Source organism: Sturnira hondurensis, unplaced genomic scaffold, assembly GCF_014824575.4.
Source record: "Sturnira hondurensis isolate 20B ecotype Veracruz unplaced genomic scaffold, ASM1482457v3 Scaffold0018484, whole genome shotgun sequence".
NCBI lineage: Eukaryota > Metazoa > Chordata > Mammalia > Chiroptera > Phyllostomidae > Sturnira > Sturnira hondurensis.
Genome location: NW_028091115.1, coordinates 1 through 138,228, shown reverse-complemented (window position 1 = coordinate 138,228; position 138,228 = coordinate 1). Strand labels below are relative to the sequence as shown.

Sequence of the window (138,228 nt, the reverse complement as noted above, 5' to 3'; positions counted from 1 at the left end):
GCAATAGCTAGATGAAATCATTTTTCTTTTTCTTCAATTGGAGAATAAACACCATATTTGTGTGCTAATAGAAAATATCCAGTGGAGAGAGAAAAATGACGATACAGGAGAGGAGGCAACTGCTAGAGCAGGGTCTTATAGTAGTTGAGAGGGCAATGGGGTCAACTGCAGAAGTGGAGTGTGGACGGTTCATTATAGTTCTAGGACTTTGCAGAGATTCAGTACAAAGTGTTCATCCCTGGAGGTTGGAAAGACCTTAGACGAGATGTACTTCAACTTCCATATGGAGCACTTGCCCCAGGCAATTGCCCTAGGTGGCTTCCCAGAAAATGCTGGTCCAGCCTCCACTTGAACATCTCCAGTGTTGATGAACTGGTTAATTCCCAAAGTGGCCATTTGCATTTTACATCCCCTATAATGGTGAGGTGTTCTTAATTATACTGCGTCAAAACCTGTTTCTCAGGCCCTGGCTGGTGTAGCTCAGTGGATTGAGCGCGGGCCTGCGAACCAGAGGATCGAGGTTCGATTCCCAGTCAGGGCACATGCCTGGGTTGCAGGCCAGTTCCCAGCAGGGGACACACGAAAGGCAACCATACATTGATGTTTCTCTCCCTCTCTCCTTCCCCTCTAAAGATAAATAAATAAATAAAATCTTTTAAAAAAAAAACCTGTTTCTCTGTATTTCACCCACTGGACCAGGCTTTGTGCTCCAGGACCATGGAGACTCACAGTAATATAAATTACTGAGCATTTTTCCGATTTCAAGCACTCCCTCATAGACACCCCCTCACTGAATCCTCACAACAGTGCAGTGAGGAAGGTATTATCCTCTCCATTGCACAGATGAAGAAACTGAGGCTCAGGGAGATTAAGTGACTTACCAAAGAGAGCAGGCCAAATAAATTGCAGAGCTATGAATTCAGCTGGAAGTTCTTGAATCCATAACTCACACTTTCCACTCCTCTCCACTGCCTTGAGTCCCCTCCCTCTCTCCTACGAACCAGCTCTTAGGTTTTTTAAAGGCAGCTGTCATGTTCCTGGTGAATCTTCTCCTCCTCCAGTTAACCCATTCGCAATTCTTTCAACCATTTTTTATCAGGAGTCCCTTCACTCCTGGTCAGTCCTACAGATGGGCTCCAAAATCTAAGAACAGTAGTCCAGGTTTGGTCTGCCTGCGCCATCATGCAGAGCAGGCTTCTTGTGCCACCCAGCCAGGCATCAAATTCTTGTTTTGGTAATGAAGCCTCATCAATCTGTTTCCTGACTCATTTTTCACTCGTAAATATGAATACTTTGCATGCGCGTTTGGTCTGCTTTGTTCCTTTACAAAATCTTCAGTCCCCAAGAGCCCTGAGGAGAGGAATGTGATATGAACACAGGAGATGTGTGAGGCAGACGTGAAACTTAATTATAGCTTAAAAACGATGGAGAAGTGTGAAGCCTACCCTACTGGCTAGAGGAGGCATGTGGACCCTATCTGTCTTTGGAAGGAGTGCGTCCTCCCTTTGGATCTTGATGAATGAAACTGTGTCGACTTCTTGCATCCACGTGGATTTCCTGCAGTTCTGAGCGTCTGGCAGACAGGAAACAAATCAAGTGACTATCCTTCCCAGCCTGCTCTTGCCAAACTGGCTGCCAGGGAACCCAAGAACTGAACTTCTGACGACTCCAGCTTGCCAACTGGAACTGCATGTTTGCCCAAACCAGGGCAGATTTCCCCCTGTGCCTTAAGGAAGCAGCCAAACTTCCAAAAGAATGGGAAGCATCCTGTGCTAGGTAATACTGAGCTATAGACTGCAGGACCCTAGCGCACCCAGAAGGCAGTTGATCCTGATCCCTTCATTGTCTTAGCAGGAACAGGCAGGATTGTTTTTCTTCAAGGGGTCAGCAACCTGTAGCAGGATGCCAAAGATGGCACACAAAACCATTAGCGGTGGCAGTGGGACCAGTTGCAATGCTCTTTCCCTCTCCCTTTCCCTGCTGTTTGTGGGCACTGCTAGCCACCCACAGGAAGAGCTGACCCAAGGACAGTATTTTGGGAGCCTGTGTCCCCAGGCTCCCAACTGGAGTCCTTCTTGTCCCCTCTACCAACCTGGACATCGAAGGGATCATGCTCTTTAGAAGACCAACTGTGAGTGACTGCCCACATCTGCACTAACTGACGGGTGAAAGCAGAGAAAGAAGGTAGTTTGCCCAAGGCCACAGAATGTGCAGATGACAATGACAGACTCAATGCCAATTAAATCACAGGCCCTATTTTCTGATCTCCAGAAACAGAACAAATGCCAATGAGGTTCGACACCAAGTACAACCAAAAATGCTTCAAGTGGAGATCTCACTAGGTTCTGCTCATTTGAGTTGGAAAAATGTTCAGGTGAACTCAAATACGTACGAGGGCCACTGAAACATTGAAGCCAAGGCTTGGAGGCCTTGGATAATTCACAAAGATGCCACAAGCACAAGTGGGGGACTATCTTCTCTCATTTACTTCATACAAGTGGCAGGAATGGCTGGTCTCACAAAGGAGCCACCAGGAAACGCAGGATTCAGACAGCAGAGTTGAGTGTGCTCCCAGGACAGGTCTCCAAGACCAGAATTCTCTCCCCTATCATGCTCCGCCGGGGCTGAGATCTCCACCATTACAGCTACTCCTTCAGATTAAGAATTTAAACCCCCAACACAAGGCAAGTACAGGGATGGGCAAAAGTAGGTTTACAGTTGTGCATACATAAAACAGTTTATTATTGTATTATTATGTATTAGTTTTATTGCATTATCTTCCATATGAACAACTGCATACCTACTTTTGCCCACCCTTTATTTTAGACTATAGGATACTGGTTAAATATCTGCCCCTTTGAGCCACACTGCCTGAAGCCACACTGCCTGGGTTTGAATCCCAACTCCACCACATATTAGCGGTGCAATCTTAAGTGAGTCACAGGCTCATAACTGTTCTGTGCCTCAATTTTCTCATCTATAAAATGAGGGTAATACTGGAACTCATAAGGTTAGTTTGAGGATTCAATAAGTTAATACATGTAATCTTGGAGTAGTGGTTGGCACATAAAGAGTCTTCACCTGGTGTCAACTGTTAGCCTTACGATGGGGTCATATTATGGAGGGCTTTGGATTCCAGGTGAAGGAACAGTGTGGGCTCAGGTCCTGCCTGGTTCCCAGACTCTACTCCTCCCCCTTCCATGACTGGAGCCACTTTCTGAGAATCAACCAATCCTTTGCTACAAGCTCAGCCCTGCCCCAGGCTCTAGGCTGGAAGGATATCAGCATCTCTAGCCCAACACTCTGGGACTCTACCTGGGGACACCCTTGATGCCTCAGTTCTGGGTGCCAAATCCTTGCCTTTTCCCCGTATTTGTTTTGGGGACTTTTAACCTAGATGGGAAATTGACACATAGTCATCTGAGAGCCATTCGGGATACTATATGATAAAGTGTTGGGTGGATGTTACAGACTACAAAGATTCTGTGAAGGAGGAAATGATTAGGTTTAGAGGAGTCAAGCAGAGCTGCCTGGAGGAAGCAGAGCTGGAATAATAACAGCATTTGCCCTGGCAGAAAATGGAAGGGAAAAACTAGAGTCTGGTCACCTGCCTAGACCTTTAGCTTAGCCCTCTAAAACTCACTTTATAATCTAGTTGCACTTCCCATTCCTCACTGTCTGCTGTGTCCCACAGCAGTTAACTGGGTCATTTCCAGCTGTATCTGGGAAGAAAGCAATGCCTACTGAAACTGAGGACAGAAGTGGCATCTCTGGATGAAGAGGACAGTGCATTGATGCCCTCTGTTGATGGATGATTGGTTGGAAGGACTTGAAATAAAGCTGATGCTGGGTCTTGAAAGCCAGCATTATTATCATTTAAAGCCAACGTCATCATTTTTCTTGGAGTCTTCCCAAGAGGAATAAGATCAGGCCTATATTGTCTTTCACAAACCCTCAGCGTCAGGTTCAGCTTGGGGTGAATCAAGTCATTCCTGTAATCCTTGGGAAACCAGCTCCCCACTCCTCTGGTTTGGAGTTGACCGCTCCTGCCCTCAAAATGACACATCATGGGCATGAAGAGTAGATAGGATTTGTCTATACCAGTGCTTCTCAAACTCTCTGTGGTAAATGATGGGTTAATTCTTTTTTTTCTTTTACAGGGAAAAATTTTTATATCTAGAATTAGCCAGCTGGATTCAGTTTTGATCATCCCAGTTTTGTTGGCAACATGGAAAGCATCCTAGTTGGGAGCCAGTGAAACATATGCCTTCTTTTCTCCATCAAGGCCTGAACACATTGACGTTGGCCACATCAATAGCATACAGTTTCCTCACGGCCTATTTGATCTGGTGCTTGTTGGCCTAGACCTCCACAATGAACACAAGTGTGTTGCTGTCTTCTGTGTTCTTCATGGCTGACTCAGTGGCCAGGGGGATCTTGATGATGGCACACTAGTCAAGCTTGTTTCTCCTGGGGTGCTCTTCTGGAGTATTTAGGCTGCCTTTGGAGCCCAGTGTCTATGGCTTTTGAAATGTGAGAGATGTGAGGATCTTCTTTTTTTTTTTTAAGGCTTACTTATCCATTTTTAGAGAGATGGGAAGGGAAGGAGAAAGAGAGAATAACATCAATGTATGATTGCCTGTCACACAGACCCCACTGGAGACCTGGCCCTCAACCCAGGCATGTGCCCTGACTGGGAAGTGAACTGGCAACCTTTTGTTTTGTTTTGTTTATTTTTATTTATTTTTATATTTTATTGATTATGCGATTACAGTTGTCTTATTTCCCCCCCTTCATTCCCCTCCACCTGGCACACCCCCTCCCCTCACATTCTCCGCCCCTTAGTTCATGTCCATGTATCATAAGTTCTTTAGCTTCTACATTTCCCACACTACTCTTGCCCTCCCCCTGTCTATTTTCTCCCCACCATCTATGCTACTTATTCTCTGTACCTTCTCCCCCCCCACTCCTCATCTCACTCCCCTGTTGCTAACCCTCCACGTGACCTGCATTTCTATGTTTCCGCTCCTGATCTAGGTGTCCTCTTAGTTTGCTTTTCTTTTAGGTGTGGTTGTTAGTAACTGTGAGTTACTTTCACTGTTCATATTTTTTAACTTCTTTTTCTTAGATAAGTCTCTTTAGCATTTCATATAATAAGGGCTTGGTGATGATGAACTCCTTGAGTTTAACCTTATCTGAGAAGCACTTTATCTGTCCTTCCATTCTAAATGAAAGCTTTGCTGGATAGAGCAATCTTGGCTGTAGGTCTTTGGATTTCATGACTTGGAATACTTCTTTCCAGCCCCTTCTTGCCTGGAAGGTCTCTTTTGAGAAATCCACTGACAGTCTGATGGGCACTCCTTTGTATGTGACTGTCCCCTTATCCCTTGCTGCTTCTAGGATTCTCTCCTTCATTTTCATCTTGGCTAATGTAATGATGATGTGCCTTGGTGTGTTCCTTCTTGGGTCCAACTTCTTTGGGACTCTCTGAGCTTCCTGGATTTCCTGGAAGTCTATTGCCTTTGCTGGATTGGGGAAGATCTCCTTTATTATTTGTTGAAATAAGTTTTCCACTTGTTCCTCTTCCTGGTCCCCTTGTGGTACCCCTATAATTCAGATGTTGGAACATTTAAAGATGCCCTGGAGGTTCCTAATCCTCTCCTCATTTTTTGCATTCTTGTTTCTTCATTCTTTTCTGTTCGATCATTTCTTTCTTCCTTCTGGTCCATTCCATTGATTTGAGTCCCAGTTTCCTTTCCATCACTATTGGTTTCCTATGCATTTTCCTTCATTTCACTTAGTGTAGCCTTCATTTTTCATCTAATTTGTGACCAAAATCAACCAGTTCTGTGAGCATCCTGATCACCAATATTTTGAACTGTGCATCTGATAGGTTGGTTATCTCGTTGTCGCTTAAAAGTATTGGCTCTGGGGCTTTGATCTGTTCCGTTTGAGTCATAATGCTTTGGTCTGTTTGTGCATGTTAGCTATGAGGGGCGGAGCCTTAGGTGTTCATCAGGGTGGGGCAACCCAGTGGCTGGGTTGTGATGCTGTATGTGTGGGCAGGGTCAGAGAGGGAACAATGGCACTTGCTCCACTCTCTCTCAGATTTCAGTCCCTTCTGCCACTTCCTACAGCAAATTGGGCCCTTCTGGTGCTGGTTCCCAGGTGGGTGGGCTTGTGTATGTTCTAGGACCCCGTGGGTCTGTCCAGCGAACTCTCCTGTAAAGCTGGGAGTCTCTCCCGGCACCTCAGCCTCCACAAGCGTTTTCAATTGGTGCTTTTAGGCTTTATTTCCTGGCGCTGGGACTCTGGGTTGCGCGGTCTGTCTCGCTGCCCATTTTTCCCTGGTTTATCTGCATGGGTATGTGTGTCCATGGTCAGCCAACTGCCTTGCACGCCTCACTGGGTCTGCTCGTTTCCTCCCCACACCTGAGATCTGCCAGCAACTGTTTCTTCCTGCCTCAAACCCTCTCCTCCAGCTGCTGACTCCGCCCTTCTTACAGGTCCTGATGAATGGTTGTCAGACTTAGGTACAGTTCAATTTTCTGTCTCTTCTTGTTGTGTGTTTGTTTCTAAATCTTTGTTGTCTTTAATTTTGGTTGTGTGAGGAGGAGGCACAGTATTTCCACCTACACCTCCATCTTGGCCCACTGGCGACCCTTTTGTTCACAGCCTGTGCTCAATCCATTGAGCTAGACCAGCCAAGGCGGATCTTCAATTTTTACGGCTGTGGTCACCTCTCAGCACCACTTTCTCTGCCTTCAAAGCCTTTGTTTTGGCTTTGGCTTTGGGAGGAGCAGGGATTTCCTTTTTCGTGTTCAGTGCCATCTTCATGAAAAGGAGGTTATTTCTTTTTTAAATTTCCAATCTGTCATGAACACAGACATTTGTAAAATAACAAAAATGAATCACTCACTTGGATGCTGCAGCAATATCAAATTTCCATGAACATTTCTACACGTTTAATTTCTTTCCTTACCTTGCTGGACGGGCAGCAGTCCACGGGCTGACAGCATTCCAGGCCCCTCTGGACTGCATCTGCTCAGGAAGGGGATGCTGACAGCATGGATAGCGGACTCATTAAGGGAGGCTCGCTCTGCTGATGTTCGGTCCATCTCCTACCCAAAGCAATGATGGTAGAGATACCATAGTAGTGGATGATCTGCTAGCAGATCAGGTGACCTTTCCCTCTCTGAGCCTTAGCTTCTGCATCTATAGAATGAGGATAATGTCTAATACAGTAGCTCCCCACCCTTTATTCAATGGGGATATATTCCAAGACCTTTTGTGGATGCCTGAAACTGTACATAGTACTGAACCCCATATATTCTATGTTTTCTTCCTATACATACGTACCTATGATAAAGTTTAACTTATCATTCAAACACAATGAGAGATCAAAAACAATAATTAGTAATAAAATAAAACAATTATGGCAACAGTATACTGTAATAAATTATGTGAATGTTTTCTCTCCCTCTCTCTCTGATAACCAAGAGGGCTACTAAATGACTAGGTGTTGGGTAGTGTATGCAATGTGAGGACTCTGAACAAGTGGATGATTCGCGTCCTGCATGGGACAGAGTAGGATGGCAAGAATTTCATCACACTACTTAGAATGGTACACAATTTTAAACAAACGAATTGCTTATTTCTGGAATTACCCATGTAATATTTTTGGACCACAATTGACTGTGTGAGTAGCTGAAATCATGGAAGGTGAAACCACAAATAAAGTACAGTAGTACCTTTCTTGTGAGGCTGTTGTGAGAATTCAATGATAAAATACATCAAGACCCGTTGGTACAGTGCCTGGCACCCAGCTAACTCTTACCGTGTGCTGACTGTAACAATATTGTCTATGAGGCAGATGGGCTAGAGGCAATACAATGCATTCCAGATTGAAGAGCCATTCTAAATGGCAGCACAGCCTGCCACTGCTCCATTTCATCATCTGTAAAATGGAAATAACACTCAGCTACCTCAAAAGGCAGTGGGGAGGATCCAGTGCTCCTCTCTGTGTCTGTCTTGTACATAGTAAGTGCCCAATGACTGGTAGTTAGATTTCAATTATGTCCACATGCTCCCTCTAGTCCTAAGTCCTACTCTGCCATACACCATTTGGAGAGAAACACGTCCTCAGCTGGGAGAATAAGATTCAGCAGTCTCCCCTCATTTTGCTGTCTGAAACCAGAAAGTGTCTCTGAATCAGTGAGAATCTTCTGGTCCTAATAAAAGGAGCATGGACATGAGTCAACAGACCTGTTTCAGTACTGTCTCCATTACATACTAGCTATGCAGCCTTGAGTAAGTCTTGTCACCCGCTATTACCTCAGTTGTCCCATTTGTAAAATGCAACCAATGCAATGAACCCATAGTTTCCAAAGTGGAGTGGGCGAGGTGGTTCACTGAGGTATGGGAAACATATATTAGAATTTATATTTAAATTTATTTTGTGACAGAAAGATAAAAGAAATTAAACTGTAATGTATACAAGACATGGGGTGACACTAGCACCCTCATTTCATCTATTTGTGAGATGGTCACCGATGGACACCCCGGAGGAGGAGTGCGAATTGCGCAGCACGAAAGGGTTGATAGTGTGACCCATATTCTCTCATGTTGTTTTTAGCCCATTCCAAAATGATGCGATTTCTGTGTTGGGTTGCAAATTTACAGATTATAACATCTGGTTTTGACTGAACCAATCCTCCCCAAATGGAAAAGTGGCTTGAAAAGTTTCCTACAAATAAACCACAGCCTGAATGAAGATAATATGAAGACTATAAGGACAAGTGGCCAATAGGAGAATGGCACAACTGACTCATCTCCCATTGCTGGGATGAGCTTTTTATCAGCCCCATGAAAAAGTAAAAGCAACAGTGAACAAACTGTGGATAAGAAGCAAGCTACAGCCCTGGCTGGTGTGGCTCAGTGAATTGAGAGCTGGAGTGCAGACTGAAAGTTTGCCAGTTTGATTCCCAGTCAGGGCCCATGCCTGGGTTGCAGGCCAGGTCCCCCATTGAGGGTGTGAGAAACAGCAACCAATCGCTGTTTCTCTCCCTCTCTTTCTCCTTTCTCCTCTCTCTAAAAATAAATTTAAAAAATATTTTTAAAAAACAAAGAAGCTACAAAAAAGACAGAAAATATAAAAAAACTACTTAAACTATGATTCACATCTACTTGTTAATAACACACTCACTCTAAGTGTGTGCTTTAAATTAGTAATAATATGAAACAATCATGATTAACAAGATCTTTAAAATCTAACCATCCTCAAAATAGATATTTAATGATTTATGATGGTAATTAAGGTAGTGGTTATTTTTTAAATAAATTTTCTCCCCTTTATTCCTCTCTGCCCTGTACCACCCTGTGGGGGCGACTTCTCTCGCAAGTCCCACGGGGGGGTCCCCTTCCCCCGTGTGCCACGGACGACAGTGAATAATGGCAGAGACATGATGTGATCTGCTTGGGGAGGAGGAGTGGCCAGTGGCCAGTTTCTCAGGGGAGACAAAGGCCAGCAGCGGCCAGTCTCTCCGAGGAGAAGAAGGCCCCGAGCCCCTTCCTCCACAGCCCTTTATTGGGTTGTAATACACAGGAATACAGGGCGGCAAGGATCAAACAGTAGATAACATTTCAAAGATATCTGAGGGCTTCAGAGTCTGAGTCAGTGTCTGTCAAGAAGAGAGTTGCAGAAACTTTGGGAGACATACTCATTTCCTCTTGGACCCTTATCATATGAATGAAAGCACTCTTAGCAGAGCAGATTTCACAGGTTTATCAAGAAGTCTTTGTGGTGCCAGATTTTCCCCCAGGACATGCTCTAGCAAGGCAAGGAGCTGCACCTCTCCCCAACAGGTATTCAGGCTTAAGGGGATTAGAGCCAGGAAGCGCTTCTCCCAGAGAACATGGGGACTCGGGCTATGTCAAAGCGGGGGTGGGGGTTGGGGGGTGGGGGGTGAGAGTTCATTTCTCTTTGTTGCAGCCCCCCAAGTCCTTCCATGAAGGCCTCCCAAGTGATGGAGTCTGGCTTAGGTTGCCCCCTGCTGTGAGGAGTCTTACCCATCATTGATTTCTGACCAAGCTTTGGGGGCAGGGAGAGGAACTGAGGCAGTGTTTGCTATCAGAGACAGGCTTTGTCTCCTGTGGCTGGCATTCCAAAGGTCATCCCTTGCCCTTATCCACAAGGGGTACAGATACAATTCCTAAAACCAGGCAGAGCGGTCTAAAACACCACCCACCATCATTCCCCACCTTAGTTTGTGTCCATGGGTCGTACATATAAGGTCTTTGGCTTCTCCATTTCCCATACTATTCTTAACCTCCCCCTGTCTATTTTGTACCTACCATTTATGCTTCTTATTCCTTGTATGTTTCCCCCATTCTCCCCCCTTCCCCTTCCTGCTGATAACCCTCCATGTGATCTCCATTTCTGTGATACTTTTTTCTGTTGTAGTTGTTTGCTTAGGTTGATTTGTTTTTGGTTCAGTTGTTGATAGTTGTGAGTTTGTTGTCATTTTACTGTTCACAGTTCTAATCATCTTCTTTTTCCTAGATAAGTCCCTTTGACATTTCATATAATAAGGGCTTGGTGGTGATGAACTCCTTTAACTTGACCTTATCTGAGGAGCATTTTATCTACCCTTCCATTCTAAATGAAAGCTTTGCGGGATAGAGCAATCTTGGATGTAAGTCTTCGGATTTCATGACTTGGAATACTTCTTTCCAGCTCCTTCTTGCCTGGAAGGTCTCTTTGAGAAATCCACTGACAGTCTGACAGGAACTCCTTTGTAAGTGACTGTCCCCTTATCTCTTGCTGCTTCTAGGATTCTCTCCTTCATTTTCATCTTGGCTAATGTAATGATGATGTGCCTTGGTGTGTTCCTTCTTGGGTCCAACTTCCTTGGGACTCTCTTAGCTTCCTGGGTTTCCTGGAAGTCTATTGCCTTTGCTGGATTGGGGAAGATCTCCTTTATTATTTTTCAAATAAGTTTTCCACTTGTTGCTCTTCCTCTTCCCCTTCTGGTACCCCTATAAGTCGGATGTTGGAACATTTAAAGATGTCCTGGAGGTTCCTAATCCTCTCCTCATTTTTTTGAATTCTTGTTCTTCATTCTTTTCTGTTTGGTCATTTTTTTCTTCCTTCTGGTTGATTCCATTGATTTGAGTCCCAGTTTCCTTTCCATCACTATTGGTTTCCTGTGCATTTCCTTTAATCTCAATTAGTTTAGCCTTCATTTATTCCTCTGATATGCTACTAAAATCAACCAGTTCTGTGAGCATCCTGATCACCAGTGCTTTAAACTGGTGATAGGTTGGCTATCTCTTTGTCCCTTAGAAGTATTGGCTCTGGGGCTTTGAGTTGTTCTTCTGCTTGAACCATAATGTTTTGGTCTGTTTGCACCTGTGACATATGAGGGGTGAATGCTTAGGTGTTCCCCAAGGTAGGGCGATCCAGTGCCTGCATTGTGACTCTGTATATGGGGGCAGGGTTAGAGAGGGGCAGTGGCGTTTGTTCCACTCTCTCTCGGATTTTGGTCCCTTCTGCTGCTTCCAGCAAGCAAACTGCCCCCCCCCCCGCCCCGGTGCTGGTTCCTGGGTGTGTGAGCCTGTGCACCCTCCAGGATCCTGTGGGTCTCTCCAACAAACTTTCTGTGAACCTGAGAGCTTCTCCCGGCACCTCGACCCCTGAAAGTTTTTCCAATGGGTGCTTTTCGGCTCTAATTTCTGTCGTTGGGGCCTTAGCCTGTGCAGTCGATCTCACTGCTCACTCCTTCGCCTGGTTTATCTACGCACAAATGTGTGACCACGGTCAGCCAGCCACCTTGTGCCCTCACTGGGTCTGCCTGTTGCCACCTCATGCCTGGGATCTGCCAACCGTCCCTGTGCTCCTGGGTCAGACCTGCTGTTTTTTCCTGCCCAACCCCGCTCCACCAGCTGCTGAATCCACCCCTCTTACTGGTCTGGCTGAATGGTTCATTGTTGTTGAATTTCTGTGCAGTTCAATTTTCTGTGTTTTGATTACATTTTTGTTACTAAAACTTTGTTGCCTTTAAACTTGGGTGTACGAGGAGGCACAGTGTTTCCACCTACACCTCTATCATCTTGACCAGAAGTCCCATATCCTCTTCAAGATGACACCCTGGCCTCCTCACCAACAGCCCCTGATGCTAGTACCACCTTCCTTGCATCGACCTAAGGGCCAATGGTGAGCAGCCCCATCCTGGTTAAAAGCCTGAATTCAGCCCTGGCTGGTGTAGCTCAGTGGTTTGAGTGCAGGCCTGTGGGCCTGTGAACCAAAGGATCATGGTCCGATTCCCAATGAGGGCACATGCCTGGGTTGCAGACCAGTTCCCACCAGGGGACGCACAAGAGGCAACCATACGTTGATATTTCTCTCCCTCTCTCCTTCCCTTCCCCTCTAAAGATAAATAAATAAATAATAATAAATCTTTTTGAAAAGTTACAGAATTTAAAAAACAAAAACAAACAAACAAAAAACCCTGAATTCACATGAACAAAGGGTTTGCAAGGGCTTTTCTCCTATACTGAAATCTGTACCAACTCTCTGGTTTTCTCAATCTCTAGTTGCTTAGAGCGCCCTCATGTGTCTCCATGTGGTAATACTTTAGGTCTTTTCCAGGACTTGACATTCTTTCATTGCAGTCTCAATAAAATGTGTAATAGAAACTATTTTCTCGTGACACTTTAGGGCCCAGGCTTCACACCTGGACTCTAGCTAAGCCATTGCATCCGGATCTTTGGCATGTCAGGCCTGAATATTTCTTTCTGCTCCCTGAACACCTCTTTCTCCTTAATCATTTTGAGAAACCCTAGTATCTTGGTTCGCAGATGTCAACTTGGTTCTGCCACCTCTATTATTGCAATCTTACTTAGCTCCCAAAGTAAGATTGAAACTTTTTCCTAAAAAGTACATCACACTTTACCGAAGGACTAGGGGAAAAGGTAATTCCAAGGTATTAGGAAATAATTTTAAGTGTTTATTAAACATGAAAGATATTCACAATAGTAAGCCTTTCATAGGTTTTTTTTTTTCATGTAAAGCCTTGGCACTTGGAAAGGAGAATAGGACAACTACAGACAGTGGCATCTGGCAGTGTGCGTGCATGCACACACACTCAAATATATGCTAACACACACACATACTTATAGACTCATGAGTATACGTATGAGTATACTAAGCCACATACTATACACTCCATTGCTCAGTGGGAAAGCAGCCTTCTCTCTCATGGCCTGCTCTCTGACCTAGAATAATGTGATGCTGTCAGTACAGGTCTTTGGAAGAAGGAAAATTTATCCTTTATATCTGGAACTTCAAGAATGTTCCCTGTTCCCTCCAGTAGTGCAGGTTATATGAAAGCCTGAAACTCATTACTTCCCATATCCCGCCCTTGTCTTTTGCATCCCCAGATTCTCCTGGATCCATAAGTCCCATTGACAAATGCCACCGAAAGTCAAAGACACATGTGCCTTTGGTTTCCCCCATAGGACTATGTTCCCGAAAAGCTACATGTAAATTAATTTTTTGCAGAATGATTATGATTCCCCACTGACTTCCAATAAGATTTCTGAGCCACTTTCTCTTCATCAAGATTGATTTTTAGCCGTGGCTGGTGTGGCTCAGTGGATTGTGCACTGGCCTGTGAACCAAAGGGTCGCTGGTTCAATTCCCAGTCAGGGCATATGCCTGGGTTGCAGGTGGGTCCCCAGTGGAGAGTGCGTGAGGAGCAACCACATACTGATGTTTCTCTCCCTCTCTTTCTCCCTCCCTTCCCCTCTGTCTAAAAATAAATAATTTAAAAGATTGATTTTCAATGTACACCCAACACTTCAGCTTTAAGTTCCTCTGCTTCCTGCCACCCTCTCTGACAGTTACTTAAACCTCACCTGGAAAATGAAGAACCAACCAATGGAGCATTAAGATCTCTTCTAGTTCAAACAGTCCAGGGTCTGAAAACAAACATCTAAATACCTTAGAGACACCGCCATTTGGAAAAGACACTAGGCACCACCATTTCAAATGCAAATACCTCATATCTACGCCACTCGCAGGTATCTGATTCCAGATACCCTCTCTACTGAAATAGAGATGGGTGCTAGGATTCTGGGGACCTCTGTATGCAGCTGGAAGCACTTGCCAAGATGAAATCAGTTGCTAGGGAGGCACTGTGGCTTTGGTCTCTGGCAGCAGAGTTAAGGAAGGGCACGTGTGTTGTGGGTCTGTGGTACTGGTCAAGCAACTGCCTTTGCAGTCTATGAACCAGAGATACATTGAGTGCTGATAGGGAAGGGAAATGCCTGCTTACTGGTGAGGAAAATTAATAGTCCAAGCATTCTTCCATCCTGCATTCTCCATGTTGGCATTTCGATTAAAAAATATTGCCGCAGCTGTTTACATATTCTGGAAGTGTGTGTGCATGTGTGTGGTTTAGTGTTTACAGATTTGGGGTTGTGGAGGGGAGTTTCCAGAGCAACGGAAGTAACTGCTTGTCAGTCAGGGTTCATTTTGAAAATGAAAGCTTGAAAGCTTGGGGCCCACTCTGGGCCTGGGCCTGGTCTCTGGGGAGTCAGCAAAGGCCAAGAGGTGGCTTTGGCTAGTCAGTTCAGTGAATAAACTACTCATCACTGTTACTTTTTTAATGAATTGACCAAATCTATGACTTGCTTTTGGTGTCCTGCAGATTCAGTCCAAGGCAGGAATATGGGGGTAGGTGTCAAGGTTCTGGCTGCAGACGCACCTCACCAAACACACAGACACACAGACACACACACACACACACACACACACACACACAGAGCTCCCCACCACACATACACACAATCACATTTTCTCGGGCTGCCAAACCAGAACAAGGTAACAAATATTTCTTGCACACGTACTAGGTGCACAAGGATACTGTGACATAGTCATCAAAGAGTTTAGAGTTTAATTGGCATGTCAAAGCAAGGGAGAGAAATACAACATAAGGCAGTCTGTGCCGGATGCCAAGGCAGTAGTACAAACAGATGATTGAGGGAGGGAGAAGGATCAATCCGGGCTGGGGTAATTGGAAGCGGCTTACTGGAAAAGGTGGAAACCGAGGTCCACCTGAAGGACAGGAAGAAGAAATTCACTAGATGGAAGCTGTGAGAGAGGACATTCTAGGTAGAGGATGGAAAGTTTAAGATGTACTCAGGTTAGGACAAGTCCATCTGTTTGGCTGAAACTTGGGGTTTGTGTGAGTGATTTGCAGCCAATAAGCATGGCTTGAATATCAGTAGGTCAGTGCCAGAACAAAGACTCTGGTGTCACACAGACCTGCTCTGCCACTTCCTGCTGGGTGACCTTGGGCAAGTGGCCTAACCTTTCTGCAAACCGAGGATAATAATGATATGTAGCTCTTGAGGTCATTGTGAAGATTAAAAGCGTTGCGTTTACCACAGTGTCTGGCACATAGGAAATGTTCAAAACTGGATTACAAATGAATAGACTGTCATGAAGGAAAGCTCAAGATATTTAGGGATGTCCCAAATATTTGAGGGCCAAGGCAGAAAAGCCTCTGATACCTTCTATCACTGTTAGACCCAGTAGAGTGGGCGGACTTGGCCTGAGCCTCCATCCCCTCTGGCCTACACTGTTGGAACAGCCTCCTGGCTTCCTGACTCTGCTTCTTCCATAATCATTTTCTAAATACCACCTTACTCGTAGCTCTGCCTCAAGAATTTTCTATTCTTGAGGGAAGCTTTTGCTTCCTGCTGGAACCTCTCTGCCTCAAGAATTTTCTATGGCTCCCAATTGCTCTCTGACTGAACTTTCTAACATGGGAGTGGGACCGGCAGGAAGCAAAAGCTACTATTTATGGAGGGAAAGAAAGAGCGAAGAGAAAGCCAGTGTTAGGAGTATAAAGAGATAAAATATCCTCCTCTTTTAAAAGTCCTTAAGTTCTGAATTCATAGAAATCAGCAGGTCCCTGAGGGAGAGAGCAGAACACATTTCTGAAAAGGGCACGGCATTCCGTGGCCACTGACTCATTAACCTGCACCTGCTTGTTCAAGTCAACGTAGGAGAGATAAAAAAGGAGAAGAGGTTGGAGCAAGGACCTGCCAGGAGACGAGGGAATACCCCTTCTTGGTTCCTTGGAAAGGGTCTGCCTGGATTTCTGTCTTGGGTTTTTCTGCAGGAATCCCATGTAGCTCTTAGTTCGGGGCGCTGCGGGAAGGGTCTAGGCTGCACAAAGGGCAGAGCAGGTGAACTCGAGTCACATAGGGCAGTCAGGCTGCCTCCGAGAAAGCTAGGCGAGGGGCAAAGGCTGCTCGGGGACAAAGTACAGGGAGACTCCTGAGGAGATAAGAGGGACAGACGAAGGAAGGGGGCGGGGAGCGAGTAGCCTAGGAACCTCGGTTGGCAGATGAGCTCAGCCCGCCAGGGAGGGGGTGCCCAGGAGCTTCTTCATCTCTGCTACTGCAAGGATGAACTGCTGCGGCTGGGCTTCTCCAGGCAGCGTCAGGGGCCGGTTGCAGCCTTTCCCCGGCCCCGCTGGACTGCTGCCCTTGGCAGGCAGGAGGCGGGGCTGCCCAGCTCACCTGGCCAACTGGGGCGGGGCTGCCCACTACCTAGGTGGAGGAGGCTGCGGCTTTATCCCGCGGCTTTATCCCGCGTGCGGGAGACAAGCTCGTCCTAGGACTCAGCTGGAGCTCCCACCCCTCCACACCCCCCACGCCAGCGCCGGGGTCCTCCCTCCCCGCTCCTTTGCTGTCTCTTTCCCTCCCTCCCCTCTCCTCCCCTCCCTCCCTCCCTCCCTTCCTCGGAGCCCAATTGCTCAAGCCGCTTCCTTCCCCAGCGCCAGTTCCTCTCCTAGTGGGGCCCGGGAAGGGCCTCCAAAGCTAGAAGCGCGGACCGCGGTGGTGGAGCTGCAGGACCATGGCCGAGCCCCGAGTGGCAGCTATCTCTGCGCCCAGGACCTCTCAGGCACCGAGCGCTCAAAGTCTGCAGAGCGTCCGGCAGCCCCGCCCCCTAAGTGTGGACTACCGCAGCCTGGCCAGGTACTCGGGGGAGCTCCCCTTCCACGGCTCGCTGACGTACTCCGGAGCGGGCTCTAGACGTCGGCGGGGAGCTCTGCGGGAGCTGTTGGGGCTGCAGGGGGGAACTTCCACCCGGTGGCAGTCAGAGGAGCGAGCAGAGGAGCGGTCCCTGGGCAGGCCGAATGCAGTGGGCAGCAGCAGGCTGTGCCTAGAGCCCCGGGAACATGCGTGGATACTGGCTGCCGCCGAAGGCCGCTTTGAGGTGCTGCGGGAGCTCCTGGAAGCCGATCCTGGACTGCTCCTACGGAATGACCCGATCACCGGCTACTCGGTGCTACACTGGCTGGCCAAGCACGGGCGCCACGAGGAGCTCATCCTGGTGCATGACTTCGCTCAGAGCCGGGGGCTGTGGTTGGACGTGAGCGCCCCGGGGAGTGGCGGCCTCACGCCCCTTCACCTGGCGGCCCTGCAGGGCCACTACATGGTCATTAAAGTGCTGGTGGGCGCCTTGGGGGCTGATCCTACCCGCCGTGACCACAGCGGCCACCGGGCCTGTCATTACCTGGGGCCCGACGCACCCTGGACCCTACGGGAGCTATCGGGGGCCGAGCAATGGGAGATAGAGCAAGGCAGTGAGAGGGACAACGCCAACAACAACAGCAGCAGCGCCACTGCCGCGTGGACGCCTCGAAGGACTGTGAACGCAGTGGGCGCGACCACTGTGGAGACAACGGCGAGAGAAACGGCGTTACACCGCAAGGAGAAGGACTCCACCGGCAATCGAGTGGCACAAATTCAAGGCTTTTTTCGCCAGGTGTTCCCCTTCTTCCAGGACCGTTGAGGAGGACTTAGATGTGAGCGCACGTCCGCGACAAGTCCTCAGTATGGGGCTGTCCAAGGTTCCACTGAGGGGGTGGTGCCTCGTATGCGGCCAACTGCGCTGGGTCTGCAAAGAGTGGACTACCTCTGGTCTGCCCCAGGTAGCTGTCACCTGTCTTCTGCAGCCAAAGACCAGGACACCCAAGGACCAGTCCCCGACCCAACTGAGACAGAGCAAAGACCAACCTGTCCTGGCGCCCAATCCCCAGAGGAGTTGGCGTTAGGAGCAGGAGCTTGGTCCTGCTTGGTAGAAGGAAAGTTAAAGTTCCAGTAGCTGTTTACCTGGCAGAAATTCTGGCTTCTTAGGAAACATTTGCTAGAAAAATGAGTTAAAACTGTAAACCATTGATGCAGAGGAAGCGCCTAACTTCAGGCTTGACTTAGCCGTTAATGGGTCATTTAGTGCCGCCAGAGGCAGCAACCCAGGCTCCCTGTTCCTGAGACAACCAGGCCTCACTGGTACCTTTTCAAATGTATCACTGATGACTTCTTAGGCACATTAAAGTGGAAATTGTTTTCCTTTCACATGATAAAGCTGTCCTTTGAGCTATTTTTTCATTAACCGCCAAGGGGGAAGTTTCCTACATTTGCAGGGAAGAGGTCCCCCTCCCATGGCCAGGAGCTAGTGACCCAGGGCAGGCTGTGGACATCATTCTCAGCAAATGGCTGAGCTGTGCACTGAAGGAGCTACTCACATCTTGAAGCTCAGACCCGCAGTTTGTCTATTGGGCCCTTAAGCATCTAGGTCTGATCCAGTTCTCCTAGAAGAGCTGTGCCTAGGGGGGCAGAAGGGTGGTAAAGGGGGAAGCCTCCAAATGCACAGTTCTGATATTTTGTGGTGAGTCACGTCATTTACCCAGACTCCTGCCCTCCAATGAGACACTCCCACTGGCATTTTTTTTTCTGAGATAGGGCTTTAATCGTCAACATTTGTTTTACACTTAATATGTAGGTTGTAGTTTGGGAAATTGTTCCCATTTAGAAGTCGTATGAATGGAGAAGAATAAAGGGCTGTGACTCGAACCGAAAGGTGGGGAAAGCAGTTGGAGGCTAGAACTCCAGGCTGCCTTAGAAACAGTGTATTTTAAAAATAGTGCTGTATGCCCGGAGGCCTGGGCAGCCCTTGCAATGGAGTCTTGTGTCCACGGCCCTCCATGAACACCAGGGATAAATGGAGTCATCACAGAGTAAGAAACACCACCTTGAGCCCATTCGTCCGGCTTTCCATCTCTGTCTGGTAGGCCTATTTGCCTTCTTTCATTACTCGCTCTGTGCCCTGAAACAATCCCACCTTCCCTTAATAACCCATTAGATTCTTCTCATCCATGAAATTATCCAAACCCTTCCTATTGATGTTTTCAGCCTGTCCCATGCCTCTAGGAACTACGCCTTAAAATATTTATACAATGTAGTATAGCATTTCCTTTTTCTTGTTAATGAACAGCAATGCTTGAAGTGGAGAGGGTGAGCAGTTCCTAGCTTTCTGGCATTTGGCAACAGCAGCTGGCATAACCCCTCTGAACTTTTTCTGCCCATTTTATAGGTGAAAATCGGCTAACTGACGCAAGACTGAGGTTTCTGCTCCACAACCTTCCCCTTGACAGCTGCCAAGGTGGGTTGGGCTTGGTGAAGGATGCCAGGACAGGACCCAGGGCCTTCCTGCCACATGGCTGAGTCTGCAGGTTCCTGGCTTGAAGACTAGATTGTTGTGTGCCTTTGCCCAACATTCAAACGGCACTTACAACAGTATTCACCTCTTCATAGGCAAAGTTTGAACCTAAGCATCTTAACTGTTAGCAGATTTAGGGACCTGAGACTAGCATGCGCCTTACTGTTTCCAAAATGAAAACCAAGTCAGCTAGAAGATTTAAAAGCGGCTTTCTATCGTTTTTTTTCCCCCGTAGTCAGCTATTCTTCCCCACAGATTTTTCTCATCATGTGATATTGCCTAGCCTACCTCCTCCATGTAAGATTGAGGTTTGGCTGCAGGGGATGAACTCCCAGGCTGAAAACGCTCCATGCCTCACTTCAAGCCGTTGGCATTTCTGGTATGCTTTCCGAGGCAAGGCTGGTATGCTTACCCCAAGAGAAAGTACAAATTCCCTGAGAAACTTTCCAGGGAAGCAAAACGGAGTTAAGCAGATGATGCGAATCTGCATTCTAGTGGGGCACGCAGACAAGAAAAGGAGACAGACCACTGACTGATTTGGCTCAGTTGGTTGGGTGTCGTCCCAAAGTGAAAGGTTGCAAGTTCAATTCCCACTCGGGACACATGCCTGGGTTGTGTGTTTGGTCCCCAGGTAGGGGCATGCAACAAGCAACTGATCCATGTTTGTCTCAGAGATCGACGTTTCTCACATCGGTGTTCCTCTCCCTCTCTCCCTCCCTTCCCCTATGTCTAAAAATAATCAAAATTAAAAAAAAAAATCAATAAAAGGAGCCCCGGCTGGTGTAGCCCAGGGGATTCAGTGCCAACATGTGAACTAAAGGGTCACCAATTCAGTCCCCAGTCACGGCACGTGCCTGGGTTTCAGGCCAGGTCCCCAGTGGGGGTCCTTGAGGGGCAACCATACACTGATGTTTCTCTCTTCCTCCCTTTGCTTTCTCTCCGAAAATAAATAAATAAATAAATAAATAAATAAATAAAATCTGAAAAAAAAACACCCCTCTCATTCCTTTAAAAAATAAAAATAAAAGGAAACAGAAGCAGGGCTGTGACGTGTAAACATGAGGGGTGGGGCGCTGCTCAGAGGGTGGGGCCTGACGGAGGCTGAAAGGTGCTGGAAATGCTTTCAGGGAGGAAGGTAACCCCCCATCTCAGGCAAGGGTGCGTGGGAGACGGTCGGTTGAGAAGGGGAAGGGGCCCCCTGGAAGAGCCCCTGGAGTGTGTATGGGCGGGTACAACACGTATCAGGACATGTAAGTCACCCTGTTTGGCCAGAAGGTGTGAGCTAAGGAGTAATTAAATGGCAAAGCTGGAGAAGTCAGTGGGAGTCCACATCACTAAGGGTCCTAGGTCATGCTAAAAGAGGAATATCGATTTTTCACCTAAAGGTAGCTGAGAGCCATAGGTTTCCAAGAGGAGTAACATGAGATTTTAGAAAAACCACTCTGCCAATCTAGTAGAGGATGGATGTGCCAGGGGATACTACTTGGGGGAAACGAATCACATAAGCAATGTTTCTGAGAGAAAGAAAAACCATTCCAGAAAAGTCATACTTCAGCTGAGAAGTTCAAAGACCTATGGAGGTCAGTGGCTTTCAAACTTCTTTTCTTCTCTATAGCCTTTGCTCTAATAAAGCTTACCTGACCTTGAAGCCCCATGTGTAAAACTGACAAATGTAGAGCTGCTCAGATTGAAACTGGGTCTCAAGCTCTGCACCCTCTGCCTCTGCACTGGACACAGGGACCCCAGGAGCAAAATTCAAAACCACTGGTGTGGAAGGAAGCTCTCAGCCTAACCTGGGTTCCGTCCTGTCTACTGATTAGTGAAGGGCCTTGAGCAAATCACTCTGAGTGGCAATTTTCTTATCGGCAAAAAGGGAACAATACAATCTTGCTTGAGGTTTGTCCTAAGGATTGGAGATAAGGGCAACACCTCGTACTGCTTCAGAACACACAGGATATAGGAAATGACAGCTATTGCTTGGAAGAATTGAAACGGTGCTCAGCAGGCTGTTGTGGTGAAGCTATTTTACCTGCTAGTGTAATGCAGGAGGAATCTCGTGATTACTGTGTTATCCCATCTCTAAAATGTGTCCATACTGATTGCAAGTTGTTTTCTCTCTGAGCCTGATAAGTGGCTGTTCCTCACAGGAGATGTTAGTTCCTTTGCTGATTAGTGTTCTTCACAAGCTACATTCTTTTCCTTTAGACATAATTGTAACAAGCTGCATTTCCTATTCTCAGACCACAGAAGTAAAAGCAGCAACTTAATAAGTGCATATCAAATATTAAATAGGTTAGATATTGTTCCCAGACAAAGTCATAAAGTGGAGTCAGAGCTGAACCTGAAATCCTCTGAAGACAATAAAAGCATACAAGTTCTGTGTCTCCTGATACTATTATCTGTGGAAAGGTCTTGGTCCCATTCCAGCCAACAAACCTTACATCCCACACCTGGTCCCTTGTCTTCCCCCTTTCCAGTTCATTTTAACGAAGGAGCATGCCTGTCTTCTTTCAAGATATAACTCAGGCTCTCAGCCCCGTCTCCTCTCTCCAGGATCTTCAAGCTCACCCTCGGTTTACTTTAGTGTAATAACATTTATTGAGTGCCTACTAGGAGGCAGGTTCTTTGGGTGACAAACAGGCCAACTCTTTACATTTTGTTTTCTATTGATTTTAGAGAGAGGAAAGAAGAGAGGGAAACATCACTCTTATTTGTTTACTTTTAGAGAGGGGAAGGGAAGGAGAGAGAGAGAGAGAGAGAGAGAGAGAAACATGGATGTGTGAGAGAAACAGTAATCGGTTGCCTCTTTCGAGTCCCCAACCAGGGACCTGGCCCACAACCCAGGCACGTGCCCTGAAAGGAAATTGGGAATTGAACTGGCGATATTTCAGATTGTGGGATGACACCCAACCCACTCAGCCACACTGGTCAGAATGAAACGTCAGTGTGTTGTTCCACTTATTTATGCATTTATTGGTTGATTACCGTATGTGCTCTGACCGGGCACCAGACCTGCAACCTTGGCGTACTAGGAGGACACTCTAACCAACTGAGCCATGGGCCAGGGCTTTCCTCACCTCTTTTTTAAAGACTTCATTTATTTATTTTTAGAGAGAGGGGAAGGGAGGGAGAAAGAGAGGGAGAGAAACATCAATGTGCGGTTACCTCTGATGCGCCCCTTACTGGGGACCTGGCCTGCAACCCAGGCATGTGCCCTAGACTGGGAATCGAACTGGCAACCCCTTGGTTCACAGGCCCATCCATGCTGAATCTACTGAGCTATGCTAGCCAGGGAGCTTTCCTCACCTCTCAATCACCCCTCAACTCTATGTATGCATTCTGCTTTCTGCCTCCACCATCCCAGTGCAATTGATTCCTCCTCAAAGGTCTCCCACGCTGACCTCCCATCTGCCAAATTCAAGTCCTTATGTTAGTTCACTTCTTGGCCTCACTGGCCAATATTGGCTACTTTTTCCTCCTTGAAACTCTCTTCTCTAGTCTTCTATGACCTCCTATAGTTTTAATTCCTGGTGTTTATCAGGATGAATTCCCAGAAATGTTTCTCATCACTCTATATTCTCTCCCCAAGTTATTTCATCCCTTCCCTGGCCTGCAACGTATATATCCCTTCCCTGCTCACCTTTCCTCACTCTGCTCCAGCCAAAACCGGAAAAGCCCGCATTTGTGCCGTCACATACCAAACCCAATAAGCACAGACAGAGATTAAATCTTTATGGGGACTTTATTCAGATGGCCAGTGACCTGAGACGTTGGTGGGTTCACACCCTAACTGACCATCTTAAATTCCATTTTAAAATGTCCCTTTTTATAAGGAGAACAAAGTGTAGGTAAGGGGTTTGGAATTCAGGGAAAAGTTAATTGGACTAAAAAACTGCAGTATTCTTGCCCTGAGTGGTAGTCTTTAGCTGTGTTCCTGGTGGTCGCCTGTCTCTCTGTGGAACACAAGGGCCTGGATATCTCCACTTGTGCCCCAGGCAGTGGTCTTTAGCTATGCCCCAGGAGGTCGGCTGTCTCTCCCAGGAGTGGTGGGCCTTATCTGCAGTTCCTGAAAGAATAGCTTACCATATGCATGACCTACTTATAACTATTAACTTTAAGCTAAAATTTTCCAACTGTGAGTCTCGTATCACAGCCACATAGTCCTCCTTGCATTCCTTGAAAGAGCCATGTTCTTCTAAACTTTGGGATTCTTACATGGTGTTCCTTCTCTAGAAACACTCTTCCCTCTCTACTCCTTGACCCCCTCCACCTGGCTCACTACCACTTACCCTTCAGATGTCAGTTTAAATGTCACCTCTTCGGGGAAGTCTTCCCTGCCCCTCAAGTTAGGTTAGCACCTCACCCATTCTGTTCTTCATAGTCCTTAACACACTTGAGAAATTATTCAAACAAGTAGTAGATTAATATCTTACCTGCCCCAGTTACACTTAAATTCCATGACGACAGAGGCCAAGTCTGTCTTACTGACCAGAGTAACGCTGGTTCCTGGTAGATGGAAGGTACTCGATAAATAGGTATTGCCTGGCAATGAAATCATGGATTCGACCTCAAAAGCACAAGTAACAAAAGATACATCAGCTTGCCTAAGCTACAGTCCCACCTGTGGACCACCCATGTCCATGAGGTTGAGTATGCCCTTCCCGAAAGCCTGCCCTATGAATTCCTAATTTGCCTAGTCTGGCCCCACCTTCACAGAAGCCAATTCCTTGCCACATATTTCTTAATGTATATCTCCTACTGGCCCTGCTTTTCTGTTTGAACCCTGACTCATACAAAAAGCAACCATGGCCCTGGCTAGTGTGGCTCAGTGGATTGAGTGCTGTCCTGCAATCCTAAATGGCTCAGGTTTGATTCCCAGTCAGGGCACATGCCTCGGTTGTCAGCCAGGTCCCCGGGGGGGTGATGTGAGGGACTACTGATCAATGTATCACTCACACATCAGCAATGTATCTGTTGCACATCACATTGGTGTTTCTCTCCCTCTCTTTCTCCCTTCCTTCCCTCCTCTCTAAAAAGAAATAAAAATTTAGGCCCTGGCTGGTGTAGCTCAGTGGATTGAGTGCGGGGCCTGCAAACTGAAGGATCGAGGTTCGATTCCCAGTCAGGGCACATGCCTGGGTTGCAGGCCAATTCCCAGCTGGGGACGCATGAGAGGCAACCATACATTGATATTTCTCCCCCTCTCTCCTTCCCTTCCCCTTTAAAGATAAAGAAAAGGTTTTTTAAAAAATAAAAGAAAAAGAAATAAAAATTTAAAAATCATAAAGAAAAGAAAATACATGTGTAGTATTTATTGAAAAAAATCTGTTCAATGGTCCACTGCAACCTTGATCCCTCTGCCCTCTCACCCCCAAACTATTCTTTTTATGGTCTTTCCTTCTCAGGAAATGATAACAGTATCCACCCTGTTGCTTAAGCCAGAACCTTGGGTGTCATTTTGCGATCTCCCTTTCTCCTCCCTTACACTCAGTCAATAGCGAGTCTTGTTGATTTTACTAAATCTTATCTGTCCATTTCTCCCTGTCCCCACTGCCTCTGCCCTAGTTCCGGTCATCATGATTTCTAACCCAGCCTACAAACCACAGCCTCTTACCAGTTTCTACTTCTAGCATACCCCACCCCACCCCCAACCAACCCAAGCTCAGCAGTCCACCACTAACCTCAGTGATTTCTTACACCCAAACTGGAGAGGCCACAGTCCAATTCCCAACTCTTTGATGTCTCTCTGTCTCAAGGTAGAATCCAAGCTCCCTCTCAAGGCTTAGAGGCACCCCATGATCTGGCCCAGCTTCTCTCTCCAGCCTCACCCTCTCCACCCTTCTCACTAATTTCCTCTGGGCATCTTCTCCCACCCGCCCGCCAGTACATTCCCTTTCTGCACTGCCAGCACATAGAGTGACTTTCAGTTCCCTAAATCTCCCAGATTTCTCTTGACTGGGATTTTTTGCAGTCCATTTCCCTCAGCATAGGATATGACATATGCTGTACTCCACTCCCACCACCCCAGACCTAACTCCTATTCAGCCCTCAGGGCTCAGCTTGCTCTTCTTCAGCCTCCCCTTGCACGTTCAGGGCAGGTTCCCAAGGACCTATGTCTTCCTTATCACAGCACTCAACACTAGGAGTGCAGCTGTCTGCACGTTTGCCTGCCCACTATAGTCTGTGGCCCGTGAAGATGAGGGGCCTGTTGACATGGCTCCCTGCTTCAGCCCTGCACCCAGCATGCATCACTCAGCACTGGGTGTTGGTCCTGTAGTCGGTAATGGATGTTTGTGGAATGAACAAGTGGGAGTCAGAGGCAGCCGACCTTGACTTTATGTTCACAGACAAGGCTTTCTGATGAAACTAATAGTTGCTGTTTTGTAGCTCATTCACCTTCTGTTTCATGCCCTCCTCCCATTGATGAGCCCTGAAAAACACTTTTAATGAATACCTTATCAGACACACATTCAGAGAATTACAAATGTAGCATTAGAGGTTCATGATTTTAGAAGCAACTTCCTCATTTCAAATGGAAGAAAAGTGAAATCCTAAAAGCTGAAGTGGTTTGTTAGTAGCAGGCTCACTCTATCTAGAGGTATGTGAGTTCAGAAAACTTCCCTCAGGCCCTATGAGTACTTCTCTCTCACTGTGCTTATACCATATGATAATGCTCTATGTGTCTTTGTGTAAACCTGGGACTTAGCCTCAGATTTCTTTTTTTTTTAAATAAATTTTATTTATCTTTAGAGGGGAAGGAGAAAGAGAGAAACATCAATGTATGGTTGCCTTTTGTGGGTCCCCTGCTGGGAGTTGGCCTGCAAGGAACCGGCCTGCAACCCAGGCATGTACCCCGACTGGGAATCGAACCGCGATCCTCTGGTTCGCAGGCCTGTGCTCAATCCACTGAGCTACACCAGCCAGGGCAGCCTCAGATTTCTTGATTCCAGTACTCTTTTCCCTCTCTAGAGGGATTAAAGATGACCACAAGTTCCTGGATACTCTTTTGACTAGGTGGGATCTATGTCCCCTTCTCTTGAATCCAGGTGGGTTCTGTGACTGCTTAGATCACTAAGATACAGCGAAAGAGATATATACTTTGCAGCCCAAGCTGAAAAGGTGAGCTCTGTCCTAAAAATTTATTTTGTTTTTATTTTCAAAATTTTATGTATTGAGCCCTGGCTGGTATAGCTCAGTGGATTGAGCACAGGCCTGCGAACCAGAGGATCGCGGTTTGATTCCCAGTCAGGGCACATGCCTGGGTTGCAGGCCAGTTCCCAGCAGGGGACACGTGAGAGGCAACCGTACATTGATATTTCTCTCCTGTCCTTCCCTTCCCTTCTAAAGATAAATAAATAAACTCTTTTAAAAATTTTTTATGTATTGATTTTAGAGAGAGAAAAGAAGAGAGAAACGTTGGTCTGTTGTTCCACCTATTGATGTATTCATTGGTTGCTTCCTGTATGGGCCCTGACCAGGGATCAAGCCTGCACCCTTGGTGTATCCGGACAATGCACTAACCCACTGAGCTGACTGGCCAGAGCACTTCAAAAACTGTACTAAGAATTTCAAGATGGTAATGCTCGCTTCAGCAGCACATGTACTATAATTAAAGCAATACAGAGAAGATTAGCATAGTCCCAGCACAAAGGTGATGTACAAATTTGTGAAGTGTTACATATGTTTAAGCCACGGAGATGTAGTGTACAGCACGGGGAATATAGACTATAATATTGATAATTTTGTAGAATGACAGATAGTTACTAGACTTAGCATGGTGATCACATCATAAGATATGTAAATGTCAAATCACTGTTTTGTCCACCTGAAACTAGTGTACTATTATATGCCAACCATACTGTTAATAAGTGTTTCTTTAAAGATTTTATTTATTTACTTTTAGAGAGGGAGGAAGAGAAGGAGAAAGAGAGGGAGAGAAACATCAATGTGTGGTTGGCTCTCACACGCTCCCTAGTGGGGACCTGGCCTGCAACCCAGGCATGTGCCCTGACTGGGAAGTGAACCAGCGACCCTTTGGTACTCAGGCTGGTGCTCAATCCACTGAGCTACAGCAGCCGGGGCTGTTAAAAAATGTTTAAAATTATTTATTTACTTATTTTTAGAGAGAGGGGAAGTGAGGAGAAAGAGAGGAAGAGAAACATCAATGTGAGAGCGAAACATTGCTCAGTTGCCTCTCCTATGTCTCCCCACTGGGCACCAAACCACAATCCAGGCATGTGCACTAACCGGGGATGAAACGGTGACATTTTGCTTTAGGGGATGATGCCCAACCCACTGAGCTACAGAAGTCAGGGCTGTTAATAATTTTTTAAAATTGTCAAGATGGTAAAATCAGGGCATCAAAGTAAGCACAGGGCCCTGTGTGACTGCACAGGTCAAACATGCCCATGAAGCTGGTCCTGGTGCCAGTTTCAGGGCCCAGATTTTAAGAAACTGGCAGCAGTGCCCTGGCTGGTGTGGCTCAGTGGATTGAGCGTGGGCCTGTGAACCAAAGGGTCACTGGTTTGATTCCCAGTTAGCGGACATGCCTGGGCTGCAGGCCAGGTCCCCAGTCGGGGGCTCTTGAGAAGCAACCACACATCAATGCTTCTCTCCCTCAAAGAAAAAAAGAAAGAAAAAAAGAAACCGGTAGCTTTCAGTTCCTGGCTCCTGGGACATGCAGTCAAGCCAGCTGCTAAGTAGGCAGTTGACTACCCTGAGAGCACCACACTGTGAGAAGCTCAAGCAAGTCACATGGAGAGGCCCTGGAGGATGAGGTGCCACGTGGAGAAAGGCCAGAAAGCACCAAGGTGCCCAGCACAGGGGTGAAGAAGCCATCTTGGGAATGGGTCCTCCAGTCCCCGCAACCTAGCTAAGGCCTGCCCAAGTTCCTGACCCCCAAAAATGCGTTGGAAACAAAATGTTTGTTTTAAGCTGCTAAGTTTTGGGATAGTTTGCTACTCAGTAAGAGATGATGGAAAAATATACTGCCTCTAGTGTTCTTTAAAATGTCAGTTACTAAGTCCTGAAAACAGACCAAGCACTTTTAATGCACAGTCTCATTTAATTGTCACAGCCAGTCTGTAGCACAATGCTATTAATCCCCATTTCACACATACTCAGGAAGATTAAGTAACTCCCCTAAAGTTGCCCAGCCAGTAAGTGAAAGGCATGCAGTGAGCTTTCCATGTCACTCTGCTGCCCCCATGCAATTCACCAAAGCACCTACAGAGGATTGTGTTAAGGTCAAACAACCTAGCCCTGGCTGGTGTGGCTCAATGGATTAATCACTGGCCTACGAAGCAAAGGGTCGCCAGTCTGATTCCCCGTCAGGGCACATGCCTGGGTTGTGGGCCAGGTCCCCAGAAGCAGGAGCATGAAAAGCAACCACACACTGATGTTTCTCTCCTTCTCTTTCTCCTTCCCTTCCCCTCTGTCTCAAGATAAAAAAAGTAAATTAAAATAAAGAAAATACATACATTGATACTATACATAGAGAATCCTAATGGTTCCACCAAAAATTTATTCATAGAATAAATGAATTCAATAAAGTAGAAGGATAAAAATTAATATTCAGAAATCAGTTGCATTTTATACACCAATAACAAACTATCAGAAAGGGACATGAAAATAATCTCATTTACAATTACATTTAAAACAATAAAACCCCTAGGAATAAATTTAACCAAGGAGGTAAAAGACCTTGACTATAAAAATTATAAGACACTGGAGAAAGAAACTGAAGTAGATACAAATAAGTGGAAGCATATACTGTGTTCATGGATAGGAATAGTCAACATCATTAAATGCCCATACTATTCAAAGCAATCTACACATTCAGTGCAATCCCTGTCAAAATACCAATGCCATTTTCCACAGAACTAGAACAAATAATCCTAAAATTTATATGGAAATACAGAAGACCCCAAATAGCCAAAAACAATCCTGAGAAATAAGAACATAGTTGGAGGTATCATGCTATCTAATATCAAACTGAACTACAAGGCTATATACTAATCAAAACAACACAATACTGGTATAAAAACAGACACATAGCTCTGGCTGGTGTAGCTCAGTGGATTGAGTGCAGGCCTGCTAACCAAAGGGTCACTGGTTCAATTCCCAGTCAGGGCACATGCCTGGGTTGTGGGCCAGGTCCAGGTTGTGGGTTGTGGGCCCAGGTGTGGGTTGTGCGGGAAGTATGAGAGGCAACCACACATTGGTGTTTCTCTCCCCCCTTCTCCTTCCCTTCCCCTCTCTCTAAAAACAAATATTTTAAAAAACAGACACATAGATCAATAGATCAGAATACAGAGTCCACAAATAAACTCATGACTATATGGTCAATTAATCTATGAAAAAAGAGACAATATACAATGGGGTAAAGACAGTCTCTTAAATAAATGGCATTGGGAAAACTGTACAGATACATGCAAAAAAAAAAAAGAAAGAAAGTAGATCACTTTCTTACCCCATATACAAGAATAAACTCAAAATGGGATAAAGACTTAAATGTAAGACCCCAAACCCTAAAACCCCTAGAAGAAAAATCACGCAGTAAACTCTTTGACATTGTTTTTAGTTATATTTTCTTGGGCATGTCTCCTTGGGCAAGGGAAATAAACAAACAAAAAAAATCAGATGGAACTACATCAAACTAAAAAGTTTTTTCAGTCCTGGCTGGTGTGGTTCAGTTGGTTGGGTGTCATTCCACACACAGAAAGTTTGCAGGTTTGATTCCCAGTCAGGGCACACGCCTGGGTTTCAGCTTTGGTCTCCAGTTTGGGCATGTGCAAGAGGCAGCCAACAGCTGTCTTTCTCACATTGATGTTTCTCCTCCTCTTTCTCCCTCTTTTCCCTTCTCTCTGGAATCACTAAATGAAAAAAATTAGTGTTTGCACAGCAAAGGAAACCATCAACAAAATGAAAAGAACCTAGTAAATGGGAGAACAAATTCACCAATGATATACCCAATGCAGTATTAATATCCAAAATATATACAGAGCTCATAAAACTTAACATCAATACAAAAACAAAATCAAATCCTATCGAAAAATGGGCAGAGGACCTGAGTAGATATTTCTCCAAAGAGGATATACAGATGGCCAATACACATGCGAAAAGATGCTCAATATCACTAATCACCAGAGAAATGCAAATCAAAAGCACAATGAGATATCATCTCACACCCATCAGAATGGCTTTCAGCAATAAATCAACAAGCAATGAGTGTTGGAGAGGATGTGGAGAAAGGGGATCCCTCATGCACTATTAGTTGGAATACAGACTGATGCAGCCACTGTAGAAAACAGTATGGAGATACCTGTAAAAATTAAAAATGCAACTGCCTGATCACCCAGTAATTTCATGTCTGGGAAGATATCTGAAGAAACTCAAAACACTGATTGGAAAGAATATATGCACCCCTATGTTCATTGCAGAGTTATTTATAGTAGCTAAGATATGAACAAAAGTGAAGTGTCCATTGACAATTGGATAAAGAAGAGGTGGTACATATATACAAAGGAATATTACTCAGCCATAAAAATGAATAAAATCTTACCATTTGCAACAACATGGATGGACCTAGAAGGTATTATGCTAAGTGAAATAGGTCAGAAAAACAAATACTATTTGATTTCACTTACATGCAGAACCACAACAAACAAACAAAATGGAAACAAACTCATGGACACAGAGAACAAACTGATTGTTGCAACATGATAGGAGGTTTGGGGGCCTGAATGCAAAAAGTGAAGGGATTAAGAAGTACAAATTACCTGGCTGGTGTAGCTCAGTGGACTGAGCACAGGCCTGCGAACCAGAGGATCGCAGTTCGATTCCCAGTCAGGGCACATGCCTGGGTTGCAAGCCAGTTCCCGGCAGGGGACACACGATACATTGTGTGTCCTCGGCAGAGGCAACCATACATTGATATTTCTCTCCCTCTCTCCTTCCCTTCCCCTCTAAAGATAAATAAATAAAATATTTTTTTAAAAAAGAAGTACAAATTAGTAGTTACAAAATAATCACAGCGATGCAAAGTACAGCATAAGGGATAGAGTGAATAATATTGTAATAACTATGTATGGTGCCAGGTAGGTCCTATAACTACACGTAGTATCAGGTGAGTACTACATTTATTGGAGGGATCACTTTGTAAGTTATATAAATGTCTAACCACTATGTTGTACACCTGAAACTAATATTGAATGTCAACTATACTTTAAAAATTTAAAAAAATTTAAAAAGAAAATGTATATATAATCAATTTCACCCTTAGGCTTAGGTGTTTGATAGGTTATTTTATTTTTTTTTAAGATTTCATTTCTTTAGTTTTAAAATATTTTATTTTTAGAGAGAAGGGAAGGGATGGGGAAAGAGTGGGAGAGAAACATCAATGTGTGGCTGCCTCTCATGTGTCCCCTACTGGGGATCCAGCCTGCAACCCAGGCATGTGCCCTGACTGGGAATCAAACCAGCAACCCTTTGCTTCACAGGCCTGTGCTCAATCCACTGAACTACACCAGCCAGGGCTATTTTTTAAACATTTTTAAGGACAACCACACTAATGAATAGATGACAATACAATAAGTTGTCTCTGCCCTGTGTTATTTGAAACTCAACAAATACACATCTCAGAGAATACTCAGAGAGACAGGTACTGGGCCATGGTGTGTAAGGCAGTTACAAGGGCTCCCTCCAGAAGGAGAGGCTCCAGAGAAGAATGTGGGAGTTGTCTCTGAGTTTCTGGAAAGAGGGAACATTTGATTCTAGCTTGGTCTCCTGTATTTGCAATCCAAACCCAAGAATTTGGTTTTAGGTCAAAAGCGCATGTCGTTTTTTTCAAATCCCACAGCTCATAGGCCTGATTTGTTTCAGGATTCTCTCGTTTATTTGATATGTTATCTTCCCAATGTCTCAGTATTCTTGTAAGCCTCTGAAAATACCCACAGAAAAGCAAACATAAGCAAAAACCAACATAAAAGCCCGTCTGTAAAAAGCACGGGGTGACACTAGCAAACAGAAGATAAAGGCTCAGAGACTGGCCCTCAGGTCTTGTTTCTAGCTCAGAGCTCCACAGGGCTCCCGGGGAGCCTGCTCAGCCCAAACTGCTTTCTGTGGGTGCCACACAACCCACCCAAAAGGCAGTCATGATTATACAGGACACTGTCCCCTCGGCCGAGGCTGACTGGATTCTTGACTAGGCCATTCAGGCTCGCCCTCTCAGGATCATGCTATTAGGATTCAGAGATTCTTACCCATTTCCTCTGGTCACCTAACCTAACCTCCTCTGAGGAGGCCAGAGGAGGCCATGTTTGGCCTTGTGCTAAGAGAAGCAGAGGAAGCAGGTCTGCCAAGAGGGACAAAAGTAAAGCAGACATGCAGAAAGAAGCTGGAAAAACAGTTTTGAGAGAGAAAGCGAGACAGAGAGACATACCTGTCTGGCTTCTCAACGGCTTCCAAAGCCCTGGTTCTTCTTCTTGAAGCCTGGCAGCCCCCTGCCCAGAAACATCTTTGAAGGCTTGTATTAGATACCATTCTTTCGTTTTTAATACAGCAAGCAACTGCTGTGGCTGGTGTGGCTCAGTTGGTTGAGCGCAAGCCTGTGAACTGAAAGGTTGCTGGTTTAATTTCCGGTCAGGGCACATGCCTGGGTTGGGGGCCGGGTCCCCCATTGTGGGTGTGATAGAGGCAGCCACTCAGTGTATCTCTCATACATTAATGTTTCTCTCCTTCTCTTTCTCCCTCCCTTCCCCTCTCTCTAAAAGTAAATAAATAAAATCTTTAAAAAAAAGAAAGAAACATATCTGAGTGGCTCTATTCTAAAGCTGAAAGTTATGTTTAATTTTCGTGTTCTTTGTAAATCATCACCTGAGGATATGTTTATTCATTTTTAAGAGATTTTATGTATTTTTAGAGGCAGGGAAAGGGAGGAAGAGAAGAGAAACATCAATGTATGAAACATACATTAATCTCAATAAAAATCAGTGTCTATTGATTGATTGATTGATTTTTAAAAGATTTTATTTATCTTTAGAGGGAAAAGAAAGGAGGGAGAGAAATATCAATGTATGGTTGCCTCTCATGTGTCCCCTGCTGGGAACTGGCCTGCAACCCAGGCATGTGCCCTGACTGGGAATCAAACCGCGATCCTCTGGTTCGAAGGCCCAGGCTCAATCCACTGAGCTACACCAGTCAGGGCGATTTTATTTTTTAAAGATTTTATTCATTTGCCCTGGATGGTGTAGCTCAGTGGATTGAGCGCAGGCCTGCGAACCACATGATCGTGGTTCGATTCCCAGTCAGGGCACATGCCTGGGTTGCGGGCCAGTTCCTAGCGGGGGACTCACGAGAGGCGACCACACATTGATATTTCTCTCTCTCTCCTTCCTTTCCCCTCTAAAAATAAATAAATAATATCTTTAAAAAATATTTTATTCATTTATTGTTAGAGAGGGGAAGGGAGAAACATCAATCAGTTGGCTCTCACACTGGGAACCCTGCCTTCAACCCAGGCATGTGCCTTGACTGGGAATTGAACCAATGACCTTTCAGTTCACCGGCTGGCACAGAATCCACTGTGCCATGCCAGCTAAGGCTTTTGCCCCAAATTTTTTATGAAAAAATAAGGATGTGCATTATACATGGGTATAATTATATACCATGGGCATAATAATCCCATGTATAATGTGCACAAAAACGTGGGAGCACATGGTACATGGCAAAACACAGTATATATACAGATGTTCACAGCAGCACTAGTCACAAGGGCCTCAACCTGGAAAACTTATAAATGCCTACCAACTGGAAAATGGGGAAATAATTGTGCTTTATTTACAGTGGAATAGTACGCAGCAAAGAAAACAAATCATACACATACAGAAACTCAGGTCAATCTGATGTGATGGTGAGCAAAAGAAGCAAGACACAAAAGTACACAGTTTACTATTCCATTTATATAAAATGCAAACACAGGCAAGACTAGTTTATGTTGTTAGATATTAGGACAGTTATACTTGGGGGTGATGGTGACTGGAAGGGGGGGCCCAAGGAGAGACTTCTGGGATACTGATCATGTTCTGTCCCCTGATCTGGGTGGTAGTGACACAAGTGGATTCAGCCTGTGAAAATTTCTCACACTATACACTTGTAAGTGTACTTTTCTATATGTATGTTATTTAAAAAGCTTGTAATTCCAGTATTGACGGTAGTGAGTTTGGGTTTTTTTCCCCTTTCTCCTGAGGGTATCTTTTTACTGCTTTTAGAGAGAGAGAAACATTGATCACCTGTCTCCTGTCTGCACCCCAACCAGGCATCAAACCTGCACTCTAGGTATGTGCCCTGACCGGGAATTGAACCCACAACCTTCAGGTACATGGGATGACACTCCAACCAACTGAGCCACACCAGCAGGGGCTAGTAGTGAGGCTTTTTATTGGAGAAGGGTGTTAACTTTTAAATTTTACTTTTGTAGAGAATTACTCTGGCCTGGGAAGTGGAGAAAGAAAAAATTACTCTGGCCCGCCTATTCTGCTGGTGTTTGTTTTTTTGGTGTTTCTCTGTCATTTTTCTCATTACTATTACATGCATCTGTCTTTATAAAACATCTCCAAAACATCTGTATTATCAGTTCTTCTGGAATCTAAATTATTCAAGTTGATCAAGAGAAGTTTCATTTAGGGTCAGGCTGAGAGTCACATTCTATCCTGCTGTCCCTGGCACATTCCCCATCAACAGCTTCAGACAAGCAGCCCCATGTAGCCTGACTGGGAGTACCATCTCCCACCTGACTTCTCCCACTACAAGATGTGCCTCCCCACTATCTTTGGTCCCTGTGTCTTATTTTAGCTCTATCTAGCATATAGTACATGTCTGCTGGGGAGTTATCCACACCAAAACTTTCATCTTGCTCACTCCCCATTTCTCTTCCTTTCCTAGTTAGGCACTGAATTAAGTGCCTTAGTGCATTATTACACTTTATGCTCACAGCCCTGAGGGAGGTCCCACTGGCCCCATGCTGCAGATAACAGTTTTATAGCTGGTCAATGATAAAGAACAGATTTGAATCTGCCAACTCTTGACCACCACTCTGCTGCTGCCTGCTTCTCAATAGGCTGCCAAGGAAAATCACCACAGGGTTGACTATTATCTTGCAAAAGCTGACACCTTGTCCTGGCTGGTGTAGCTCAGTGGCTTGAGCCCAGGCCTGCAAACCAGAGGATCGCGATTTGATTCCCAGTCAGGGCACCTGCCTGGGTTGCAGGCCAGTTCCCAGCAAGGGACGCACAAGAAGCAACCATGCATTGACATTTCTCTCACTATCTCCTTCCCTTCCCCTCTAAAGATAAAATCTCAAAAAAAAAAAAAAAGCTGACACCTTATACTGCGCTTCTTGTGGGTAAATATAAATCCTAAGCTCCCATCCCTCACTTCAGGAAGCACAGATATATAATTGTACAAGCTAGAAGGTCCACTTTGACCAGAACCTGTTGTCCAACCCCCAGGCTCAAAAGAAACCCCTTATTCACAGCCAACTAACACTGATACCCGTCACTTTCTTTAAATTCTCCTCTTAGCCATTCAAGGTGTGTGACCTTGGCCTGGTCTCAACCTCCCTGGGTCCATGAGGGTGTCCCAACCTACTCTGAAGAGTGAGGATGAAGTATCTGTGTAAATGTTAACAGGCTTCCTATTCAAGATGGCAGAGCAGGTAAGGTTGTACTCGCCTCCTCCCACATCAACATCACAACTCAACTGAACAAAGTGCTATAACTAAGGATATAAAGCCATGTGGAAGCTGGTAGGAGGGGTAGAGATGCAAAATGGGCTGGTCCCACATCCATGTGTGGTGGTTAAAAATTGGGGATATCAGCTTCAGAGCCCCCACCCCTCAGGAGCAAGGGGTCCCAGCCCAGGACTCCAGTGCTGGGAACATAAGTCCCCCTAACTTCTAGCTGTGAAAAGCAGGAAGGACTGTGGCTGGAGCTTCTAGAGTCCCAGGCGTAACTCCTGAAGGGCCTGCACACTTACTGGGACTCACTAGCTCTGAGCTCCAGCAGAGGCCATTCTTAGTTGTTTTTTCTTTTAATTAAAAAAATTTTTTTTAGCCCTGGCTGGTGTAGCTCAGTGGATTGAGCACGGGCCTGCGAACCACATGATCACGGTTTGATTCCCAGTCAGGGCACATGCCTGGGTTGCAGGCTAGTTCCCAGTTCCCGGCAGGGGACACACGAGAGGCAACCATACATTGATATTTCTCTCTCTCTCTCCTTCCCTTCCCCTCTAAGATAAATAAAATCTTTAAAAAAATTTTTAGAGAGAAGAGAGGAAGTGTGAGATGTCGACTGGTTGCCTCTTGCATGCCCCCAAAATGGGAACCTGGCCTGCAATCCAGGCATGTGCCCTGACTGGGAATCGAACAAGTGAACTTTTGGTTTGGAGGCTGCTGCTTAATCCACTGAACCACACCAGGCAGGGCTTTTAAAAGATTTTTATGTGTTTATTTTTACAGGTGGGGAAAGGAAGAGAGGGAGTGAAACATCAGTGTTTGCCTCTCGTGCGCCCCCTGCTGGGGACCTAACCCCACAACCCAGGCATACAGGCCCACGCTCAATCTACTGAGCCACACCAGCCAGGGCCAGAGGTCATTGTTCCTTTGGTGAGAGTCCTCCCCTAAGAGTCCACAGTCAGGTGCCATACATGAGTCTCCGTCAACCTGGTTAACACCGCTCACCCTGCCCCACCCAAATGATGGAAACTTCCTTTACTTGGTGAAGGAAATAGACATAGAAGTCCAGAAAGCCCATAAAGTACCAAACGAGAGAAACCCAGGGGCAAGAAAAAAGCCATTACTAACCTACAAGGGACCTCCCTGAAGACTGTCAGCTGCTTTCTCAAGAGAAACTTTGCAGGCATGTATTCCAAGTGATGAAAAGCAAGGACCTACAACCAAGATTACTGTACCCAGCAAAGCTATCATGAAGGACAGATAAAGGCCTTCCCAGACAAGTAGAGCTAGAGTTTATCACCATCAAACCAGTGTTAAATGAAATTGTTAACAGGCCTTCCTTAAGTAGAAAAAAAAGGTCTTTCTCTATTTTTTATTTCCCTCTCTTTAAAATCAACAAACATACCCTTGGATGAGGATTAAAATAATAAAATTTAAAAAAAGATAGACTTCCAGCCAAGATGGAGGCATAGGTGGAAACACTGTGCCCCCTCCTACAACTAAATTTTTTTTAAAATATTTTATTTATTTATCCTTAGAGGGGAAAGGAAGGAGAGAAGGAAAGGGGAGAAATGTCAATGTATGGTTGCCTCTCATGAGTCCCCTGCTGGGAACTGGCCTGCAATACAGGCATGTGCCCTGACTGGGAATCAAACCATGATCCTGTGGTTTGCAGGGCCGCGCTCAATCCACTGAGCTACACCAGCCAGGGCCCCCCACAACTAAATTTAAAGACAGCAGTTTTAGAAACAAAAGCGCAGCCAAAACAGTGAAAATTGAACTGTACGGATGTCCAACAACCACGAACCACTCAGCCAGACAGGTAAGAGGGGCGGAGTCAGCGGTGGGGCGGGGTTGGGCTGGAAAGATCATTAGGTCCCACTGACCCAGGAGCAAAGGCGGAGGCAGTTGGTAGATCCCAGGTGTGGGGTGGCGGCGGGCTGACTGCAGTCACGCATTCACAAGCAGATAAGCCAAGCAAAGGATTGAACAGTGAGAGACTGCTCGGGCTAGGGCCCCAGCAACGGGAATTAGAGCCTGAAAAGACCAACTGCAATGACTTTCTTGGGGTTGAGGGGCCGGGAGAGGCTCCCAGAGTTTGTTGGAGAGACCCACAGGGTCCTGGAGTACACGGGCCCACACACCCGGGAACCAGCACCAGAAGCACCCAATTTGCTTGTGGGAAGCCACAGAGGGGATAGAAATCTCAGAGAGCAGAGTGGAGCAAAGTGCCATTAATTTTTCCCTCTGACTCCACCCCCACATATTGCATCACAACCCAGCAACTGGATTGTCCCAGTTGAACACCTAAGGCTCCGCCCCTCATAACAGGTGCGAACAGACCAAACATTATGACTGAAGAACAGCTCAAAGCCCCAGAGTCTATAATTCTAAGTGACCAAGAAATGGCCAACCTTTCAGATGCACAGTTCAAAAACACTGGTGATCAGGATGCTCACAAAATTGCTTGATTTTAGCCACAAATTAGAGGAACATATGAAGGCTAAACTAATTGAAATGAAGGGAATTGCACAGGGAACCATTAGTGATGGAAAAGAAACTGGGACCCAAATCAATGGAGTGGACCAGAAGGAAGAAACATCCAACTTGAAATGAAGAAATGAGAATTCAAAAAACTGAGGAGAGGCTTAGGAACCTCCAGGACATCTTTAAATGTTCCAGCATCCGAATTATAGGGGTACCAGAAGGGGAAAAGAAACAGCCACGAGTGAAAAACTTATTTCAACAAATAATAAAGGAGAACTTCTCCAGTCTGGCAAAGTAAATAGACTTCCAGGAAATCCAGGAAGCTCAGAGTCCCAAAGAAGTTGGACCCAAGAAGGAGCACACCAAGGCACATCATCATTACATTAGCCAAGACCAAAATGAAGGAGAGAATCCTAGAAGCATCAAGGGATAAGGGGACAGTCACATACAAAGGAGTACCCATCAGACTGTCAGCAGATTTCTCAAAAGAGACCTTCCAGGCAAGAAGGGGCTGGAAAGAAGTATTCCAAGTCATGACAGGCAAGGACCTCCATCCAAGATTGCTGTATCCAGCAAAGCTTTCATTTAGAATGGAAGGGCAGATAAAGTGCTTTTCAGAGAAGGTCAAATTCAAGGAGTTCATCATCACCAAGCCCTTATTATATGAAATGTTAAAGGGACTTATCTAAGAAAAAGATGAAAAATATGAACAGTGAAAGGACAGCAAACTCACAGTTACTAACAACCACACCTAAAACAAAAGCAAACTAAGAGGACAGCTAGATGGGGAGCGGAAAAACATAGAAATGGAGATTACATGGAGGGTTAGCAACAGGGGAGTGGGAGGAGAAGGGGGGAGAAGGTATGGAGAATAAGTAGCATAGATGGTAGGCAGAAAATAGACAGGGGGAGGGCAGGAGTACTATGGGAAATACAGAATCTAAAGAACTTGTGACACATGGATATGAACGAAGGGGGGAATGGTGGGGGAGGGGTGTGCAGGATGGAGGGGAGTGAAGGGGGGAATGAGACAACTGTAATGGCATAATCAATAAAATATATTAAAAAGATAAAATAAAAAGTAAAAAAAGATATAGGGTGGGTGAATGGATAAGAAAACAAGACCCTCACATATGCCGTCTACAAGACTCTAGATCCAAAAACACAGACTGAAGGTAAAGGGATGGGAAGAGATATTGCATGAAAATAAATACAGCCCTGGCTGGTGAGCACAGGCTCACCTGTGAGCAGAAGGCATAAAAGCCACTAGCCACTTGGAGGTATATAATTACAATTAAGTAAAATTTAAAAAAAAATCAGTTCCTGCAGCTTTCACCAAAGACAAGTCTAACCAAGCCGAGCACCTGCTGTATGCACACGTGCTGTGGCTGGCCTCAACTCCCTGGCAGTGGTGGGGCAGCAGACGATGAGGCAGAGGACCATGCGCAGGGCCTAGTGAAAACTGGATAGTAGTGGGTGCAGGGTGAGAAAGCTGAAGGGGATGTGGAAGCCCTCAATGCATGTACCTTGTTGAGTTGGAGAGGGCTCAAGAACCACTTGTCCACCGCCCTACAAAAGCTAGAGGAAGCAAAAAAAGCTGCCAATGAGAGCGAGAAATGAATGAAGGTGATAGAAAACCAGGCCATGAAAAACGGGAAGTTGGACATCCAGAAGCTGCAGCTCAAGGAGGCCAAGCATACTGCAGAGGCTGACTGCAAATTACGAGGTAGCTCATAAGTTGGTCATCCTGGAGGGCAAGCCGGAGAGGGCAGAGGAGCGTGCTGAGGTGTCGGCACTAAAACGTGGTTACCTGGAGGAAGAACTCAAGTGTGTCACTAACAACCTCAAGTTGCTGGAGGCTGCCTCTGAAAATATTCTGGAAAGGAAAATAAGTATGAAGAAATTAAACTTCTGTCCGGCAAATTCAGAGGCTGAGACCTGTGCTCAACTTGCAAAGTTGCCAAACTGGAAAAGACAATCAATGACTTATAAGAAAAACTTGCCCAGGCCAAAGAGAACATGGGCTCACATCAGACACTGAATCAGTCACTAAATGAACTCAATGGTATAGAATGAACACCAGAAGAATCTTGCAGAAGCTCCAGACCTCTATGTCCTCTTCTCTTGTAAGAAGTTACTGCATCTCTGCAAATTATGAATACCTGGCCAAATATTTAGTATCAGAGAAACTTCGAGCACCAGTTTAATCTAATACCTTCCCTTATTTTCCCAAACGACACCATATTTTTCAGCTCTATTTTTTAAAGATTTATTTTGGGAGGAAGGGAAGGAGGGAAAGTGTGATTGCCTCTAGCACACCCTCTACTGGGGACCTGGCCCACAACCCAGGCACGTAACCTGACTAGGAATCGAACCAGTGACCCTTTGGTTCCCAGGCTGACATTTAATCCACTGAGCCACATCAGTCAAAGCTCAGCACTATTTTTATTCTTAAATTTCACTTATTTCTGATCGCGGTTCGATTCCCAGTCAGGGCACATGCCTGGGTTGCAGGCCAGTTCCCAGCAGGGGACCCACAAGAGGCAACTATACATTGATATTTCTGTCCTTCTGTCCTTCCCTTCCCCTCTAAAAATAAATAGAAATCTTTAAAAATTTTTTCACTTATTTCTAACCTAGGCAGGATGTTTATTTAACATTACTTTTTTAAGACTGAAGGTATGTGGTTCCTGGGAGCTTAGACAAACCCACTTTTAAAACACTCTAGCACCTAGTCACCAATTTAGAAGCCTGAAGAACATGCCCTGGCTCGTATGGCTCAGTGGATTGAGCACTGGACAGCAAACCAGAGGCTCTCTAGTTATTTTCCAGTCTGGGCACATGCCTGGGTTGCAGACCAGCGCCCCCTCCACCACCAGGTGGTGATCGAGAGGCAATCACACTGATTTTTCTCTCCCCCTTTCTCCCACCCTTGCCTTCTAAAAATAAAAATCCTTAAAAAATTATCCTTTAAAAAAACTTTAAGCAAAAGATTTAAGAACAGAACCTGTTGGCCACTGCTGCACATGCTACAGGTCGTCAGACCATCATACTAAAATGGGTGATTTTTCCATCCAGAGCAGAAAAAGGGGGGTTAGGCTATTGTGGGAAGCCATGAACCATAGACACATTACCCTAAGTATTCCCTCTTCTACACTATGTAGAACATCCTCTGAACAAGTCAGCATGAGAATGCTTTATAGTCATCATTTAATCTTGTATGAGGCCATGCACTCAGGAGGAATGAGCATGATAGAATTCAGTCCTGTTTAGGAAACTATTAAAAAAAAAAACCCGCTAGCCATCAGTGATTTAACAAGAGCATTTTTTAAATGAAGTATTAGAAGGGGCCTCTCGGGCAGCAGCAATAAAGTAACTGGCCTACCTTCATCTCCTCTGCACTTTAGGGAATGGTAAATTGGAGTTATTTGTCTAGGACTTCAATGCCTTTGTCAGGACCAAGTTAATAAAAGACCAGGAAATTCTTGATTCAACTGGGTATGGAGTATTTTATAGACAGGGCTACACATTTCACGTTGTTGTATTTTGTTAATCTCAGTTGACACATCCCATATTCCCCAGTGATGTGGGGGGTACCTCGAGTTGACTGAAAATCACCCTGCTTCTAGCTTACCTGCCCCCCATTCCTATTTGTTAGGCATCATACTACTTAGGAGATACACTAATAATTATCATATGTAATAGTATGATTTTATACATATTCCAGTCGAATAAATGTTTACATAATCTTAAAAAACACACGCCAGCCCTAGCTGGTGCAACTCGGTGGGATCAAGTGCCTGACCTGCGAACCAAAGGGTCACTGGGTTGATTCCCAGTTTAGGGCACATGCCTGGGTTGTGGGCTGGGTCCCTGGTGGGAGAGCATACAAAAGGCAACCACACATTGATGTTTCTCTCCCTTTTTCTCCTTCCCTCCCTGTCTCTGTAAAAATAAATAAAATCTCTCAAAAATCAAAAAAAGAACAGTTCCGGACACTAGCCATATCGAGGTATTTAGTAGCCAGAGAACATTTGTATCATTAAACACTCACAAATCAGAATACAACAGAAGTTTAAATGGCCTCACATTTATTAATGAACCAACCTACTACTGAAGGAAAAATGTCAAGAGAAAAATAATCCAATTCCCAATAAAATGCCCAACTGTCCCCACAGCGGTAGTCTTTTCAGTGACTTCAAGAGGCAGACAACATGAATAGAGCGCAAATATGAGACATCTCTGATGTGCCCTTCCTTATATAGAACCAGTTTGGTTCTTCTCCAATGTCATGTGTGATTCCTTATAGACCCAGTTTGGTTCTTCTCCAATGTCTCCTCTTGGAATTGTACCTACACAGAAGAAAATTGCAAGTTACAAAGACAGTCGACAGTCAGTCTGACCTTAATTTAGCTGCCCTCGTTCAGCATACACTTTGCCCTTTAAGCACCACAGACACCTTGAAAGGCAAAGGGTCCCACTTTTTCCTTCCTTCAACAAGTTTGGAGCTCTTTTTGGAGAGTAAAAAATGATTTGCTAGATGTTTAAGAACTAGTCAAATCAAATTTTTACCTCTCAAAATGATTCCATAAGTAGGAAACCGCACTGGTTCTTTGTCGGCGTGGGAGCAGTGGGGACGCTCTCCCTTCCCCAGTGTACACTCACTCACCTTTGATTCAGCAGATGTAGGGCAGACCCAGGCAGAGACATGTTTATCTTGAATCCCCCGACTTTCTGAACTACATCAAAAAGTCATTTCTATATAATGGATCACACATACATATAAAAGTTCCTGTATAATTTTTATAATACATTAACATTCAGTCACTTCAACACCCAAAGTGATGTGTAGAGATAAGGCCATCTCAGAATTGTCCATGTCAGTCCGTCATGATTTTACCCTCATGAAGGCAAAATCAAAAATGATCAATGCAAGATTTTCTTTCAGCAGGATAATGGCAGTACTTCCACAAAATGAAGCACTGTAATTGCAACCTGCTTTCAATACACTTTAAAAAGATTTTATTTTTAGAGGGGTAGGGAGAGAGGGAAACATCTATGTGTGAGATACATTGATTGCCTACCTCTTACACACCCCCAACTGGGGACCTGGCCCACAACCCAGGATGGTGCCCTGACTGGGAATCGAACCAGGACCTTTCAGTCCACAGGCTGGCACTCAGTCCACTGAGCCACACCAGCCAGGGTTCAATACATTTTTATCTTCACCCAAGGATGTTTAGCAGTTTTTAAAGAGGAAGGAGAGAGAAATGCTGATCAGTTACCTCCTGTACAAGCCCCCCACCAGGGATCAAACCCACAACCTTTTTGGTGTATGGGATGATGCTCCAATCAACTGATATATTTTAAAAGTTGGAAGACAGGAAAGACAATAGAAAAATCATTCTATTGTGCCAATTCTCTGGGCCAAGAGTGTGTAATGCTAAATACAAAGCCCACAGAGTAAGAGGCTAATATTGGTCATTGTAGGCACTCTTCCATTGAGCTAGGCACTGTGCTTCACTTACATTTCTTTCATTCCTTAAAACAACCTATAACATAAAGGCAGGTCCCACCATCACTGGATAAAGAAACTGATGTTCATGTTGTTACATCAGAAAAGGGAGGAGAGGAACTTTACTATGCATGTCTGATGCTCTCAACAGAAATCCATCAAACTTGTAGCAGGACTGAAATGCCAAAGCACTTCAACTGACTCAATGCTTTTTTTCCTCAGCATTGTAGGATGGTAACACCGTATACTTTAAATTCTAACTGCAGCCCTGACCGGTATGGCTCACCAGCTCTACTCCTGGTTTGGGCACATGTGTGGGTTGCAGGTTTGATCTTGCTCAGGCTGTACGGACAGGCAACCAAATGATGTTTCTCTCCCTCTTTTTCCCTCCCTTCCCCTTTCTGTAAGAAATATTTAAATTCTAGCTGCCCCAATTAACAATGAGACATCCCCTACACATTAATATACATAAATAAAAGCTAACATCTAGTACCCAATAAACCAAAGGTAGCAAACAACTGGCATATAGTGGGTAGCAATTTTCACGTCGCTGCTTAACACACCAAGGCTGCCACTGGCTGTGAGCCCTTGGAGTTGGCCTAGATGACTTTGACTGGCGGTCCTTTGTAGCAAAGTCTTTCTTCCAAAGCCATCAATTCAACTATTTCTGCAGTGGAGAACAATATTCCAATCTTTAAAAAGATAAACATTTCAAAGATGGATTAGGTAAGCATCATGGTCTTCCCCGCTGGGATGTGTAATGAGATAGCCTTTAATCTTATGTTCTGGCCCACACCAAAGGCAACCCGGAACTTTGCTATGCAGAAATCCAGAGGGGGCACATTTCAAGAATTTCCGGATGACAGTACAGGAGAAATTGGATTGCATCTAACTTTCAATTGTATATTTAGGCCCCCAAAGCAATCTTAAATTAAAAAACAAAAACAAAAAACAGGAGGGTGGTGTCCTTACCTGATTTTATTACCAGTTTTCATCCGAATCCATTGAGGAATGGGCCGATTCTGCTTTTGTTTCTTGGCCAGGAACCTCTTGATCCTGAAAGTCTTGTGAGAAGACTGGAAAGGATATGCGATCAATTTACACAGTAATACCAGAAACTGCTAAAAATATCCAAACGCAAGAATTCCCTCAACCGAACAACACCTGAATGCTTAATATACACCAAAAACAACCCTCTAAGTGCCAAATCTCTTCCACCCTTTGTTTTGTTCCTTGCCACAGCTCTGGAGGCAGATACTATAATTCCTATTGTTCTAATAAATAAATAAGCCAGAGCTAGGGGGGTACCATAACCTAACCCCAAAGGAAAAGGATTACAGTGCAGAGCTGGGATTCAAACCCCGATCCTCCGTGCTCTGAGGTTGGGGCACCTTCCTGTCTTCCCTAGGACCACACGGGGGATGGTGAGAGCCGGGGAACTTAGCTTTTGAAGAAAAAAACACAGCATTTAGTAAACCAAATAATGTATAACATGCAACTCAAGTCTCAATGACCTTCTTTGTAAAACAGGACTATCCACATTCTAGCGTCACTGTGAAAATAATTAAGATTTACACAACATCCCCTACATTCAGTAGATCTATTAAAACCCACTGATCATTTTGACACTAACTCTAAAGCTATTTTTTAAAAACATTTTATTTACTTTTAAAGAGAAAAAGGGAGGAAGAGAGGGAGATAATCACCAACGTGTGGTTGCCTCTCAGCCCCCCCCCACACTGGGGACGTGGCCTGCAACCCAGGCATGTGCCCTGACCGGAACTGAACCCGTGACCTTTAGGCTCACAGGCTGCTGCTCAATTCACTTGAGCCACACCATTCCGGGCCTAACGCTTTTAAAATGGCGCTTTTCCGCCCTGGCTGGCGTAGCTCAGTGGATTGAGCGCGGGCCTGAGATCGCGGTTAGATTCCCAGTCAGGGCACATGCCTGGGTTGCAGGCCAGGTCCCAGCAGGGGACTCATAAGAGGCAACCACATTAATGTTTCTCTCCTTCCCTTCCTCTCTAAAGATAAATAAGTAAAATCTTTAAAAAATAAAATAAAACAAAATGGCGCTTTTCCAAGGCTGACTTTCCCCATTTCCCTTTGCATCTATTGGCTTTCATGAAAAACTCTGGTCGTGTACATCTAACCACAACCATCCCATGCCCGTTTGCAGTGCAATCTGGAGAAACAAAACGAATGCTGGTCTAAAGTCTGGCCAACGCGATCCAACACACCCTTGAACAACCGGAGCCATTGTAAAAAACTACACCGCTCTCTCCCAGCATCAGTGAATTAAATTTCCTGTCAACTACTAAAACTATAAAGCACCAAATACTGATCCTCTCCGTGCCTAGAAAACCTATAAAGAATTTTAACTTCTCAGGGAACCATCACAGGAAAAACCCACAGGAGTGACTGTACGCAGTTGGCATTTTACCAAGAACGCCCAGACGGCATTAAGTTCACTTCACAGCACTCCTTGTTTTAGGCGCTTCCACGGGATGAAGCTCAAGTTCTTGAACAAAAAAAACTTTAAAAAAAGGCCCAGAAACTTATAATGTGGTAGGGTCCTGGCCACCAAGTTTAAAAAAAAACTTTACGAAAATTAGCACCCCGCATTCTATTGTTGGTGCCAGGGACTTGTCGCAGGCTGCTCACAGTCAGGCCATGATTTCTGGAGCGCCCCCCACCCCCCACCCCGCCGACTTCTCTGTCTGCCTAAAAATTACAATTCGCTCCCAGAAAAGGGCGAAGGGAAGCGGAGCCCTGACCACCTGGGCGGCGGCTTGGAATGCAGCGCACCCCTTTCAGACCTCGTGGCGCGCCTGCGCGGCCCGCTCCTTCCTAAGTGCTTCATGGCTCACTAGCTTCCCGCCAGGCCCACCGACTAGAGCGGTGACCAAACTCGACCTTCCCCGCAAAAATCCTCTAAAAGGGCCCCGCACCTAGGTTCAACCCACGACGCAGGCGAGCTGGCGTGAGACCTCACACCTCGGGAAGCCACCTTCGGGCCGATGGAAAAGGATGGACTTACCATGGCGAAGAAGAACGAACCTCACCGACCACAATGCCGGAGAAAAAGAGAGAAGGAAGCGGAAAGACGCGTTTACACCCTGCCCATGGGGGCGGGCTTGGGGGCGGACTTGGGGGCGGGCTTTGGGGCGGGGCTGGGGAATGACGCAAGCCTTCACCCCCTCCTCCTGACAGGCCCCTCCGGTCACGCATTCCCATGGACTTGTGGGAAACCGGGCTCAATCCTGTGAAATAGAATTTGTTTTGTGTGTCTTTTGTAAATGGGTTCTTTGGAGTACGTCATTGTCCCGGGAGCACTTGCTTCGCGGGTGAGGACGACGGCCATTATAAATGCCAACGCAGAAGCCCTTCGGAAGGCGGGCGGAGCGGAGTGGGCGGGTGTAACGCCGAAGGGAGGGGGAGGGGCATCAAATCTGAGCGCGACACGTTTCAGCCTGCGTTTGGGCTGGTGCGCGTGAGAGACAGGCCTGGGAAACACCTTTTCTTGATAGTTTGAAATAAAGTTGACCCTGGAACAACATGTTTTTGAGCTGTGTGTGCACACTTATACGTGGTTTTTTTCAAACTGGAAGAAAAGGGGCCACATACTAACATAACTCTTACGGGAGGCCTGCGTGGCAGCCTCGAACACAGAGACCTAAAGTAACCACAAAGGATGGTCTGAAATAAAAACGTATTGCTCTGATTGGTGTGGCTCAGTGGGTTGGGCGGTGTCCAGCAAACCAAAAGTTCCCGGGTCTGATTCCTGATCAGGGCACAGGTCTGAGTTGCTGGCCAGGTCCCTGGTTGCGGGGCGAGCGAGAGCCAGTGGATAGATATTTCTGTGGCAAATCCACAGGCGGCACACCAGATGGTGACCACAACTCCTCTCATTGTTACTATTGTGCTAATTGTTGACTGGAAACTCCTATACCCACCTTTGTAAAAGTGTCTATCATTTTACTTTTTCCTAATCCCAAAAGATCCGCCCCCAAATCCCCCCTCCCTGCTTTCTCTGGCCTCCCTAATCTATCACCAGTGGATATCATGTAAACCACTTACGTCTTCTCTTTTAACTGTAACGCATAAAGTATGGTGCAAAACTGCCACTTTCCAGAGCATTTTCTCAATCTGTTGAGATTTTGTTTCCTGGCAACTGTTGTTAGTTTGGCTCAAATAAACTCACAAAAATTCTCTACAGGTCTGAGTGTTTCTTACATTGACAAAACAATATACAGTCAGTGCTCTGTGTCCCCTGGTTTCACATCCTTGCATTCAACCTAAACAGTATTTTCGAGCCGCAATTTACAGTCCTGGGCTGCAGATGTGGAGGGCCAACTGTATGCATGGTTCTACAACTCTATGCATTGTTTTATGCCATTTTATATAAAATGGACTTGAGCATCTGTGGATTTTGGTATGGCGGCAGGGGTCCTGGAACCAATCTCCTGGCGGATAGCAAAGGAGGATTGAGGTTTTGAGGAGTCAAAAGTTATGTGGATTTTTGACTGGCAGGGGCTGGACCAGGTGGACCCTGTAAGACTAGAGATGGCCATAGAGCTGTCTAGGCAAGAGGTCACTGATCAAGGTTTTAAGCTGAGAAAGTTCTGGACAGAACTGTTTCCTTGGCTGCCAGGAAGCCCAGACTGACTTTGGAGTCGCCCTTTGGCAAAATCTATAGAAATTAATGGCAATGTTTTGAATGTTCATGTTTCCATTTTCATCTTTTCCCAATTAAAAACAGAACTCTTTAGCTCTGACTGGTGTGCCTCAGTGGGTCGGGCACCAGGCTGCAAAGAGAAAGGTTGTGGATTTGATTCCCAGTCAGGGCACATGCCTGGGTTGCAGGCCAGGTCCATGGTTGGGGGCATGTGAGAAGCAACAGACCAATGTTTGTGTTCCTCTCTTTCTCCTTCCCTTCCCCTTTCTCTAAAAATAAATAAATACAGTATTAAAAACAGAACTCTTTATGTATCGTTGCAGCCATCTCAAGCATTTTTGCAATAACAGTTTAAGGTAAGGGTTTTTAGCTGAGGGTCCACAAGGGTCCAGAAGAATTCACAGGGTACATGAACTTGGATGGCTCACTTCATTTTCATTAAGCTCTGAAATGTAGCATTTTCTTTATTTACAAATGTAGGCAACAAACTGCAATGGCATTAGCAGTACCTATGTCTTAGTCATCAATAGAAATCTAAGATCATTTCATATCATATTGAATTTGATGCTGTATGGGTAGAAAAATAATTTTCCTACCATCTTCCTAAATTCTCCTGGCCGGAGTAATCAAATTAACATGGGACATTAACAGGAGGTAAATGACCAAATTTATTGCATCAGTATCTACAGGGGTTCCAGAAGAATATAAGATCCAATGACTTATTGGGCAATTGAAGCTCATTTATCATTTGGGACTAAGGAGAGGGAGACAAGTCTGGGACCTCAAAGGGCAACTAGGCAACTCACAGGTAGATGAGAAAGTGCAGGTATTTGGTAAATAAATTTTTGCCTGGTCACCCAGAAATAATGGGGAATCTAACAGACTTTGCAGGTTCCTCCCCATCTGCCACACTTAGATCTTATTATGCTAAGGTGACAGCCTCCTTCCCGTAGGCAGGTTTTTATATCTGAATTCCTTTAGGCAGGTAAAGAGAAAGGTAAAAAAAAACCACACACACATTATTCTTGAGTTTGTTGCACTTGCACTGTTTTCAGCTTGAAATAATCTGCATGCTTACAGTGCAGATATCTTGAAATATCACATATATACGCAGCACTTGTTTGAAGTTACAGTAGTTATTAGAATCATAAGTAGAACTGTTAAGAAGACCATGTGTTGCTATAGCACTCATTTCTTCCAGAAAATATTTTGATAGCTATACTGTAGTGTAATTGGTTTTCTTCATAATCCTAAATACTTCATTTTCTTAATCCTTGCTGAGGATATGTTTTTTGATTTTAGAGAGAGAGGAAGGGAGGGAAGGGGGAAAGGGAGAGAAATAGAGAGAGACATCAATGTGAGAGAGAAACATATCGGTTGCCTCTTGTGTGTGCCCTGACTGGGAATCAAACCTACAACCTTTTGGTGTTCAGGACAACACTCCAAACAGTTGAGACACCCAGCCAGGGCCTATGTACTTTGTTTTAAAAACATTCTGAAAATAATTCTATAAACTTCATCAGACTGCCATAAGTTTTCATGGCACAAAAATGGTTGCAAATCCAGACTGAAATATAGTGACAGATGGTAGAACAAACAAACTAGGTAGGAAGCTTTGGAAATATTCTGGGCAAGAAAGGATGGTGGCCCTAAGTAAGATAGTCCCAATGATGTTGAATAAGAAGAAATAAAATCAAGAAATGATTTTGGAGTAAAATTAATAGGATGTGGTCGCACGTTTCAGTCTTGGGCAACTGAATGTGAGTGCCTTAGATTTAGAGAAGAAATGCAGAAGCCATAAGAAGCTTGAGCCCAATTTCATAATTACTGTTTTTTAACAGTTTTATTACATTAATCCCATCCAGATATTTTTACATTTAATTGAAGTGAGAGACCTCAGGTTTTGTAACCTAAATTCTATCTACCATCTACTCATTAATTTATTTGCTTATGAACCAGTCTTTTATTTTTGATGGCCAAAGGAACAGCAAATAAACCCTTAGTTGATGAAATTGCCATCATCATCTTCATCATAGAAATCTAAGATCATTTTATATCAAATTGAAGTTGATGCTGTGGGGGCAGAAAAATAATTTTAGGGCCTTTACTGAGGTGATTAAGTTAAGATTAAGTTAGGTTACGTTAAGACATTGCACAACATACTAGCTATGTGACTTTGGATACATAAATTAGCCCATCTGTGCCTCAATCCTCTCTTCTGTAAAATTGGGATAAACAATATTTCTTTTTTTTTAAGATTTTATTTATTTATTTATCTTTAGAGGGGAAGGAGAGAGGGAGAGAAATATCAATGTATGGTTGCCTTTTGTGCATCCCCTGCTGGGAAACGGCCTGCAGGGAACTGGACTACAACCCAGGCATGTGCCCTGACTGGGAATCAAACCGCGATCCTCTGGTTCGCAGGCCCGCGAACAATATTTCTTTTTTTTTTAATTTTTTTAAAATATTTTATTTATTTATCTTTCGAGGTGAAGGGAAGGAGAGAGGGAGAGAAACATCAATGTATGGTTGCCTTTCGTGCGTCCCCTGCTGGGAGTTGGCCTGCAGGGAACTGGCCTGCAACCCAGGCATGTGCCCTGACTGGGAATCGAACCGCGATCGTCTGGTTCGCAGGTCCGCGCTCAATCCACTGAGCTACACCAGCCAGGGCCCGCGAACAATATTTCTTAACTCATAGTCTTGTGGCAAGGATACAGAGTCACTGGCAGAATATAATAAGCACATTGTTAACTATTAGTTAATACATACCCAACGCATAATAGCCACCAAATTCAGTAAACACGCAGCCCTGATTACTTTCATTCCCTTGTATTGAAACCAGGTGGATAGTGCCAGGAACCATAAAAAAAGCGTACAAACGAGTATAAAAATGGGGAATTTCGGCCAAGATGGAGGTGGAGGTAGATACTCTTTGCTTCCTTGCACAGCCACAGGAAGGACAATAACAAATTTAAAAACAAAAACCAACCAGAACTGACAGAAAACTGTATGGAAGTGTGACGACCAAGGAGTCAAAGAAGAAACATTCACCAGACTTGTAGGAAGGGCAGAAATGGGCAGCTGGGGTGGGGAGGACTCACAGCAAGGGAGTCGACTGTGGGCAGGTGAGGCGGCCACTGGCAGACCAGGCAGTCCCACATTCATGTGCGGATAACTGGGAGGAATAACTGGGGAACGAGACAGACCGCACAACCCAGGGTTCCAGCGCTGGGAATCTAAAGACTGAAAACATCCTGTGGTGAAAATATGTGGGTGTTGTGGCAGCAGGAGAAACTCCCAGCCTCACAGGAGAGTTCATTGGAGAGACCCACAGGACCCTAGAACGTTCACAAACCCACCCACCCAGGAATCAGCGCCAGAAAGGGCCCAATATGCTTGTGGGTAGCGGGGGAAGTGACTGAAAGCCTGCTGAGAGCTGGGCAAGTGGCACTGTTGCCTCTCGGACACCTCCCCGACAGACAGAGCCATAATGCAGCAAGGTGGGTTGCTGTTCCCTGGGGAATACCTAGGGCTCTGCCCCTTACTACGTAACAGGCATGCCAAGACAAAAAAATATTGCTCAAATGAAAGAACAGATTAAAATCCCAGAAAAAGAAGTAAGCAACAAGGAGATAGCCAACCTATCAGATGCAGAGTTCAAAACACTGGTAATCAGGATGATAACAGAAGTGATTGAGTATGGCCCTGGCTGGTATAGCTCAGTGGATTGAGTGCCAGTCTGTAAACCAGAAGGTTACGTGTTTGATTCCTAGTCAGGGCACATGGCAGGGTTACAAGCCAGCTCCCCAGTAGGGGGCATGTGAGAGGCAACCACACATTAATGTTTCTCTCCCTCTCTTTCTTTCTCCCTTCCTCTCTCTCTAAAAAAATAAATAAATAATGTTTTTTAAAAAAGAAATGATTGACTACAGATGCAAAATAAAGGAAGAAGTGAAGGCTATGCAAAGTGAAATAAAGAAAAACATACAGGGAACCGACAGTGAAGGGAAGGAAACCAGGACTCAAATCAACGATTTGGAACAGAAGGAAGAAATAAACATTCAACCAGAACAGAATGAAGAAACAAGAATTTTTTTTAAAAGGGAGAAGCTGAGAAAGCTCCAGGACAACTTTAAACATTCCAACATCTGAATCATAGGGGTGCCAGAAGGAGAATAGGAAGAGCAAGAAATTGAAAACTTATCCAAAAAATTAATGAAGGAGAACTTCCCGGATCTGGCAAAGGAGATAGACTTCCAGAAAATCCAGGGAGCTTAGTGAGTTCCAAAGAAATTGAACCCAAGGAAGCACATACATAATTATGTTACTCAAGATTAAAGTTAAGGAGAGAATCTTAAAAGCAGCAAGAGAAAAGGAGACAGTTACCTACAAAGGAGTTCCCATAAGATTATCAGCTGATTTCTCAAAAGAAAACTTGCAGGCAAGAAGGGTCTGGAAAGAAGTATTTCAAGTCATGAAAGGCAAGGACCTCCATCCAAGATTGCTCTATCCAGCAAAGCTCTTATTTAGAATGGAAGGGCAGATAAAGTGCTTCCCAGATAAGGTCAAGTTAAAGGAGTTCATCATCACCAAGCCCTTATTGTATGAAATGTTAAAGGTGTAAGGGGATTCAGCCAGGATGCCCCCAAAGAAGGATTTGTAATGGGGTCCAGAACTCAGGGTGTCCAGGAAATATTAAAAATATGGGATGTCCTCACCCGCACAAGTCTGAACTGGGGGATGGGACACATCAAGCAGGGCCATTGAGAACTGTTTTGCATAGCAACAGTTTTGCAGATAACCTCTAGAATGGTCATTTAACATATTTATAACCTTTAACTGGTTTCATAGATATGTTAAATAGCTGTGGCCAAGCTTTGAGCCAGGGGGATGGGAGTGACTTCCATCCAGGATGTAACTGGGAGGCAACTCCCCCTGGTTACAGAGCCTGCATAAGAGCTTGGAGATGATTGACTCCACACCACAGGGCCATGCCTGCCCAGACTTATTATGGCAGGCCAGAAAAGCTGAAAAACTATGGGAATGCTGGCAAGTGTAGCTGATTGTGGGAGGAGTCAGAAATGGAGCTACAGAGGAAGATTGGTGCTGGGATTTAAACCCAGGCGCTTAAATCCATGTGCAGCGATCATGACAAGAATCACCATGTGGTTCTGGCAGAGAAGGACCACGTGGCTTTAGCAGGGGTGAACAACTCAGCTTTGGGTCTCCCTTTGTCACGCAGCTTTGGAAGCCAGAAACCAAGATGTAACAGCAATGCAGACCTCTCTCTTAGCAGTTTGGAAGAATGCAGGAGACATGCTTAGGAAAGGAAAGGAGTGGAAGGACTCTTGTTGGTGGGCCATGAGGAGGTGCCATGTGGTTTTGGATTAAGACTGGAGATCCGGTGACACAACTGATGGTGCTGGGAACCGAGGGACGTCTATCAGCTGAGCACGGATTACTGGGAAGAGCCGGGAGCTACCTGAGCCACAGACCTCTATTTCTTTTCCTGAGATATGGTACCCCAGACCGGGAAAAAGGGGGAGCAAAGGACCCACAGTGTGTTTTGTGGGTATTTTAAGGCACTTTGGGATTTTGATGAAGACATTAAGTCATTGCTCTTACATCTGTATAACTTGAATAAATAATTCCTTTCCTTTTCACCAATCTCTAACATGGAGAGCTATACCTCTCTGGTGATGGGAAAGGCAAACCTAGTACAGGGGACCCCCAGGAGAAAGGGGAGTCAATTCAGTAACATTGTGAGACCCCCTCCCTGGTGGCCAATCCGGAAAAATCATGGGAGACCACATGCGCAGTAGCTTTAAAGCAATACAGCTACTTGTACATGTGCAATAAAAGCCCGCCAAAACTAGCCAGAAAGGATCTGCCCTATAAAAACAGAATCCCTCTAGCCCATGAGGTCAATCTCTGCTTAGAGTTAGCCTACTCCCATGTTCTCTGCCATAAACTCTGGGTGTTCAGTTCGATTCTTTGTCACAACCACCAAGAACCTGGTTACCTGTGCCTACCTGTGGCAAAGGGACTTATCTAAGAAATAGAAGATGATCAAAAATATGAACAGTAAAATGACAACAAACAGCTATCAGCAACTGAATCTAAAAAAACAAAAGCGAAAACAAACTAAGCAAACAAGTAGAACAGGCACAGAATCGCAGAAATGGGGATCACATGGAGGATCATCAGCGGGGAGGTGGGGGAGAATGTGGGGGAAGGTACAGGGAATAAGAAGCATAAATGGTAGGCACAAAATAGACAGGGGGAGGTAATAAATAGTATAGAAAATGGAGAAGCCAAAGACCTTCTTTGTGAGACCCATGGACATGAACTAAGAAGATGGAATGCTGGTTGGAGGGGGAGAAAGGGGAGAAAAAATGGGATAACTGTAATAGCATAAGCAATAAAACATACTTTAAAAAACTATTACAAGAATGTTGAATTGGTGACGACTGACAATTAAGGGGAGGAGGTAGCATTTGAGTTCAGCCTTACCCGGTGAGTGATGGTGTTAGGGATTGAATTGTTTTCCCCCCAAATCCATATGTTGAAGCCCTAATTCCCAGTACCTGGGAATGTGACCTTATTTGGAAGTAGGGCCTTTACTGAGGTGATTAAGATGAGGCTCGTTAGTGTGGGCCTTCCTCCAATCTGACTGGGCCCGTTATCAGAAGAGATTAGGACACAAGGAGATAACAGGGATGCCTGTGTAGGAAGAAAGGCCTTGTGAGGACTTAGTGAAAAGGTGCCTGGCCATCTGCAAGTGAAAGAGACAGGTCTCAGGAGAAACCAGACCTGTTGACCCCCTGATCTCAGATTTCTAGCTTCTATAACTGTGGGAAATTTATGTTGTGCAGACTCCCCAGTCTAGTACCTTGTATGACAGCTCTAGCTCTAGCTGGTGGGATCAGCACATGGGGAGAAAAGGGGAGGGGTATTCCAGGCAGAAGGAATAGCAAGCCCCCCCCGCCCCCCCATCTCAAGGGTCAACGTGCAGTACATTCTGATTGGCTGGAGTCAAGGGAGGCCAGTTTCAGCCATGGGAATTCAAAAGAGGAGGGTGTCACAGGGGTCAGAAAAGACAAAAGCTATGACGAGGCTCCAGGATTTGAAATAAGGTGTTTCTTGGTGCCTGTGAAAGTTGGGCAGTATAGATGGGAGGTGGGGAAAGTGGCAAGAAGAAGAAAGAGTGGGTGGTGAGGTTAGACAGGGCTTGAAGGGGGATGTTTATAGGATGTTTGGGTGTGAAGAGGCAAAAAGAGGGCAGTGAGAGAGAATGGTGAGCTCAAGACTTGGTCATTGCTGGTAGATAGATCATGGAGAAGATAGGAAGGAGGGACAATAAAGATGTAAGAAAACCTAGGTATAATGTGTGGGTCTTGGAGGACATGCGGAAGGCTGAACAGCATCAGGAGAGGAGTTTGCCTTGAAAAGGGGAGCAGTCGTTTCCCACACTGGGAGGGGAAGGAGAAGGTGGAGGAGAATTTTTCGTGTGAGTTTAATTTTTTAAAAAGGTTTTATTTATTTTTAGGGAGAGGAGAAGGGAGGGAGAAAGAAAGGAAGAGAAACATCAATGTGTGGCTGCCTCTCACATGGCCTTCACTGGGGACCTTGCCCACAACCCAGGCATGTGACATGACTGGGGCTTTTTTTGTTTGTTTTTTTTAAGATTTTATTTATTTATCTTTAGAGGGGAAGGGAAGGAGAGAGGGAGAGAAATATCAACGTATGGTTGCTTCTTGTGAGTCCCCTGCTGGGAACTGGCCTGCAACCCAGGCATGTGCCCTGACTGGGAATCGAACTGTGATCGTGTGGTTCACAGGCCCGCGCACAATCCACTGAGCTACACCAGCCAGGGTTGACAATGGTTTTTTGTGTGTTTTTTTAAAGATTCTATTTATTTACCATGACTGGGAATTGAACCAGCGACCCCTTGCTTCACAGCCCGCACTCAATCCACTGAGCTATACCAGCCAGGGCTTAACTTTGTTTTTTAATTCTGAAAATATTTTACATGGTTCCATTTACATCCTACATGAGCCTTCATTTGCTCTCCCAGGTGTTTCCCCAACAGAAACATGAACAAATGTGCATCAAAAGGTATGTACTGCCATGGCTGGGTAGCTCGGTTGGTTAGAGCATCATCCCAATATGCCAAGGTTGTAGGTTGGATCCCTGATCAGGGCACATACAAGGATCAACTAATGCATGCATTAATAAGTAGAACAACACATCTCTCTCTTTCTCTCTCCCCTCTCCTGCCTCACTCTCAAATCAATTAAATTTCTAACAGAAGGTATGTACTAAGTTGCTATAGCAGATTTCTTATAGGGCCAAACTGGAAATTGTCCTAATCTATCATCAGGTGAATGGCAATAAATAAATAACTAAATAAATCGTGGCCTATTTATCAAGGGCTGATGCACATCAGCAAGTCAAAAGTGTCATCCAGGGACTCTGGTGGGTCTTCAAGAACCTTTCAGAAGGCTGCGAGGTGAAAGGTATTTTTATAATAATACAAAGAAGTCACTTGCTTCTTTGGCTCTCAGCCTCTTGTGAGTGTGCTGTGGAGTTTTCCAGAGGCTTGTAATGACTGGTAATAATTTTGTTGTTCGGACAGACAATAGAATGTGTCTTTGTAATATTTCTCGGTTTTAATTTCTAATACCGTGAATATTGGTAGATGTAATCCACACAAACAGAGCCTCTTTGGAGTCCTCAATAATGTCGAAGTGTAAAGGGGCCCTAAGAATAAAGTGTTTGCAAACCACTCCTATACAGCAATGAAAATGAACAAATTCCAGCTACGCATAACGGCATAGATGGATCTCACAAACATTCACAAGAACGTGGCACAAAGCCAGACACAAAAGCATTCATACTGTGTGATTCTATTTATGTAAAGACTAAAACCAGGCAAAAGGAAGCTGTGCCATTCCTTACAAGTCAGGATAGTGGTCATCCTCATCTGGAGGGAGTACCGGTCATATTTTGTTTCCTTTTTTTTAATGTCAACACAGCTTTTGTTTATTTATTTATTTATCGTTTGTTTATTAAGATGTTATTTATTTATTTTTCAAAAGAAGGAAAGGGAGGAGGAAAAACAGAGAGAGACATCCATTGGCTGCCTCGTACACCTCCCCACCTGGGGCCCTGGCCCACAACCCGGGCATGTGCCCTGACTGGGAATCAAACTGGAGACCTTTGGTTTGCAGGCCAACAGCAAATCCACTGAGCCATACCAGCCAGGGCCATATTCTGTTTCTTGATCTGGGTGCTGGGTTTATGAGTGTGTTCCCTTTGTGAAAACTCACCTAATTGTACACTTTGGATTTGCGCACTTTTCTGTATGGTTATTATGTTTCAATATAAAGTTAAAACACATTTATATGGGTCTACAGACAAAACTAGAGATGAAACATTTACAGAGATCTAGCTGCTATCCCAGTCTCTCCCCCTTTTCCCCTCCCCATAGGCTATTTTCCCCCACAGATAATTTTTATTTTTATTTTATTAATGTGTGGTTGCCTCTCACATGCCCCTCACTGGGGACCTGGTCTACAACCCAGGCATGTGCCCTGACTAGGAATCGAACCAGCGACCCTTTGCTTCACAGGCCCGTGCTCAAACCACTGAGCTACACCAGCCAGGGCTATTTATTTATTTTTTAGATTTTATTTATATTTTTTTTAGAGAGAGGGGAAGGGACAGAGAAAGAGGGAGAGAAACATCAATGTGTGGTTGCCTCTCACATGCCCCCCATCAGGGACCTGGTCTGCAACCCAGGCATGCGCCCTGAATGGGAATCAAACCAGTGACACTTTGGCTCACAGGCCCGCACTCAATCCACTAAGCTACACCAGCCGGGGCTACATTTTTAAATGAAAGAATGTTTATGTGTTAATATCTGGCTTTGTAAATCTTTTTTAAAAATATTTTATTTATTTATTTCTAGAGAGATGGGAAGGGAGGGAGAAGGAGAGGGAGAGAAACATCGACGTGTGAGAGATGCATTATTGATCATTGCTTCTTACACACGCCCCCCAACTGGGGTCCTGGCCCACAACCCAGGCCTGTGCCCCAGTGGGGAATCAAACCGGTCAATCAAACTGGTGACCTTTCGGTTTGCAGCCCGGTGCTCAACCCACTGAGCCACAGCACCCAGGGTGGCTGTTATCATTTTTTAATTTGACAGTCTATGGGAAAAGAGGTCAGTGCCCATGAGTAAATAGTCAGATATTGCATGTTTTTAAAATTCTTGTGACACACCAGTGTGCCTCTTGCCAAACCAGTTGAAAATTGCTGCCCTATAACAAATCCTGTTAGCTGTCTCTTCAAAATTCATCTAGAATCCAAAGATTCATCACTGCCCTTACCCTGGATCAAGACTCCACCATCACTCTCTTGGATTTTTACAAAGCCTCCTAACTCTTCTCTCTTCTTGTGACCTTCCCCCCGATAGTGCCTTCTAAACACAGCAGCCCGAATGATCCTGTTAAAAACCAGTCCAATTGTGTCACTCACCTGCTCGATAATTATCTCTGAGTAAAAATCCGAGTCCCTACAAATGGCCTAAAAAGAACAAACATCATGAGACCCTTCCACCCCCACCTCTCTGACCTCATCTCCAAACCACTTACATCTTCAATTTACTGTGCATCAGTTACACTGGCCACTTATGTTTCCATCTCAGGGCCTTTGCACTTGCTGCCTCCTCTAGCTCACAGGTGGCAAACACAAGGCCCGAAGGCTGAATCTGGCCCTCCGCCTTATTTTATCTGGCCTGGTACCTTGTTTCTACCCAGTGGCAGCACTGAGCTCCTTGCCCCTAGTTAAGGAGTAGTTACATTTATACAGTCCTAAAATTACATTCGGCCCTTTGAAGGCAATGCAAGGCTGATGTGGCCTCTGGTGAAAATGAGTTTGACAGCCATGCTGGCTGGACACTATCAGTCTCTTCAGGTCTTTGTTCACCTGTCACCTTCTCAGTCAGGCTTTCCCTAATCACCTTATCTATTTAAAATTGCAGCCGCTGCCTGCCACTCAGCTAACTACACTCCAGCTTTATTTTTTGCTGTAGAACTTATCTGGCATAACATGTATTTTTTCTTTATTGTCTGACCCCCTCCTTACAGTGTAAACTCCACGAGGGCCTGGATTGTGTGCTTTGTTCATTGCTATATTCCCTGAGCCTAGAATAGTGCCTCACACATAGTAGGTGCTCAAGAAATATTGATGAGTGAATAAACAAACTCTAATACATCAAATAGACAAAGCAGAAGAACAGGGCAGTGTCTAGCTTCACTGTTTGGCCTGAACACTTCTTGTTCGAGAACCCCCTGAAGCATTTCTGTCCAGCCAAGAGGGTTCCTCAGAGTATAGCTTCAAAATGACTCTGCTAAAGGCAAATGGGAGCTGTTGAAAGCTCTTAAAGGGCGAGTAGCAATGATATAAAAATTTCAGAAAGATTCTGTGGGCAACTGTGTGGAGAGCAGATGGGGAGGAGGGAAGAGTGGAAACATGGAGACCCATGGGGGCTGTTGGCTACAGTCCCAATACCATGACACTCTTCCTCCTTGTAGTTACCCATCTGTCCCAGAGTCAGTCTCTCTCTCTCTCACTCCTTGCAGATTTAGCTCCTAGCTCTCCATCCTCTCCCAAACACTACCCAGGCCACGGTTCTTGATGAATTCAATATCCATACAGACATCCAACCTCTTAGTCTCCTCTCTTCCAGTGATCTTGTCCTCCGCCACAGTGTACCCACTCACTCCCTTGCTATACCTTTGACTTAGCATTATTCCATTTTCTGATTCCTTGCTGCGCACTTCCTCTAATACCCCAATGCTAACAACCTTTTCACTTCACTGGGACCATCAATCCATTGAACCTATCACCTTTTCCCTTTCCTCTCCACCATCCCTCCATATCTCCTCTTCCCTCCTTAGGTAGCTTAAATTATACCAACCACTCACTCACATACATCTTACCCTTTCTTGTATTTGCTTGGTGAAATCACAAACCTGATAAATCCAGTTCTTCACCTACTCACCAGCCTGCCCCTCTGGCAGCTGAGTGACCTGGTAGGAAACCAACTGGCCTCACTTCAAGTTCATGACCACTCATTTTAAGTGGGCCTTCGTGCTCCCTCAATGCTCTACGTTTCTGGGGTCCAGCCACACTCCCATTCTAGAGCAGTGCTTCCCAAGCTTTAATGTGCATACGAATTACCTGGGGATCTCACTAGAATAGATTCTGGTTCTGCATATCTGACAACTTCCCAGGTGTGCGCCTGCTGCTGGAGCGCAAACCCACACTTGGAGCAGCAAGGGCCTCCCTAGACCAGGGGCCCAGACACTTTCCCTGACAGCCAAGATCTCAGGCTTTACAGGCCACATACAGCGTCTGTTGCAACTGTTCAACTGCCTTTGCAGCTAGACAACCCATAAATGAATAGGTGTGGCTGGGCTTCAATAAAATTTTACTTATGGATAGCAACATTTTGAATTTCAAGGAATTTGCATGCGTCTCAAAATATTCTTCTTTGATTTCTTTCAATCACTAAAAAATACAGAAAGCATCCTCAGCTTGTAGTGGCCAGGTTTGCTCCAGGTTTCAAATCTCTCCTCTTTCCTCACAGCTGCAACCCTCCCTCCTCCATTCTCACTCAGTCGGTGGCCTTGCTTTCTGGTTATCGAGAAAATAAATATAAGCCACCACAGAATTTCCACGACTCACCTACCACATCCTGGCTTAGTAGCACTCAAACCCTCTGCCTCCCTCCTGTTCCCATAGATGAAGTACACGAGCTACGGCCAGCCTTTCTGCTTGCTTGTGTCCTCAGTCCTAACCTCCTATTCAGGAATTATGCTCTGGCCAGCCATTTTTTTCTACCCCTGCTTTTCACGGGATTGTTCCCATCAACATACAAATAAATAGTTGATCATCTCTCCTCTTTTATTTTTTAAAAGATCTTATTTACTTATTTTTAGAGAGAGGGGAAGGGAAGGAGAATGAGAGGGAGAGAAACGTCAATATGTAGTTGCCTCTTGAGTGCCCCCTGCTGGGGACCTGGCCTACACCCCAGGCATGTGCCCTGACTAGGAATCGAACCGGCAACCCTTTGGTTCACAGGCCCACCACACTCAGTCTGCTGAGCTACACCAGCCAGGGCAATCAACTCTCTCATCTTAAAAACCTGTTTTTACCTCATCTCCCTTTCCAGCTACTGTTCTTTTCCATCCTTCCTTTTACAACAAAATTCTGAAAGATCTGTCTATATTTATTCACAATTTCCCTACCCCATTCTTTTTTTTAGGTATAATTTACATACCATAAAAGTCATCATTTAAAAGTATACAATTCAGCTCTGACTGGTGTGGCTTCGTGGGTTGGGCATCATCCTGCAAACTGAAAGGTCACCAGTTCGATTCCTACGTGGGGCACATGCCTGGGTTGTGGGCCATGTCCCAGGTTAGGGGTGTGAAAGAGGCAACTGATCGATGTTAATCTGACAGTTTGATGTTTCTCTTGCTCTCTTTCTCCTTCTCTTCCCCCTCTCTAAAAAAATAAAGAAAGAAAAAGGACTCATGGACATAAACAACAGTGTGGTGTTTGCTGGGGGGAGGGCATATAAGCGGACTAAAAAATACAATACAGATTAAACTTTAAAAAATCTTTTAGAAAAAATATACAATTCAGTTGTCTTTAGTAATGTGAACATACTGCCATCTAATTCCAAAACACTCTTACTACCTTAGAAAGAAACCTGTATCCATTAGCAGTCACTCTCCATTCTCCTCTCCTCAGCTTTAGGCAACCAATCTGTTTCTATGGATTTGCATAATCTGGACATTTCATGTAAATGGAATCATACATTATATCATCGTTTGTGTCTGGCTTTTTCACATAGCATCTGTTCAGGGTTTCTCCATGTTGTAGCATATGCTCGTATTTCCTACCTTTTCACAGCTGAATAATATTCTGCGGTGTGAACATATTTTGTTTATCCACTTATCAGTGGATGGACACTACTATAACCACTAGTGTGCTCAGTTTCTTGCCATCCTTTCCTGCTCTAGTCTGTTTTCAATACAGCGGCCAGAGTGATCAAAGAGGGAGAGGAACATCAATACATCAATAGGTTGCCTCTTGTATGCTCCTGGACTGGGGACCAAACCTGCAACCCAGGCATGTGCCCTGCCCAGGAATGGAACTGGTGACCTTTCACTTTGCAGGGTGACGCCCAAGCAACTGAGCCACAGTGATCAGGGACATTGTATTTTAAAATTCTGTCGGATTATGTAACACCTCTGCTCAAAACTTTGCAGTGGTTCCTGTATCATTTGGAATAAATACCCAAGTCTTAACAATGACTTGTAGGATCCTGTCTGTTAGCTCCGTGACTTCATTCAATCCCTTTAGACTATTCTCCCCTTTGCTCACTCTACTCCAGCCATAATGGCCTCTTCGCCATTCCTGAACAGGCCAGGCACATTCCTAATCCTAGGGCCTTTTCACGTACTTTTCCCTTTGTAGTAGGAGTTTAATATTTGTGAATGAATAAATGAGCTCCGTGAGATTTCTAAGGATGGCTAATCCTACGTATGTAGCTATCAATACATACTTTCCAAGAATTCACCAAGTGTGAGCCTATCTTTGCTACCTTGCCTTCTTTGATGATATACACGATCGTAATAATTTTGTGGTGTAGAGGACAGACCCAGAGACAGTAAAGAACATTCTGGAAAGCCCCCACAAAAACATATAACCTATAGAACTTGTATATACCATCAAAAAGCTATAAAACTCTCAGCCCTGGCTGGTATAGCTCAGTGGATTGAGCTCGGGCCTGTGAACCAGACGATCACGGTTCAATTCCCAGTCAGGGCACATGCCTGGGTTGCAGGTCAGTTCCCCGCAGGGGCCAGTTCCCAGCAGGGAATGCACGAGAAGCAACCATACATTGATGTTTCTCTTCCTCTCTCCTTCCCTTCCCCTCTAAAGATAAATAAATAAATATTTTTAAAAAAAGCTATAAAACTCTCTTTTCTCCTGTGAAATTAAAGATAAAATCTGTGACTACCATAAAGTTAGATCTTAGTTTGCCTCTTGAATTTTTCCTGCCTACATCCCTTAGTACCACTTCTTTCACCAGAACAGCCAACTCGCATGGCTGTGACAATCATGGGGGCAGGCACTGTGTTCACTACCAGTCTTCAAGCCAACACATACAAGGTGCTCAACCAATGTTTAGATATTCAGGCCTGAGCTCTCTCCATCCGGTCTTTATTTCCAGAGAAATCAAACCCTGTGCGTGAAGTGAGCAAAAAGAGAAGTGGATAACTTTTCTGTTGTTTACAGCATAGTTTTTTTTTCTTTAAGATTTTATTTATCTTTAGAGGGGAAGGGAAGGAGAGAGGGAGAGAAATATTAATGTATGGTTGCCTCTCATGCATCCCCTGCTGGGAACTGGCCTGCAACCCAGGCATGTGCCCTGACTGGGAATCGAACTGCGATCGTCTGGTTTGCAGGCCTGCGCTCAATCCACTGAGCCACACCAGCCAAGGCAGCATAGTTTTTTTTTTTTTTAATTAAGAGCATGAAATTAAGAGAAAATGGTCCTATCCTCCACCCCCAACACAAGGAAGCAAACTAGAGAAAGAAAGGTGGCACTGTGGAGAAGTCAATGGAATTCAAAAACTACTTAGTGGGAGTGAGAGCCCTCCTAGTCTCACCAGTTGATCTGATTTAGGGATTTGCTCCAGCACCACCTGGCAGCTTAGGGGCAAGAGACTCCCTCACCAGGCCACACCACCACTGCCCTTCTCACATCGCGCCTTGTGCTCCAGTTGTTTCTCTGGTGTCTCTTGCCACCACAGGGCCATGATTCCTTCAGGACAAGAACTTCGTGAGTCTTCACTTACCCCAGGGCCTGGCACTGCAGTGATTAGTGCATGTTTGCTAAATGAATACATACATGGCGAGAATTTAAGGGAAATGGGGGGTATAGTTTACCAAATAGGACTGGCAAAGCAGGTAGAGCAAACAGGGAAGCACTGATGTGAAAACAGCCTTAAGAGGGCCAGCAAGAGGCCGAAGGCTGGGTAAGGAGGCAAGTGATGGCAACTCTTGAATGATGGGTTCTGGAGTGTTGCTTCTCCTAAGACCAACTCCTCTAACCTCGACCAAGAGGGTGTGCATTTCACTAATGACCTCAATGTCTCCAGCTACAATAGACACTTCAGATTTCTTAGATTCCTTAACAAGCCATTCTCCTTAAAACTTTTCCCTTCCCTTTAGTACTTTCTCCCCCAATGGAGGACCATTCTCTTCCTATCACCTTCAATGGCTCCTCCTCTTTACCTGCCTCTTGGAATACTGGTTTCTATGAGCTAAGGAAAACAAAAAGCAGTGACTTATTAAGTAAAGGCAAACAGACATAACATTAGGAGGAGCTGTCAGGATGAAAATTAAGCAACAGCTTAAGGATACTGTCTAAATATTTGGGTTCTTTTTTAGTTTTTATTTTATTTTATTAAAAATAAATTTTAAATTTATTTATCTTTAGAGGGGAAGGGAAGGGGAGAGGGAGAGAAATATTAATGTATGGTTGCCTCTCATGCATCCCCTGCTGGGCACTGGCCTGCAACCCAGGCGCGTGCTCGGGCTGGGAATGGAACTGCAATTGTCTGCTTTGCAGGCCCACGCTCAATCCACTGAGCTACACCAGACAGGGCTGGGTTCTTTTTTTTTTTTAAATTATTTTTAGACAGAGGGGAAGGGAGAGAGAAACATCAATGTGTGGTTGCTTCTCTAGCTTCACCCACTGGGGACCTGGCCTGCAACCCAGGCATGTGACCTGACTGGAAACTGAACTGGCAACCCTTTGGTTTGCAGGCCGGTGCTCAATCCATTGAGCTACACCAGCCAGGGCCATGACTTGATCTTCTTGGTGGGCAAAATAAAGGCAAACCCTAGTGAAGGCAGAAATGAATATCATTCTACCTCTTTCAAAATCCCCAAGAGGTTAATTTAGTATCAAAATTTAATTCTTCAAAAATGAATAGCTATTTAGCCCTGGCTGGTGTGGCTTAGTGGATTGAGTGCCAGCCTGGAAACTAAAAGGTCATTGGTTCAATTCCTAGTCAGGGCATATGCTTGGGTTGTGGGCCTGGTCCCATTGGAGGTGTACAAGAGACAACAGATCAAGGTATCTCTCACACATTGAAGTTTCTCTCCCTTTCTTTCTCCCTCCCTTTGCCTCTGTCTAAAATAAAGAAATAAAATCTAAAAAAAAAAAATCCCTAATAGCTATTTAAAAAGGACACATGGACAATGGTGTGGCGACTGCAGGGTGGAGGAGGGCAGTGAAGGTGGAAGAGTATATAAGGGGGAAAAATGATAATGGAAAACATTACCACCCCGCCAATAGCTATTTAATAAAATTAATAAACACACTTAGCTTCATACTTGTGTGATGTTGATATTTATTGACACCAATGCAAAACAAACTAAGACTGAAAATTCCTATTTAAACAGGAACAAATATTGGTGTAGTTTCCTTCCCGGACAGGCCATGCACTCAGATCATGAGACCTAAGGTAAAACAAAGACTGGATTGTCAAGAAGCAAGCAAGGGTTCAATTGTACTTATTAATGTAAAAACTGCTAGAGGGAAAAGGAGACATTTAAAAATATTCTCTATGCTAAGCTCACATAAGCAAACAGAAATGTAAAACTACTCCTAAGATTTTAGGACACAGGATACAGACATGACATGACTATTTAAATTTTCCACCAGCAAATGTTTGTTATATCCTTCACTGTACTTGTACTACAATTACATGCTTGTGGCTGCTACGCTACACAAAGTCAACAGGTAACACCAACAATGAACATAACTAGATCTGAATGAGATTTCAAAGTGACTCTGTTCCATTAAATTAAGGAAATTCAATCCAGGATTAACAGAACTTTTTGATTTTAGAGCTGGCTCTTTTCTTCTTCTCATGTCATACCTAATTAAGCCCTCACTTGACATTTCCCACTTGCAAATTGCAATGCATGTCCTCTCTCTCATCTTTGCCTCACACTTTAATTTGTAGGAACTGCAAAAAAATGAAATTGTACTTCCAGTCTGCACCTGCAATCAGGTTCCTGCTTTGACGCAAAACATACTCCTCTGCAGTGTACCCCACCAGCACAGCCACCCCCTTTCTCTCTCTATTCCTTTGCCCTGAGGCACTTCTGAATTAACACATGCTCTTTGGCTGCCTACACAGTTAGGAGGACACCCATGGCCACTTGGACTCATCATTCCTCTCCTCCTTCTTTTCTATGGCTAATACCACTTTCCTGCTTTTTTTCTATTGTTGAGTCGCCAGACTTGGCGCTGTCATCAGCAGGACAGAGTCGATTTCGGCTTCGAGCTCCTGGCTGGTAAAGCTGCATCGCTGGTCGATCCTAGAGTAAAATGAAATGTTAATGTTATAATGCTGATACTCAGTGTTTACAGGGGATTTTCAGAGTCTTAAGTTATGTGATGATATACACCAAAAACAACTTATACAAGACCAAAAATGTGAGGGCATGGTACATGACAGTTGATGGTCAATTCGCTTCTAACAATCTGCTTCCTTTCTCCTCTCTCCAAAGAAAAGCAACCATTTCTTAAGTATTATTTTATATTCCTAGGGTAAATTTTTTATAAACCTACTGCCTAATTTTCTTAACCATCTCCAGAGGAACTGATTAAGCTTGATTTTTTTCTACTTAGGATCCATAGCCATTACCTATCTCTCCTGCCCATCAGAAAATTGACTTTGAAATGCACCACCAGGCCCTGGCTGGTGCGGCTCAGTGGACTGAGTGCTGGACTGCAAACCAAAAGGTTGCTGGTTCGATTCCCAGTCAGGGCACATGCCTGGATTGCAGGCCAGGTCCTGCAGTAGGGGACACATGAGAGGCAACCACACATTGATGTTTCTCTCCCACTCTTTCTCCTTCCCTTCCCCTCTCTCTAAAAATAAATAAATTAAAAAATTTTTTAAAAGGAGAGGTTTAGGAACCTCCGGGACAATTTAAAAGTTCCAACATCTGAATCATAGGGGTGCCAGAAGGAGAAGAGGAAGAGCAAGAAATAAAAAACTTGTTTGAAAAAGTAATGAAGGAGAACTTCCCTAATCTGGCAAAGGAAATAGGCTTCCAAAAAGTTCAGGGAGCTCAGAGAGTCCCAAAGAAATTGGACCTAAGGAAGTACACACCAAGGCACATTATAATTTAGTTACCCATGATTAAAGTTAAGGAGAGAATCTTAAAAGTAGCATGAGAAAAGGGGAAACAGTTACCTACAAAGAAGTTCCCATAAGACTAGTAGCTGATTTCTGAAAAGAAACCTTGCAGGTAAGAAGGGGCTGGAAAGAAGTATTCCAAGTCATGAAAGGCAAGGACCTCCATCCAAGATTACTCTACCCAGCAAAGCTTTCATTTAGAATGGAAGGGCAGATAAAGTGCTTCCCAGATAAAGTAAAGGAGTTCATCATCACCAAGCTCCTATTATATGACATGTTAAAGGGACTTATCTAAGAAAAAGATGATCAGAACTATGAACAGTAAAATGACAACAGACTCACAACTATCAATAACCGAACCTAAAAAAACAAAAACAACAAACTAAGCAAACAACTAGAATAGGAACAGAATCACAGAAATGGAGATCACATGGAGGGTTATCAGTGGGGAGGTGGAGTGGGAGAATGGGGGAAAAGGTACAGGGATTAAGAAGCATAAATGGTAGGCACAAAATAGACAGGGAGAGGTTAAGAACAGTATAGGAAATGGAGAAGCCAAAGAACTTATATATAAGGCCTATGTCCATGAACTAAGGGAGGGGAAAGCAGTTGGGAGGGAGGTGCATGGCAGAGGGGAATAAAGGGGAGGAAAATGGGACAACTGTATTAGCATAATCAATAACATGCATTTAAAAAACTATTGATCATTTTTTCAACTTTTTATCTTGAAAATTTTTTAATCTATAGAAATGTTGTAAAATATAAACAATGAATACCTAATACCTTTCTTCTAGATTCACAATTTTAACACTTTGGCATGTGTGCTTTTACAGTCTCTAGCATGTGGACACACACACACATACATATACACCCACATTACTGTTTTGCAGAACCACCTGAGAGTAAGTTACAGACATCATAACCCTTCAATTCCTAAATATTTAAGCCACATATCCTAACAACAGGGACATCCCATTACACAACCACAACACAACTGCTGTTGATCAATCACAGTACCACACTAAAAGGACACCCAGGGCATTATATTCTTCCTGATATGATGCATAGGAAGTATACAACACTATCTATGAAGTGTTTTTTCCAAAAATGGAGCCTGATATATTCAGGCCTCTAGGCCGGGGGCTGCTCGTTTTTGTGAGTAAATTCTGATTGGCACATGGCTACACTCATTCTTTTATATATGTCTATGTCTACAGGGGTTAGTGGTTGTGACAGAGATCACATGGCCCACAAAGCCTAAAATATTTCCTTACCATCTGTCTGGCGTTTCATAGAAAAAATTTGCTGGCCCCTGCCCTAGATATAGTCATTAGTTTTTAAGGAAATAAAGGTAAAGGAACATGATAGATGATACCACAGGAAGGTAATTAGCCAATCCTGAGTGTTAGAAGCTATACAAAACAAATTGGTTTCTGCAGCAAATAACTGGAGAAAAACAAAAGGAGGGGGAATGTTTAGATGAGAAGAGATTTAAGGAGAGATATCAAGCAAATATAAATCTGTGGACCTTGTTTGAAGCCTATGGAAAGGATACAAATGAGACAGTTGGGAAAAATCTGAATAAATGAGTTGGTAGGATGTTAAGGAATTATTGTTAGTTTTTTTTATGTGAAAGTGCAAAGTCTTAATCTGTAATATTGACATATTAAAGAAGAAATTATATGTCTAGGATTTGCTCAAAAATAATACAGTAGGGGGTAGGGATGGGGTAGAGGAGAAAGAAGATTGGCCACCAAATGATTGTTTTTGAAGCTGAGTGATGGGGACATTGTATGGTTCTGTTTTACTTTTCGTGTATGTTTGAAATTTCTACAATTTAATAAAAAGACCCAAGTAATACTAACAAAAGTTGCAGAGAGTTAAAGTTCTTGCAATAAAATGTTCTACAATAGAATTTCCTTTAAGAACTCTATAATAAGAAATGAACTAGCCCTTTCCTTTACACTTGCAAGAAAAAAATCCTCATGAAAATAAACAACTTTAACAAAAAAAGCAGCACCTTGTTTCTAATGCGATCCCTCTTAACCACTTCCTCCTTCTTTTCAGTTTTTTCTGAGCTGCCTCCTGATTCTGTACTTTCATTCTTCTTTCCTTTATCCCGAAGTGCTTCTTTCTCTCTTTTCATTTCTTCTTCCTTTCTTTTAAACGCCCTCTCTTTCTCATAGCGCTCCCTCTGCCTTCGGCGCTCTTCTTCTTGCCGCTTCAGCCTCTCTCTTTCCCGAAGTATGCGCTCTTGATCTCGTTCATAGTCCCGTTCCCTGTCCCGGTAGTCTCTGACACTTTCATCTTCCGGTCTGCATGGAAAACAAATCTGAGAATCTATCCTCAAAGGTCTTCTAATCATAAATGCAGAAACACTCTGATTCTGACTTGGCCACTGCAATGAGGCTGCCCTTTTGGAGGAGAGTTTAAAAAAATACTACAAATTTGAAAAACAGTAACAAAAATCAAAAGTCATCCACCCAGATTAAGATATTAGAATATCTGAAACCTTTTCACCTCGTGCCACTATCCCTGGTAAAAGAGCTTATCCTTATTCTGGTAAAAATCCAGGATGTAGCCCTGGCTGGTGTAGCTCAGTGGATTGAGCGCGGGCCTGCGAACCAGAGGATTGCAGTTCGATCCCCAGTCAGGGCATATGCCTGGGTTGCAGGCCAGTTCCTGGCAGGGGACACACGATACACTGTGTGTGCCCCGCAGAGGCAACCATACATTGGTATTTCTCTCCCTCTCTCCTTCCCTTCCCCTCTAAAGATAAATAAACAAAATCTTTAAAAAATCCAGGATGTAGCAGTCAAAAGAGCATCTAGAAATGTGCCGAAAACAAATGTACCAAAGAGCCCTTGCTTACTGACCTCTTAGGCTTCTCATCTTTAAATTCGCTATCAGAACGTTTGGGCAATGTGCAACTTTGCCCACTGCCTCTTTCATCATTGAGATTCTCTTTGTCCAATTTCTTGGCTTTTTCTCTTTTGTCCAATTCCTTTTCATCTTTTTCTGGCTTCTTGAGCAGCTTTAAAGAAAACAAATTTGTTTTTATTTTGAAGGGTGAGACACTGTCTTCTGAGTCTATCAAAAACAATATATTAATATCTTTAATTTTAACTTTAGAAGGCCCTGTTTCTGCAGGTACTTAAACTCTCAGGTGAACAGTTAGTGCACAAGAGCAGTAATTTACTAAAAGGCTGCTATTAATGTGAAGTGTCATCCACTCAAATGAATGTCATCCACTCAAATGAGTGGCAATAGAATAAAGACTCCTTTGGTTTTACCTGGGTCAACTTTTGAAAAATTTTTATTTATTTATTTTTAGAGAGAGGGGAAGGGAGGGAGAAACAGAGTGAGAGAAACATCAATGTGTAGTTGCCTCTCAGGTGGTCCCCACTGGGGACCCAGCCCACAACCCAGGCATGTGCCCTGACTGGGAGTCAACCAGCGACCCTTTGGTTCGCAGTCTGCACTCAATCCACTGAGCTACACCAGCCAGGGCCAGATCAACTTTTAAGGGAACCAATTCACACTTCCAAGTATGCCTTTTGTAGCACACTAGCATGCCAATACAACTTGATGGGAAAATATGCCACAGATTTAAAATGCTAGGTAGATCATTACTATTGGAGTGTTTTTATGAAGTACTTGGAAAGACAAATACCCTGGTAACCAAAGGAGCGATCTATTGTGAGAATAATTTTGCCTTGAGCCTGAGAGTAACATACTTGTATGATGGTACAATTATATTCTCATTAAAGATGAGTAGTAAGAATTATTTGGCACGGGATTTAAAAGTCCAAATACCTCATACAACAGAACAGTGAAGTTCCATCTCTACTGGAACTTTGCAGTCATACACACGACAGAAAGCAATTTTAAAATGAAAGTGGTTTATAAGGCCAGATTTCTAACAAAAGTTTCTTTTTCATACCACTGCTACAAATCTCTCTAAAATACTCCCCTTGTGTTGGACATTCAGAGAAATTCTTAGGCAAAATAGAAGAATTTCAATCTCAGAGTGAAGGCATCATACAAAGGTTCATCTCAGGGTGAAGGCATCATAGAGCAAAAGGCCAAGCAAAACGCCAGGCACCAAAAGATTTAAGCATGAACTATTTCAGCACACAGACAGCCACTGCAAACGGCACGTTCAAACTGGACACTAAGAAGGCACCAGTGTAAAGTGAGGATACCATATACAGGTTTCATTGGAAGTGTTCTTATTTCTCTAATGAACATCTTTGTCAGAAGCTAAGATGTTCATTACTCTAATAAGAACATTAATGGGTGTCTCCAGCATTGATGGCTCTATCTTCTGCCTTGCTGGTAGTTAGGAATAGCAAGTCAGGTCATTTATGGTGTGGCAGACAGATGGCTCAAAAGTATTAAGATGCGAATTTTCCCACACCATGGCCAAGCCCCGTATCAACAATAATGAGCCCCAGAGAGTCTTGGGCAACCATATAAACTGCCAAATTTTTGGTTCACAGGCCAGTGCTCAATCTACTGAGCCACACCAGCCAGGGCTTAAACTGCCGAATTTTTGAGGTAGAGGGAGACCCTGCCACCATCTCTGGGAGATTATCTCTGACGTTCTCTGAGGTACTAGTACTTCCCCAAGAAGTTCATTGGAACAAGACCCAAGACATGCCCTCAGAAGAGGAGCAGCAAGGCTGGGCTCTCTCCACAGGTTTTCCTCTTCCTGCGTTCAACGTGTTAATCAGAATCTGCTGCTCACAGATTCCCAGGTAGATGCAAGAAGGCAGCGTGGGAATCATGTGAAAGAGGAAAGCACATAAGGCAGGATATTATCTCTAGTACTTGCACAAGGCAGTTATGACAGGCAGGTATAAAAGAGAAAGACCTATTTAGGCATGGTTATCCTCTGGCCGTATATTGTTGAAGCACAGCATCAGGAAGTTATCTGGACTTCCTTTTAAATTAGGAATTGAAAATAGCTTGCTTTTAAGGCTCAAGTCACTCTGAAGGGGTTTTAAACAGGCAACACTACCACCACCACCAAAAGGACTTATTAACTAAGACCTGTGTGTGACATGATACTAGGTGTTCTGTATCATGTACTTGGTCCTTACATTTTTCTGATTCACAGCTTGTAACAGAAACCTGTGTACCTGAGGACAGTGGAAAACAAACAGATGAGGCAACTTCATGTATCAGATATGAAGGAAAAGCTGAATAAAAACCACAATTCATGCCAGCCAGCCCTAAGCCCTTATTTACGAAGAACTGAGAGAATAATCACCCCAAACTTATACATTTTCAATGATAAAAATAACAGATTTGCACTGAAGAAATAAGTAAACTACTTAGTCTTTTAAAATTATCTTAAAATTTAAAAATCATACTATTATTATTATTATTATTATTATAGAAAGATTTCTACTGGTTCACTCCTCCCCCCTCCAAAAAGGACAAAAACAAAACTGAAAAGCTATATTTACACCACACAAGATGCATGCATTTTTATCAAGAAGCAGATACATGCAATTTTCAGCAACATGGAGCCAGTTTAAGTTATTTTCATACCTTAATCTTTGGTTCTTCCCTTAATTTATCTCTTTCTGGAACTCTTTCTATCTTCTTTAGCTTTTCTATATCTTTCCTTTTTCGTTTCTCTTCTTCTTTCCATTTCCTCCTCTCTTCTTCTCTTTGTCTTTTTCTTTCTATTTCTCGTCTTCTTCTTTCTTCTCTTTTTTCTTCTCTCATTCTCTAGAAAGAAACATCGACATACACCTTCAAACAAGATAATCATCACCGAAAACTTAAGTCAGTCCCAAAGGCATGGTGGGCACCCACTAACCTGGATCATCTTTTCTTCCTACCTTCTACCTCCTTAACCCCCTCCCCACCCCATTCAGAACATGAGAGAGAATAGAGACCAGGGCCTGCTACTGTCAGTTTCCCACTGCTGCCTCGCTAAATTTCCAGAGGCTTTCGGAAAATCACGAGAGCATCTCTGGAACACACTAAAGACTCTCTGGTTTGCAGTGATCCCTTGGTCCAACTACCACAGAGTAGGACAGGGCCAATGAGCCAAATCTTTAAGAATAACGGTAAGAAAAAGCAGCTATTTCTCCTATGGGATCCCAATGCTCTTAAAATGTTTAACAGAATGTGAACCATTGAAATAAAAGTATTGAGAGAACTATAAAAACAAAGGTTTACCTGCTTGTTTTTCAGGAAGCTCAATAGTGGGGTTGTCTTTTTAGCTACATAAATGTAAACAGATTATTAATAATACTTATCAACCCCTAGAAAGGATTCCATTTTCTGACATTCCCTGCCAACCACCCAAGGTGGGAAAAGCTATACCCCTTAAACAGAGTTCACAACTATATTACTGGAAAGAAATCTTTATAACATTCCAATTCAGCAAATTTAAAATACTTCTTAAAAATTGAAGAAATAAAAAAGAAAATACACTTAAAAAGTGTAATTCCTAGCGTGGGTGAGAATTAAGTGCAAAGGACATTCTCTTCTTCTACAGATGGGAATACAAATTTGTCCTACTGGGAAGAAATTGGGGGAAGGGGCTAAAAATATCCTTTTGACCCCATAATTTCACTTCTGGGAATTTATTTTAAGGAAATGATCAGAGGTGGGCTTATACTGTGTGTCCATAAATAAAACCCAACTTTTAGGAGAATATTTAATTCATTTTCCATTATTCCAAATAATGCTATTTAGCCTTATAGCTAGCTTTGGAAGACATACCTCCTTTGGATAAATTCCTAGGAGTGGATATCCTGCATCTGAGTCTAGAGCTGATACAGTAGTGACAGCTTACTACTAGAACCAACATCCAAGCTAGAATTTCTCTAGGTTTTCAGTTTTGCAGCAACTAAATACATTTTTTGATATTTCAGGTCAAATTTCTTTTTAGAAATACTGGCTTCTTACTACTAGAATACACCAGTTGATCTTCAAATGCTTACCAACATCTAAAGATGCCATGAGTCTTCAAATGTTTTATACATGTGTTACATTTGTGTGGCACTAAATAGGTCACAGAGAACTTTCCCCATTTAATCAACGCATTCTCATAATCCCGCCACACGGGTTATTATCATCTGCATATTACAGTAGAAGAAACAGAGTCTCAGAGAAGTTAGTACTTTTCCCCGTGATCACACAGCTACCAAGGGACAGAAGTGGGAGTCAGACAGGTCTTCTGATGAAAACAGCTGTTGCCCTTAATTCCTTTTGTCTACTTACCTATTAGTTCTCTATTTTTAGCTTCTATTTCCTCTAGCAGTGTCTCTGGAGTAGATGTCATTTTCTCATTATCTGCAGCATAACTTTCCAAAAATTTTCTATATTCTGGATCTAAAAAAATGTTTAAGTAAACAGAAAACACAGCAGACTTTAAACAAATAGGAAATTATTATCTAGGATATTTATCAAAGAAGATAACTTCCTACTCATGAAAGACTGAAAATAAACCTGTATCAAGCCCTGGCTGTGTAGCTCAAGTGGTTAGAGCATTGCCCCCATATGGCAAGGTTGTGGGTTCAATCCTGGGCGGGGAAGAATCAACCAATGAATGCATAAATAAGTGGAACAAATTGCTCTCTCTCTCTCTCTAAAATCAATAAATAAAAAAATCTGGAAAGTAAACCTATACCCACAAGATAGAATATTTAGACCTTTCAGGGAAAATGAGACACCACACATCCTAACAGAACCTCCAGGGATGACACATACTTTGCTTTTAAAAGTCACTGCTTCCCTGGCTGGTGTGGCTCAGTGTATTGAGCACCTGCCTGCGAAGCAAAGGGTCACTGGTTTGATTCCTGGTCAGGGCACATGCCTGGGTTGAGGGCCAGGTCCTCATGTAGGGGGGCATGAGAGGCAACCACACATTCATATTCCTCTCCTGCTCTTTCCCTCTTTAAAAACAAATAAATGAAATCTTTTTTTAAAGTCACTGCTCCTACTAGAGCCACACTTGTGGGAAAACTGTTATGTGTGTATAGTTACATATACAGTTATAGTATATATTTATTATGTACACAAAATGTAAGCAAGACTTGTATGGGTATACCTCACTTTAAATAAACATATGAAAATCAGATGTTCCAAAAAGCTAAGTAAGGGGGATGTCCTAGATGTGGCACTGTAGGTGACCATAATTCCTGGAGTCCGTTCCTAGATGCCCCTGACATCAGACAGGGTAACACATCTGAGTCAGTGTACTTCTTGTATTTGGAGTTTCTATGCAATGTGGAACATGTCACTTGATCCAGCCTTCCAGGTGTCAATCTATGAGATACTCAATAAGCAGCTGTGTATTGAGTCTTTTCTGTGTTCTTTATAAAATAATGGAAATCAAACAACATGATTCTAAGATATCAATCTGATAGAAACTACTGCAGGTCAGCCCTTATCCTATGTATGTTACAGAGATTTCAAAATATGGATCCAGTTTAGCTTAAGTGTCAATTATTCCAGTTTTTTAGTTCCTGTCTTTTGGTTTAATGTAATCACTAAGCAATTAGTTAACTGCATATTCAAAGTTTAGAAAACAGAACTGGCTACTTTGCTTACTTTATATTCAGTTACTTCACTGTATAAAATTTCCCAGCACAACTCTCAATGGGAAATCTTCCTCTTTATAAAAAATAGAAACCAAAAGCCAAATAATCATAACAATGGTAAGAGGCCTCTCAAGTAGCTGTTGTGCTTTGAAAGACCTGATTTTTCCATGGTCTTCTAATCAACAAACCTAAATTTACTGCTCAATAGTCAACAATGTATTGCTTAATGGTGGAGGAATGAAATGCCACTAGCCAAAGAGTGAAAACTCTATAGGAAACCCATCTCCATTCTAACAGTCACGCAAATCTTTCATCAATGAATTATATTTTGTATTAACTTTATCATATACATCTCTTATTTAAAAGATTGGAGTCCAATTCCCACAAAGGATGTTTTTTAAAAAGCCATGGCAGCCCTGACTGGTGTGGCTCAGTAGGTTGGACGTCTCCCCTTGGACTGAAATATCGAGAGTTCGATTCCTGGTCAGGGCACATGCCTGGGTTGCAGAACCAGGTCCCCAGTCGGGGGCTTGCAGGAGGCGGTCAACTGATATTTCTCTTGCACATCATGTTTCTCTCCTTCTCTTTCTCCCTCCCTTCCCCTCTCTCTAAAAATAAATAAATAAAACCTTTTTTAAAAGTCCATGGCAATAGCATTACACAACTAGAGCTATACTGTACCATCGTCAATAGTCCCAACTTTGGTGTCTCTTTTCTTAGTCTTCTTTTTTGCAGCTTTTTGAAAAGGTGCAAATTCTACTATTGCAGGGTATTCCTGACCTGTTTAGAAAAAAAAAATACCACACTTGTTATAACAAAGAAAATGGCAAATGGATACAAGAGATTCAACCCATTGCTCTCTAGGCTTCCTCCAACGGCAGTCATCTGAGATGTGTCTCCAAACAGGTGTCAGTCACACTGGCCTAACTAAAATCAACATGCTGTCAAAGGAGCCCCTGCTCAAAAGATATGGCAGGGAAATAAAACATTCACTTAAGTTCCACTTCTGAAGTGTGATATTTTGATATGTGGAGATCTATAAGCTAATTTTCATTTAAAAATACACTAGAAATCTCTAAAACAAGCAAATCTACATAGTAAAATAAGGTGAGTGGTGGTCTAGAGCTGGGGGGGAGTAGAGAGAACAGGGAGTGACAGCTAATGGGTGTGGGATTCTCTTTAGAATGATGAGTGTGTTGTACAATCAGATTGTGGTGACAGGAGCACGACTCTGTGAATGCACTAAGAAACATGTTTCAAGGGTGAATTTCTTGGTATGTGAATTACATATAAAGATCATTGACACGTCAACATAAGCCAGAATAAAATAACTAGAATTAACAACAAAGTCTTATAAAGCTGTCATGGAGGAAACATGATTTTGGAAATCCTAGTGAATGCAGAGTCAGACTGGCTTCAGAACTGATATAGTGGAAAAGGGAATAAATCAGATTGAAGCAGAAGGTAACTGGAAAACAGGCTGAAAAAAACAGAAGTGAGGCCAGACCACGGAAGACCCTGACTACAAGGCTAAGGAGCTTGGACTTTTTGCTACAACTATTATCTTAAAACATTATTTTTAAAAATATTAATTTCATGGCAATATAACAGACTTAATTATAGAGAAATGGAAAAAATGGAAAACCCTATCAGTTTAGAGACATGGTTGTCTTATCATTAGGTGACAAGGGCATAAAGTATGACTAAATAAATATTAAAAAACAAATTTTAAAGATTCGTCACTGTTTACATATGGAAGGTCCAAAAAAAAGAGATAGGAAAAGGTCAAATACAACTCAGATTTCCAGGCTAAGCCACTAGAAAATCACTGCTGTCTATTGGAATAAAGTTGGAGTGAAGACGTAGCTCGTTTGTGGGATCAATAAAAACAGCAGCATCCTGACAGGTGTGCCCAGTAAACTGAGTGCCAGCCTGTGAACCAGATGGTCACCAGTTCAACTCCCAGTCGGGCACATGCCTGGGTTGCAGGCCAGGTCCCTGGATGGGGGCATTTGAGAGGCAACTATACATTGATATTCCTCTCCCTCTCTCTCCCCCTTCCCTCTCTAAAAATAAGTAAATCTTAAAAAAAAAGAAAGAAAAAAAAAACAGTGGCAATCCTTCTACTTTTGTGGGCATATTCCCTGGCAACTTTCACTAACGTTGAAGTAATACTGAAAAAATAGAACTCAACAAAAGACGTCATTCACTACGATTACAAACCCAATGAAAAATGGCAAACAGTAGCTCAGACATTCTCTGGTTAAATGTTGCAAGCAGGAGAAAATAAAGAGAGTCAAGGCAGAAGTTTGTTGCCTGCCCTGATGGGTGGCTTAGTTGGTTGGGCATTGTTCAGCAAAGTGAAAGGTTGCCAGTTCAATTCCTGGTCAGGGCATGTGCCTGGATTGTGGGTTTGGTCCCTGGTTGGGGTGCATAGGAGAGATTGATGTGTCCCTCTCTCTAAAAATAAATAAATAAATAAAATCTCTTCTTAAAACAGTTTTTCTCGCCCTGGCTGGTGTAGCTCAGTGGATGGAGCACGGGCCTGCAAACCAGGGGATCACAGTTCGGTTCCCAGTCGGGGGGCGCATGCCTGGGTTTCAGGCCGGTTCCCAGCAGGGGACGCACCAGAGGCAGACATACATTGACATTTCTCTCCCTCTCTCCTTCCCTTCCCATCTAAAGATAAATAAATAAAATCTTTAAAAAATTAAACAAACAAAAAAACAGTTTTTCTCCCTTATAAATTCCTGGATTCAAAGTGGATAGAAAAATACATCATTCAGTTTGATGTTTTAATTACATACAACTTAGAATGTTAAACAGTATTCCAACAAAGTAACTACTGGTTTAAAGGAAATGAATTAAATAAATGTTGGTCTTTGAAGCAAGATGAGAAGTAAATGTTTAAAACTTGTCATATGAGTTTGGAGAATCATTTATGCATATTACTGATGAAACTAGAAAATAGTCAAAACAACAGATTTTCTAATCAGGGCAAAAAATTTATCACAGGAGGAGAAACAGGAAGTTATCAGTGGATTAAACTACAGAAATAACAGGTTAATAAAAATACCCAACAGCTGAGAAAACTCACAAATTATGTATAAGATTGTAACAGGCCACCTGACCAGGTAGCTCAGTTGGTTGGGACATCATCCTAATAAGCCAAGATTGCGGGTTCAATCACCAGTCAGGGAACATACAAGAAGCTCCTTACAAATGCATAAATAAGTGGAACAAATTGATGTCTCTCTTTCTCTCTCAAGTCAATAAAAAAACTAAAACAAAGATTGTAACAGGCTTATCAAATGTGTAAAACTCATTTTATCACCCAGGATTTTAGAAAAGCTATCAAGGCACTGAGAAGACAATGTGATACACACATTGTCTTGGACAAATGACAAAGAAACCTCCTGTTACTGGGACTCACCTTTATTGTCAAGGAATACATAACCATCAAAGCGATCCCTGAACAAAATAATGTCCTCTTGGTTTTTAAAGTTGATGTATGCTCTTGCATACATATGAGGATACAAACTGCAGAGAGGAAAGCAATTATGTAAATGTGCTTGCAGGTATCTGGCTGAATTATATGAATGCATATGTTAAAGAGACAGGCTCAAAAATCAAACAAGAAACACTGGTGGGATGGAATGGACGAAACATTTTTCATTTACCCCCTCCCTCTTTTATTTATTTTACCTAGTATCATTAGAAAAAAACTCAAAATAATCATGCTCAGGCATAGGCTGAAGATGTTCCTGAAGCTGCTCCTTGGTCAAAGTGGGAGGCAATCTCCGAATTACCACCTTCAGAAATGAATAAATGAAATAAAAATTAGTACAAATCAATTTTCTGTCATATCTGAAAGAATCACCATCCCTGAAGAAAGCTGGTCTTCACAAGAGGAGATGGCTTATAAAAACCCTTATATTACTTTAAAAAATTAGAGAAAATAGTCCTCTAATGCTTAAAATTAATCAAACAATAGTAATGTGGGGTTTTTTTTTAAAGCTCTTAGAAATAAGAACTGTTTGGAGCAAGGAAAATCTCAGGTTCTGTTAACCCAAAGCCCCACAGTTTAATAGGTTTTCATATCATTTTCTGTCACCCCTTTTTCAATAGGTGTAGTGGTAAGAAACTAGTAGGCCAACCTTGGTCTTTTGTGGGTGCCACAAACTCTTGATTTACTAATATTTCCCTACAATATCAAACACATTCTAAAACAAAACCCTTTCTCATTCAGCATAAAAATTTCAAAACTCTAAGGCATACCGGAAATTCCCTAATTGTCTCCCAAATAGAATGAACCCAATGTGGTCCCTAGACCATTAATCCCCCCAACACTCCTTCAAGTCGCCTCCATTAATAGTTCCATCACAAACTACTCCCACCCTTGATAGCCCTTTTTGCAATTTAGTAATTCTTCCCAATTAACGTTTTAATTCCTCGTTCCCTTTATTACCACTCGCCCCCCCCCGCCCCCGCCACTATCATCTCACAGCTCAGATCCAAACCGTTCTCATCCAGGGATCCTCCCCCCTTTCCCTCACTCCCATTCAGGGTTTGCCCGGGAGGGAATCTCCCCATTTCGGTGGAGTGGACGACACGGTGATGCGATTTTTACTCAGGTGAAGAAACAGAAGGGGAGCATGGGACAGGAAGAGGGCAGCCCGATTCCCAACCATCCTCCAACCATCCTCCATGGGTGGCTGCCGCGTCCCGCCCTCTCACGAGCCAAGGGGGTGGCCAGGCACCTTGCTCAGGGCCTCTTTCTTCTCCTTGTTCCGATCCTGCTTATCTTCCCCTTTGGTGCTGTCCCCCGAAGCCCCACCGCCGCTGCCTGTGGCCCCCGGGGGAGTTAAAAGGGTTACTCGCTTCTCCTTAGGCCTATGCTCCTTCTCTTCCTTCATGGCCACGGCTTTGCTCCTCACAGTCGAAGCTCCGCCCAAATGGACCTACAGCGCACCTTAGATTCCCGGCCCACCCCCGTCACAGTTCCGCCTCCAACGGACACCCGCCTAGTGATAAGGAAAGCCCTGCGTTCCGCTGGGCTCCGTCGGGATCTCGCGAGACTTCAAAGGCTGCAGGCTTGCTTCCGTGAAGAGGATTTAACACCTAGTCTTAAGTTCCGGCCTACCGAATCCCCGCACCACCCAATCCCTTCTCGATCTAGACTCTCTAGAGGCCGCGCTCTACACGGTATAGGCACAGGGGCCCCCAATCCCCTGGGCCGCTGACCGGTACCGGAAGGTGGCCTGTTAGGAACCGGGCCGCGAGCGAAGCTTGCCTGAGCTCCGCCTCCTGTCTCCGCCCCGCCCACTCCTGAGCTAGAGGTGAGCTGGGAAGCTCAAAGCTTGCCTGACCTCCCGGACTCCCCCGCCCACGTTTTACGAAACCGGTCCCTGGTGCCAAAAATGGTTGGAGACCAATGTATTGATAAATCCGCCATTATGACTAGACTGACTCTTTGGCGGACCACAAATTCGGGCATACAGAGAGCAGTTACCTGCTTCTGGCCAGGAGTGCTAGTACATAAAGTAAACCTCTAATTTTGGAAGTTTAGTATTTTTCCCATCAAAATATAGGTTCTGCGGGCACCTGTTGTTATCCAAAGATGACCTCACTAGGGAACTTGTATTTTCTATCTTTGATTCTGAGGGGAAACATGTTGCCACTGCAATATAAGTCTTTTGTGATATTATTTTAAGCTGATTATTAAGAAAAGATTCAGGAATAACCATTCACCATACCCTGAACTGCCTGAAAAAATTTAGAGAGAGGGCCTGCTCGAAGAATGGAGCTATTGTCAACATACTATGAACTAGCATGTGAGACTAAAGGGACCTAGAGAAGCCCTCTCCGTGTCGCATTGTTAAAGATGGCCCAGCAAACAGTTTTTTAACGATTTCGTGTGCATGTAAATTGCCTTTCTGACCTTTGAAATGTTGTTTGTGTTATATATGTATATTTTAATTTTTGTTTATTGATTTTTAGAGAGAGGAAGTGGGGCAGAGAGGAAAAAACCCCATCAATCTGGTGTTCCACTTACTGATGCATTCATTGGTTGATTCTTGCATCCCGTGCCCTGACGGGATTAACAGCAACCTTGGTGTATCAGGATGTCATTATAACCAACATGGCATTGTTTATGTTAAATTATAAAAACATGAAGAGATTTCATGTCAAATATTAGTATAGTAACACTTTATAGCTAGAGAAGTAAAGGAAGACAATTAGGGGAAAATTAGTTTACAGGAATTCAGGTTTGAAGACTTTGGAACTAGAAAAACCCCAAATGAAAAAAATCAAAGGATACATAAGAAAAAAGTTAATATAAGAAATGTTTCTTTGTGTATTGTGAACAACTACTAAGACTGAAGGAGAAAATGGTTCAGAATGAATATGTTCTTATTTTCAACTTGGGCAGTGTCCCAAAGATTTTTAAAAGCATTTGATGTTAACACATCTCCTAGTTCACGTTTTATTTTTATGGATATTAGAGATCCTTTGCCTTTTGACTGTTTCAAATAGCTTAAACTATTGTTGAGATAATTATATGAGTAATTAACAATGGTGAGTTTTAAAATGAAATTGTTGTCATCAGCTAAGAACAGGGTATTCAAAAATAGAAAAGCTTTATCTTGATGATGTTAAGATGAATGATTTTGCCCTGGCTGGCGTAGCTCAGTGGATTGAGCGCGGGCCTGCGAACCAGACGATCGCGGTTCAATTCCCAGTCAGGGCACATGCCTAGGTTGCAAACCGGTTCCTTGCAGGCAACTACCAGCAGGGGATGCACAAAAGGCAACCATACATTGATGTTTCTCTCCCTCTCTCCTTCCCCTCTAAAAATAAATAAATAAATAAAGTCTTTAAAAAAAAAGATGAATGATTTTAAATTAGCAATCCTACAATTTTAAGAGGCTATTTGGATTTTTCCGTAAATCTTAAAACTAAAGGTTGTTTGCCTAATTAATTTACAAGATTCTTCTACTGCACTCAGTTTTACACAGAAACAAAAGAGAGAGTTATCTATTGAATTTTATTTAAGATGAGCATTACGTTCTCATATCCACCACCTCCCTCAAATACACACCTGTGTGGGCACACAAGTTGAGTCAGAAAATGTATGAGAGGGGAAATATATAACACAAGTATTTGAATATTCTGTTCACTCTCAATTAAAAGAAAAAATGGACAATTATTGGACAAAGAGAAAAGAATTTGGGGGACCTAAAATAAAATACTTGGTTCACTTACATACTATGCTATAGATTTCTTTTAATATAAATAGTAATAAAATGAATTTTATTTAATTTTTACAATGATTTATTAATTAAAAAATACTAATAAAAAAGCTGGAGAATGTTTAAGACCCTGTTACCTAAATAAAAAACCTTGTTACCTGATTAATCATCTTGAAGGTGTTTCCAAGTAAGAGTAAATTTGACTATACTTTGCTCTTTACTGTAAGCAATGAGTGTCTGCTTTATATTGCCTCCCTGACATTCAGTGTACAGAGATAACAGCTCTTGTCATAACATTTTACTAAAGAACCTGTCTTTATCTATCCTGTGCTAAGGTATGCATTAGCTCCAATAGCTTGTAAAACATGTTGTGGAGCCCTGAACAGGTGGCTCAGTTGGAACTTCTTCCCATACACCAAAGGGTTGCGGGTTCGATTCCCAGTTAGGGCACATACCTAGGTTACTGGTTCTACCCATGGTTGGGGCATATAGGAGAGGCAGTCAATCAATGTTTCTTGTACACATCGATGTTTCACTCTCTCTCTCTAAAATCAGTTAAAAATAAACATGGCCCTCAGATTTCTTTGAAATGTTATCTACTGTTTGACCCTTGCCACCCTGTATTCCTGTGTATTACAACCCAATAAAAGCCCTTGTAGGAAGTGGCTTAACGCCTTTTTCCCCTGAGAAACTGGCCACTGCTCAAGTCCTTTTTCCTTTGGAAAACTGGTCACCTCTCCTCCCCAAGCAGATCATGTCTCAGTCATGTTTACTCTCATCTGTGGCACACAGGGGGACTTGCCAGGAAAGTTGCCCCCACACCCCTCTAAAGATAAATAAATAAAATCTTTTAAAAAATTCTTGCCCTGGCTGGTGTAGCTCAGTGGATTGAGCACGGGCCTGCGAACCACACGACAGCGGTTCGATTCTCAGTCAAGGCACATGCCTGGGTTGCAGGCCAGTTCCCAGTGGGGGACACATGAGAGGCAACCACACATTGATACTTCTCTCCCTCTCTCCTTCCCTTCCCCTCTCTCTGAAAATAAATAAATAAAATATAAAAAACTCTTTAAAAAATTAAAATAACCATGTTTTGTAGAATTTCATGATGTCATTAACATTTCCATTGTAGAAAATAGTTCCAGATCACAAATGATCTGTTATTAACTTACACAAGTCATGGCAGACTGGCAAACCACAAGTAAATAATAGTAATACTTCTAACGAGATTCATTCACAATGTGAAGTCTTGTTCTTGCATATACTTATTATCCCAGCGTTATATATTTTTTTAGATTTTATTTATTTATTTATTTAGACAAAAGAAGGGAGGGAGAAAGAGAGGGAGAGAAACATCAGTCTGTGGTTGTGTCTCATGTACCCCCCATTGGGGACTTGACCTGGCCTCCAATTCAGGCGTGTGCCCCGATCAGGAATCGAACCGGCAACCCTTTGGTTCACAGGCCAGCGCTCAATCCACTGAGCCACACCAGCCAGGGCTGCAGTGTTATATTTTTTATTAAATCATTAGTGTTACCATTATTGTAACTATATAAATGTTGTTCATAGTTGAGACATATAGTGTAGTATTATTATGCTTCTTTCATATATGACACTTCGTTTTTCCTGGAGTTAATGATTACTTCAGTCACGTTGTTTGATTGATTTCTTTCCTTGTACCCATTACTAATTTATTCTTATGTTTATTAATTTTAGAGAGAGGAAAGGAGAGAGAAAAACATAGATATGTTGTTCCACTTATTTACTCACTTATTGATTGATTCTTGTATGTGCCTTGACCGAGGATTGAATCTGCAACTTCGGCACATTGGGACAGTGCTCTAACCAAAGCTACCCTGCCAGGGCTCCTGTTACTAATTTTTTAGCCAATCCCTTCATAGATGTAAAATTCTACTCCTTAAACTCATATCAGTCAGGTAGTCTGTTAGGTTTTTTGTTTGTTTGTTTAGTTTGGAGACGTCTTTCCTCCTGCCATTTACCCTTCTACTCTTGTAAGGACCGAGTGATTTTTAGGCCTGCTACACAGATGTTGTTCTGGAACTTCATTTTGCCTTTCTTGGACTCCCCAGTTTGCTAGATGGCACTGTACTGTTTTTGACCATTTGTATTGTTTCCAGTTTTTGCCTATTATAATGTTGCTTTGCACATTGTTGTCTATGTTTCTGCATGCAAGTATTTCTGTTGGATGTTGACCTCAAAGTGGAATTGCTGGGTCATAGTTTGTGCATGTATGAAATTGTGAGCTTGGATGGAAAAATTACAGCTTTATTTTCACTAACCATCAAATGAAATTTAGTATTTCCCTCTCAATTAGGAATGTAAGCAATAAACCATAGCAATATTAGCTATGATTTTGACCAATAGAAATCATATATCTTTTCCTAGCACATTACAGTTGTTGCACATAATGAGAAATACTGTTTACACAGATGCCTTCAGTTTCCTGAACTTTTCTGAGTTTCTGCAACAAAAATTGGCTTATTTCCTGTTGGCTTCCCTCATGAGTGTAGTTTCCTAAGTCCTCCATTCAGCTAAGCAAGCTTTACGTCCTTGTGGGTCCACCTCTTTTATAATTACCTATTATCATTTTAGTGGGATTTCAGTGTGCAGAGGAAAACATGCTCATTCTCATGTTTCCAAAGTGTCCTGTGTGTCTTTAATCTGTAGTTCTTTGATATTACCTGTATATTGGGTTGGCCAGAAAGTCCATACAATAAAAGACACATTTTTCATTTTCACCAATAACTTTATTGATTTGGATATTGTGAGTGTGTTAGCCATCTCCCACATGGTGTCATATTGATTGTTCTCAGTTAATGTCTCCATTTGGTCATTATCAGCTTCAACTGGTCTATCTGACAGTGGAGCATTGTCCAATGAGAAATCTCCAGCGTGAAACTTTGCAAACCACTTTTGACACAATCAGTCACAGCACCTTCTCCATACACTGAAGAAATCTTATCTTCTTTTGCATTTCAGTTGCATTTTTACCTTTCTTGAAATAATAAAGCACAATATGTCCAAAATGTTGTGTATTTTCTTCCATCTTCAATATTAAAATAGCTACACAGAAATTCATCAATTTTGATAAGTTTTTAAAAAATGTACACTGATATGACAGCTATGACAATACAATCTAACTAAATTGTTTCAAATGAAGTTAAGCACAACTAAGTGCTACTAGAGCCATTTTACAGAAAAAAACAAATGAACTTTTTGGCCAACCCAATATATCTTTCATCTTTTTAAATAGCTTAATCTTGATAAAGGTATGTCTATTATATTAGTCTTTTTAAAGAACCAGCTTTTGGTTATGTCAATCTTTTCCATTTTTTGTGCATTTGTTTTGTTTTATTAATTTTTGCTCTTCTCTATTAATTCTTCTCTCTGTTAGGTTTCTTCTGCTCTCTCTAGCTTCACAAATTGAATGCTCAATGCATTATTTTGGAATGTTTTTTAAAGTGCATTTTACACTATAAATTTATGCATTGTTCCATTTTAGATGCATCTCACATGTTTTTATATGTATTTTATTGTGATCAATTTTAACCTTTTCATGATTCTTATTAAGATTTTCTTATGAACTGATTAGCTATTTAGGGATGTTTTTTTAGTTTTTTTTAAATTTTGATTTATTGATTCTAGAGAGAAAGGGAGTGAGAGAAAGATAAACATTAATTCACTCTTCCACCCATCCATGTATTCATTGGTTGATTCCTGTGTGAGCTGTGACCAGTGATCGAACTCGCAACCCTGGCACATTAGGCTTGAGCTATAACCAAACTACATGGCCAGGCCATGTTTTCAGTTTTTTTGGTGTATGTTTTGTTTGTTTTTTCCTGTCTTTTTAGTGTTGATTTAAAATTTCAACATGTAGTGGCGGGGGAGGAAGGGCAGGAGAAGTGGTTTTCCAATTCCTGAGGTTTTCCTCCCTGCCCTCTTTTGATGTTGTGTTCTTGTCCACAGGGATACCCAGCCACCACCCCAGGATCTACAACATCCACAGTGGACATGTCAGCTGGTACCCTGTTAATCTCATCATTGTCATTGGTGGCTACACAGTCTGCAGAGTTGGGGTACTGGAGGACTCCTTACCCCTCTTGGACATCTTTTTGACCATCCTCTTGTCCCCTTTTGGGTTCTTCTGCTGTTTTGCCTTGAGGAGGCTAAGATGTCCCAATTGTGGAGCAAACTTTACCTAAAGGGAACAGCACCCCTGGCTTTCCTGCATTCAGCTGTCTTTTTCTTTTTATAAGTTTAAATCTCTTTTAAATTTATTTATCTTTAGAGGGGAAGGGAAGGAGAGAGGGAGAGAAATATCAATGTATGGTTGCCTCTCATGGGTCCCCTGCCGGGAACTGGCCTGCAACCCAGGCATGTGCCCTGACTGGGAATCGAACCGCGATGGTGTGGTTTGCAGGCCCACGCTCAATCCACTGAGCTACACCAGCCAGGGCATCAGCTGTCTTTTTCTAATGTAAATGTTGTGTACAGAAGCTTTATTTGATTATGTTTCAGGACTGTTCTGTGAAGGGAGGTCGGATAGACTTGGCATGTGCAAGTTGGGTTCACAGGCATGAGTCATGAGTCATGATTCATGGAGTGTGGACACGTGGCAATATTGTTCCCATGGTTAATAACAACTCAATAAAGCACTGCTTTTATTTTTTGCAGTCTCCAATTTGATAAAGGTGAGAAATACTGTTTTAAATAAATGAGATTTATGCCATTTAAGCATTTTTCAACATGCACTTCTACTTTTTTTTCAATTAGCAATAATCACGCCTCGGATAAACCTCATTGGCTACAACACCACCTCTGCACAAAGCTCAACATGCAGGTGTAACTTTTAATAAGTTTAGAGTTAATAATTAACTACATTATTCTTTTAAATAATATGTGGAGTTTTCAGTGCTTTAACTCCAGTATTTCCTATCACAACATCCACTTTTTTATGTTATGGTTATAAGGTAATTTGGGTTTTATTCTTTAAATCTCCTATTTATATAAAGAGTACAAATTTATGTTTTTTAAAAATCTTCATCCCTGGCTGGTGTAGCTCAGTGGATTGAGCGTGGGCCTGTGAACCACACGATTGCGGTTCCATTCCCAGTCAGGGCACTTGCCTGGGTTGCAGGCCAGTTCCCAGCAGGGGACGCACCAGAGGCAACCATACATTGATGTTTCTCTCCTTCTCTCCTTCCCTTCCCCTCTAAAGATAAATAAATAAAATCTTTAAAAAAATAAATAAAATGACTCTTAAAAAAATCTTCACTAGAGGATATGTGGATATGTGTATTGACTTTAGAGAGAGAGGGAGACAGAGAAACATCGGCTAGTTTCCTCCTGTATGTACCCCAACCAGAGATTGAACCCACAACCTAGGTATTTGCCCTGACCTGGAATTGAACTCACAACCTTTTGGTGACTGGTCGACCCTCCAACTAACTGAACCACTGCGCTAGGGTAACATTTAGGTTTTGCAACATCTTCTATTCACCATTTCTTTTTGCTTTTTTCTCCTTTCTTGGTGCAATTTCCTTACAAAATTTTTAATGAAAGTTTAAGAAAATATTTATTTTTTAGAGAGAGGGGAAGGGAGGGAGAAAGAGATGGAGAAAAACACTGATGTGCAAGAGAAACATAGATTGGTTGCCTCTCACACAGCCCCAATTATGGACCTGGCCCACAACCCAGGCATGTGCCCTAGATGGGAACAGAACCAGTGACCCTCCGGTTCGTAGGCTGGCGCTCAATCCACTGAGCCATACCTTTCAGGGCAAGACTTGCTTTATTTCTAACAAACTGTGAGCTACCTGACCGGGGCTTGGGATTGGAGTTTATCAATGAGGTTAGTTTATTGGATCAAAGTATTTCATTTGAGGAAACTAGTGAGCTTGAATGATTGTTGGCATTCAAGGAAAATCTTATTTCCTGGCAGAGGAAATATGTTACCTGGAAGCTTCATTCTCTTGTTGGCATTCCTATCTCTAAATTTTTTAAAAATTAAATAAATTCCTGGCTGGTGTAGCTCAGTGGATTGAGCACAGGCTTTCGAACCAAAGCATTGCCGGTTTGATTCCCAGTCAGGGCACATTCCTGGGTTGCAGGCCAGGTCCCCAGTATGGGCTGTGCTAGAGGCAACCATACATTGATGTTTCACTCCCTCTCTTCTCCATCCCAATCTCTCTAAAATAAATAAATTAATTAATTAAAAATCAAGCCCTGGCTGGCGTAGCTCAGTGGATTGAGCACAGGCCTGTGAACCAGAGGATCGCGGTATGATTCCCAGTCGGGGCACATGCCTGGGTTGCAAGCCAGTTCCCTGCAGGCCAACTTCCAGCAGGGGACGCACAAAAGGCAACCATACATTGATGTTTCTCTCCCTCTCTCCTTCCCTTCTAAAGATAAATAAATAAATGAAATCTTTAAAAAAATTTAAAAATCAAATAAATTTATTTTATCATGGTAAGAAGACTTAACATGAGGAGCACTTGAGTTCTTACTCCCTGGTGTATGTTGTCAGTTTGGCTCAAATAAACTCTTAAAAAAAAAGAAAACAGGAGATCTAACTTCTTAACAGATTGTTCAGTGTACAATACAGTAGTGTTTACTGTTGGCACAATGTCGCACAGCATTTTTCTATTCATCTTGCATTATTGAAACTTGATACCCATAGATTAGCAAGTCCTCATTTTTCCCTACCCCCAGCCCTTTACAACCACCATTCTGTTCTGTGCTTCTATGAGTTTGACTATTTTAGATACCTCATCTAACAGGAATCACATAGTATTTGTCCTCTTGTGACTGGCCTATTTCATGTAGCATGATGTCCTAAAGGTTCACCCATGTTGTCGCATATAGTGAATTTCCTTCCTTTTGTAAGACTGAATAATACTGCATTGACTTTACAAACCATGTTTTCTTTATCCATCTGTGGATGGAGATATAGGTTGTTTCCACATCTTGGCTGTCGTGCACAGTACTACAATGAACTTAGGATTTCTAATATCTCTTGGAGAGCCAGATTTCAATTCTCTTGGCTCAATACCAAGACTGCTACATCATATGGTAATTCCATTTTATATTTTAACTACATTTTATTGATTATGCTATTACAGTTGTTCCATTCTTTTTTACTTCCCATTATGCCCCTCTACCCTGCACACCCCTCCCTCTAGCAATCCCCACCCCCTTAGTTCATGTCCATGGGTCATACATATAAATCCTTTGGCCTTCCCATTTCCTATAATATTCTGACACACCCCCCCCCGTTTATTTTCTACCTACTAATTATGCTTCTTAATCCCTGTACTTTTTCCCTCATTCTCTCCCTCCCCCTCCTTGCTGATAACCCTCCATGTGATCTCTATTTCTGAGACTCTGTTCCTGTTCTAGTTGTTTGCTTAGTTTGTTTTTGTTTTTCTTTTTTTTAAAGATTTTTTATTTATCTTTAGAGGGGAAGGAGAGAGGGAGAGAAACATCAATGTATGGTTGCCTTTCGTGCATCCCCTGCTGGGAACTGGCCTGCAGGGAACCAGCCTGCAACCCAGGCATGTACCCTGACTGGGAATCAAACCACGATCTTCTGGTTCTCGGGCCCGTGCTCAATCCACTGAGCTACACCAGCCAGGGCTTGTTTTTCTTTTTTAAAATATTTTTATTTGTTTTATTTTTAGAGAAAGGGGAAGGGAAGGAGAAAGTGAGAGAGAAACATCAATGAGTGGTTGCCTCCCATGCATCCCCCACTGGGGACCCGGGCCACAACCCAGGCATGTGCCCCGACCAGGAACCGAACCGGCGACCCTTTGCTTCACAGGCTGTGCTCAATCCACTGAGCCATACCAGCCAGGGCTGTTTTTGTTTTTCTTTAGGTTCAGTTGTTGACAGTTGTATTTGTTGTCATTTTAGTGTTCATATTTTTGATCCTCTTTTTCTTAGATAAGTCCCTTTAACATTTGATATAATAAAGGCTTGGTGATGACGAACTCCTTTAACTTGACCTTATCTGGGAAGCACCCTATCTGCCCTTCCATTCTAAATGAAAGCTTTGCCTGGCAGAGTAATCTTGGATGTGGTTCTTTGCCCTTCATGACTTTGAGTATTTCTTTTGTGCCTCTTCTTGCCTGTAATGCTTCTTTTGAGAAACCAGCTGATAGTCTTCTGGGAATTCCTTTGTAGGTAATTGTCTCCTCTTCTCTTACTACTTTTAAGATTCCCTCTTTATCTTTAATCTTGAGTCATGTAGTTATGATGTGCCTTGGTGTGTGCTTTCTTGGGTTCAACTTCTTTTGGACTCTCTGAGCTTCCTGGACTTCCTAGAAGTCTATTTCCTTTGCCAGGTTGGGGAAGTTCTCCTCCATTATGTTTTCAAATAAGTTTTCAGTTTCTTGCTCTTCCTCTTGTCCTTCTAGCATCTCTATGATTCAGATGTTGGAACATTTAAAGTTGTTCCGGAGGTTCCTAAGCCTCTCCTCATTTTTTTGAATTCTAGTTTCTTCATTCTGTTCTAGTTGAAAGTATATTTCTTCCTTCTGCTCCAAATAATTGATCTGAGTCCTGGTTTTCTTCCCTTTGCTGTTGGTTCCCTGTATATGTTTCTCTATCACTTTGCATAGCCTTCACTTTTTCCTCTATTTTGCAGCCATACTCAACCATTTCTGTGAGCATCCTGATTGCCAGGGTTTTGAATTCTGTCTGCATCTGATAGCTTGACTTTCTCCTTGTTGCTTAGTTCTTTCTCTGGAGTTTTGATCTGTTCTTTCATTTGGCCCATATTTCTTTGTTTTGGCACACCTGTTGTGTTGTAAGGGGGAGAGCCTTAGGTATTTGCCAGGGTAGGGCAACCCGGGTTGCTGTGTTGTGGTGCTGTCTCTGGGAGAGGAGTCAGAGAGGGAACAATGTCACTTCCTCAGCAATCACCTCACTTTCAGTCATTTCCCCCAGTCCCCACGAGCAAATTGTGCCTTTGTGGTGGTGATTCCCAGGTGAGTGGGCTTGTGTATGTTCTGGGACTCCATGGGCCCCTTCAATGAACTCTCTTGTGAAGCTGGGAGTTTCTCCCACCGCTGAAAATCCCACAGTTTTTTAAAAAACTATTTTATTTATTTATTTATCTTTAGAGGGTAAGGAGAGGGAGAGAAACATCAATGTATGGTTGCCTTTCTTGCGTCCCCTGCTGGGAGTTGGCCTGCAGGGAACCGGCCTGCAACCCAGGCATGTGCCCTGACTGGGAATCGAACCGTGATTCTCTGCTTCGCAGGCCCGTGCTCAATCCACTGAGCTACACCAGCCAGGGCCCCACAGGTTTTTATAGCCTGAGGTTCTGAGGCTTTATTTCCCTGTCCTAGAACCCTGGGTTCTGCTGTGTATCTCACCCCCTAGTTGTTCCTCCTGGTTCACCTGCATGTGAATATGGAACCACTGGGTCTGCCAGCCGCTGACTTGACATGTGTCCTCTCTGCCCCAGCTGCCTGTCTCTGCCCCTCCTACTGATGGGGGACTAAAATGTTGGAAAAATTTTAGATTCAGGTAATAGCTAGTAAGCTTAGAAATCAATGTATATAAAAGCTATTGTTTCAGGAACTGAAGATATGCCCCACCTTGACTCCAGGAGAGGGTAAAGAGTTCCACTACTGTGTCTCAGGAGGACTGCAAGCAGTCAAGATGGTATCTGAGCCACTGTGCTCCAGGGTGAGATGCCCACCGCCCAGGGCACAGATGAAAGAATGCTGCAGCTTTTTATCCCATTAACTTTTCCCCTGAATTCCAATCCCCTTACCCACACTTTTCTAATCTGTACAAAAAAGGTTTAAAATGGAATTTAAAGATGGTCCAATAGGGCACGAACCCACACTCTCCTCAGCTAGTTGGCCATCTGAATATAGCGCCCATAAAGATTCATTCCCTGTCTCTGCTTATTGGGTCTGGTAGGTGACAGGCAGCATGAATGCTGGCTTTTCAGGTTTCACTTTAACCCAAAAAGTGAATGTTTCTTCTTTAATTCCTTGGTGGTCAGACTTCCATACAGTTTTATTTTCTGGCAGTTCCGGTTTGTTTTTTGTTTTTACACTGGTGGTTGTCCTTCTTTTGGTTTTGCAAGGGGGTGAAGTGTATCGACCTACACTTCCATCTTGGCCAGAAGTCTCATTTTTACATTTTTGAGGCACCTCCATACTGTTTTACTTAGCAGCTGCACCGACAGTGGTTCCAACTTCTCCACATCCTCACCAACAATTCTTGTCTTTTGTTCTTGTTGTTGCTGTTGTTAACAGGTATCCTAACAGGTTTGAGGTGATATTGTGGTTTTGATTTGCACTTACCGGATGACTAGTGACATTGAGTATCTTTTCCTATATCTGTTGAGCACTTGTATATGTCTGAGAAATGTCTAATCAAATCTTTAACCCATTTTTAACTGGGTTGTTAGTTTTTATTTTTTTACTGATGAGTTATAGGAATTCTTTACATATTTTGAAGACTACTCCCTTATCAGATATATAGTTTACAAATATTTTCTCCCATTCTATAGATTGCATTTCTACTCTGTTTTTTTTTAAAGATTTTATTTATTTGTCCTTAGAGGGGAAGGGAAGGAGAGAAGGAGAGAAATATCAATGTATGGTTGCCTCTCTGAGTCCCCTGCTGGGAACTGGCCTGCAACCCAGGCATGTGCCCTGACTGGGAATCGAACTGCAATCGTCTAGTTTGCAGGTCCGCGCTCAATCCACTAAGCTACACCAGCCAGGGCCATTTTTACTCTGTTAATTGTTTCCTTTGCTGTACAGAAGCCTTTTAAGTTGATGTAGTTCTATTTGTTCATTTGTGCTTTTGGTGTCATTTCCATGAAATCACTGTCAAACCTGATGTCATAAAGATGTTCTCTTATGTTTCTTCTAGAAGCTTTACACTTTCAAGTCTTATGTTTGAGTCTTTATTTTTAGTTGACTTTTGTGTATAGTGTAAGATAAGGATCCAATTTATTTGAATTGTTTGCATGTGGATATTTAGTTTTGTGTCCTACTTTCCTGCTGTCCAATGCAGTGGTGAGTCATTACCTTACTGGGCCTCTTGGCAGCAGTTTGAGGCAGGAGATAGCCAGCAAGGAGTGTACCCCAGAGGTGCCCCAGGGCTAAGACAAAGGACATCGACACAAGACAGAGACCCTGTTCCACCACCAGTTGTTCCTGCTTTCTGGAAAAGCACTGAATTATGGTGAATCAAGAATGCACCTGTGCAGAAGATGCTACATGACCTCTGCTTCAGTATAATAGCATTATAATGAGTTAACATTGTGTCACCCCCTCCCCTAGTGGACAATCAAAGAAAATCATGGGAGGCCACATGTGCAGTCATTTTAAAGTAATACAACTACTTGTACATGCACAATAAAACTCTGCCAAAACTAGCCAGGAAATATCTGCCCTTAAGAATAGAATCCCTCCTGCTCCTGAGGTCAGTCTCTGCTCAGAGTGGGCCTGCTCCCATGTTCTGTGGAGTGTACTATCACTTACTAAATCCACTCTCCCTCTTTCTGCTATAAACTCTCTGTGTGTTCAGTTCAGTTCTTTGCCCATGATCATCAAGAACCTGGTTACCTGTGCCCACCTGTGATAATTTGATATAGTTATCACCTTGTTCTCCCTGTAACTCTTTCTTCCCTTTGCTTCTGGGACTCCAGGGTCTATTGGTTTTCCTTCAATCTCACTAATCAATCAGTCACTGCTGGCTCATGCTCTCTTTATCCTCTAGAGTCTGGGGTTGGAGAGTCACAGGGTTTGGGCCTTGGACCGCTTCTGTCTGTGCACTCCCTCCCTCCAGGATCACATCCCACCTCAGGTCTTTAACTGCCCGCTATGCACCAGCACTGCTGCCCTGGCCCCTGCTCAGGCTCCATGCAGACAGATCCAGCTGCCTTCTCAAAGCTCCAGTTTTAGACATCGAATGGGTCTCTCACACAGCACGTCCAAACTGGGGTCCTCCTCATCTTCCTGCTCCCCATCTCTTCCACCTTGCTTAACAGCATCTCCATCCTTCCAGTTGCTTGGGCAAAAATGCTGGCATCATCCTAGCACCTCACTTTCCTCTCATACCGAAACACGCAGTCTCAGCAAACATTCCCCATCCCATCCACAATGAGATCTCTACCCCTTGCTGTGGCCCACATGGCCCTACTTGACTGGGTCTTTCTGTACCTCACCCACCCCATCTCCTACCGACTTCACCCCCCACCCGACCCCCTCGTGCTGCTCCAGTACTTCCCAATCCCACCTGCTTGTTCCTCTGTCACACCAAACACGTTCCCACCCCAGGGCCTTTGCACCTGCAGTTCCTGCTGCCTGGTGTCACCTTTCCCCATTCATTAGCAAGGCCTGCCCCCTCACTTCAGTCTGCTCACATGTCCCCTGGGCAGAAAGGCCTCTTCTCTGGCCACCCTTGTCTAAACCACCCTCTGCTCCCTCTCTGTTGTCACACCCTGCTTTATTTGTATCCCTTCACTGTGTGGATCTCTCCAACCACAGTGTAAGCTCCGTGAGTTGAGGGAATTGGTTTCTTCCCTGCCGTCACCCCCCCACCAGTGTAGTGCACAGAACACATATGTTGAGGCAAGGAATGACTCAATCTGATCATGTTGCTCTCGCAGCTAAAAACCCTACAATGCTCCCTCATGTCTCTGTGCCTTTGCCCCTGCTCTTCCCTCTGCTTGGAAGGCTCTTCTCCTCCTAGTCTGCCTGGAAAACTCTTGCTCATCCTTCAAGGCCTGACCCAACTGTCACCACCTTGGTGAGCCCCACGCCCGCAGGTAGAGTTAGCCAGTTGTCCCTTGGTGACCCTGCAGCATCCTGTACGTGCCTCCGTTAATGCTTGACTGTCGTGTGATTTTTCTGTCTGTCTTCCCCAGTAAACTGTGATCTTCCTGGAGACAGATACCATGTCCTCTTCTCCTGTTTCCCTAAGGCCTAGTCCAGTCCTTGCACAGCCTGAAGTAAATATTTGGTAAAGGAATGCTGACTGAATGAATAAATGAACTGTGGACAAAAGGGGGCTACTTACTAAACCTGACAAGCTCATGGGAGATCTGCATGGTGGTGTTACAAACTCTGAGACCAAAGTAACCACATAGGATGGTCTGAAATTAAAATTTTCTAGTAACTAAAAGCGGTCCATGGCAGGTAGTCATGTCCTAGGACAGTATTTTTCCTTAAAGTCAGTCAATCTTCACCTTAACTGATGCTATCATTTTTTTTTTGCATCTAAGATAGCATACCTTTGGGATATCAAAGTAATTTCCTCTCACCCCACTCCTCAAAGCACAAACACCCTTCATTTTAATTATTATGTTAATTGTTAACTGTACCCACAAATATAATAGAAGCATGTGTCTGGAACCAAACAAAAAATGGAGGCTGGCTACCTGTCACCACAAAAACCAGACTTGTGAGGCATTTGGTAGTGTAAAAGTAAAGAGTTTTTTAAAAAAAATTTAAAGATTTTATTTATTTATTAGAGAAGGGAACGGAGAGAGACAGAAGAAGATAAACATCAATGTGTGGTTGTCTCTTACACCGCCCCCTAGTGGGGACCTGGCCCGAAACCCTGGCATGTCCTCTGAGAATCTAACTGGTGACACTTTGGTATGCAGGCTGGTGTTCAATCCACTGAGCCACATCAGTCAGGGCAAAAAATAAAGAGGTTTTATTCAGGTACTGTGTGATCTGGAGCATGGCAGACTCCTGTCTCAAAGCTCATCCTCTCTGCAAGAGCAAGACAAAAGCCAGTATCAAAAGATCCTGCTCCAAGTTAAAGTACAGTACTTTGGTGCCTGCGGGTGGCTGCTAGGCAGTCATAGTCCACATTCAGGTAGTGTAGCTTAGTATATCTGGCTGCTGTTCATTTCAGGGTCCCTCCTGGTTCCTGTGTGTAGAGCCCATGCAGCCAAGGGCCTGCAGCCAATAGGGTCACAAGGTTGTGTGCTCCTGGAGGAGAGCATGCGAATGCACTTGCAAATGCATCACCAGGTGACCAAGAGCACAAGAGTGGCTCCCTGTGGGAAGCCCACGGACCAAGTAGCTGCTAAGTACATGTTGTCCATGAAGAAAATAGCCACTGCACCTTGCCAGTGTAGGTCCTGAGCCAGTGAGCCTCAAGCAAGAAGCCTCGTTGTTCCCCTGGGATTATATTAGTTTGGGTGTGGGATGGACCAGGCACTTTCTCACAATGATGAATCAACTTCCCAAACTTTTGCATCCTTCTGGGGGAGTGGGGGTCTACCTTCCAACCAATCCCTTCTTTCCCCAGGATAGACCGACAGGTTTCTTTGTTCTTGTGCCTCCCCCTGTACCATTTTGACTTCTATGGTGCATGTGCCTACCTTACACTGTTTCTACCCCGAGTCAGGTACCAGAAATGAGGTGAGGGCTTTTTCCTGCCCAATGACCTTGCTAGCCTTTGTGTGCTCAGTTTAAGAACCTCCCCTTCCTGCCATCTTGGCTGATCTGGGAGACTCCCCACCACTCTGGACAGACTGACTGTCTACCAATAACAATTATACCCACAAATGTAAAAGAAGTATGTGACTATACCCACAAATGTAAAGGAAGTTGGTGTCTATTCATTTTACTTTTATCCAGTCCCAGAGATTTCCACACTTTGCTTTCTCCTGCCTACCTAATCTACCACCAGTGAATTTCATGTAACTCCCTTATGCCTCTTCCTTTGATTGTTATGTATAAAATAAGGTGTGTAACTGCTATTCTCTGGAGCACTTTCTCAATCCTTTGACATTTTACTTCCCACTAATTGTTGTTAATTTGGTTGAAATAAACTCATAAACACTCTTACAAGTTTGGATATTTCCTACGTTGACACAACCAACAGATGAGGAAAGGAAGTAGAGGGGAGGGAAAGAGGGAATCATCTCGTTCCCCGTAGATGTCCTTAGGGTGCCTGAACACCCCACACTAGGGAAATTCCTGTGTTCTCCAGACTAATATTGATGCCCTATTCCCTCATCCAAACTTTCTAGAAATAAGTACTAACCTCTTTGCCACTGCATGGAAGCAGAATTTGTCATCCCAGAGTATGTCTTCTTAAGGATTATTTTAGGCTGGTTATTTTTAAGACACAGCAGACATGGGAGAAGCTCGGAAAACCAAGTGGAAGTAGCCCTTTGTAAAGGACATTTGTTTTTAATGGAAATCTCCACCTGTACTGGCATTTGCTTCACTGAACCCGGTTGGCTTTCAATATCAATGGAGAAGGCATGGATTTACATCTACATAACAATATTGCCCTTGTTTACTGCGCTTTTCCTTCCTGGGAACCTCTCTCAACTGTCTTCACCCCCAAGGTCTTCTTTTGTCTTTAGGTGAAGGTGGTATTTATGGTGCTGTCTTCATCATTTTGGTGAGAGTTACTCAGTTTTCCTGGGCCTGGTCCCATGTATACAGGAGGTATGCATGTTACTAAAGTTTGTTTTTCTCCTGCTAATGTCTCTGTCAGGTTGATTAGACCATCCAGAAAAACCTCAAAAGATAAGAGTAGATTTTTCTTTTCTGACAGTTTCGGCAAGTAAGCCAGGAGAACTGACTGGTTGGGGAAGCACTAGCTCCTGGGAACTGCTGTAGCTGAGAACGATGTGATGTCTAATAAGCATTCTTATCCTATTGGCCTCCCTGATTTCCGTCTGTAGGGTTTTGTGAAAGGTACAAGTGTTGACAGCCCTTTCTCTAGGTTGGCAGGAGAAAATTTGTGACTCCTGTTTATTTCTTTTTCCATTGATCATTCTTCCTGAGATAGTTTTCCTTTGTCTACATTGTTTGTCTTATTCTGTTTTGAGAGCTTGGCTTTGACCTCCTCTTTCATCTCTGCCATCCCGACAGTGCACAGATTTGCTTGCATTTGGCACCTGGGCATATAGACTGGGGGTTCCAGGAAGCGCATCCAGTAGGATTGAAGGACAAGAATACCTAGGACTTGACTGGGCCACTGTAGCCACTGGACTGGCATTTTCTCACCTTTTTATCCGACCATGCCAGCTCTTGGGGGAATTTGTCATGAGGGATGCCAGTCCCTAAGGGGCCTTTGTCTTCTCAACCTTTGTTGCTTTACCACCTGTAATAATGAAGGGCTTTCACTGTCTTAGACTACTCTGGGGGTGAGCTTTTGGATGTTATGAAGGCTGCATACTTTGCACTCTCTCGTGAACAGCTCTTACTTCCTTGATTAAGCCAAAAAAAAACACACCCCACCTTATTGGTTCCAGTCGCTATTGAGATTAATTGATCCTACTACTTGTGAAATGGTCAGATAATGTATCCTTTGAATTGAAAAAACTTCTACATTGGAAAATTTTTACAGTTCCCATCATAACTACTGTTTCATTGGTACATATAGAAAGACCAAATTTCAAAAGCGTATCCAAAGAATTATAATGACTAGCCTTACGAACAAAAATCAGGTTGAGAAGTCATATTGAATCTGCTGTCTCAGCTTCCCTCATGGGTCTTATAGATGCTAATAAAAGCATCAAGTTAATTAATAGAATTCGAAGAGGCTCAGGAAAGTCAAGAGGCTCTTGGATTTTTTTTTTACAAAAGGATATTAAGAAATAAGGTAAATAATGCAAGCATTGATAGGGGCAAATGAAACAGGAAACAGAAAGGGAAGATTCACAGGACTCATCCTAGCAGGGCTTATCCCATTTCTTGAATGGGGTTCAAACCTAACATTGTGCAGGCCAAAGAGATACCCGTATAGTCCCTCAGCATTAAAGGGCCCCGAACACGTCATATCTGTTTACCATAGTGTGAAGAAATTTAAAAAGCCGAAAGGCAAAAACTATAATGAGAAATCTGACCAGTAATTGCTTGGGACAGCCATTGGGCTGACTGATCAAGTTAAAGACTGACAAAAGGTCACTGGTGAATCACCGACTCACAGCTACAATGAGACCAATAGAACATAAAAATGTATGGTTAATAAGAATATGGAAGTTGGATTGTTTAAGCATGTATTATGTAAAGAAGTTAAGTCTTTCCCTAAATGTTTAAATAGGAATGGATATTAAGTCTGGCTGGGGAACATTTCTGCTTCTCAGTATTGCAAAACTAAAGCGTATTGATTAAATCTTAATGGAAGATTTGGATAAGAGTTCATTCACCTGGCACACAGCAGAGCTGCAGGGGAACTCACTTTAGATGCAATATGGATCCAGTGGCAAAAACCTCTGGGAAACATTGGACTTTCTGTTGAACTCTCTGTAGTGTCAGGCTTGGCAGACTACCCAGAAAACTAGAATGTTGCCCAAAGACTAATGTCATGCCCCCAGGAAGGATGTTAATGAATGTACAGAGTGTGATACCTGTGTGATGTTATCTGTTAAATTATGAATGCAGTGGCCTACAAGACTGCCCATCCTGTTCACCCCTTACAAAAGGGATCCTGTCCTGGGAGGGGGGTGGGTTTTTCTCCAGCCGGCCACTGGTATGAGTAGTTGGCTTGCTCATGTAAGTTTCTCCTGTTAAAGCTCTTGTGAATTTGAATATGGCTATATTCCCTAAGGCTATATGACAGTTCTTCAGAATCAATGCTGAATTCAGACTTTTGTGGCTGTCCCCCAAGAAGAGCCAAACACAAAAACACCAAGAATTGCAGTGGAGGAATTAGGGTAGCTTTATTGCAGGGCACCATGCAAGGAGAACTGGAAGCTATCACTTAAAAACATGGATTACCAATGGCTTACAACTGGGGTATTTAAAGGCAAAAAATAATAAGTAAGCATGAATAGGGGGTTCAGGGTGTGGGCTGTGTCAATTGGTCAGTTCTTGTGCAAGCTTCAGCAATTTTCTTAATCTCATTTTAGTTCTTGGTAGCATCCTGTCCAGGGTCTTCATGACTGTGGCCAGGTGGTCTTTTCTGCTTACAGATTTCTGCAAGACATCTTGGGATTGTGAGTCAGTGACATTATCTTAAGAGCAAGACCAAAAGCAGAACTACATATACCACGCTTAACAGGTTACATTCTTCTATTATCTTAAGCAAAGTATACTTTAATATATTGTTTCTGAAACTTGTTTTATATGCAGGCCTCAATGCCCCAGGACATACCTATATTCCAGTGCAACTAAGACTCTTAAAAGAGCTAATTTAATAAAAGCAACTAAAAGCTAAATTCTAGCATACTTACACTGTTATGATTTTGTCACTTTCAACAGGTCACAGTTTTCATTAGAAATTGAGGTTTTTAGGGGTTAAAAATCCAATATATGTAATTGAAGCTACTAGGAATAAATGAATCAACTAAGAATACAAGAAAAGTAGGATATGTTTTCAGTAATGGAAGGTATAAAGTATAGAGAAACTGTTTTGAGGGAAATTATAAGAAAATGAGTTTGTCCTAAAATAAGTTGATTATTTCTGAATGGTTAAGAGAACAAGAGACAAAATACACAGGGCAAGGAAAGTTGTATAAGGTTTGTTGCATCCAGCAATATATTAAAAAGATCATGTACCACGATCGAGTGGGATCCATCCCAGGGATGCAAGGATAGTTCAATATCTGCAAATCAATAAACATAATACATCACATAAACAAAAGGAAAGACAAAAATCACATGATCATATCAATAGATGCAAAAGAACCATCTGATAAGGTACAGCACCCATTTATGATAAAAACACTCAGCAAAGTGGTAGTACAGGGAGCATATCTCAACATAACAAAGGCCATATACGAGAAACCTACAGACAACATCATACTCAATGGGCAAAAACTAAAAGCTTTCCCACTAAGATCAGGAACAAGACAAGGATGTCCACTTTCACCACTTCTATTCAACACAGTATTGGAAGTCCTAGCCACAGCAATCAGACAAGAAAAAGAAATAAAAGGCATCTAAATTGGAAAGGAGGCAGCAAAACTATCATTGTTTGCAGATGATGTTGCTTTACCACCTGTAATAATGAAGGGCTTTCACTGTCTTAGACTAATATTGTATAGGGTACATAGGAAACCCTATAGACTCCACCAAAAAACTACCCAACCTAATAAGTGAATTTGGTAAAACAGTGGGATACAAAGTCAATACTCAGAAATCAAAGGCATTTTTGTACACTAACAGTGAAATATCACAAAGAGAAAGGCATTTTTGTTTATCAACAATGTAACATTAGAAGCAGAAAAAAATCCCATTTGCTATACCAACAAGAAAAATAAAGTACCTAGGAATAAACCTAACCAAGGAGGTAAAAGACCTGCACTCAGAAAACTACACAACACTGAAGAAAGAAATTAAGGTAGACATAAATAAATAAAAGCATATACCGTGTTTGTGGATTGGAAGAATTAACATCATCAAAATATCCATACTACCTAAGGCAATTTATAGATTCAATGCAATCCCTATTAAAATACCAATGACATATTTCAGGGATATAGAACAAACTTTTAAAAAATTTATATGGAATCAAAAATGACCCTGAATAGCTGCAGCAATTTTGAGGAAGAAGAGCAAAGTAGAAGGGATCACAATACCTGACATCAAATTATATTACAAGGCCACAGTAATCAAAACACTCTGGTACTGGCACAAGAACAGATACTTGGACCAATGGAACAAAACAGAAAGCCCAGAAATAAACCCAAGTCTCTATGGTCAATTAATATTTGACAAAGGGGACAGAAGCATAAAATCGAGTAAAAATAGCCTCTTCATCATATGGCGTTGGGAGAGCTGGACAGCTACATGCAAAAAAAAAAAAAAAAAGAAGCTTGACTACCAACTTACACCATACACAAAAATAAACTCAAGGTGGATAAAAGACTTAAATATAAGTCGCGACACCATTAAAGTCCTAGAGGAGAACATAGGTAGGAAAGTCTCAGATATTCCACACAGCAATATTTTCACTGATATGTCCCCTAGAGCAAGGAAAGGACATAAAGGAAAGAATAAACAAATGGGATCTCATCAAAATAAAAAGCTTCTGGACAGCTAAAGAAAACAGTACGAAAATAAAAAGAGAACCAGCTGTATGGGAAAATATATTTGCAAATAATACTTCAAACAAGCATTTGATCTCCAAAATATATAAAGAACTTACATGAGTTCACTACAGGAAGACAAACAACCCAATTAAAAAATCGGCAAAGGACCTGACCAGACACTTCTCCAAGGAGGACATACAGAGGGCTCAGAGACATGAAAAAATGCTCAGTATCACTAGCCATCAGAGAGATGCGAATTAAAACCACAATGAGATACCACTTCACATTGTTGAGAATGGTCATCATAAACACATCAACAAACAACAAGTGCTGGCAAGGCTGTGGAGAAAAGGGAACCCTAGTACACTGTTGGTGGGAATGCGGACTGGTGCAGCCACTGTTGAAAACAGTCTGGAATTTCCTCAGAAAACTAAAAATGGAACTGCCTTTTGACCTGGCAATTCCACTGCTGGGACCATACCTTAAGAATCCTGAAACAGCAATTCAAAAGAACCTATGCACCCCAATGTTCATAGCAGCACAATTTACAATAGCCAAGTGATGGAAACAGCCTAAGTGCCCATCAGTAAATAAGTGGATCAAAGCAGCATGGTACATTTACACAATGGAATACTACGCAGCAGAAAGAAAGGAGCTCCTGCCCTTAGCAACAGAATGGACGGAACTGGAGAGTTTTATGCTAAGTGAAATAAGCCAGGCAGTGAAAGATAAATACCGTATAATCTTACTTATAAGTGGAACTTAATCAACAAAACAAACAAGCAAGTAAAATAGAACTGAGACACTGAAAGAAAGAACAAACTGACAGTGATTAGAGGGGAGGCAGGAGGGGGAAAACAGGGGAAAGAAGAGGAAGGGCCTTCAAGGAACATGTATAAAGAACCCATGGACAAAGCCAAAGGGAGGTAGGATTCGGGGTGGGAGGTGGGGGTGGGTGGGGCAGGGGAAGGTGATCGTGGGAAAATGGAGACAACTGTATTTGAACAACAATAAAAATAAAAAACATCTAAGATTCCTTAAGAAAAGCAAGAGCTTGTGGCATCTGAACCAAGACTGCAGTCTCCCTCCCCCTTCCCAATTCAGTGAGATAGAAACTCCATTCCAGAGTGCAGCCAGAAATACAGGACTCCCTGCTCAATGCAGCTCCCAGTTGGTGGTAGTGGTGGGGTTATCTTCCCAGGAGGGGAAGCACATCAGCATTTCTCATTCGGCTTTCAGCTACCTGTGGCTGAGGCTAAGTTCTAGGATAGTTCAGGAGAGAGATGGGCATCCCTTCTTTCAACTAGGCCCCTCTTGTGGGACAGGGCCTGTACCTTGAGCATGGCACAAGAGAAAATAATGGGGCCGTGATCCCCCTTGCCTGGCTGGTAAGATGGTTCCACAGTGCCAGAGGCAAGCTGGGACCTCCCAGTCTCCCATAATACTCAGGGCCTAACATGGTGGCATTACTCAGAGAGAAGCAGGTCATTCACCCCACCTCCTGGGGGGAAAAGCAGTGCACAAACAAAATAGATAGCTGCTGATCTCTTTCAAAGGAACTAAATTTGCAACACTGGGTGGTGGTCAAGTTCAAAGATATTCTCTAAAACAGTGGAAGCTGTGAAAGGTAATTTGGAGGAGACTGTAGGTAGATTCAGTAGAGATACAGGCTACATTGCTGGCCCAGTAATCTGCACGGGAGAACTGGGTAAAGAGGCAGGTGGGAGAAACCTTCTTCCAAGGCTAAGGACAAATATTAAACAATGATCTAGGGAAGTTCCTTCAAAAGAGCTCCAATTTGTTTGGATTAGATTCTAGAGCAATTTATGCCTGAAGGTATTTTTGAAAACCAGAGAGCAATTATTCTACAATTGGTGAGATTTCACAAATAAGTGTGGTTAGGAAAAGAAACAAAGAAATCTGTCAAAACCACTGTTGAATCGGGGTGCAGTGGTACACCAAAGGTCACATCCCTTGAGGACCAATGTCAGAAGCTTAACACTAGTCGATGGAGGCTGGGGAAGCAGGGATAAATTAAATAAGATAATTCAATAAAATAATTGAATTCAATAAAATAACCCAGCCAGTCACAAATAATAATAAGCCCTGAAGAGAGAGTAGAGGGGCCTGCAATGAGTCAGTTTAATACGCAGGGCTTGGCACAAACAAAACCCCTTTTTATTACAAAATCTCTTATTACAAAATCATAAGCATGTAATTCTATGACATAACAATATCACATTCAAGCACACCATATGCCATTTTAGGTGAAATGTACAAATTAAAACTAAATGATCACACCCATATTATTAGCTACCAACCACACTCAAGCCTCCCTTACTTCTGCTGGACCCTGTATGACCTAAAATGTCCAGTTTCCAACAAAAATATTATGAGATATGCAAATAATCAGGAAAGTATAACTTGTACACTAGGGGGTGGCATAGAGAGGGAAGCAGGTAACAGAAACTGCCTCTGAATGCCCGAATGATGGATTTAATGAAGACTTCAAAGTACTCATTATAAATACATTCAGAGAATTAAAGGAAACCATGATTAAAGAAAAAAGAAAGGTATGATAACAATATTGTATCAAACAGATAATATCAATAGATTAAGATTTACATAAAGAACCAAATGAACATTTTGGAGTTGAAAAATGCAGTAAATGAAATGAAAAGCACACTAGAGGGGCTTACATTAGTGTGGTCGGGCTACCATAACAAGATACCACAGGCTGGGTAGCTTAACAACAGATACCTATTTTCTCACAGTTCTAGAGGCTAGAATCCCAAATTCCAAGGTCAAAGTGTCTGCAAGTTTTGTTGCTTCTAAGGACTCTTTCTTTGGCTTGTAGATGGCTGCCTTTCCACTGTGGCCTCCCACTGTCACTCCTCAGTACACATGTGCCCTTGGTGGGGTTTTTTTTGTGTGTGTCCAAATTTCCTCTTACAAGGATACCACTCAGATCGGATTAGGTGCACCTTAACTCAGTGTTTTAACTTAGTCACGTCCTTTAAAGGCCCTACCCAAATACAGTCCCATTCTGAGGTACTGGGAGTTAGGATTTCAACATGACTTTTGGAAGGGATACAATTCAGCCTATATGGAGCTTAGTGGTAATTCTGAATCATCGGAATTAGTGAATTCAAAGAGAGATCCAAAGAATAAAGAGAAAAAAGAATGAAGAAAAATGAAGAGATGTCAGGAAAAATGTGGGATGTAAGTGAACCAACATCCATGTAATAGAAGTAACAAGGAGTGAAGAGGGAGAAAGGAAAAATATATTTGAAGAAATTGGGCAGAAAACTGTACTTGAACAATTGAAATAAAAAAAGAAATAATGGCTGAAAACTCCCAATTTTCTGAAAAAATATCTAGGAAGCTCAATGGACTCCAGTATAAATGCAAAAAAGTCTAGAAATAGACATATAATAAAAATGTTGAAATCTAGTTTCAGGGAGAAAATCTTGAAAGTAGCAAAAGAAAAATCACTCATCACTCAAAGGGAATTCCAATAGGATTTAAAGCTATTTATCAGAAGCAATAGCAGCCAGAAGAAAGTGGGATAATAAATTCAAAGTACTTACAGAAAACAGTCAACCAAGAAACCTATATTGAGCAAAGCTATCTTTCAAAAATGAAGGTGAAATAAAGACATTACCTGGTAAATAAAAACTGAGAATTCATTCAAATAGTAAGGAAGTTCTTTAGGATGAAATCAAGTGACCCCAGACATTAATTAGCATCCACACTCCCTCCCCCCAAAAGAAAGTACAAGTAAAGACAATAATGTAATTATTTAAAGAAATAGAAATGCACATTTCTTCTCCTCTTCACTGATTTAAATAACTATAAAATAATACAAATATAATGCATTGTTGGGAAAGTGACATATAGAAATGTATTATATATGCCAATAAAGTCACAAAGGGTGTGGGTGGAGCAAAGATATATTGGGCTAAGGAAATGATTCCAGATGGTACATGATTCAAATGTACCAGAACAAATATGGAACATAAATGATAAATAAAGTTAATATAATGGATGGTATTAAGTATATATGTTATCCTTTCTTAGCTCTTTCAAAACTCATTGAATTATATTAAGTAATATAACAACGTATTGTTAAGTTTGTAACATTTATACATGTAATATGTGTAAAAATTATATCACAAAAGGGGGCAAGAGGGAATACAGGTACCATATTTTGCTACATATAATATACACTTTTTTGCCCAAATTTTTGAGGAAAAAATAAGGATGTGCATTATACATGGGTAGTACTAATTCCATATCTATATAAGTGTTTTTAATTCTTTTATTTATGCTTATGCATTAAAAGTGTGACTCTAGAAAGCAATAACAATATCCATATGCAAACTAATACCCTGGAATATGATCGCTGGTTTTGTTTATAAATATAAATAAATAAATAAATAAATAATTGAATTAAAAAATGAAAACAAAAGTTTGGGCCAAAAATGTGAGTGTGCATTATACATGGCAAAATGTTATTTGGGGATAATGTTTCATGTCCCATGGAGTAAGATTAGTATAAATCTGAAACTGATTCTGATATATTAAGACACATATGAGCCCTGGCTGGTGTAGCTCAGTGGATTGAGCACAGGCCTGCGAACCAGACTATCGAGGTTCGATTCCCAGTCAGGGCACATGTCTGGGTTGCGGGCCAGTTCCCGGCAGGGGCCAGGTCCCAGCAGGGGATGCACGAGAAGCAACCATACATTGATGTTTCTCTCCCTCTCTCCTTCCCCTCTAAAGATAAATAAATAAAATATTTTTAAAAAAGACACATATGGTAAGCCCTGGAGCTGCAATTAGGAAAATAACTATAAAAATGTGGAAAAAAATAAGTTAAAATGCTAAATTAGAAAAATATTCACTTAATGAAAAAGAAAGCAGCAAAAGTGGAATTGAGGAACATAAGTGAAATGAGACATATATAAAAATATGTATATATGTATAAATACACACACACATATAAATGGCAGATGTATCTCCAACTCTATCAATAGTAACATTACATGTGAATGGGTTAAACAATCAATAGAGATTGTCAGACTGGATTAAAAAACAAGATCCAAGTATATGCTGATATACTATCTATAGGAAACACACCAGATTCAAAGATATAAACAGACTGAAAGTAAAAGGATAGGAAAAGATTTATCATGGAAACAGCAATGACAAGAAAGCTGAAGTGGCTATACTGATATCAGACATAATAGACTTTAAAACAAAAAAAATGTTACTAGAAATAAAGAAGGACATTCTATAACGATAAAAGGGTCAATCCAACAGGAGGATATGAAAGTTATATATAAGTTATAGATTATATGTGTGTGGATATATATATAAAAGAGCACCAATATTAATTCAAGGAAAAACGGACAGAAATGAAGGAGAAATGAAGGGATAAATAGACAATTCAACAATATTTTTTTGAGACTTTAATATTCTACTTTCAATAGTGAATAGAACAATTAAGCAGAAGATCAAGGAAACAGAAAAGCTGAGCAAACTATAAACCAACTAGACCTAAGAGATACATTCTACCCATAGAACATTCTACCCAACAACAGTAGAGCGTATATTCTACTCAACTGTAGATGGAACCTCCTCTAGGATGGACCAAATTGTAGGCCACAAAACAAGCCTTAATAAGTTTAGAAGAAATGAAAAAATAGAAAGTATGTTCTCTAGCCACAAGAGATTGAAATGAGAAAGAAATAATATGAGAAAAACTGGAAAATTTAGAACTATGTGGAAATTAACAACTATAAAATGATTCAAAGAAGAAATCAAATGAAAAATTAGAAAATATTTTAAGATCAAAACTATGACCAAAATATAGAACAACCATCTCTCAGAACAATCATAAATCTAGTTGAGTGGAAGTCTAACAAGTACAGAATTGTAGAAACCACACACATCTATCCAGGCTGGCAGGAGGGGCACAGATGTGGAATGGGCTGGTCTCCATATTTCACACACAAAAAAATTCCTCCTAGATAAAAAATTCAGGAGGGCCCTGGATAGTGTGGCTCAGTGGATGGACTGCTGGCCTGTGAACTGAAGGATCACTGGTTCAATTCCCAGTCAGGACACATGCCTGGGTTGGGGGTTGCAGGCCAAGTCCCCAGTAGGTGGTGTGCAAGAGGCAACCACACATTGATGTTTCTCTTCCTTTCTTTCTCCCTTCCCCCACCCAAAATAAATAAATAGATAAATAAATAAATCTTAAAAAATTTTTGGAGGAATAATTTGGGAGTGAGCTGTCCTAGCCCCACACCAGGCCACGCCCCCCGGGTTTCATGCCAGGAAGTTAAGTCCTCATAACTCCTGGTTGCAAAAACCAGTGGGAACTTATTGGTGGAAGAAACTTCTGGAGTCCTAAGCAGTTCCCCTTAAGGAACCCACACACAGACTTAATCAGACTCACTCCCTCTGAGCTCCAGCACCAGGGTAACAAACAGCTTAAAAGGCACCAGTGGCACACAGGGAGAAACTAAAGTATCTGGCATCAAGGCAGGAGATGGGGGGCAGCTTTCTCTAAGACAGAAAGGCAGGCAGAGGCCACTGTTCCTCTTCTGAGCCCTCTACCCACAGAGCCACACAGTGCCATATCTGAGAGTCCATCAAACTGGCTAACAGTTTGTCCCACGTTGGAGATCCCCTGAGATTCTGTCTCACCCACTTATGGGCCCATTTACACTGTTAACCTTGAATTTTCCATATGAATAGCTAATCTTGGCTCATGCTTCTCAACTTCCTAAATCCTATGAAATAAGCAACAGCTGTCCTCTGAAAGTCTCCAGCTCCCACACCTCTTGTTAAGCGGTCCCAGGCCTGGCACTAGTAGCAACCAGCCTAGATTCACAGCTTGGCTTTGTGTGGGAATCTCCAAGCGCAGCACAAGCAGCAGCCATGTCAGATCGCTTTATAGCTCAGCAAGGGTGGCCTGGGCAGAACACAAGTGAGGGCTGACCTTGGCTTGTACCAAGGGAAAGCCGACAGCTTGCCCACACACTGGACAGCTACAGACCACGTCAGAGCACCACGACCCTGCCCCTGCACAGCTGATTCTCCATGAAGGGTGGATGTTGGTGGTCAGTGGTCACAGCCAGGCCTTGCAGCTGACTGGCCTGGATAAATTCCTCCCATTGACCTGCCAATAGCAATCAAGACTGAATTACAGAGGAGGGTGTACTTAGCCCAGATGAACGGCACACTTTGAGTACCCAGCTTGGGTGATAGGGTAGGCTGTGCCACTGGACCCTACAGGACACCTACTATATTAGGCCACACTACCAAGACAGGGAGTCATAGCAGCTCTACCTAATACACAGAAACAAATACAGGGAGGCTGTCAAAATGAGGAGACAAAGCATGGCCCAAATGAAAGAACAGATCAAAACTCCAGAAAGAGAGAACTAAATGAAATGGAGATAAGCAATCTATTAGATGCAAAGTTCAAAACACTGGTCATAAGGATGCTCAAGGAAATTAGTGAGGACCTCAGCAGCATAAGAAAGAGCCAGTCAGAAACAAAGGATATACTAATTGAAATAAAGAACAATTTATAGGGATACAATAGTAGAGTGGATGAAGCTGAGAATCAGATCAATGACTTGGAACACAAGGAAGCAAAAAAAAAACAACAACAAAAAAAACAAACCCAAAAACCCAAACAACCAATTAGAACAACAAGAAGAAAAAAGAATACCCCCCCCCCCAAATGAGTACAGTGTAAGCAGCCTCTGGGACAACTCCAAGCATTCCAACATTCACATCATAGGGGTGCCAGGAGAAGAGAAGGAGCAAGAAATTGTAAATTTATTTGAAAAAATAGTGAAAGAAAACTTCCCTAATTTGGTGAAGGAAATAGACATGCAAGCCCAGGAAACACAGAGTCCCAAACAGGATGGATGCAAAGAGGCCCACTTCAAGACACATCATAATTAAAATGCCAAACACTAAAAATAAAGAGAGAAGCTTAAAAGCAGCGAGGGAAAAGCAGTTTGTTACCGACAGGGGAGTTCCCATAAGACTATTAGCTGATTTCTCAAAAGAAACTTTTAAGGCTAGAAGAGATTGGCAAGAAATACTAAAAGTCATGAAAAGTAGGGACCTACAGCCAAGATTGCTCCACCCAGCAAAGCTATCATTTAGAATTGAAGGGCAGATACAGAGCTTCCCAGACAAGGTAAAACTAAAAGAGTTCATCATCACCAAATCATTATCATATGAAATGTTCAAGGGGCTTATTTAAGAAAAAGAAGATCAAAACTATGGACAATAATATGGCAATAAACACATACTTATCAACAACTGAATCTAAAAAACAAACTAAGCAAACAAGAACAGAGACAGAATCATGGATACGGAGAGCATTTTGATGGTTGCCAGATGGGTGGGTGGGTGGGTGGGTGGATGGAATGGGTGAAGAGGTAAGGGGATTAATTAGGAAGTACAATAGGTAGTTACAGAATAGCAATGGGAATGTAACTACAGTGTAGAAAATGGAGTAGCCAAAGGACTTTTCTATACATGACCCATGGACATGAATAATGGTGGGGGGACTGCCTGAGGGAGTGGAGGGTGCTGTGTGGAGGGGGCAAAGGGGGAATAATTGAGAGAACTATAATAGCATAATCAATAAAATAATAAATAAAGATATTCACAGACAAAAAAGATTAAAATAAATGGAAAAGCATCATGTGTTTATCAATTAGAAAGTTTATCTAAACATTAATTAATAGTGCTAACATAGCACTGCTACCTAAATTGATCTACAGATACAATGCAATCTCTATCAGAACTCAAGCTGAAAAAAAAAAACCCAGTTCATTTATTTGTAGAAATTGATAAGCTGATTCAAAGCACAGAGTTGTGCTTTGGAATTGGCCCTGTCCACTGTGACTCAGTGGGTTGGGCATCATCCCGAAAAGCGAGGGATCACTGGTTCAAAAATGTGTAATGAATATTCATAGCATCATTATTCCTAATAGCCAAAATGTGGAAACAAACAACTGAACTGTCCATCAAATGATGGATAAACAAAATGTAGTATATCCATACAATGGAATATTACTTAGCCATATTAACAAATATTACTTAGCTATATATCCATACAATGTAATATTACTTAGCCAGCATGCTACAACATGAATGAAACTTGAAAACATGCTAAGTGAAAGCAGGCAGTCACATAAGGCCACATAATATGATTGATATTTGCCCGAAGAGGCAAATATATGGACAGAAAGGAGAATAGTGGTTGCCTGTGGGGGTGGGGGCAAAGGGGAATGATGGACAGCGACTCCTGATGGGGATGGGTTTCTTTAGGAGGTGTTCAACGTGTTCTTGAATGAGATGGTGATGCTTGCATAACCTTGGGAATATACTAAAAGCCACTCAAGTGTGTACTTTAAAATGGTGAATGAGATACGATATTTACATGGTATGTGAGTTATGTCAATGAAGGTGTTACAAAAGAGGGTAAATGGGAGATGAAAAAGACAAGCTATTAAGCAGACATTATCCTTGCTTTGGTGAGAGGGAAGGAGTGATAAATCACTAAAGAGGAAGACTGGGTCAACAAAGAAACAAGCAAGGCAATGACTACCATAAAAGTCAGCAAGTGGCCCTGGCTGGTGTAGCTCAGTGGATTGAGCGCGAGCCTGCGAACCAGACGATCGCGGTTTGATTCCCAGTCAGGGCACATGCCTGGGTTGCAGGCCAGGTCCCAGCAGGGGACGCACAAGGGTAACCATACATTGATATTTCTCTCCCTCTCTCTTTCCTTCCCCTCTAAAGATAAATAAATAAAATCTAAAAAAAAAGTCAGCAAGTGGTTACCTGGAAAATGATATATGAGGGACTTCTTGAGTGTCGTCGATTTTGTATTTTTAATGGTACAATCAAATATTATGTATTCCACAGTTATAAAACGCTTTGTAAATACTTTCCCTTATATTTGTTAGGATGTACACTTTCTGATCACATTTTAAATTTGATACTAAGGCGGAATTAAGTTTAAGCTAAATGAAGTAATATTTCTTTAAATTTGTATATATGGATGCTTCTAACTTGTCCTGTCACTTGACTTTTGCATTTTCTTTTTCTTGTGCTTCAGTCTCTGTCGTAATCTGGAATACAAAGAGAACCCCCAGGAAGGAAATAGTATTCTTGTTGGCCGCCTTGTCTTTATCCTTTAGCCATCTTGGACTGCTCTGAGTTCGGAGCTGAAACCAGTCTCTCACTTCAGGTTCTTGGTATATATATATATGGATAATATATATATATATATATATATATATATATATATCTATATATTCGGTTGGCCAAAAAGTCTGTTCAGTTTTTTTTCCATAAAATAAAAGACACACTTTTCATATTCACCAACAACTTTATTGATTTGGATATTTTGAGTATATTGGCATTCTCCCACTATTGGCTCCTAGAGGGTAGAGGCCAAGGGTGCTGCTAAACGCCTTCCAATGCATAAGACAGCTCCGCAGCAGAGAATTGTTTGGCCAAAATGTCAATAGTACCAAGAAATTTCACAAACCACTTTTGACACGTCCCATCAGTCACAGCACCTTCTCCATACACTGCACAAATCTGTTTGTGTGTTTCAGTTGTATTTTTACCTTTCTTTTTTAAAAAAGATTTTTAAAAATTTTATTTTTAGAGAGAGGGGCAGGGAGGGAGAAAGAGGGGGAGAGAAACATCAATGTGTGGTGGCCTCTCATGTGCCCCCCACTGGGGACCTGGCCTGCTACCCAGGCACATGCCCTGACTGGGAATTGAACCAGCAACCGGTTCACAGGCCGGCACTTAATCCACTGAGCTACACCAGCCAGGGCTATTTTTACCTTTCTTGAAATAATAAAGCTTAATACATTGAAAATGTTTATACTTTCTTTCAACTTCAATATTAAAATGGCTGCACAAAATTCACCAATTTTAGTAAATTTTAAAAACTGTATTATTTTATTTATTTACTTTTAGAGAGAGGGGACGGGAGGGAGAAAGAGGGGGAGAGAAACATCAATGAGCAGTTGCCTCTCGACCACCCCCATCTGGGCACCTGGTCTGAAACCTAGGCATGACCCCTGGCTGGGATTCGAACCAGAGACCCTTTGGTTTGCACGCTGGCACTCACTCCACTGAGCCACACCAGCTGGGGCGTAAGTTTTTTTTTTTAATGCACTTATATGACAGCTGTCACAATATAATCTAACAAAATTGTTTCAAAAGAAGTTAAAGACAACTAAGCACTATTAGAGCCATTGTATGGAAAAAACTAGATGAATTTTTTGGCCAACCCAATACTTAACTCTCTGCCTGGGATATTCTCTCTCCTACCAGGGTCATTTCTGAGGGGAGACTACTCTGACCTCAGACTAGGTTAGTTCCCTCAGAGTCCAGCCACAATCTCATCTCTGTTGGCACGTTTTTTTCCAAAATAAATTAAACAACTGAAGAACAACTATTTCATTTCCACCAATGAAGAAGATGCAGTCTTTGACTAACAGTGATAAAAAGAGGTCTGACGTCAAACAAGAAAGAAAGGCTAAGAATTCTTATAATAAATAAAAAAGCACATTCTTGAGAAGAATCAGTCCTGAATTGTTAGCCTCCAGACTGGTCCAAAATTGTAATCTTGTAAATGACTGTTACAACTTTAAAAAAAATGTAATCGTAAACTTGTAAACATGAAAAACACCTTGAGTACACCACTGATTTATGCACTTTTGTGGAGTTATTATCCCTTTATGAATATGCTGAATGTTATGGATCCTGAGAACAATGCTCATTTGCATAGAGTTTGTATGTTCTCTCAAGATTCACAGACAGCTATTAAAAAACATGTAGAATAGTAGACAAATGTTATCTTTCTCTTCTTCTCTCAGCTACATAAGACTAACTTCAGACACATGCTTTTAATACCACCCCATCTCAATTCTAGCTACCTTTTAGAATTCAGGCATCAGCAGCATTCCTTCCCTTTCATCTTGTTTTCTCCTGGACCCTTTCTCTTAGCTTACATAATATATAAAAACAATTCAATGTTATCTTTTTCTTTTCCCCCCAGAAATATAACTGTATCATTTAAACATAGCATAAAAAAATCTCAAAGAAATTCAAGAACGAAAAGTCCAAAGAGAAAAGTAACCAATTCCCTAGACTTACACCATTAAAAGTAAGCAGTGTTCCAGACACCTCTTCAAGGAGGACATACAAAGGATCCAGAGACATATGAAAAGATGCTCAGCATCACTAGCCACCAGAGAGATACAAATCAAAACCACAATGAGATACCACTTCACATCAGTGAGAATGGCCATCATAAATAAAAAATAAATATCCAAAGGTATTGGAGAGAATGTGGAGAAAAGGGAACCCTAGTGCACTGTTGGTGGGAATGCAGACTGGTGCAGCCACTGTGGAAAGCAGTACGGAGTTTCCTCAGAAAGCTAAAGGAACTGCTTTTTGATCCAGTGATGCCACTGCTGGAATTATACCCTAAGAATCCTGAAACACAAATTCAAAAGAACATATGTACCCCAATGTTCATAACAGCACAATTTACAATAGCCAAGTGCTGGAAACAGCCTAAGTGCCCATTAATGAATGAGTGGATCAAAAAACTGTGGTTCATTTACACAGTGCAATACTACCCAGCGGAAAGAAAGCAGAAAAGGTAGGACCTTTTGCAACAGGATGCAACATGGATGGAAGTGGAGAGCATTATGCTAAGTGAAATAAGCCCGGCAGTGAAAGACAAATACCATATGATCTCACCAGTAACAGGAACCTAATCAATAAAACAAACAAACATGCAAAATAGAACCAGAGACCTGGAAATAAAGAGCAAACTGACAGCGATCAGAGGGGAGGGGAATAACAGGAAAAGAAAGGGAATAGGCAAGTCAAGGAACATGAATAGAGGACTCACAGGCTGGGAAATGGGGTGGGGATTGACCGTAGGGAGGGTGGGGAGCAGGGGAGAGCAACTGGGAAAAAGGTGGGACAACTAACTGCACATCAATAATAATAATAAAATAAGCAATGTTCCCATTTGATGATGATTACTTTAGACATTTTTCTCTTCACTGTATATCTTTTTCCATAAAGCTTTATTCTACTTCTGAATAACTTTTTTAGTATAAATTCTCAGGAATATTTTAAAACTTGAACCATTCTAATGATTAATTTGCTACTCATTACCATATTTCTTTCCATGAGACTTTTTTTTTAAGGTGAAGGGAGGAAGAGAGGGAGAAAGAAAATCAATGTGTGGTTGCCTCTCACACGCCCCCTACTGGGACCTGGCCTGCAACCCAGGCTTGCACCCTGACTGGGAATCAACCCGTGATCCTTTGTTTCAAAGGCCATCATTCAATCCACTGAGCCACACCAGCCAGGGCTCCATGAGACTTTTTAAGAACACTCTTCCTTTGCCATCCATGGCAGTATGTGCTTCTGTTTCTTGTTGGGCTCTGTCTTTTTGTTTCATACCTTAAATGCTCTTTCCTGTGTGATGCTTTCTTAAGCCTTTTCCCAGTAGGCCTCTTAAGTATCTTACGTGTACCCACTATACTTTTTACATTGTGTTATGGAAGGTTTCATATTAATACACTGAGAAGAGTATGGCATCTCTGCTATGGTTTTCCTTTTAAAAATGAATAACCTGAATTTAATCATAAGGAAACATCAGACAAAGCAAAACTGGGAGGTAGCTACAGAATAACTGGCCAGCACTCTCCAGATGTGTCAGGGACATGAATGACAAAGACTGAGAGTTCTACCACAATGTGTGGCCCTAGATGGCACTGAGGTCCAGAAAGAGGACATTAGTAGAGCAACTGAAGAAATATGAATAAGGCCTGTAATTTAGTTACTAGTGTGTACCACTGTTAATACTGTGATTTTACTAATAGTAGCAGTTATGTGGGTATAAGAAATCTGTTTTTTCCAAATTTATAATTTCAATGCAATACCAATAAAAATTCCAGCATATTTTTGAAGAGGTTGACATGATGAATCTAATTTTTTTTAAATTTGATTTTAGAGAGAGAGAAGAAAGGAGGGAGGGACAGGGAGAGGGAGGGGAGCGAGAGAGAGAAAGAAAGAAATATCAATTTGTTGTTCCTCTTATTGATGCATTCATTGGTTGATTCCTGTATATGCCCTGACCAGGTATTGAACCGGCAACCTCGGCATATGCGGATGATACTCTAACCAACTGAGCCACCCAGCCAGGGCCTAAAATCTTTACGGAAATCCAAGTAAACAAGCATAAACAAAAAAAATATTTTACCATGTATCAAGTGAGTTTGTAATTCTCAACTCCGACAACACTGGGATTGGGATTATCCAGGTCAACCCAGTGCACCTGTTTCCCTTGTACTCATCACACCTGTGACTGTTCGATGTCTAGCTCCACGAGTACAGGGCTGTGTCTATTTTGTTTGCTAATATCCCCTATGCCAAGCACAGTGCCTGACACAGAATAGCTCCTCAAATATCTTTAAGTGGACTCATGATGTGAATAAAAAAAATAACAACGCTAACCTGAATTTATTCTTGCATCTCTTTCCTGGGATTAGTCCAAATTCTAGCCACATCAATAAAAATTTACTAATCATTTGGCTTAACTGGCATCCCTACCTCTTGTCAGCCATCTCCCTGCAATCTATCTGATAGTCTGCAACCACAACATTTTAAAAAAAGATTTTATTTATTTATCTTTAGAGGGGAAGAGAAGGAGAGAGGGAGAGAAATATCAATGTATGGTTGCCTCTCATGCGTCCCCTGCTGGGAACTGGCCTGCAACCCAGGCATGTGCCCTGACTGGGAATCGAACCGCGATACACATTTTTAAAAAGTCCAATTGTGTTCCTTCCCCCAAACTCTGCTATTTCCCCATTACCTACAGAATATACTCAAGCTCCTCAGCTTGTATTTAAGGCTTTGGCCCCACACTCACTTTTGAAACCTTTCTGGTTTATTAAGGGCTTATTATATGCCAAGCACTAGGCTAGTCACAGGAGTTCACAAATTAGTTGGGAATACAGATATACAGTAGTGCATGACCAACTATATTACAGGGTTTGTGAGGACACAGTTTCAGATAACACATTACAAATACAGTGGTACCTTGGTACTGTCGTTAATTTGTTCTGGAACTCATGAATACCCAAACTGACGAGTACTGAATGCTGAAGCATTTTCTCTTGTGGGGCAGTGGCATGATTCATACAAGTTCTAGCAAATGTGCTGAGTCCCAAGCAAGCACCCAGTGCTAAAACATTTTTTCTCTCTCACCAAAATGTGAGGAGTACTGGGTTTGATGAGTTCTGAATCAGACAAGTACCAAGGTATGACTATTAGGCTCTTGCCCTTTGCATGTTCACAAGTTCAGTCTAGGGCTGCAATGTCCAATGGGGTAGCTCCAGCCACATTTCAAGTGCTTAAGAGCACATAAAGCCAATATCATATTGGACAGCACAGCAAAGATCATTTCAATCATCCATGGAAGGAGGGAGGTTACTGTAGGTGCTTAAAAAGAGAGCAAGGGCCATTTTTCCATAAATGCATTCTGTGGTGCTAGCCACCTGTCCCCAGCAAACACATCTCGGCTGGGGTATATAGCACAGGCTCCCAATAAAGATAATGCATAAAATAAACCATTAAGTGATGCATAAATGTGATATAATAAATAGGTTCAGTTCTTCCTTTCACCACACCTTAGGTCAGAAATTTCAAGCAAATTCTAGCTCTTTCCCCAAACTGCTCCTATCTCTGTTATTTATTACAGAGTTCTGAGAAGTTACACACAGACAGCATTTATACTAGGTAAAAATACAGATTATACCTACCTTGATGCTTTCACAAGCCATCTATCCAGGAACCTACTTCACCACCTGCCTTTTCCTCTGTCACTTTCCCTAGGAAGGAAGGACACAAAGTAAGATTTCCAAAATATTTATTTTGACATTGGAGAATAATGGGAGAACTAAGTAATGGGAACTGGACCCTCATCGGGGTCTTTTGGAAAATCATAAGTACCATCATCTTCTGCAGCCTGATGCTTATCCAGTTTAGCAATCAATTCTTTCGCTGGGTTGAACACGCCATTGGTCTGCTGGTCACAGACGTAGCAGCGCGGGGTGGTGCGGAAATGCTGCAGTGCACAGCTCTCGCAGAAATAATGCTTGCACTTGGTGACAACTGGGTTTTGGAAGGTCTGGCGACAGATGAAACACTTGAATGGCATTTCCTCATCATCGCTTCCCACTTCATAGTTTTCGTCCTCATTGACACCATAGCGACCCTCATCAAGCTCACGTTCGATCTGCCACCCGTGTTTGTAATCTGATCGGTCATGTAGGAATTTGCAGCTGTCTCCGAAGCCGCAAAAGCCTGTCTCCTTGTAGTCCTTACAAATGTCCGGCTGGTAATCCCAGCGCACGGTGGCACGTAGATGTTCAGGAGCTCGGATGGGGCCCTTCCGCACCATTCCGGAGGAAGCATTGCCCATAGATGTATCTTTGGGCTTCATGTATTTCTGATAGTTATTGATTCCTCGATAGATCTTGTCATCTTCCTTGCCCCTCAGCTCCTCCTGGATTTTCTGGCTGCGCTCAAAGATGGCTTGTGCGTCACGCTCCTTTTCTGTGTCAAGCTCATAGACAGCAGTCGCCCCCATATCCTCTGGCCCCACGGGTTTTGCCGAGCGGGTGGACTTGTAGAACACACGGAGAGCCTCAGGCTTGTTCCCCTTACCCTCCTCCTCCCCCTCCTCCTCCTCGCTACTCAAGTCACAGTAAAGCACCTTCTGTTTACCACTGCCACGGGTCTTCTGTATCATGGGATTGTGGGTCGCCCGCTTCTTTTCCCGGCGAACCACAGTGCTGCCTTCGTCACTGCTGCTGTTGCTGCTGTCTCCCGGCTCTTGGTCGCAGATCGGGCGCTTCCTGCGGCCTGCAGGCCCCTTTCGCCCAGGCTTCTTGAACAGGAAGGTGCATACCTGGTCGGTCGCCTTTCCTGGAGAAAGTTGCTCTGCCATTTTCAAGTCCTAATCTCCGAAACGGCCACGGGGTTCTGAGTGGTGTGGGGTTTGCTTCACGTTACTGCACACCCGGCTCTCCGCTGAAAATGGGAGCACAATGCGCTGCAGAAAAACTGCGGAGCACTGAGACGAGACAGTACGTCACCGTGGAGCCCTGTCGGCCACCGTCGTTTCCTCGGGAGGTGTACGTGACCACGCCCAGGCGGGACTGCCGTGGAGCGTTGTGGGAAGGGGTCAAGCCACTGACTTTTCAGGGACCTGGAAGGTGTTTTTCTGGCTTTGGTAACCTTGCTGCGATGTGGTTCGAGATTCTCCCCGGGCTGGCCGTCATGGGCGTCTGTCTAGTCCTCCCCGGAATTGCCACTGCGCACATCCACAGGTTCAGTAATGGGCGCAAGGTAAGGCGGCTTTTGGGCCTGGCGGCCGAAGCCGCGGACGGACGTTACGTAACGGGCGTTGGGCTTGGGAGGGCACTGGCGTTGGTACCCGTTGTCGGAGAAGGGGAATATAGAGATGGGCCCGTCCCCCGCCCCACTATTTTTCCTGCTGTTGGAAAGCGGAGGTTTGCGGAATGAAGCCCGACGGAAACAACATTCTGCTCTGCCAGAAACAGCTAGTTGCTGTGTGGACGAAGGCGGGCCGGGGGGTGGAGTAGAGATTCGGGCCCTGGGAAAGTAGAGTAGAAGAGGTTAGGTCCAAGCTCCCAGGCAGAGGAGGGATTCGTCAGTCTTGCCCCCATTTCTTCCGAGTTCTGATCTCCTTTGTTGCTCAATTTTGATTTTAACTCCTCGTATTCACATCTTGCTAGCTTCTCATTCATTATTTCTTCCTCAACCTTGATTAGGTTATTTTAAAAAAATGATTTCACAGAAAGAGAAAAGGGAGAAAGAAACCTCGATCGCTTGCTTTCAGTTCGCACCCCGACGGGGGGATCGAACTCGCACCCTTTTGGTGCTTGGGACGAATCTTCATTCACCTGGATAACCCGGTCAGGGCCCTTAATTACGTTTTTACCTAGACATTTTTATCTCCTTTTTTTTTTGGCATAAGGGAACTTTACTAAAAACAAAACCGGGCGAGCCAAGTATTACAAACAGGGACTCGTAGCAAAACAAAAGAGAAAAAAGTAGTGGGCGGGAGAGTCTTGGAAGGACTGGGGGCGGGGGCAGAGAACTGGAAAGGGGAGAGTACTGGTATATTTCTTTTTCTTTTTTTGTTTTTATTTATTTTCCATTTTTTATTTAATTATTTTTCAAGTACAGTTTTCTGTCTATTACTCCCATCCCATCCCACCCCCGTGCTCCCCCCTCCCATTTCCACCCTTCTCAGTTGTTGTCCATGTATCCTTTATATGGTATATTTCTTATTGCCATTTATTTTAAAAAAAAACCAACACAAGAAAACACACATGCACACAACCAACATTTGTTCCCAAGTAGAAACATAAATAGGGCAGAATCAAACATTGCTCTCTCTTCCAAATGCAAAAAATAAGAAAAAAAGTAAACAGCAACGCAGGGCTTCAGGCTGCACCCCCTCGGAACCCTCTTCTGTAGCGATGTGTACAAGGGGAGGCAGTGCACCCCCGGGAGTAGGGGGTCCTGCTTGTGGAGTCTGAGGCACCCTCTCTGAATCCTGGCATCATTCGGGGGCGTTCCTGGGGCCACACTATCTCCAAGTCCGGGACACCCACGCCCGCCCCACGCGAGCCCGCATCTGGAGGAGGGCCCCCCCCTCCCCGCACGGGCTTAGTATGCCCCGCAGGCATCTGGTGCTGGGGCACCAGTTGGCAGCAGCTGTTGACGTGGCCAAGGACTTTTTTCCTTGAGCTGTGCCACCTGCTCACTTAGCAGGCTCGCGATGGGCACCAGCTCCATGTTCTGGTTCTTGGGTGCCTTTACTTTGTCCTTGCAAGACGCGCTCTAGCTTGCACTTGCGGCACTTGGAGTGATGTGGTGGCACAGTCGTTTGCGCTCTGCCTTGATGCCCTCTTGAGTGTCCATGACAATGGGCGATGGCGGTGAGAAGCTTTGCACGTTGGGCAGCGTCTGCTACTCATCCTTATGCGACTCATCCTTGTGCGCGCCCGTGGGCGGGGTTGGGGGTGGGAGGGCACGGGCTTGGCAGCGAAGGCAGCTGTCTCAGCGCACCTCGCATTCCCAGTGTTGCCCTTGTGGCTGCTCAGGTTCTCATACCCCGGGGCCTTGGATGTGGCCACTGCAGGAACCAGCTCGCCGGGAGGCCTGGTGCCCAGGCTGGCCGTGCTCGAGGGTCCCTGAGCCACTGCTACAGTGGGGATCGTGCGCAAACCCAGCTTGTTCTGCTTGTGCAAGTTCTCCAGGGCCTTGATAAAGCCCCTGGGGAACTGTTCCTCGAAGGCCGCCACCTTGGGGCAGAGGAATTGAGTGTTTGTCGTGTGGTGGTGACAAGTCCATTAGACTGGATGATGAGGCGCTCGAGTTTGGGCGAAGCGAGCTCGAGCAGCCCTAGGTCCGGTGAGGCGAGAGGGCCGCCACAGGGCACCGAGCCAGGCGTGCCCTACGTGCGTATGGGAGCCGGGGGCTGCACAGCCGCAGCCTTGAGCGCCACCTTCTCGCTCAGGTTCAGCATCAGCGCATCTTTCTTCATCATGCTGCCTGCTGCTACCATGGGGGTGCCCCAGAACAGGTGACCTGGGGACTCAAAGCTGCCACCAGCCAGGTGGCTTAGCGGCTCGTAGCTGTAGAAGGGTGTCTCCATCCTCCGCCTTCCTCTCCACGCCAGTGGGAGGGGGAGAGGGGAGTGGCCGCGGCTACTGTGCCCAGCCCTCCCCTGGCAGTTGTTTCCCCTCCATTTTCTCTTGCAGGCCTTTAGGAATGTACGTCAAGATTCTGTTTTTCAGCATTGTAATTTACCCTTCTTCCTAGTCCTTTACATCAGCTCTAGACTAGAGAGTATAAGTGTATTTGCTTTTGTGATTGTCCTTCACGTGTGATCTACCACTGTTTTATTTCCATTAGGTCCCAAAAGGAAACAAGTAGTCATGTCTTTAAAAAGACATGGGGGCAGGGAAGAAATAAATAAAATGATGCAGGTTAAAATAAGAAGTGCAAGTTACTGCTCTGGCTGGCTGATGGGACTCAGTGGATTGAGCACTGGCCTGCGAACCAAAGGGTTGCTGGTTCGATTCTTAGTCAGGGCACATGCCTGGGTTGCAGGCCAGGTCAGATCTCCAGTGTGGGGCACACCAGAGGCAGCCATACACTGATGTTTCTCTCTCTGTCTTTCTCATTCCCTTCCCCTCTGTTTAAAGTTTAAAAAAATTAAAAAAAAGAAGTGTAAGTTACCATCTTGATTCTAAAGTTTAGTGCTCTGATTTTATTTAGGATTCTGGTCTTATGTTGTTAATTTTATTTTTATTTCAGTGATGATTCCATTATTCCAGAATGTCACTTATTAAAGTTGTAACATTCTTCTATTGGGCCACTCATCTTAAAACTGCAATAATGATTTTTTTAATTGTAGGAAAAAAGAGTTGCCTATTATCCATTTCAGTGGAGTTTGATGGAAAGAGATAGGCGTGTCTCTGGAGTTAATCGCTACTATGTGTCAAAGGTAAGATGGCTGTAATGCTAGCTGTCCAGTGGGTACTGGTAATATTTTGCCAAAGGTCTTACAGTGCTAATTGAATTTGCATTTTGTTGTCTATTAGTAAGGTTGAAGAGTCTTTCACATATTTAATGATCGTTTGTATTTCTAGTTCTGTTGATTATTTACCTATATACTTTACTTGCTCTGCTCTCTTTATATAGGGTTTCTTTATCTATTATGGATATTAATCTTATCTCTTTTATGTGTTCAAATATTTTCCCCAATCTACTGTCTTTATCACTTTGTGATAGTAGTTTTTAATTTTGATGATCAATTTGTATTTTACCATTTTGGATTTTGGGTTTCATGTCTTTCTTACAAATGAGCTTCCTATTCAAGATTATGAAAATATATTTTCCTAATTCCTCCAAATACTGTAACAGTTTCTTTTTCCTTTTTACATTTTGTGCGTTGATCCATCTACAGGTCATTTTGGGTATGATGTGGAGTCAGGATTTAACATTCCTTTTTTCCCAAGAGATAGGCAGTTGTCACAATTACCCATTTATAGACCAGTCCATTTTTTATTTGAAGTATCACTCTAGTAAACTAAATTTCTATGTACACTTGGGCCTGTTTCACAAATGTGCTTTTCTGTACTCAGTTGGTTTGCCAATTCCTGCACCAGTATCATACATATGTAAAGAATCACTGTAATTTTATATTTGATTAAATCATATGAAATTGTTTTTGTAGGTCAGAAATGGTCAAGTAGTAGCATCATTATGTGGTTCAACCTAATAGTGTCTTATATCATCTTGTAGGAGTTCATCTTCATTACTCTTTAAAAAATTTTTACTTACCTTTTTCTATTTTCTCTTTGCTCATTTATTTCTCAGTGAACCTAAGTAAATATTAATTCCATTTTATAAATGAGCAAACAGAGGGTTGCTGGTTAAATAACACTATGAGGACTCAACTTAGGTGATCTGTCTCAAGTGCCATTTGCGAATCCAGTCTAAAGTAGATTGAACATGATGATGGCAATGTACTCATCCAGAACAGTATTTCTCGAAATATGGTCCAAGAATAACCATCCTAATCTGGCATATGAGATAAAATGCAGACTCCTATGCCCCTGGCCAAACCAAACAAATTAGGACTTCTACAGGGTGGCTCCTAAGATAGCAATTTTAATTTCTCTCAAGGTGATTCCTCTTGTAATAGTGAACAAAATACCTGGACTGTGTTGTTTTAACACCTAGAAGAAATGTCATCGCTGATTAATCTTTTACTTGATAATTTCTGAAGTATTTGGTTGTGGACTGAGTAAGATAGAGAGGATATTCTGAAAAAATAGTGTGATGCTTACACAGGGCAAGAGTTTTGGATTTGGGGGGCCCTGAACTTGAATGCTGGCTTTGCTACTACTTCCTCTCTGACTTAAGCAACTTTTAACCTCTCCAAGCCTTTCTTTTTCATCTGTGAAAAAAAAAAGTAGAATGAGGTTAATAATATCTCCCCCATGTTGGCTGTTGTTCTATAAAAAACTGTTTTCTCTTAGTGTTCTCTGACTCTCTGAGGGTGCTTTTTAGAAGGATCCAGATGATAAAAAGTTGCTTGACTTCAGTTCTGGTTGGGGGGAGGGGGAGGTCTTTTCATATAAAGTGGTATGTTTGCTGCTGTCAGAAAATGAAAACTAGAAGTCATTGTAAGTTATTCTTTCTTACTTTAGTGATTATACAATTCAGTCCAGTCTGTTGTCGCAGTTAGAAATGTGGGGTGTGAAAGTACTTTCTTTAACCACAGGGAATGCCATTTGGTGACACTAGAAATAAGAGTACGTGTACATCTTTGATGGGAACATAATTCTTACATTTCCTTTTTAAACTGTTTTTCAGGGTTTGGAGAACATTGATTAAGGAGCATTTTCCTGATTGATGAAAAATAACTCCATTATGCTCATCTACCCCTGCTAAAAGGTTATGCAGCGTATTATGTAGTGCATAATAAACATTAAAAAGTAAAATCAAAGGTTTTCTTTACTTTTTAAAATACAAGTAGTACACAAGATCAAGCAGTCTACCCAGGGTAGCTTTATCACTTAAAAAAACAACAACTAGAAGATAGCTCAAGCCTTGTAAAATTATACACATAATGTATACCGAGCACCCATCATTCCCCAGCACCTAATGGTAGTTGCTGCTATTATAATAGGTATTTTAAAACATTGGGTTTTTTCTTTCTAGTTCCTTTTCAGGGTGAATTCAATAATGTTTAAAGTTCCCGTTAGGATGCTTTTAAAACTGAGACTGCACCTTTCATGCGTTCTGTATCTAACACATATTAAGTGTTATTCTTTGTTTTAGTGGTACAGCAGCAACAGTCATTATGTGTATTAACATGAGTATACTGACCACTTAAAATAAAGCATTGTATGTTCACTGCTAAAAGTAATCACATAATTTAAAGATCTGAAAAGGTGAAGGACTGTAAAGATGGCGATACTCAATGTATATAGATCAACACCCAGGCGACTCCAGATGAGAGGTTTCCTCTAGGATAGATTTCCACATGATGCCCACACCAAGCCAAATCTTGAAGGTTGAGTAGGATTTACAAGATAAACAACCGAGAGGAGGACATCATGCAGAGAAAGCAGCATGAGTGTGGGGAAACAAACTAGCATGGCTGTGTGGGAATGATGTACAGTGCAAGCCATGTGTAGAGCTAGAGCAAAGATTGTGAGACAGGAAGTAGAGGGAAAAGGTTCTGGAGAGATTGGTAGCCTCTGCAGGGCAGGAAACAGGAGAGATGGTGACTTGCCCACATCTGCCTGGCTGCTTGGAAGAGGATGGAGTAAAGCAGTGGTTTTCAACCAGGGCAGGTTTGCCCCCAGGACACGTTTGGGAATTCCGAGATGGTTTTCATTGTCACAACATAGGAAGTTGGGTGAGGTGTTACTGACATCTAGTGGTTAGAGGCCAGCAAGGCTAACCATCCTACGCAGAAGCCAGCCCCTCCTCCCCAGAACAGCTTTAGGTAGCCCAAAGTGTCAATAGTACTGAGACAGAAACCCTGAAACCAGCTGCAGGGCCTCCATCAAGGAAGGTACCAGAAAGTGTTTTAAAAAAATTATTTGTTTACATTTAGAAGTATGGGAGAAAGGGAGAGAAACATCAATGTATGAGAGAGATCGGTTGCTTCTCACAATGCCCCCAACTGGGTCCTGACCCGCAACCCAGGCAGGTTCCCTGACTGGGAATTGAACTGGCAACCTTTCAGTTCACAGGCCAATGCTCAGTCTACTGAGCCCCACCAGCCAGGTCAGGAGCTGGGTTTTTTTTTTTAAGATTTTATTTATTCATTTTTAGAGAGGGGAAAGAGAGGACGACAAACATCAATGTGTGGTTGCCTCTTACACCCCTTACCCAGGTTGTGGACCTGGCCCACAACCCAGGCATATGTCCTGATTGGGAATCAAACCGGCAGCCCTTGGGTTCACAGGCTGGCACTCAGTTCACTGAGCCACACCAGGCAGGGCTGGTTTTTGTTTGTTTCTTTTTTTTTTTTTAAATCCTACTTATTCAGGAGTATATGGGAACAATCCTCTATCTTCCTCCTACTCCTAGTTCTTTTTTTGTTTTTTTTTTAAAGTTCTGATCCCAGGTTCTCACTTAGCTCCTCTGTAAACCTGAACTGTATCCCTTCCCTGGAGGCATTTGTTTTTCCAAGAATATATCCTAACTCACTGCAGTGAGAGACCTTAGGCTGAGAAAGCAAACATTAAACCCCTCCCTTTCTGAGGAGTTGATGTGCAATGTTGGGAGGATTGGAAGGACTGTCACATCAGGAGGTTCCACCATCTGTGGGCTGTGTGACCTTAGGCAAGTTACTTCACTGCTCTGAGCCTCAGGTTTTCCATCTCACAGATGGAGAGTGAAGATAGTATGTATTCTGCATATGTCACTGGGTTTCTGAGGCTCGTGAAGTCATGTATATGAAATAGTTGGTAACTGTACAGCTCTGTGCGTCATTGCTGGTGTAAGCACCCCTTAAGCACCCTAGGAACCCCAAAGGCAGTTATTCAAATGTCATGCCAGGAGGTAAGTAAGTGTAGGTGTTGGTAGCAGTCTTCAGTTCTCTCTTTAAGTGATCACAACTTAAGTATTCCCAGAGCACTGCAGAGAGACAGCAGACAACACTAACCTCAATTACTCTGAAGGTATTTTCTAAAAAGGAAAACCCAGCTTAATGCCACTTCACCTGAGGACATCTTTTCATTGCTTTTGGAGAGGAAAGGGGGAGAGAAAGAGAGAAACAGCAGTTGGTTGCCTTCCTTATGTATCCTTACCTGGAATCCAACCCCCAACCTAGGTATGTGCCCTGACTGGGGACTGAACCCACAACCATTCAGTTTACAGAAAGATTCTCCAATCACCTAAGCCACACCAGCCAGGGCAACCATAGGTGCCCTGACTGGGATCTGAACGCACAACCTAGGTATGTGACAACACTCCAACCAACTGGGCCACACTGGGCCAGGGCTGTCACTTGTTTTAAGGGAAGGTGGTAAGTGGATGGAATTGAAGCTTGCTACCATACTCAAAAGGGAGCTTTTGAATAAGGGTGGGGAGTGGGGTAAGAGTTAAGCATCACTTGGTTTTTTAAAGTTTTCATATCTCCGTGATACTTCTGTGACCCGAGAACTCCAATTATCCTATTATACTCTTGTGAGACCTAAGATACATGGAAAAATTAGAGTTTTTTCTTTCCCAAACATGTCAATACAGATTGTAGACAACTAAAGAGACTCAGCATCTTTGTTTGGGCCTGTGTATGCTCGTATTAACGCTCCGCTCCACCGGCCACCTCATTCACAGCCCCTAAATATTTCATCTCTGAGGTGTGTACATGCCACAATATTATTTTGGGATGTACTCTTTCTTGCTCTCCAGATAAAGCTGCAGCAGACCCTACAGCACACTGAACTAGGCTTGGGAATATTCCTATAACCTTTACATTTTGGTGCATTGTTGATAAAAAAGGCAAGGGAAGGAAGTGTCTGAAAAACTAAATCCAGAACTATGTTTGCATAATCTTTAACTGTTAAGGGTTTCTTTGGCTTATCGGTGTATGCTCTGTGTTGGCTATAATATAACTCCCTTACCCCCCTCCCCAAAGGCTCTTTTGCAATGAAGAGCCAAATCACTGCTTTTGGGATTTCCATAAAACTTGGTTCAGCCCTGGCTGGTGTAGCTCAGTGGATTGAGCACGGGCCTGTGAAGCAAAGGGTTGCTGGTTCAATTCCCAGTCAGGGCACATGCCTGGGTTGCAGGCCAGGTCCCCAGCAAGGGACACGTGAGGGGCAACCACACATTGATACTTCTCTCCCACTCTCTCCTCCCCTTCCCTTCTATCTAAAAATAAATAAATAAATAAATAAATAAATTAATTAATTAAATAAAAACTTGGTTCAGAATTAAGACCTAAATGTTCCTTTCAAGCTGTCACTGAGAAATTGGCCTAGTAGATCTTACTTGTGTAAACCCATGTAACTTGTTTTGTTAGTGTGAACACGTTTAAAAAACATCTGTTGTTTGGTTTCTTGGCAGGTATGTTCCTCAGCTCCAGGAAACATGGAGAAACCAATCATTACATATGGGCTAGAGAATGGTCAGGTAATAAAATTTACAGATGAGTATGCAGTTTCAATTATGACCCCAAAGAACTGTAACTCCAAAAGCAGTAGAAAAAAAGTAGGGAGGACAGTGGAAACACTGAGCATTACTGCCCCGCCAAAACAGAAATCTTTCCCAAGTGTTTGGGATTTTCCTGGGTGTACCTTGCCTGTCCCCCTGTGTTCCACCTGCCACACAACTAGGGAGTGTCAGTTTCATTCACCAGAGAGAGTTTCCCTATTAGGCCTAATACCCTTTGTTTCTATAGGCCAGAAAACAGCACAGCCCCTCGAAGCACCCTGTGCTCTCTTACCTCTGAGTGCCCTGTCTTTGGGGCGTGGTACGTCAGATCTGTAGGGCAACCCAGGAGTTTTCATCCAGTGCCTGTGAGAGTAGTCCATGTAGTCATGACCGTGGATCACAACAACAAGGCATCGTCACCGAAAGTCCAGGCATACAGCAACAGCTCTGCCATAGTACATTTAAAATTGTATTTATTTATTTATTTATAGAGAGGGGGAAGGGAGGAAAAAAAATACATCAGTGTGAGAGAGAAACGTCAGTTGGTTGCTTCTCAGAGGCGCCCTGACAGGGGACCAAACCTGCAACCCAGGCATGTTCTGCAACCTGAAACTGAACCAGTGACCTTTTTGCTTTGCTGGATGACGCCCAACCCATTGAGCCACACCAGTCAGGGCCGCCATAGTACTTATATAGTAAGCAAGGCACTGTTCAGTGAGGCACCCACCCTGCAGTACCTCTGCATGCTCAAGGATGGATGGAATGTTCTGAGAGGTCTTTGTGACATCATGACCCTCAGGGGTCTGCCCATCTGGGACTGACCACTACTGTATTTAGTAGGGTCTGTGGCTTTTACTGTCGGAGGATGGGCCGCTTTCTTCCTCTAGTAGCCCTCTACAGTCTGGTAGCCCTTTAGACCTGACACACTCAGCCACATTTACTTAGAATGTGTCCAAATCCAAGATACCTTGTACATTTGACTTGCTAGTTATCTTTTCATGTGAGCACACCTTATCTTTCCACCTAGATTGTAAGCGCCCTGAAGGTAGAAATCTTGTCTTTTCAGCTTCACTTCCCCACAGTGTCTGCCAGCCCTGCATTTTGCAGGTATTTAGATGTGTGCTGGCTGACTGGGTTCACTTGACAAGAGAATGTCAGCATTTAGCCACAGCTTCATCCCCAAGAGCTGACATCATTGCTAGGCAAGGGCAGGGAGAAGGAAGAGGAAGGAGAGGGTAAAACAATAAGAAGATAGATAAGGGAAGAGGCTGATAGGGTGAGCTTGAGGATATAAAGGGCAGGAACTGAGAGGGAATGAACATGACTGAAGAGAAACAGGTGGGAAAGGATATAAATCAAGGCCCAGGGTGTGGAATCCCTGAAGGGAGAGCCCCACATTTCCCCCCTATTTCATTTTTCAGTACCAATCAAAAATAAATTCCATATATTGTTTAGCAAATATCATTGTTTTATGACAAAAGACACGAGTCATAACAACAAAACTCCCCAAGAGTCAAACTCATAAGAATGCCAAAATAAATCACAAAAATATACAACTTCAAATCTTATGCAACATAAATATGAGTTACTGTGACTTGCCCATCTATTTGGCGGCCATCTGTGAAGGTCTCCCTTACACAGGAGGACGTGCAGGGATGGGCCAGTTCCACGGTAGAGCTCGCCTCAGGAGCCAGAGGTTGAAATAGGAAGTGAAAAATTGTACTTGGAGGAGGAAGTCATTGGACCAGGAATATGTGGAAATAATTTCAACCCTTTGCAAGAAGTGGTTATAAAAGGGGAAGGGAAGGGAGGGGCGGTGGAGGAGGACCATGTGTTGATAGTAAATGTGTGTGCAGAAGTAGCTATGGAAGTATATGCACCTGGCATTTACTTCACACACACACTTGGTTCAGACCAACGTGCTTGGCCCTACCTTGCACTTGGGTCTCAAGGACACAGCTTTGCAGGCTTCCATGTGGATCAGCAAGCTGCTCCTGTAGAAAACTAAGGGGTTTCCCCCACCAGGAACAAAGGTCCTGTGTCTTTTTTCCTTCTGGCTGAGAACCCATGGGTGTCACCACCTTCTCTCAGACTTTTAGGAATAAATTCTGTGACGGGCCTGGGGCAAGCATACTTGGTGTGAGACATTTCCTGGTCCCAAGACAGGATTTTCCAGGCACCTGAAGAGCAGAGTACCTGGGGTGACAGAACTCACTGATGAGGAAAGGAGTAAATAGGCAGCACTCAGGTGGAAGGCCTTCAGAGTCTCCCTCACTTGACCCCGGGCCCCAGTGATTGCTCACCCAACAAAAAGGCCAACAGGGACCCAGGTCCTGCAGTCTGCCCAGCAGTGCAAAGTGTGGAGCTGTGCAGCAGGAAAGGGGCCCCACTTTCTGTGCTCTGCTGTCAGCCACCTCGGCCTAGAGGCCTCTTCCCCAACTGTCTGCGATTCAGGGAGAAGCCAAACAGCAATGAGACCTGTCAAGCTCTCAAAAACAGTTCTCCCTAGTGAGTACCACATCCATCTTACAAAATTGCACCCCTGCCTGCCCCTATCCTGGCACTCAGAGCAAGTGAGGCCCTGCCCTCTTCCCCCAGGGTCTGTCCAGCCAGGCAGCCTAGGGACCCAAGTGGACAGGCTGGGTTCTCTATCTCCCAGGACCACATATGACACACACACACAGCACACTCACTAGGATGGCCTGTACTCCATCTAGAAGGAGACTCCCTACGCATTGTCCTGCAAGCCTGCAGCATTTGGTAGTGGTTCATCTTTGTGCACAGGCTCCGCTGTGCTGCTTGGTGAATAGTAGGCACACTGCTGACCCACATGCATATGTCCCACATGCGGGGCCTGCATATGTCTCCCCTGGGTAATTAAGAGTCCTATTGCCTGCCCTCCAAGGCCAGGTCCTCACCCTGGGCCTCTCACCAATGGCCTCAGAGCTTCTTAGGAAAGATCTTACTGCCCTTGCCCACAAAAGCTTGACACAGAGGCCTAGTGTTTCCAGCTTCCCCCACACTCCATCTTGCAGGTAACCTAGAGGAAGGGCAGGGCAGTGGATCTGGGTCTGCTGTGGCAGTAGGAAGTTTCCTAGCAGTTGCTCTGGTGGGCTGTGTGGGAGTCAGACCAGTGACGAGAACTCAGGCCATCATCAATGGCATCCTGGAACCTGCATGCTCACCAGTGAAAGTCCTCCTGGCTTGGCTGGTGTGCATTAGGCCTAAACAGCAAGAGCTTAAGACATACCTACCCCCATTGTCACAGGCAAATTTTCCCAGCTTTGGGGAAGTGGTGGACTCTCTCAGACCTCTCTACTTTGATTTTCAATTATAGTATACTTTCCATATTACTTTGTATTGATTTCAGGTTCTGTTTGTTGTGGTGAGTCTTTTTATCATCATGATCGTTATAACTAATGTTTATTGAGCATTTAAGCAGGGGTGTCCAACCTGCAGCCTGTGGGCCATAAGCGGCCCAGGATAGCTATGAATGTGGCCCAACACAAAATTGTAAATTAAAACATTATGAGATTTTTTTTGTGATTATGTGTCATAATGTCATATAAAATAAATGTGCATAATCTCTTGCTATTTGTACACATGTGCTTCAGTTTTATGGCAGTGTGCAGCTTCCAGTGTGTTATCTTCCAAGTGCACACAGTAGAGTTGACACCATCAGACATTACATGTGCTCATGGTAACTTAGTGAGACAGTGATTATAAATAATATTCCAACCTACCATTGCAACCTACTATTTAATGTTATTTAGAAGTCATGTAAGCATTCTTATTTGATTGTTAAAGGTACTTCCACACCTCAGCAGCGCCTCACACATCGCCCATCACACTTTACAGTCAGCCCTCTGCTCTGCCCTGCATTGGATGCTGAGGGCTGTGGAAGGGCCCAAACCTTGCTGTCTATTTTCCTGTCAATTAATTTTTAAAAAATATCTTATTTATTTTTAGAGAGAGGGGAAGGGAGAGAGAAAGAGAATGAGAGAAAAATCAGTGTGTGGGTGCCTCTAGCATGTCCTCTATAGGGGAACTGGCCTGCAATCCAAGCATGTGCCCTGACTGGGAATCGAACCAGTGACCCTTTGGTTCAGAGGCCCACGCTCAATAGTGGATTGAGCCAGACTAATTTTTTTAAAGATTTTATTTACTTATTTATAGAGAGAGGGTAAGAGAAGGGGAAAGAGAGGGAAAGGAACTACAGTGTGTGGTTGCCTCTCGCATGCGCCTCACTGGGGACCTGGCCTGCAACCTAGGCATGTGCCCTGACTGGGAATCCAACTGTGACCCTTTGGTTCTCAACCCGCGCTCAATCCACTGAGCTACACCAGCCAGGTAATTTTTATAGTAAAAGTAAATAAAGTCTCTATCTATTATTATTTTTTAAATCCCAGCATGGCTTCTACAACATTTCAGAAGATTGTTCAATGAAAAGTGGACAGATGACTACTTTTTGGTCAAAGCAAGTAGTAAGGCATTCTGCTTAATTTGTAGGGAATCTGTGCAAGTTTCAAAGACTATAACTTGAAAAGGCATTATATACAAAAACATGCTGCCAAATTCAAGGCATATGAAGGATTATGTTGTAAAGATAAAATAGTGGAAAAGTCTGTCCTCTCAACAAAAATTCTTTCAAAAAGTTACAACTCAGGTGGAATCCATTGTAAAAGCTAGTTTTGTGGTAGCATATTTAATAACAAAAAAATCAAAACCATTTACTGGTGGCGAGTTTATTAAGCAATGCATAAAAAGCATGGCAGATATAACTTGCCCTGAAAAACAGGGGGATTATTTCTAAAATCAGTTTGTCTCACCAGGAGAACTGAAGAAATTGGAAAATCTATCAAAAGAAGTTTGGAGAGTAAAGCTGCTAATTTAGAATTTTATGCTTTGGCAATGGGTGAGAACACTGATGCTACAGATACGGCTCAATCTGCCATTTTTATGAGAGATACTGATGATGAATATGATGTCACTGAAGAAATGGCGTCTTTAGTACCATTAAAAGACACAACTAAATCACGGGATTTATACGAAGCAGTAAAAAAAATATATTAAAGTGATTTTCTTTGTCCATTGTCAACATATCTGGTATAGTTACTGACGGTGCCCCTGTGATGGCAGGTAAAAGAGAGGGGCTTGTAAAATTAATAGAAGATGATGCAATTTCCGCCCAAAACTAACATTTGATGAAGTATCATTGCATAGTACATCAAGGAAATTCATGCACACAAGCTTTAAAAATGGATAATGTCATGCAAATCATCATCAAGACTGAATTTCCTAAGAGCTAAGGGATTGAATCATCCCCAATTCCAGGAATCCCTTAAAAGTACAGATGCTGACTATGGAGACATCGTTTACTTTTTGGAAGTAAGATGGCTAAGTCGAGGCCAAATGTTGAAAAGATTTTAGTTTGTGACATGTTATTGAGTCATTCACGATATCAAAAAATAAATTTGTGCTGGAACTTGATGATGAAAACTGGCTTCCAGATTTAGCATGTTTAGTGGATTTAACTGCTCATTTAAATGAGGTAAGTATGCATCTTCAAGGTGAGAACCAACTTATCGCTACCCTGTTTCAAACTATAACAGTGTTCCAAATGAAACTGAAATTATGGGAAGTTCAAATTAAGGCAAACAATTTTATGCATTTTGACACTTTGGCTAAACATAGTTCTGTGAACAGCCAAAAATATGCAGCCTTGCTTTTTGATTTGATATAAGAATTTGAAAACAGATTTCAAGATTTCTGGGAAAATATTTTGCTATATTTACAACTCCATTTTCAGTTGACATAAATACATTACCTGCCAATTTTCAAATGGAATGCATAGAGCTGCAATCTGACATTCAACTTAAAGAAAAATTTGGTCGTGTCTCCTTACTGGACTTTTGTGGGTCCTATCTTCCCAGGGACAATTACCCCTTGCTTCACTATCATGCATTAGTCATGTCATCGCTGTTTGGCAGTACCTACAGTGGTGAGCAACTATTTTCAAGAATGAACCACATTAAAAGTAAAATCAGAACCAAAATATCTGATGAGCACCTTGAGAACTGTAACTACTCTCAAACCAGGTATGGATGCACTAGTTTCTCAAATACAATGTCAAACATCCCACTAGTTTTATATTGCCCTCTTTTCTTTGACTTTTATAATAAAATATTTTTAAAAAATCAATGACATTCATTACTTAGATATGTACATTTTCTATATTAGTGATACTCAATGATTTTAAAAGATTATCAAAAGGGCCGTAGCTGGTGTGGCTCAGTGCATTGAGTGCTGGCCTGTGAACCAAAGGGTCTTGGTTCAATTCTAAGTCAGAGCACATGCCTGGGTTTTGGGCCAGGTCCCCAGGTGGGGGCATGCGAGAAGCACCAAACACCAATGTTTCTCTCCCACTCTTTCTCAGAAAATAAATATTTTTAAAAAAGAATTATCAGAAGGGCCACTGCATAATTAGGGTTATTATGGAAGGACTTTTTTGCTTATCTGTGGTGGCAGATATCATGAAAATTACGTACAGACCTTTTTTTCTGCTCATCAGTTTTTGTTAGTGTTTGTGTTTCGTTAGTACTTAATGTGTGGCCCAAGACAACTCTTCTTCTTCCAGTGTGGCCCAGAGATGCCAAAAGGTTGGACACCCCTGAATTAAATCATAATATATCATTGATTATATGATGAATCCCCATTTCAGGGATGTTGAAATGTGGGGGAAACAATGCTGCATATACTGTGCCACTGAGTTGTTCACTTTAAAATGGTTAATTTTATGTAATGTCAATTTTACCTCAATAAATTATTTTTTAAATGTGAATCAATAAAAAAGACAATATTTGAAATAATCAAACACAGAGGGAGGTCCTAACCTCAGAATTTAGGAATAAATATTAAATAAATAGCTCAGTCAAGAAGTTGGACAGCTCTGGGTTTGAGTTTTTAACAACTGTTTTTCTTCTTTTTTAAAAAAATCCTCACCCGAAGACATGATTATTGATTTCAGAGAGAGTGGGGAAGGGAGGGAGAAAGTGAGGGGGAGGGAGAGAGAGGGAAACATTGATGTGAAGAAGAAACATTGGGCCCTGGCTGGTGTAGCTCAGTGGATTGAGCGCGAGCCTGTGAACCAAAGGATCATGGTTCGATTCCCAGTCAGGGCACATGCCTGGGTTGCAGGCCAGGTCCCAGCAGGGGACCAGCAGGGGACGTAAGAGAGGCAACCCCACACTAATGTTTCTCTCCCTCTCTCCTTCCCTTCCCCTCCCTTCCCCTTCTAAAGATAAAATCTTTTAAAGAAACATTGGCTCTGGCTTCAGAGGATTGAGAATGGGCTGCAAACCAAAGGGTCTAGTTCAAGTCCTAGTCAGGGCACATGCCTGGGTTGCAGGCCAGGTCCCTAGTGGGGGCCACATAAGAGGCAACCACATATGATGTTTCTCTTCCTCTTTCTCCCTCCCTTCCCCCTTCCCCTCTCTCTAAAAATAAGAAAAGAAACAAACATTGATTGTCTGCAATGTCTGCCTCATATAGTAAGCACCCCGACTGGGGACCCAGCTATATGTCCTGACTTTGGTTTACGGCATGATGCTCCAAGTCAGCCACACCACCAGGGCCACCAGGGCCACCAGGGCCACCAGCCAGGATGTTATATGCAAATTGCGAGTGAAAGGAGTCCACAGAAACTGAGAGCAAC

General features: G+C 43.1%; 5 protein-coding genes, 2 non-coding genes and 3 pseudogenes across 11 annotated transcripts; 4 read left to right on the top strand and 6 right to left on the bottom strand.

Annotated features, from left to right (window-relative positions):
• Positions 1 to 16,470: 16,470 nt before the first annotated feature.
• On the top strand, positions 16,471 to 18,787 carry SOWAHD (sosondowah ankyrin repeat domain family member D). Its single transcript, XM_037069141.1, has one exon. It carries the CDS (start codon positions 16,931 to 16,933, stop codon positions 17,870 to 17,872), a length of 942 nt encoding a protein of 313 aa, XP_036925036.1. The 5' UTR covers positions 16,471 to 16,930; the 3' UTR covers positions 17,873 to 18,787.
• An 8,371-nt stretch (positions 18,788 to 27,158) lies between these two features.
• LOC119003032 (U6 spliceosomal RNA) lies at positions 27,159 to 27,265 on the top strand. The gene has a single exon (XR_005069864.1). It is a non-coding gene; the product is annotated as a U6 spliceosomal RNA (small nuclear RNA).
• Positions 27,266 to 38,099: 10,834 nt separating this feature from the next.
• LOC119003011 (tropomyosin alpha-4 chain-like) lies at positions 38,100 to 41,055 on the top strand (annotated as a pseudogene).
• A 1,813-nt stretch (positions 41,056 to 42,868) lies between these two features.
• RPL39 (ribosomal protein L39) lies at positions 42,869 to 47,449 on the bottom strand. Its single transcript, XM_037069138.1, has 3 exons — positions 47,354 to 47,449; positions 45,286 to 45,389; positions 42,869 to 43,150 (listed from the first exon to the last, which is right to left on the bottom strand). The coding sequence occupies exons 1-3, from the start codon at positions 47,354 to 47,356 to the stop codon at positions 43,102 to 43,104; spliced, it is 156 nt and encodes a 51-aa protein (XP_036925033.1). The 5' UTR covers positions 47,357 to 47,449; the 3' UTR covers positions 42,869 to 43,101.
• Positions 43,668 to 43,800, bottom strand: LOC119003036 (small nucleolar RNA SNORA69). Its single transcript, XR_005069867.1, has one exon. It is a non-coding gene; the product is annotated as a small nucleolar RNA SNORA69 (small nucleolar RNA).
• A 19,025-nt stretch (positions 47,450 to 66,474) lies between the features above and the next one.
• UPF3B (UPF3B regulator of nonsense mediated mRNA decay) lies at positions 66,475 to 82,170 on the bottom strand. 3 transcript variants are annotated; one of them, XM_037069134.1, is made up of 12 exons: positions 81,632 to 82,170; positions 80,577 to 80,683; positions 80,305 to 80,411; positions 77,553 to 77,651; positions 75,550 to 75,660; positions 74,500 to 74,543; positions 73,861 to 74,043; positions 73,407 to 73,445; positions 71,178 to 71,335; positions 70,322 to 70,616; positions 67,367 to 67,474; positions 66,475 to 66,607 (listed from the first exon to the last, which is right to left on the bottom strand). In XM_037069134.1, the coding sequence occupies exons 1-12, from the start codon at positions 81,785 to 81,787 to the stop codon at positions 66,599 to 66,601; spliced, it is 1,416 nt and encodes a 471-aa protein (XP_036925029.1). In that variant the 5' UTR covers positions 81,788 to 82,170; the 3' UTR covers positions 66,475 to 66,598. The 3 variants fall into 3 exon arrangements, with proteins under 3 accessions (XP_036925029.1, XP_036925028.1, XP_036925031.1); XM_037069133.1 differs by having other exon boundaries at positions 66,475 to 67,474; XM_037069136.1 differs by lacking the exon at positions 73,407 to 73,445 and having other exon boundaries at positions 66,475 to 67,474.
• A 6,652-nt stretch (positions 82,171 to 88,822) lies between these two features.
• Positions 88,823 to 88,975, bottom strand: LOC119003029 (uncharacterized; annotated as a pseudogene).
• A 12,819-nt stretch (positions 88,976 to 101,794) lies between these two features.
• On the bottom strand, positions 101,795 to 121,364 carry RNF113A (ring finger protein 113A). Of its 3 annotated transcripts, none has more exons than XM_037069129.1 (3): positions 120,240 to 121,364; positions 120,050 to 120,118; positions 101,795 to 102,113 (listed from the first exon to the last, which is right to left on the bottom strand). In XM_037069129.1, exons 1-2 carry the CDS (start codon positions 121,237 to 121,239, stop codon positions 120,060 to 120,062), a joined length of 1,059 nt encoding a protein of 352 aa, XP_036925024.1. In that variant the 5' UTR covers positions 121,240 to 121,364; the 3' UTR covers positions 101,795 to 102,113; positions 120,050 to 120,059. The 3 variants fall into 3 exon arrangements, with proteins under 3 accessions (XP_036925024.1, XP_036925022.1, XP_036925023.1); XM_037069127.1 differs by having other exon boundaries at positions 101,795 to 102,086; XM_037069128.1 differs by having other exon boundaries at positions 101,795 to 102,075.
• An 82-nt stretch (positions 121,365 to 121,446) lies between these two features.
• NDUFA1 (NADH:ubiquinone oxidoreductase subunit A1) lies at positions 121,447 to 126,841 on the top strand. Its single transcript, XM_037069130.1, has 3 exons — positions 121,447 to 121,640; positions 124,747 to 124,836; positions 126,714 to 126,841. Exons 1-3 carry the CDS (start codon positions 121,539 to 121,541, stop codon positions 126,732 to 126,734), a joined length of 213 nt encoding a protein of 70 aa, XP_036925025.1. The 5' UTR covers positions 121,447 to 121,538; the 3' UTR covers positions 126,735 to 126,841.
• LOC119003023 (transcription factor jun-D-like) lies at positions 122,765 to 124,196 on the bottom strand (annotated as a pseudogene).
• Positions 126,842 to 138,228: the final 11,387 nt, after the last annotated feature.

Bases quoted from the DNA above. Each gene is read 5' to 3' on its own strand.
- UPF3B (XM_037069133.1), bottom strand. From the start codon at position 81,787: ATGAAGGAAGAGAAGGAGCATAGGCCTAAGGAGAAGCGAGTAACCCTT. The intron at 80,684-81,631 runs GTGCCTGGCCAC...TCATTTCTGAAG, and splicing joins AGAAAGAGGCCCTGAGCAAG to GTGGTAATTCGGAGATTGCC. The intron at 70,617-71,177 runs GTCAGTAAGCAA...TTTTCCATGCAG, and splicing joins AAAGATGAGAAGCCTAAGAG to ACCGGAAGATGAAAGTGTCA.
- RPL39 (XM_037069138.1), bottom strand. The intron at 43,151-45,285 runs GTAAGGACACCA...TCTTCTGTGTAG, and splicing joins AAAACTGGTAATAAAATCAG to GTACAATTCCAAGAGGAGAC.
- RNF113A (XM_037069129.1), bottom strand. From the start codon at position 121,239: ATGGCAGAGCAACTTTCTCCAGGAAAGGCGACCGACCAGGTATGCACC. The intron at 120,119-120,239 runs GTACTTATGATT...CTTCCTTCCTAG, and splicing joins TCAGGCTGCAGAAGATGATG to GGAAAGTGACAGAGGAAAAG.
- SOWAHD (XM_037069141.1), top strand. From the start codon at position 16,931: ATGGCCGAGCCCCGAGTGGCAGCTATCTCTGCGCCCAGGACCTCTCAG.
- NDUFA1 (XM_037069130.1), top strand. From the start codon at position 121,539: ATGTGGTTCGAGATTCTCCCCGGGCTGGCCGTCATGGGCGTCTGTCTA. The intron at 121,641-124,746 runs GTAAGGCGGCTT...TTTTAATTGTAG, and splicing joins GGTTCAGTAATGGGCGCAAG to GAAAAAAGAGTTGCCTATTA. The intron at 124,837-126,713 runs GTAAGATGGCTG...ACTGTTTTTCAG, and splicing joins ATCGCTACTATGTGTCAAAG to GGTTTGGAGAACATTGATTA.